At 27.9% G+C, this 120,286-nt stretch overlaps 10 protein-coding genes and 1 long non-coding RNA gene across 30 annotated transcripts; 7 read left to right on the top strand and 4 right to left on the bottom strand.

The window, feature by feature from the left end:
• Positions 1-16,515: 16,515 nt before the first annotated feature.
• On the bottom strand, positions 16,516-21,273 carry LOC107164413 (cap-specific mRNA (nucleoside-2'-O-)-methyltransferase 2-like). Of its 3 annotated transcripts, none has more exons than XM_015512237.2 (2): positions 21,176-21,273; positions 16,516-19,121 (listed from the first exon to the last, which is right to left on the bottom strand). In XM_015512237.2, the coding sequence occupies exon 2, from the start codon at positions 19,046-19,048 to the stop codon at positions 16,883-16,885; it is 2,166 nt and encodes a 721-aa protein (XP_015367723.2). In that variant the 5' UTR covers positions 19,049-19,121; positions 21,176-21,273; the 3' UTR covers positions 16,516-16,882. The 3 variants fall into 3 exon arrangements, with proteins under 3 accessions (XP_015367723.2, XP_015367724.2, XP_015367725.2); XM_015512238.2 differs by lacking the exon at positions 21,176-21,273 and adding an exon at positions 20,970-21,168; XM_015512239.2 differs by lacking the exon at positions 21,176-21,273 and adding an exon at positions 20,867-20,920.
• A 132-nt stretch (positions 21,274-21,405) lies between these two features.
• Positions 21,406-28,167, top strand: Rev1 (Rev1 DNA directed polymerase). 2 transcript variants are annotated; one of them, XM_089219129.1, is made up of 10 exons: positions 21,406-21,794; positions 21,896-22,022; positions 22,626-23,538; positions 24,693-24,813; positions 24,888-25,041; positions 25,538-25,664; positions 26,607-26,802; positions 26,868-26,986; positions 27,233-27,925; positions 27,988-28,167. In XM_089219129.1, the coding sequence occupies exons 2-10, from the start codon at positions 21,905-21,907 to the stop codon at positions 28,121-28,123; spliced, it is 2,577 nt and encodes an 858-aa protein (XP_089075255.1). In that variant the 5' UTR covers positions 21,406-21,794; positions 21,896-21,904; the 3' UTR covers positions 28,124-28,167. The 2 variants fall into 2 exon arrangements, with proteins under 2 accessions (XP_089075255.1, XP_015367726.2); XM_015512240.2 differs by having other exon boundaries at positions 21,406-21,798.
• Positions 28,168-28,967: 800 nt separating this feature from the next.
• On the bottom strand, positions 28,968-36,448 carry bur (GMP synthase burgundy). The gene is made up of 14 exons (XM_015512235.2): positions 36,023-36,448; positions 34,072-34,233; positions 33,222-33,419; positions 33,063-33,157; positions 32,890-33,007; positions 32,680-32,833; positions 32,298-32,607; positions 32,084-32,229; positions 31,807-32,022; positions 31,559-31,738; positions 30,269-30,394; positions 29,972-30,205; positions 29,722-29,913; positions 28,968-29,650 (listed from the first exon to the last, which is right to left on the bottom strand). The coding sequence occupies exons 2-14, from the start codon at positions 34,140-34,142 to the stop codon at positions 29,549-29,551; spliced, it is 2,142 nt and encodes a 713-aa protein (XP_015367721.1). The 5' UTR covers positions 34,143-34,233; positions 36,023-36,448; the 3' UTR covers positions 28,968-29,548.
• Positions 36,449-36,514: 66 nt separating this feature from the next.
• Positions 36,515-37,327, top strand: LOC149058457 (uncharacterized). The gene is made up of 2 exons (XR_016190196.1): positions 36,515-37,178; positions 37,265-37,327. It is a non-coding gene; the product is annotated as an uncharacterized LOC149058457 (long non-coding RNA).
• Positions 37,328-43,726: 6,399 nt separating this feature from the next.
• LOC107172278 (activating signal cointegrator 1 complex subunit 2-like) lies at positions 43,727-48,256 on the top strand. 2 transcript variants are annotated; one of them, XM_089219131.1, is made up of 12 exons: positions 43,727-44,102; positions 45,219-45,370; positions 45,436-45,622; positions 45,682-45,879; positions 45,931-46,148; positions 46,230-46,391; positions 46,766-46,900; positions 46,961-47,060; positions 47,131-47,229; positions 47,294-47,448; positions 47,589-47,974; positions 48,038-48,256. In XM_089219131.1, the coding sequence occupies exons 1-12, from the start codon at positions 44,091-44,093 to the stop codon at positions 48,184-48,186; spliced, it is 1,953 nt and encodes a 650-aa protein (XP_089075257.1). In that variant the 5' UTR covers positions 43,727-44,090; the 3' UTR covers positions 48,187-48,256. The 2 variants fall into 2 exon arrangements, with proteins under 2 accessions (XP_089075257.1, XP_089075258.1); XM_089219132.1 differs by having other exon boundaries at positions 43,727-45,157.
• Positions 48,257-51,024: 2,768 nt separating this feature from the next.
• On the bottom strand, positions 51,025-52,971 carry LOC107164398 (transmembrane emp24 domain-containing protein bai). Its single transcript, XM_015512209.2, is given in 3 exon segments — positions 51,025-51,273; positions 51,275-51,848; positions 52,644-52,971. Coding segments are annotated over 2 exon segments (555 nt in total). The 5' UTR covers positions 51,788-51,848; positions 52,644-52,971; the 3' UTR covers positions 51,025-51,231.
• A 260-nt stretch (positions 52,972-53,231) lies between these two features.
• unc-104 (kinesin family member unc-104) lies at positions 53,232-72,882 on the top strand. Of its 12 annotated transcripts, XM_089219117.1 has the most exons (37): positions 53,245-53,425; positions 53,515-53,638; positions 53,712-53,876; positions 59,161-59,405; positions 59,490-59,662; positions 61,681-61,763; positions 61,830-61,908; positions 61,994-62,163; positions 62,227-62,405; positions 62,557-62,812; positions 63,844-64,001; positions 64,068-64,207; positions 64,297-64,332; positions 64,539-64,652; positions 64,719-64,852; positions 64,911-65,223; positions 65,281-65,340; positions 65,418-65,620; positions 65,683-65,797; positions 65,861-66,033; positions 66,093-66,262; positions 66,336-66,479; positions 66,705-66,961; positions 67,031-67,180; positions 67,242-67,413; positions 67,482-67,572; positions 67,628-67,749; positions 67,832-67,983; positions 68,043-68,428; positions 68,491-68,680; positions 68,809-69,032; positions 69,107-69,286; positions 69,357-69,460; positions 69,529-69,751; positions 69,863-69,999; positions 72,091-72,192; positions 72,263-72,882. In XM_089219117.1, exons 5-37 carry the CDS (start codon positions 59,563-59,565, stop codon positions 72,345-72,347), a joined length of 5,202 nt encoding a protein of 1,733 aa, XP_089075243.1. In that variant the 5' UTR covers positions 53,245-53,425; positions 53,515-53,638; positions 53,712-53,876; positions 59,161-59,405; positions 59,490-59,562; the 3' UTR covers positions 72,348-72,882. The 12 variants fall into 12 exon arrangements, with proteins under 12 accessions (XP_089075252.1, XP_089075251.1, XP_089075247.1 ...); XM_089219121.1 differs by having other exon boundaries at positions 53,243-53,638; positions 72,091-72,203; XM_089219118.1 differs by having other exon boundaries at positions 53,245-53,638; positions 59,540-59,662.
• A 2,422-nt stretch (positions 72,883-75,304) lies between these two features.
• On the top strand, positions 75,305-89,403 carry wmd (serine-threonine kinase receptor-associated protein wmd). Its single transcript, XM_015512230.2, has 7 exons — positions 75,305-75,597; positions 75,667-75,806; positions 84,312-84,459; positions 87,844-87,971; positions 88,048-88,160; positions 88,229-88,365; positions 88,435-89,403. Exons 1-7 carry the CDS (start codon positions 75,483-75,485, stop codon positions 88,629-88,631), a joined length of 978 nt encoding a protein of 325 aa, XP_015367716.1. The 5' UTR covers positions 75,305-75,482; the 3' UTR covers positions 88,632-89,403.
• TyrRS-m (Tyrosine--tRNA ligase, mitochondrial) lies at positions 89,383-95,808 on the bottom strand. Of its 2 annotated transcripts, none has more exons than XM_015512228.2 (11): positions 95,712-95,808; positions 92,383-92,605; positions 92,148-92,295; positions 91,906-92,081; positions 91,506-91,719; positions 91,368-91,446; positions 90,235-90,443; positions 90,114-90,180; positions 89,862-90,050; positions 89,661-89,786; positions 89,383-89,502 (listed from the first exon to the last, which is right to left on the bottom strand). In XM_015512228.2, exons 2-11 carry the CDS (start codon positions 92,544-92,546, stop codon positions 89,465-89,467), a joined length of 1,410 nt encoding a protein of 469 aa, XP_015367714.2. In that variant the 5' UTR covers positions 92,547-92,605; positions 95,712-95,808; the 3' UTR covers positions 89,383-89,464. The 2 variants fall into 2 exon arrangements, with proteins under 2 accessions (XP_015367714.2, XP_015367713.2); XM_015512227.2 differs by lacking the exon at positions 95,712-95,808 and adding an exon at positions 92,733-92,751.
• Positions 92,949-95,513, top strand: Bem46 (abhydrolase domain containing 13-like protein Bem46). The gene is made up of 6 exons (XM_015512229.2): positions 92,949-93,430; positions 93,618-93,834; positions 93,933-94,164; positions 94,226-94,419; positions 94,488-94,648; positions 94,715-95,513. The coding sequence occupies exons 2-6, from the start codon at positions 93,645-93,647 to the stop codon at positions 94,982-94,984; spliced, it is 1,047 nt and encodes a 348-aa protein (XP_015367715.1). The 5' UTR covers positions 92,949-93,430; positions 93,618-93,644; the 3' UTR covers positions 94,985-95,513.
• Positions 95,809-97,673: 1,865 nt separating the features above from the next.
• On the top strand, positions 97,674-107,567 carry LOC107164395 (farnesol dehydrogenase-like). Of its 4 annotated transcripts, none has more exons than XM_015512206.2 (7): positions 97,674-97,787; positions 98,087-98,227; positions 99,197-99,389; positions 101,517-101,643; positions 102,118-102,247; positions 107,151-107,300; positions 107,404-107,567. In XM_015512206.2, the coding sequence occupies exons 2-7, from the start codon at positions 98,096-98,098 to the stop codon at positions 107,485-107,487; spliced, it is 816 nt and encodes a 271-aa protein (XP_015367692.1). In that variant the 5' UTR covers positions 97,674-97,787; positions 98,087-98,095; the 3' UTR covers positions 107,488-107,567. The 4 variants fall into 4 exon arrangements, with proteins under 4 accessions (XP_015367692.1, XP_015367693.1, XP_089077827.1 ...); XM_015512207.2 differs by having other exon boundaries at positions 97,722-97,843; XM_089221701.1 differs by lacking the exon at positions 97,674-97,787 and having other exon boundaries at positions 97,854-98,227.
• Positions 107,568-120,286: the final 12,719 nt, after the last annotated feature.

The following is a 120,286-nucleotide window of genomic DNA, read 5'->3' as shown; positions in this document are numbered from 1 at the left end:
TCGCTCAACACCATAATATTCGTAAATGTTTTTACAAAAGACACTCGACAACGAGGTTTGCATACTTTTTCGATGAGTAAACATCTTACTTATCCTCTTACTATCAGAACATTAATGGCAATAGTTTTGTTGACAATGTTGTGCAAATGAACGAAACCGCGTTACCGTAGCAAATGCAAGTAGCTTAACGGCCCATCTCAAAAAATATAGGTAGGTACTTAACAGACTTCAATAAAAGTTATATACAAAGTGTAACAGGTCTATTTAATGAATGCTATAACTTTTTTCTATACAATATTTTTAAGTTTTTTTTATTTATGATTTTTGGTAATTTGGTCATGTCATTGATTTTTAAACAATTTTCAAAGTTCGTTAAAATTCAAATTTTTACCTTACTAATCAGTGTATTGTTATGATTAAAAGGTAGGTAGGTAATCAATAACAAATACATATATTTTATCATTATTTAACATGACCACGTGATGCATACCACCACCATTAGCCAAATAGACCTGTTACACCCTGTATTAATGAATTATAGATACTTTGAGACCCAGGAGTCAGGGATAATCTTATTTTATTTATCCAACTTCTATATGCTGACATAAGGTGGCTATCAGTTGCACGTAAATTGTTTGGCTAACGAAAATTAAATTTCTTTTATTTGTGTAAATGGTTGCCATTATTAATTACTAGGTATTATATAAACTATAATTATTAGAAGTATAATATATTTTTCATTTTTTTTTTTTTTTTTGTATCCAATATACTCTAATCCGTTTCATCCAAAAAGCGTTTAGATGTTTATGGATAAAAAAAAAATTGACCTTAAACACTTGCTGGCTCACAACGTTTTTAAAAGACAATTTTTTTTGATTACAAACAACTTCTATTAAGCCCCTCAATTTAATTAATTTCTAAAAAGCCGTCAAGTAGGTAACCACCCTAATACTGTATAGAAGGTGTCGAGTGTACCTCGACATTAAGTAGGTCACTTTTATAGTGTTATTGATGTGTTAAATTTTAATTCTATATTTCAATCATCATTGTATGCGATAAAAAAGAATTCTTTAACTTTTTGGTTAGAAATGTTACGAAACGATTTTTTAATAATAATATCAACATCTTAACAAATAATCGTATTTTTTTTTTATTATTTTAAAAAGTAGGAAGTAGGTATATGTACCATCATTGAAACTATTGTGGTTTTTCAAATTTGACCTTACAAAAGCATCAAATAGATATAATTTACTTTCAGAAACCAACCTCAAAAATAATAACTTCAGTATTTAAAAAAAACCCCGTACGAAACCTTTGTAAAATCAATACAATATTCGTCACTCCGCTCAGAACCTATAATTTATATTATATACATACCAGAATGATTCACTTATACGAATTTTGATTCTGATGCATCGACATTTTTAGAAAAATTATCCATTATATAATTTATGGTCAAAAAGTTGTTGCCATTTGAAAAATAGAGGTTTGAATCTCCGCAGGAGACTCTTTAAGGGCGGGTTGCATAAAGAACAGTCTGTAAATTTGTTACCAGCCCTGTAATTTACCGGCTCTATAAGGTTTTTAATGATTGTGTAAACTATTCTCGGGTTGCATAAAGAAATATAAAATTATTAATAACCGTGGTTACCAAATAAATTAAACCATATTAAACCAAAAAATTGTGCGTAACCGCGTAGGTATATTAACTTAAAAATATTTTTTATTCTTTAATAATCGCAAAAACTAAAAAATATATAATATAAATTGAATATTGATAATCTTTGATAGTAAAACTTGTTTATCTTATCATAATAATAATATTATATTATTTTAACCGATCTGTAATTAGTTACAGAGACCAAATCGGATCTGCAGTTTACAGGTCCGGTAGCCGATAATTTACAGAGCCGGTAACTTTACCGAGCGTTCAAGCAACACCTAATTTTATTTACAGATCCGTTAACGTACTTACAGATCTGTAAGTAGTTACAGGACGTTTATGCAACCCGCCCTAAGTTATACAAAAATCTCAAAAATTTGAAATGTGGTCTAAAAGTACATTTAAAAATTCCAAAAATCAGATTTTGAATAACTGTATTGATTAAGAAAAAAAATGGGTGAACATTCTTGGAAAATCATTCTAATTATATATTTATAATTATAATAAATACTATAAAATTTAAATTAATTTTTAAAGTTTATATATAGGTAATATTGTATATATTTGTTTGTTGGATGGGGCCGTAGGCGTTAGGGGCCAAGCTGTTATGGCTCTGGGAATTAAAATCTTAAAGATGATTCTATACATATATAGTGCACAAATTATTTTATACTGGATAAAATAATCTTCATAAGACCTTAACTTAAACTAACTAATGGCTAAAGTTATGATAAAAAAAAAATTTAAAAAATTCTAGAATAACACTCAAACAAATTTGAATAACTTTTGAATGCGATCAAAATTGAAAGTATAATTGAAAGATACACTATTTGTGATGGCATAATTAATGTAAAGCAGTAAGTATAAACATCAATCATATAATTAAGATTAAACTTTTAAATTAATTAATAGTTATAGGCACATATTATTTTAATCAGGTACCAAAGTTCTGGTGTTAAATGTAAATGATAATATATTATTATAATTTACATTTTAAAACCTGGTTTTAAAATAAATGTATACATGGGTACCTAATATCTATATTAATATTCTATATTAAATGCGCTATTAAGATTATAATATACATATATAAATATTTTAGTACGTATATCAAACATAGATAATACCAAAATACACATTTTGGTTGGGTTACTTTATTCAGTACCTATTCCATATTTAATATTTTTATCAGGTTTGTTGCGTCGAATATAATTTATAATAATATGATAATATACATGAGTGATACCTACATCGTTTTATGTAAATCGCTATTAACTGTATAATATGTCATTGACTTGTTGTATATAAGTACTTATGTCATAACTCCCGAACTTTTTTCTCGCACGTCGTTTAATTTGAACGAAAATTGTGGCAGATGAATAATGAGAAATTGGTAATAACTTTACATTTCATACACACAGACAAATTAATTCACAGCTTTTAATTATTGTAATAAAGATTATTCAAAATAACACTTATACGTCCATCAACTAAATTACCACGATAAATGTACATTCTTATAATTGAATTAAGAGTATAGTAGATGCTCAAGAAATGTTGCGAGGAATATTATGTATAAATTTGTATAATACTATAATGGCTGGACGTGTGTAATGTAGTAAATCGCTATTAGGCCTTCACCGTAGTCTATTACCGCTATAGTGACATTGATATTGTGATATTGCATCTACTTCTAACAAATGATTTACGTACGGACTAATGTACTCGGCCGATAACAAATAACATGCCTCTCTTATAATTAATATACATTATACATCAGTCAATCACACGATTGGTAAAATAATTAATTCAATTATTTAGGAGTTCTGGTCAAGCCGTATTCGGCGTAGGAATTTATGTAATACTTTTTTCTGACACAATGCTTCTGTTATGTCTTGTCTGTCTAGTCTATAATCATTTGTTTGGGGGGTTTCTCGAGCGGACAATACACTATAAGGAGGATTCGGTGAAAACTCCTATCATGTTAGACATTTTGTCTAGACTTCAGATTTCAGACAGACGATTGGATTTTCTTAACGTACAATCCAATATATTATTATATATATATTAGATATATATACTTTTTTTAAACACCTATTATTGGAATTCATTGTAATATTCCTTCATCGATTTTATTGTATTGTTATATATATTTTTTTTTTTTGTGCCAATACGATATTCACGGGTATTCTATTTGGTTGACTATGTAGGTAACAAAAAATTAAATAGAAGTCTCAATGACATTAATCAATACAATATTATTATCAAGCATAACTCATTTCGAATGTACCAATTTCTGATTTCTAATTCAAAATAAATGATATATTATTGTGTTCTATGCAACCCTACTACTAAATTAAAATTTGTGAAGTGCATCATAAAATATATAATAACAATATCGACCAGATGAAAAACGTGCAGATGTCTATATTATTCTTGCCTATTAGATTTTCACATTTTTATAGAATAAGTAGTATGCATTTACTATAATAGTCTATAACGCACTTACGTACTATAGAAAACTAATATTTAATGTTGATATTTTATTTATTTTTCATGATGAATATAGATAATATTGGTTTTTTTATTTATTTATATTTATTTGCGAGAAGATAATGAGCCCCACTTTAGACAAAATCGATTTTGTTTTTGGCTGACCCTAACTCAAAAACAAGTATAGTACTATATAGGTATTTAAAACTATCATCAAAATATGTATATGAATGATTTTTCTATGCATCAGAATATTAAAAATGCATCGACTCATTTTAAACCGTTTATGGACATTTTCATTTTTTTTTACTTCTTTATATAAATATTAATAAAATATTATACGTTCGATAAAAATGCTTGAAAATGTAAAACAAGGGTTTTCATATAAATTCATACTATAACCAGTACAACCAATAAATCTAAAAAAATAAAATACTTAAATAGCAAAAATATCATAAAATATACTTATAATAAACATACGCTGACAAACCGTATAATCGACTTATCGAGCTGAAACGTTTTTTGTATACCTACCATTATTTTATATGATTTATTTAAGGTTAAATACGTCCACTAAATAGTGGTACTCAAAACCTAATGTACAACAGAACGGTACCCACTTGTTTTTTCTTCTCTATTTAAATATTTTCCGATTTCCATATTGATTTCTGTCCATTCATACTCGGGTATTAACTTTCATTAAGTCACAAATATACGTTGGGTAAGCGTACATACATCGATGGGTATAAGCGAAACGGCAAAAGATATTTCTATATACCTACTTATAGGTATGAAATAATTATCTTGCTGCAAGTGTAAACCGGCAATGGTGCTAGAATAACGGTCACGCAAACGTCGTGGTTGTTAGATCGTTTTTCAGTTAGATTTTTTCTCATATCTCTTTACCTTTTAGTATACTATAGTGATGCTACTATCATATTCTACCATTATATTCTGTGCTATTACTACTTTAATAGGTACTACCAGGTATGCTTATTTTGGTGGGAGAGGCGATCGGTGGCAAAGCCAGAGGGATTTTAGGAGTTCCCCCCCCCACCTCCACCACTTTTCCTAACAAAAAAAAAGGATATTAGGATTTGTTTTTATAATTTAAAGAATCAACTATTCGCTGATAAGAAATTAAACGATCAATACCTATATACCAGATACACCTACTCTTGGGTCGGTGTGAAAAACTAAAAAAGTGTACACTGATTTAACACTATTTCAAAACGAACGCTTTGGTGTACACTTATTGTGAAAAAGTGTACACTTTTTTTCGAAACGAACAAACCTAGTTATGATATAAGAGTGTGACGCACGCATAGACAATAAAGAGATAATATCATCTATTGAATATTGATGCACGACACTACGCAGGTGGAGAAATACGATCAGCGGCGGCCGGTGGTTAAAGGTCCGTGTGGCGTGTGGCGTGTTCAACATATTATACGTAATCACGCCGTGTTTTTTTGTTTTTATCATAGAACTTATTCTATTCTATTATTATAATTATATTATTCAATTTACATATTACATCCAATATTTATTTTTTTTTTAAATGAATTAATTATTAATTATTACAATATGGCCTTTGATGTGGGGGGGGGGGGGTCAATCGCTCCTACTGCCCCCCTAAATTACGTGGCTGGGCACTACTATATTGACGCTTTTAGTGTATAAAAGCGTTCCGAATTCGGATAAATTACCTAATCAGTTTTTGCATTCATCACATATATCAACCATAAAATATATTCGCTCCCTCAAACAGAATAAATTGATAAACCTAGTTGAATTTTTTATTCGAGATAGTAAAATATAGGTATTTTAGAAATAGGATTCTTACGAAAAAAAGAGGATATAGGTAACTCTATAATGTCGTACAAATTATTCGTATAACGGTATACATGGATTCATGAAATAAACAAGTAATTATATCTTTAAATTAATTTAAGTATTTTAAATTACAATAAAATAACAACATCGTTATTCTCCGTCTAAGTATCTAATTTTTCGAAATTTGAATTTCCTCTAAACTGATGTTTTGTTATAGGTGAAAATCTTAAGAGAAATCATATTGTATTGAATTTTAAAATATCATGTATAATAAATTAATAAGGGGCATTTTTATGAATATTTAACTAATAAATAATTAGCAATTTTTCGCAATACAATGAATTTCATCAAAATTCTAACTTTAAATGGCTTATATTTAAAAAAAAAAAATTGATTATTGTAATAACTTATACATAATATTTTTAAATTGGTGTACACAAAACTTATGATAGAAATCTTCCATTCAATTTTACAACGTTTTTGCCGAGCAAAAATTATTTTATCAAAATTTGTAAAAAAAAATCTAAACAAAACCGAAAGTCTCAATAATGGTTATAAATTACTGAAAAAGCGTCAAGACATTTAAAAAATTGTTATCATGAACAAGAGAATGTAATATAAAAATATTAAAAAATGGATTTACACGAACATTCTCTTTTTTCTCAATTACTTTGAAAAACATTGGGAATCTTCTATTTTCACCTTCATACAAAACACCAGATACATCCAATTTTTCCTTAATGTTAAAAATCTAAACTAAGTTCAACTATAAACTAATTTGTTGTAACACCGTTGTATAATTTATAAATCTAACCATCTGCTTAGAATCTAAAATTATTTACATGCCATTGGTCATATACAAAAGCAAAAACATTACAGGCTTAAAAAATAAATATGATGAATGTCGATGATGACATAAGGCAATTAAGTAAAATTTTTGTTCCTATTTTTATAATTTACTAACGAAATTGAAAGTCATAGGCAATAGCATAGAAATATTAACTGCTTCTCATTAATTTGAACGCATATTGTATGATAATAAATCATGATGGCTTAGTTTGTCACATTCATGACAAGGAGTGACATTATTCTTGTTTATAAATAAACAATATACATTAACAAATACATTTTAATTAGGTACCTATAAGGATTATGGTGATAACCATGAGGTAAGAATTATCATAGTAGAAAAATACACTTATTCACGGGATTTTTAATTCTTATTGATCAGTTATTTTCTGAATTAATATATTTTGACGTTTTATCAGGTATGTATTAGCAATAACGTAGGTACCTACTTTAAGGCTACAATTATATATCACTAAAACTAAAATGTACAATTATATTAATATAAGGCACTATAATATGTGTAAATTGTATGTAGAAATAGTATGATATTATTCTAAATTACAATCATAGGTAGTCGAATGAAACGAAATTAGCCAAAATTCCTTCCATAACCACTGCCGTTGATCACAATGACCCCAAAAGATACGGTGTTACCCAGTAACAATTTTATTCAATAGTAAAATAAAAAATAAATAAATGCACAATTGATGAAATGAACAGTACAGACACGTGGAAAAAACGTAAAACGCAAAATGTACACTGCACGCACAGAGATGAAAATCTAACGTTGAATTACGTACCTATATAAATGTCAAGTTCGAAGGTTGTCCTCGATCGGTTAAGTGCAAAAAAAAAATTTGTTGTTACATAAATTATACACGCGCAAATTTGTTTTTTATTTTAAATATAAATAGGTACTTGTTTTGCTTTGCTGTACACACAAAGGGTCCGCATAAATCGAGTGTCGAAAGAAAAAAACCGTAGCTGATCGATGGTATATTGCAGACAATGACTGTGTATTTCCAGATTGTTAATAAATTACATAATTTGTGCCGAAATAAAGATTTCCAATATGCCTTTGCACGGTGTAACACAATGGACCAACATGAACGAACCGGATTTGAGCTCCTATCCACCCATGTAATTTTTCGAACATTTTTTCCTCGCTTTGTTGCGATTTGAATTACAAATATACTCGTATTTAGTAAACTGTCTTTATTATTCCACTTAGAATATTTATTTCGCTATCCGTGTTTATATCTGTTCGGTCCTTGCCAACAATATTTTAAACGTAGGTACATTTACTTTTTACATATTATTAGGTATAAGTAGGTACATACATATACTACATATTATATAGTATGCACGTGCGACCACGTGCAGAGCAATAAAACTCAACAGCCTTTCGTAAATAACTTAAACGTTCAATGTTTAACTATTATATATATCTACCTATATATGTGATACAATATTCGCAACGATGCAACACACGACGTACCTGCAAAATACCATTGGTGTCTTCCAAATCAAAATATTGAATTGTATTTTTTCCTCTGAATAAGGAGTTTACGAACGTACAAAATTAAAGTTAAGTGAATAAAAATACCTACTTATTTGTTATACCTAGTCAAGCGGTAAGTTTTTAATGAGTAACTTTTAAATTTATGTAACCCATATTATGTTTTCCCAATTTTTCTGATGCAAATAAATCTACTACAGCATTATATAGGTAGTTACAGTGTAGGTCTTGGTCATAGCCGCTGGGGTCCGACGTTTTTTTTTGTTTTTTTGTTTAGGGTCTTGTAATTTTTTTATCTATTTGACGTACACTATATAGGGACTAGCACTAGGGAGTAGGAACCTTGTAAAGTATTTATCGAAATAGTTAGCCGAAAGTTAGGCGCAATAAGGGACTTATTTTTTATTAAAGGGCCCAAGGGCGTTCATTATGAGGCCCCCATTAAAAAATTGATTAATGGGCATTTGCATGGTGTACCAGGCAAACGCTGAGTACCTACCTAAGTATATAATTATCAAAACAAGTGAAGACGAATTTATAGTGATATATTACTATTACATAATTTCATTGACTCCGATTTGTAATCTTAAACAGTATACAGTTCTTCTCAAATAAAATGGTTTTTGAAGACATTACAGGGTAAATAACCCAGTAGTCTGCTACTATGAATACAATTCTACTATGAATATAAATACTCAATATTTCGGAGGTTAAATAAGTCACTAATAAATTGTATACAAATATAAAAATCTCATACTATATTACATAATATGATGTATACACAATGGTCAATGTTAGATTCTTACCGGTCATTGAACATATTATGGCAAGGTTGTTTAGATTAAATCAAATATAATTTTTTAAATAGGATGTCAGTATACTGTTTATTTTCTCTCTCTGGCTCACGCGCCACATGGACGATACGCATTTACGCAGAATCTTTTTTTTATGTCTTTAAGTTATCTTAGAATAAAATCACCCATTACAAAAACGATAGAGAATAAAATTTTCGAGGGTATGACATATCGATTTGTCTAAATATTGTTTAAAAACAATTTAATACTCATTTAAATTTCCAAACAATTTTATTTATTTTGAAAGTCAAATATTATTAAAATATAAAACCCATGTGATACCCTCAAAAATATTATGCTTTATAACTTTTGTAACAAGTGATTTTACTCTAAGATTACTTACAAATCGTAAAAACGATTTTAGGTGAACATTTTATATACCTATAATATGTTACGCTTGGGTCAATGGCCCTAGAAAGAAGACATGTATTAAGCCAATATCCTCTAAATGTTCATTTTGCACATAGGAATATATGTAATAATAATAAAATAATGGCTTTATATATCACAACATTATATTTACATGGCAATACAGGCTAACCTATAAACCTACTTGTATAAGTTTTGTTAATTAGGGGTACTTTGACACCCCTATAACATCTCCAGATCCTTTTAACAAATTATGACTTCGTTCTGGTACAATATTACGTCCGGTTTGTTTATCATCTATAATAAATAAGCCGTTCGTAGTGTGTATAGCTTACTTACCCGGCGGGGCGCAAACAAAAAAATATTGAATAGTTTCGGTTATTACTCAGGGTAGCAGTATATTATTATTGAATGGCAATATATCGGCCACAGGGAAGAGGCATTCATGTTTTCCCAACCCTTGAATCTTAGTACCATGTAATATTAATCGAGCAAAAGGTAAGCGGTATATATACAATATATATATTGTCCGTAGAAACTAGAAATTCAAAAAAACAATATTGTTTTCTGCAAATTTAAACGGTAAAAATATTAATTTGGTACTTATAATTAAGAATCGGATTGTGTCGATAGATCGCGTATATATATTATATATACTAGCACCAGCTACAAAAAAATGTAAATTTTAATTATTTTTAATATATAGTTAATAAAATTATCATCGTCTAGTGGCGCAACTATATAGCGTGAGGGTCTAACTAGGTCTTAGTCTCCATTAGTCTCCAAACTAATTCCCACCCAATTTTTAACAACTATTTAGTAACTTCTTTTCCTGCAGTTCAACCATTATCTAATATCTAACTATAATATTGATGGAAATATAGGTTAAAAGCAGAATATTCATATTAATATTATAAATAGGTATTTTATTTATGTCCAAGTGTCTAGATTCTAGATTATTAAAATATTCAATAATTACAATATTCACTATATTAACGTCTATAATAGCAAGTAGTAAGTATGATGTACATTTTCAGACTGTTATGAATTCCTCGATGTCACATAGGGCTGTTATACGTTACCTATAAAATGTCTTTTAAAATTTGTAAAAACATTAATATTGTTCTATATTGACACAAGGAAAAGATTCTGGGACTTTGACAATAATTCACATCAAAGGAAATGTATTAGTATCATATAATATACTACTTATAATATAGTGATGAAACATTGAATTTATTAAGAAATAAAAAATAATCAAATATTACGATTCCTAAAGTTTTATTGTTTAGAAATTAATTAACAGTATCTATATCTATATATATTACAGGCATTTTAGTACATTTATTAGGTAGTGATTTATTTATCAAACGATTTTTTTTTTATAAACAAAACATTGTGTTTTATTTAAATCTAGTTAAGGCTGTAGTCCTCCCTTGCCCGGGATTTTGACCCTATAGTTAGGTCCATGCACCTGATAACCAAATTCTCTTAACGTACAACCTACCTATATAAATATATTATAATATTTGTTGGTGGTAAAGATATATACATACGTCATACATACGTGGACGACCAGGCATATTACCATGTGTACAATGCGGCGTAATATATAAAATAATATAACCTATTATTCAAACATTGTATCTGTAGTATCTTTATATCGCATTACCGACGTATATTTGGTAAGTGCCTAGTTGGATAATTCGATGATAAACAACGCAATTCATAACTAAGTGTTACGGATGAATAAATATTTAAAGAAGGTTGGTGAATGAAAAAAAAATTAATAGAGGTACCGAAATTTACCATAATTCATATTATACAAGTTTAATAACTAACAATACATCAAATCGCAGATCAACGATTTATTTTTTTTTTTTTTTTAGTTATTCATTTCTCTCTACTATTTGCATTTCAAATTTGTATATGGCATACTAGAGATTGTAGATATCGGACTAACCATAAATGAACACATTCATATATTAAAAAAAAAGAAAAAAAAAGGTTCAAAAATTCAAAATTAAATTTGTTAACAACGGTCATTGTATTTACATTTATTCGCAAATTTGAATTATAAAACACGAGTATAGTATAGGTATTTTGTTATGGGGATTGGAAGCGGTGATTTTCTGTCTTTGTCTAACATACGTGGGACATACAATACGCCTGACAAAATTTAAGGTACTTCTAGTTGTTCGATTTAAAATATGTAAAGATGTGTTAATTGATATACAAGTTTACTTTGCATCGGTCGAAGCACTTTTTCAGTTGTAGCAATATTTTGATAAGAATAAATATTTTAAATTTTATAAATTTGTCAATTTTTTTTATTAAATATATTAAAAATATTAAAAATATGCTTCGACCGATGCAAAGTAAACTTGTATACCAATTCAAAAATCTTTATATATTTTAAATCGAACAACTAGAAGTACTTTAATTTTTATCAGGCGTATTGTATGTTTCACGTGTGTTAGACAAAGACAGAAAATCACCGCTTCCAATCCCCTTAAAATGAATTTAAAAAAAATTAATAAAGTCGTCAGCATTCATATAATCATATCGTTCGACGTTCATATAAGATCGACTTACAGCAAGTAATAATTCTTATTCACTATTCAACGATGTATTACAACCATACCTTACCTTACCAATAAAATTATTAAATATCCCTACCTGGTGGCTAGTATAATATGACAACTGACAAGTAGCAGGAATAAAACATCATGCCATCTGAAAAGTAATTGTTACAAATAGACCTCGATTTGTTGTAGTTAGTTGAGTAATGAGTTAGTTCGTAACACAATATTTATAATAGGTTTTTTTAGATGCTAACAATATTTTATAAGAAACAATTTTCAATATTTCATAACACATATAATACTATAATCTTGTATTAAAAAGTAAATTCTCCAAACTCAACATTTCACGTTTTATCGAAAGAAATAAAAGTAATAAAATATGCTCAAATGTTAAGCAATTACACATTTCGCTGCTGTTTAAATTTAAAGCACTCATTTCTCAAAATATATTTTTAAACATCGAATTAAATTTGAAAAATGTAAAGCTTGTTTTAAGGTCATTGAGGTGACTTAACAGTTAACGCAAGAAGTACTTGTCTTGTTTGTAATATATTCAAACCAAACTTGTAAATCATAGGCGTAACTTGGGCTCTTTTCACGTGGGGGCAAAAACAATTTTTGCAAACCTCTACACATTTTCATTTCAGAAGTTAAAAAAAAGTTGTAAAAACATCTGTCATAGTTCTATATATTCTATACGAATAACCGAACCGAACCTATGACATATTCTATACGACCGTTATCAGTTATCGCTTTAAAATTCTTACATGTGCCATAGAGTAATATTACTCTATGGCTGCTATTATATACGTCATTTTAGGTATTATTATTTATTATAGGCCTCAGAACAGCCTGAAATTAACTAATATTATAGTTCAGTTTGTGGGGTCAATGCCCCAACCAATTTTAGGCTGTGGGGGCAGTTGCCCCCATTTGCCCCCGCCAAGTTACGCCTATGTTGTAAATCCTATATCTTAAGATGTTGTCACAAATAATCTCAATTTTACTAAGTAGTAGTAAATTGATGAAATCCCATGATTCCCATACTACGCTGGTTAGGTTAAGTTAGCAGAGGATCAAGCCGTAGGTCAGAATTCGATTATCTAATTGCTTTCTGGGAGGAATTCTCAGATGGATGGCAATTTGTAATTGGTCTCCTTAGTCTTCATGTTTTTTATATAACCGCAAGTTGATGTATCATCAAATTTAAATATAAGAATATTATCTGTATTTGTAGGTACGTTGGTTTTTTTTTTTACGAAATTTCATTATTTTGGACAAACTCGAGTTGGGTCCCAGATTTCAAAAACAGTTGGGTCCCGGTACACTTTATCGAGTACATTAGTTGGGTCCCGGTATATTTTTTGAGGTATTACATGAGTTGGGTCCCAGTATATTTTTTGGAGCACATGAGTTGGGTCCCGGTATATTTTATGCAAAGGTGGGCAATTTAATGAAAATAATTGAATAAAATTAACTTAACTCAGTAAAAAATTGTATTAATTTTTTTTCCAAGCCATAATATTCATAAGTCGTAAATTGCATGAGTATTTTGGTTTGTATAAACATTTACCAAGTTGAACTTTACTGTTGTAAACATAAAACTTAAAATTATTATTATAGTACATACTACATTATTACTATTTACTAGAAAGTTAAAAGTCACATCTATTCATCGTGTTATACGTTTTGTTAAAATAATATACAATATATTCAGTGCCAGTGGAAGGCGTGTGCGATCGGCACTGACAATATTACCGCGGACCCAATTCGAGTATTATCAAATATTACCGCGGACCCAATTCGAGTATTATCAAATAATACCGCGGACCCAACTCACGTTTTTTTTAAGGGATCAAATATCTCGGGACCCAACTCGCGTTTTCCCATTATTTTAAGGGAGTGATGAATATGTATTTAACTTACTAATACTGTAATTTAAAAATTCTCATAACTCACATTAAGTTAAAATAGGTAGATGTTGTAAATAATTGTCATACAAACATAGATAATATTCACAATGTTGTATTAGGAGGTAGGTATATTAATTATTCTAAAATATTTTTACACTGCACTTAAGTTTAAAAATAGTTTTACACATTCTAATATTAAAGCTGAGGCTGTTAGGTTAATACGAATTTGGTTCAGATAGACGTAAATTTGTCATAAAGGCACCCAACCCAGTAGTACCTAGCTATATGTAGCTATGTCGTACGTTTATTGACGGAGTCATCCGTGGATACATACAAGTAGATATTGCATCATCTTTAACAGTTTCAAAAACGTTTATTTAAATTTAAAATGCTTGACTACTATTTTCTCGATACCAAAAAAATACTCCAATTTTGGTCGAATCGAAAATTGATTAAATGATAATATATCTTGTATAGTTTTCCTTTATGTTTATAAAATGTAGGTAGCAAGATAGTAAACAAAATTATCTCTTCAATGTTTCTACCATAAATTGTAGGGCTATTTAAATTCTAAAATACCGCAATAATACTAATTTCACATACAAATATAGATACTAGTTAAGTACAATAAAACATAATTGTACTCAAAAGCCAAAATCATAGGCCTAGGTAAATATACATAAATAAATATAGTAAAGAATATATTAGGAGTTCAGACTCTAAGAACGTGTATAGGTTAGGTTAGCTTATGGGTACCTTTTTTTTTTTGCGTAAATGCAGGCAGAGCACAGCTTTCTTAAGAATTTCCACTAGCATAACTTATTGCAGTAAAAGTATAACAACATCCTAACATACATCATTAAAAGCACGCCTGAGTACTAGAAGCAATTATCCTTATTCCTTAGCGTTTCAATTATCACGTTTTAACACCCTCATCACTTATCAAAAAATTTACAATTTTCAGAACATGATTTTATTTAATATAAACAAAAAAAAAAAATACATCTAAGTAAAAATTTTAATTTCGGAATTTTCCAACAATTATGATAGTTTAAAAAATATATTCTTGGTAAATATTTGGATAAAAAATAAACTATTTTTTTCTACATTTCTAAATAAAAGCTAATTAAGTGTCACAACCCATTATTGGCATTATATTAATTTATATACTGGAGTGAGATTTGGATATTTAATTATGGCACATATAACTTAATCTTAATTATTTATAAAATAATAACGCTAGACAAGTATAAATTATATTTTATAAGTAAAAGAAAACCTTATGTATAGTTCACATTTTATTATCACATAGTATTATAGGACAATTTTTTAACTTAAACAATTGATAAAAGTACAAATTCTTATAATGGCGGTAATAATATTAGATAGGTATTAAAAATATAATAGTGATGTAAATTAAAAGATAAAATTGAAAAATAAATCGTAGAAAAATAAATTACCAAAAAAATATTGAGATATTTTTTGAGTCTTAAATATTATTACATATAAGTGTGATCAAATTTTTGGTTAGGTACTGAAATGAAAAATCGTTAAAACCTTTGGTATAATATACCCAATGATTATTACTCATATTGTAATTAATTATTAATTACAAATGATTCGATCCAATACTAAATGTAGACAACGTCTATATTCAAACAGTTAGAAACCGATAAAATGTGTAGAATATATCCATAATTATTTCAGTAAGCTGTCGAATAACAAAGAAAATCAGAAAACGACAAAAACGACAAAAACATGGTTATAAATAAGAAGAACACCGAAAAATAGTTAAATCAATAATGAAATTTTTAATTAAACGTACCAATTTTGTGCCTACATCTCCGACCAAAATATTGTGGTGAAAATAGAAATTGCGAATATAATGGACACATTTCAGTCAAAAAGTACTGTCTCATAAATTAAATTTAATTAGCAAATTAAATGCTAAACAGTAAGCTAAAATTCTTCGAGCAGTTCACCATTGTGAAGTAGGTAAATTAATTATGAAATGATATTTTACGACACAATTTAAAAATTTTAACCAAACTAAAAATAATATATTTAGTTTAATAAAAATTAGTGATGGATGGAACTGTTCGAATATCGAACAGAACTATCAAACATATTTTATTGTTCAAAAATCTAACTTGAAAATATTCTTATGCAAACAATATCTAAAATTAATTTTCTCTACTTTGTAGTAATTAAAATTTAAATATCATGATACTATATTAAAATATTTTTTTTTTTTATCATATTTATTTTAATTTGTACAATCTGTAACATAAATTTACAATAAGCACAATGGAGGGTTATATAGTAGGTCGTGGTTGGTTTGGTTGAAGAAGCTATTCAGTAATAGCACTTCATGGCGAGATAGTTGTGATTAGTGGGCTAGTTAACTAGTCCACTAATAGATCACGACACCACCTACATTTCAAACATCGGCCAGGGTCACCCGGGATTGTTCGTGTAGAGAAGTTGATATTACAATTTAAGTATTATTTTTAAATAATTACGATTAGATATGATAAAATGAAATGCTGAGTTCGAATTTTAGTTTGATAAAAAATGTTAATAGTTCCGTTCGGTACGACACAAAAAAATCAGGTTCGACCCATCACTAATAAAAATGCCTCCACGTATAGTGTTAGGTATACACTTGGGCCGGAAATGTCAAATTTATGTCAATAATCCAGTTTTAAATAAACCTCCGCCGACTTCAACACTCACTATACATATATATATACCGTCTATCGTTGCTGTTGGCTAAGCAAATCTTGACCAGACACTAATACTTAGGAACAGGAAGACGCCGCACTCGAAGCCGACGACAAAATGGGTTCGACCTCATGTACGATGCACAAGTTGTTGACGACCACGATGTTCGAATACACCTCTTGCTCGATAAGCACCTTGATGGGCATCCACGAGATGAGCGCCAAACCACCATGATCGCTTGGCACCTGGTACCAGACGACTTTAGCCAACACAGACAGCCAGTCTCCGTGATGAGCATGGTTGAACTTAAGAAACACGAACGCGTGGGCGTACAAGCGGTCGGGCTTGATCAAGCCGTACATGTTGAACATCTTGGCCACAGCGTAAACGTTGGCGACGGACAGCTGTGTGTACAGTGGATAGCCGACGATGATCAGATCGTCGCCGTCCGACAGGGCTTTCAACGCGTTGACGATGGCCGCCAGGCACCTGTGCTGTAAGGTGGTGTTATCGGAAGCGTGTTTATCGCAAACGTCCGTCAGATCGCAAACGACAGCGCGTGACCGTTGGATCGTCGCGCGGTAGTGCGACAGCCGGCATTCAGCGTCCGCAGCGACGCCACTACGAGGGAACCTGGACAGCACTCGATGCCGGTAGTTTATCAGCGCTTCGCTGCAAAACTTGGAACCTTTGACCACGGTCACCGGTTTCCCCATGCGAAACGCTACGTCCGTTAGCCGGTATATGAGATTCTCGGCACTGTACCAGACCACGTCGTGCACATACCGTTGCACTGCCCTCCACTCGTGGCACTGGGCTACCTCCCGATACAGCGCGCCCGCCTCCTGTCCGGCGTCCATGTTCCGGATGCGCGTCTTCTCAGCGTACGACATGCCACGCGGCTTGCGGCCAATCCGCAACAGCTCCCAGTTGTGCTTGTGGTTTAAGTTGTTTAACGACAACGCCGTCAGCTCCTGTGCGTACCGGATCGACCGCAGACCGAACCTGGCAATGAACTCTTGGCACATGGATACCTGTACCGGCTTCATTTCGCGGTAGAGCGCCTCCTTGCACGACAGCCCGTCCACGTTTGCATTAATGGTGCGCATCTGCATGTGCGCAAAGTGTTCTGCACACTCAAGCAGTCGCTGTCTGAACTCGACCGGTATCAGCGACAGCGGAAACATGCAGGCGCCTCCCCGGCCCGGATCCCGGTGCCGGTCGTTCGCATAGTACGCCTGCACATACGGTATGGCCACCGACCGGCCTCTGTAGCCCTTACACACAACGTACACCTCCGAGTTTCCGGGCTTACTGGTCGCCGGCTTCCTGAGCACCACCGACCGGAACAGACAGCACAGTAGGAAAATTCGACAGATAGTGTTGCACTCGAAAATAGTGAACACCTTCAGCACTAGCGATCCGTTGTCCCGGAGTACGCTGAGCGCTACCATTGTCTCGTGATCGTGCAACCTAGACACGACTGTCTCCTGCTCACCGGGGTCATCCGAACAGTCAATGCTCCCATCGGCCGTCACTAACCACGCACCCTTTCCGCTAAACCGCTCAAGCACCGTTCGGTACAGGTGTTCGGCGTATCCCGATTGAAATATGTCACCAGTGTAGTCCGGACCGAATTCCCAGTTCGGGAGTGTGTGCAGTATCAGCCGGTCGTCGGTCACGATGTCCGGGTGCCCGTTAGACTCGTGGTACGGATTCAAGGTCATCGCAAGCCAATCGAGCCGCAGCTCTTTGTGGTTGATTGCCAGGAAATGGTTGAGCGCCGCGATGAACGCACCGGGCGCCTCGCACAGATGCACGCTGGTGAACGATGTACCACCTTCCTCGCGGATCTCGTCCGACAACACCAGATCCGAGCTGCACGCGATCTCGTAGAACTTGCACCATGCCTGTGTCAAAAAATCTGGCCGCACGTGCCTCCTCACATGGTTCACCACCAGGCAAGCCGGATTCATTTTTCCCGTGTGCACATGCCACGCATCCAAATCAAAATTGTTCAGCTTCTGTTTGGTGCGGTTCAGCAATGTTTTCAGTTCTTGGAACTCGTTCAACTTCCACTCGGGCTCGGTGTACATGGCGTTGGCGTCCGGAAGTGTCCACCCGGGTTGTAGAACGAACATTTTGCAAAACTCCTTGTCGTGTGCATAGGACTTCTCTTCCACCTTTTTTACCTCTTCTAGGAAAAACATTTTTTCTGAGCACTGTCCTATACTTGATTGCATTTTTCACTTGTGTAGAAAATTACCGTTGTAACTTTTGGTTTATTGTTGCTAGTACAGTGACTCATATTTCTATCTAAAATCACGAAACAATGGTGTAAAATCAATCATCCAAAAGTTGCTTCTAAGGCATTTCAATAACAACACTACTATAGCGCAGTAATTATATGGAGCTTAACTATTAGCAAAAAGAAAGTGTTTTGTTCTCTGTACTCCATTATATTGAACGAAAAAATCAAAACAGTATAAAATAAATACAATGATTTATCGTTTACAGTTGCGTATTTTCAAACTTTTTGTGGGGGGGGGGGGGGGTATAAAGTAAGTTTGTAATATTAAAAAAAAATACACATGAGTTATGATTTAATAATTATACTATTCCAATTATATTATATTTCACTATTATTATGAACATAAATTAATCGTTTTTTATAAAAAAAAAGTAGAAGCAAGTTTTTTGTGACGTTAAAAAAATTTTCTTGGAGGTTAAGACCCGTGGACCCTCCCCATAAATACACAGAATTTATATCACAGAACACCCTGAAAAATTCAAACAACGTAAAACAATCAGTATAGATACAAATAATGTGGATTAAAATTAATAATTAAGCGATAGTCTTAATCAAATATTAAAACTCACAACATGTAATTATCTTTGATTAACTCAAATTTGCTACAATGAGCATGGATTTGATAAAGAAGACAAAATAATATAGTGAGCTCAAAAACAAGTGCTATTATTAGATGCAAATTGTAGGATGTAAAATGTTTTTGTTTGAAGTAAAATAAGGAGGAAGGAATGCTAAATTTGATCGGCCTTACCCACAAAAAATTTGAAATTGCATGAATGGTAATTACCTATTGTAAAAATATTAAAAATCAAAAGTAAAATATCAGATATTTAATCAATTTAAAATGTTAGATGCTTAATATTAAATTAATGATTTAAAGCTCATAAAAATTGAAAATATTTGTAGGTAAAATGTCTAAGACATTATAAACTACAGTTATAAATATGTTGATTATTATAACAATTCAACAATTATACCACATTAAAAAAATATACATAATGAAAGAATTAAGTAGTATAACATACTCAAAACTTTAGCAATGTAGTGGTGAATAATATTTAATTTAAGTTTCTTAGAAAATTACAAAGCCCGAAAATCTAAATGATTAATGAATATGTACCTATCATTTATTTTAATTTTTAAATGTAAGAAATAATTAAAAACTACTGTATACATGCAAATAGTATATAATATGTCAAATTAAAAAATTCAAACAATTAATGTGATTAATTGTTTTGTATCATTTATAATACATGTATCAGGAGCATAAGCATGTTCAGAACCATTTTAGAGATTTAACAAAAAGTAATTTAATGGAAAGTTCCTTAAACCCACATAAAATCACTACATAGAAAAATTCTTGTTTTTGAGTCAGTTTAAATTTTAATGTCCGAATATGTAAACTGTAAGTTAATAGTCCTATGATTATGGTCTGGCATACGTTGATAACTATACATAAATGAACTATAAATATGAATCGGCTGTCAACAATCAATCTTCTGCTAAGAACATAAAATCTTACTAGGCTTTTTAGCACAAATATTGAATACAAATGAATGTTCAATTCAAAAAGTAGGCGATAAACATTTAAATATTAAGAATTTTGATAAATTTGCTTCAAAATGTATGATTAACATAAAATCTAGAGGATAATGTATTTAATAGCTATGTAATAAGTAATAAGTATAATATTATGTTTTAAATGTAAAGGAATACATAAAAAACATAAATAAATTCAATAGTAATATACCTAATTTCATTTAACTGAATTGTTTTTCACTGCAATTACCATTAAAGTGTAAGTAGGTATTTAGCATATCAAAAGAAATTTAAATAATATTATAAGTAAGTACCTGTGAAATGATATTATTTAAATAACATTGGTTGGTAAGATTATCTTTGTTAAAAATAAATAAAAACATAAATAACTAAAATAACAATAAACTGATACTATTCTGAAAAAAATTAATGAATCAAAATACTTATAACTGAGGAATAATTAAACTGGTAATAATTGTTACAAGTCGTAAGCCCTATAAAAACAATATTTACAACTTACGAAGTTATGAGGCTTAAAAATAACGAAATGCCTTAACATCAACGTGTAACAAAAAACTTCTAACTTGGTAACTTCTAACATCCAAGGCTAATATAGTGTTAACTTAGAAGTGATTACTGATTATAAATGATAATAATACATATTTTGATAAAATTATCAACACGTGGATATGGACAAATGGTGAAAAATTCAAAAATGTATTATATTTTGATAACTCCGCAAAGCATGTGATAACTGCAGATTAATGACAGAACGAAACCACAGAATATTCTGTGACGAAACTACAAAATCTGTAACTTGTAAGATTGTAATACAATTGTATGAGTATTAATGTGCTATGACATGTTCAATATTGTAAAATTATGAATAAATGATGTATATTTAAGTAATCGTCAATTGAGCCATCGAGCCATGGACAATGACCAATTGCCATAGTTCCATCAATCATAATTATTTGGATACATGAATTTAAACTAATAGTATTGTTATTATTAACATAGCTTTCAACCCGGTATTATAAAGTTTAATTTTTAAATCATTTAAGTTTTGTTATATTTTTGTTTTCTGGATTTTACGTTACTATGAAACGAAATCGAAATGAAGCTAATGGATTTGAAATGTGGGTACGTAGAAAAAAAATATAAGTTTAATGTATGAATAAGGATATATTAATTCGTGGTTCAATGGTAATACAAATTTTTTTAACGATTCATTTTTCAGGGAGGTTATATGGAAGCTAAAAAGACCAAACTTGAAAAACAATTCACGGAAAAAGCTGCTAGTAATAATAATCACGTGAAAAGTCAAATTTTTAAGGGCATTTCGATCTTTGTCAATGGTTATACTCGTATGTAAAACTATATTTATTTATATTATAAATATGAACTAAGTACCTATGATAGTAGTTTGTTTGTAGATTTAGCATTTTAGTTTTAAGCATACAAATAAAACATTATTCTAGTCCATAATTAATTTTGTTTAAGCTGTTATTTAAATTAATATGGCACCATTATGCACTAAATGTCTATTACTCTATATAACTATTTTTTTATCATCTACATTATTCTAGCATATAAATAAAATATTTATACTGTAGTATTTGAATGTAAAATAATTAAATCTATTGTTTTTCATTAAATTAAATATAACTATTATTATTATAAACTTGGTAACAGTGATAAGTATGTTACATTTTCTATGTTATTGTTGAGCTACAATATTTTTTAAATCAATGTTTTTTTTGTTCTTACTATTTGATATTTTATTATCTTATTCTACCTATTACATTAAATGCTCATACTTATAAACTTAAAGTTACTAATTTATGGGTATGTGAATTAATTACATCTTTAACATTTTAAATGTTTTTATTACTCTCTAGTAAAAAATATTCAACACAATTTACTTAGATTATTGCACTATCTAAGTATGTATTTTGTATGTTTTTTAGTACCTTCGGCTGACGAATTGAAACGTATAATGATGGAGAATGGAGGGGTTTACCATCATTACCACAGACCTAATATTACTACACATATAATAGCAAGTAATTTACCCACTGCTAAATTAAAACTTCTCAAGCAGTTTAAAGTTGTAAAACCTGAATGGATATCTGATAGTTTAAAAGAAGGAAAACTTTTAAACTATGGTGGTTATTTACTTTTTAATGACCAACCTAATCAGCCAAAAATTGATTTCCCAATTCGCGCAAAAAATGCTTCAGAACCAACATTTCTATCAGAATTCTACAACAATTCTAGATTGCACTTAATATCAACTATGGCAACAACGTTCAAACATTTAGTAAATGATACACGAAAACGGAATCAAACAGATTATCCAGGACGATTACGATTGAAAAAATGGATAGAACAAAATGAAGTTAAAGATTTTGTATCGCATGACTCTGAGCTTGACTCAGGCAAAATAGTAATGCATATTGACATGGATTGTTTTTTTGTGTCTGCTGGCTTGGTTGAAAGACCAGAACTTCAAGGTCTGCCTGTAGCTGTTACACATGCCAAAGGAAATTTGTCTAAGAAAAGAGAAGGAGTAGATCTTGGAGCAGAATTTGGTTTGTATGTTAAACGCTGGAGAGGCGACGACAATGAAAATGACGAAGAAAATGATGAAGAAGAAATACGAGAAATTAAACCTCGATCAACTAAAAGAGATGGTATTAATGAAACAGATTCAATGGCAGAGATAGCTTGTTGTAGTTATGAAGCTAGAAAACTTGGTATTAAAAATGGTATGCTGGTTGGTCAAGCATTAAAGATGTGTCCAGCTCTAAAATTAATACCTTATAATTTTGAGCAATATAAAAGAGTTGCTCATACATTATATACTCACATTATGAATGAGTAAGTAACATCTAATATTAGTCAGTTGAACGCCAGTGGTGTCAATGCATTGTTAACATACAATGACCCATTTTTTAGTATTAAGTCTTTTTTGGTAGCTATCGGCCATTCGTTACTGCATCAACTATTGCGTAAAATTTACAAATTTTCAAGCAACTACGAACACCCACAGGTCTAATTACATCGGCAAATGACGTTCGCATATAAAATTGACACCGGTGTTCAATGTGATAAATAAAATTAAAAACTATTATTTTTATTTAACTTAATTCAGATTCAAGATTCTATATTTAACATATATTATATCCTAGAGAGATAATCTCCATAGTTGTAATTAGATATACCTAGTATCATTATTATATTTTACTTATAAAGATAACTTATAAATGTTTTTCATTAAAATTTAAATATACCCAATTTTAGCAGAAACCAATAGATGCCCTCAAAAAATTCTGCCAAACACTCAAGTATTTCAAAAACCTACAAAAACCTACAGTCCCTAAACAGGGACTACAGTACAAATCAACCTACAGCTAATGGTCTCAGTTGCCAAAGCTTAAAAAATTAAAAACTGTCAGCCTAATCATCTCAATTTTTAGTTTTTTAAAAATTCAATGAATATAGAGGCTTAGCCAGTTGGTGGGGTTTGTAGGAGACTGTGTTTTTATATCTCATATTGTAATATTATTAAGTTGATTGTTTTTTAAATTAACTAATATGTTATACACTATAAAATAGAATATACGTCAAACAGTGCACCCCCTCCCCCTCTCATCCAAAAAAATAAAAGTATGATCTATGAAAGTTGCTGCAAGTACAAATTTATATACCCACACAGAAATCTAAACTTAAAATAAAACCTCGACATCAGTATGCTAAACTAATGGGAGACCTTAGTTAAACCAACTATATAAAGGCATTATCAGCCTCCTCCAAGAACAAAATCTTGGCTACACTAATTATTTCCATATTTTTTCAAGAAATAATTTTTAAACTTAGATTCTCACTTCTTTCTACTAAAGGTTACGAGTTTAAAAATTAAAAAGATTCTAATACTTAAATAATTGAAATCATAATTTTCAAAAAAAAAATTTATTTTTTCTTTGTTACTCTAAATATAATTACATAACAGTGAATTTTATTTTACTATATAGTTATACATTAGATGTGGAAGCTGTAAGTTGTGATGAATTATATTTAGATTGTTCAGATATTCTGGAAACTACAAAAGCATCACCTATTGAATTAGCCACGTTTCTACGAAAAGAAATTAAAGTAGACGTTGTTTAATGACATTATCATCATAAATTTATATTTATCTTATTATAATGTTAATTTTTATTTTATAGGAAAAAACCAAGTGTCCATGTTCTACTGGTATTGGCTCAAATTGTCTGCTCGCCAGGTTAGCCACCAAGAAAGCCAAACCAGATGGTCAATTTTATTTAGAACCCGGTATTATTATGGATTTTATGAGGAATATTGATATTTCTGATATACCAGGTAATTAAAAACAAAATCTTGAATCATTACCAGCACACAGATTTTTATGGTAATGAGGATACATATTTTTGATAACTGTAGATAATATAATTCTGATTAAAAATAAATACCAATAAGCATCAATGGTATAATTCTAAATTAAATGATCCCCGTTTTATAAGTTACATTATTTTGATTCAAACTCATGTCTAAAAATATTTTGATTTAATACAAATTTAGTTACTGTCCAAATTATTTAATTATGCTCAATGGTGCCATAGTAGTTTTTCAATTTCTAATGTTTTAGTTTGGTTAAACTTAAATACATATAACATCTTAAGTAATTGGTTTGTTTTTACTTTTTAATAAATTATATATATATAAATATTTTATTGATAACAATAAAAATTTTAAATATGTATATATTTTGACTTTGTGTTACATAAAAATCTGTATCTTAATAAATAACTTATTATAAATTGTTGTGAGCATAAATGTTAAATACTTAACTATGAAGGTGTTGGAAGAACCTTGGGACATAAGTTGTCAACACTCGGTGTCAGTACATGTGGTGAACTAAGTGCACTGTCTCTGCAAACTCTCCAAAGTGAATTTGGAAACAAAACTGGACTTTCGCTGTATAAGTAATTGCTTAAAAATATACTTACATATGTCTTATTTTAAATTGTATGGTATGAATGTGATATTATAATTACGATGGAGATTGGTTACGAGAAATTTCAGTATTTTAAAAGTCTGTCTTGGTGTTCCTACATAAGATGTTGAACACTTAATTTTCCAAGTTTTTTTTAAATATTGTGTCCATTATCATATTTATAAAAATATATTTAAAAAAATTTGCGGTAATATTAGACGTCAAAGTGCATCAACTTCTACCAGTGGTCAAGTATATTAATATCGTTATGTTAGTATTAAAAGGCCCTTTTTTGTTTTTCACCTCGACTCATAGTGTTTAAAGATTTTTAAATTATAAAAAATGATTATTAATTTTGGTAAATAAAATACATTATTTTGTATTTTATATCAATTTGCTCTGATTAAAATAATTTACTAAGTAAAAATATAATATAAACCTCATTTTTTATTTCTATCTTGATATATTTGTGTCATACATGACAAAATGTATTATAGTATTAAAAAATTGCAGTTTTAATAAAAATTATTTTTATTCTATTTATTAATTTCAGTAGGGGGTATGATCGTCTAATAATTCAAACCACAAACCCCCACTGATAGCATTGTATGTACTATATGTGTTAGTAAAGTTAGGTTTTTAACCAGGCGTTAGTCACGCTAGTTTGATTAAAATAACTTAGAATATTATTATATTATTAAAAGGTATACTGAGTATCAATGATTGAAATATAAAATGTATATAATGTTATATTAAACCTGTAAAAAAATTGCTGTCATTTTGACCATAGTCTTGGCTAATGCTGGGTTAATTAAGAGAGGTTTTTTATTATTTTAATTGTAACGAGGTCATAACCATGCCATATAAGATGTAGTTGTAATTATTATGCTGTATTATTTAGAAATAAATAAAATTTCATTATAATTTTTAGGCATTGTCGAGGAGAAGATGATCGAAAACTTAACTATGATTATAAACCAAAGTCAGTGTCTGTTGATGTTAATTATGGTATTAGGTTTCAAAACAAAGAAGAGTCAGAGAATTTTGTAAAACAATTATGTGATGAGGTTGAAAAACGACTTAATGATATAGAAATGAATGGCAAAGCAGTTACCTTAAAATTAATGGTATTTTTTTAATAAAATTGCATAATTGTTTCTGATAAAAAAAACTAATATATACATTTTTTTAGATTCGAAATGCAGAAGCACCAAAAGAATCTGCAAAATTTTTAGGCCATGGATTTTGTGATAATATTACCAAATCAAGTTCTTTAGCTAAATCAACATCAAAGTCTATAATAATTTTCCAGTATGTATTAAAATGCAACATATCTATAGTCTTAACTCTATTCAGGAAAAGAAATGTACTTGGTGACTTGTGTGCAGGACTATAGTCGCTACACATTAGGCATACAGGTAGACAGTAGTAGATTATGTATGATTTTTGGACTGAGTGAGTTGCCTGACCATTGCCTAGAACAAGTCACTACACTGTATAATTCTTATCCTAAATAGAGTATAGTAATTATTGCCTTGTAATTGAATTTTTGTTTAGAGTTGTCAATAAAATAATGAATCAATTAGATATTGACCCATCTGAATTACGTGGAATAGGAATACAGATGAACAAATTAGAAAGTCGCACAGTACCAAGAGCTGGGCGTATAGAAAATTTTATATCAAACATGAAATCTGATACCAAAGTAGAAAATATTTCTCTTAATAAAAATTCCAACAATAATAAAATAATATCAACAAAATTGTCTGAACCCAAAAGTTTCCAATCTACAGAAAATTGTAATCAATCAAAATCTGTTATGGATTTTTTTAAACCGAAAGAAGACTTAAATTCTAAAAAACATCTTAAGATCTCAAACTTCAAATCAAATATTCCACATGAGTCATTTGTAAATATTAAAATGTCTCAAGTAGATCCATCGTTTCTAGACGCATTGCCAGCAGATTTACGTCTAGAGATAGAAAACGAATTGAAAGCTAATGAAAACCTTAGCTCTCTAACTATTCCAAATGAAAATTCATCCATAATGGAAGTTACAATGACAGAAGAGAGCTCCAAATTATATCAACATGTGAAAATTGATCAGATGAAAGAATTTATTGAGGAATGGGTGGTCACTGAAAATGAACCAAAAACGTGTGACAATATTATGGTTTCAAAATATTTGTGTAATTTAGTTAGAGATACCAAGACAGAAGATGCTTATGAAATCATAAGAAAACTTTACCGGTAAATTATTAATCTAATTTAATCCATATAGTTAATTAAAAAAATGTGATTTTATGTTATAGATTAATAAAAAATAAAGATCAGGTGGCCTGGAAACAAAGTTATTTTGATATATTAAAAGATGTTCAAGAAACAATGTTGAATTTGTATAATGCAAAAATGAAAGTTGAAACTACATTTAAAAATTTTAATTTTTAAGATTGAATATTTAATAATAAAAAATAAAAAATGTATACCAAAAATCAATTGCTACAATTTTTACTAATGGTATTTTATAAGAATATGATATAATGTTATATAAGTATTCTTACAAGAATAATTTCAAAATGATAATAACTTATCAACTTATCAGTTAGTTTATCACTTTTAAAAATAGAGTAACAACTGTAGAATGCAGGAATTTTATTAAAATAATAATTGTTTTTCTAAAGATTTCCTAGAATCAAGTGAGTAAATCGAATATATTTTAAATACTGCTTTAATTTGACTTTCAGACTGTAATAATGCTACATGAAACTAATCAAATCTACCAAAAAATAAGTTCCTAGAATGAGACTGTAATAGAAAGATCATTTTCATTGTAATATCAATATATTTCTTGCTTCTCTCAAAATGGAAAACCACGATATTATCAAGATTAGTCTTAAAATAAATAGTTTATAAATTATAAAGCAAATTAAAAATATTAATTTATTTAAGAAATTTTTATGATTTAATAGTTTAAAATTTCATATGAAAACAAATAACGGCTTCTTACTATAACATTTGTTTAATTCCATAACAAGAATTTATTTAAACAGCTGCTCATAGCTAATATATATATATTTATATATAAAACTAAAACTTAAACGTAAAAAATGCATAATACACCACATCTATTATATAAATCTGTAAATTATATAATAGTTATACATCTTGTTAAAACTTGGTTTAGGTGTCCATATTAAATACATGATATGTTTTTTGTAAATTAGCTTACTAATATATTTCATGGAAAAATAATATGTACAATAACAAAATGGTAAAAAATGAAAGCATAATATATTATATAAATTAATTTTTATTCAATAATTACACAATTTTAAAACATTAACAAAGAGAGATAAAACTGATTTTAATCCTTTATTGGTAAATAAAAATATATATAATAAACACATACATATTATATATTATACCAAGGCATTTAACTAAATATATTCAGCATAACATATTCAACTAATTAAATGCTGGCAATACCAGTTATTAAATGGAGAATTGATTTTGTACAAAAGGCTCTTACTATTTGCATTTAACTTTACATATTAATCAACAGTTCAAATGGGTTATCATTGAAAAATCTAAATAATATTCAAAAGATCTATTTTGGGTTAATAAAAACTTAGTGTATACACAACAATCAAGACCATTAGTGTCTCTTCAAAAAATAAACATAGCTCAATGTAGTTAAATCATTAATATTGTAGACAATTTGATTTTTGAAAACTTATCAGAAAAGTAACTCTTTACTTTTGGTTTTTAATTGCAAATAATCACCAATGAGCAATTTTATTTCATTTTAAGGTAATGAAACTTACGTTCCTTAAGTATGTTTTCAAAATCTCACATATTCATTGAAATAGACTTTTATTCCCATTCTGTAGTACCAGGTGGTTTCGGTGTAAGGTCATATAATACTCGAGATATACCAGGTATTTTTTGAGCAGCATCCATCATTTTATGTACAAGCTAAAAATAATTCAATTTTTAAATAAGTTATATTTTGCATAGGTACTAATGTTTAATTTTGATCTACTAACTGCAGCAGATATATGCTTCCCAGGTAGTGCAGGAATACCGGTCATAAAATCTTCTGTTATAAATGGTCTAATAACTACTGAACGTTGGCATGATGGATGACGATAAGCAATATCTCGATCAAAATGTAAAGGTACAAGTACTACCGGCATCTGACTTACTTTTCGCATACTAATTGGACATTCTGCTAAAACCTAAGACCCAGAGAAATAGTAATAATAAAAAAATATTTGACATAATATAACTTCTTACTTTATTGATAACATGATCAGCTTCTTTTAGCAAATCTATCACTTGAACATTTAGATATGTGTGTGTTATATCCAATACTTGGTAAACCACAGGTGAACCAGCAATATAACATACCCTATTAACATTGTGGCATACTCTAGGGATTATTCTGGCCAAATAAGAAAGGTCTTCCCACACGGGTTCAGGGTCTGTACAAGAAATTCCTACCACATAACTGTAAGAACGTTTATCACCCTATGACATAATAAATTATTTATTTTTAAATGTAATAGTTTGTTTATGTTTGTCGATACATACTTGAACTCCTACACTTTTAATTGGCAATAGCGTGGCAGACATTTTCTGTTTTGATGATATTTCTCGCAACAACTTTCGTTCATTTTCAGAAGTTGCATTTTCTATTCTATTTAAAAGTGCATGGCTCTAAAAATAAATATAAGAATATTATTATTAAAAAATAAAAAGCTAAATTAAACATCAAAGAAAATATAGAGAATAGTATTACATATAATGAGGATACAATTTTATATCCTGATCAAACAATGTTAAATTTTCAATTGTATAATAAACTTAACATGAAATATATAAATAACAGTCGTAAAAGACCAATATTAAATAAAATGTTTGTTTTATGGATAACTAAATAAATAGGTATGATAACAAAAAAAACTGTTGTTGTCTGGTTTGCAATATTCCCACTATTCTATACACAATATTAATGATCGTAGTTCTCCACATTTCATTAATCGGTCTATGTTAATAGAATAGAATAGCAGCGGAAACCTTGCGATAGATCAGGCAAGGGTGGTATACGTATCACAAAGTTGTGATCATACCTATTTATTTAGTCATGGTTTTATATATTATATATTTTAAACATGTACAGTTTAGTTTCCCTAAACCATTTTGATATTTTGTTCACCATAACTTATGCAGTCAACAAGGTAGGAACAATAGTTCAATTAGAATTTGCTGAAAAGACTTACTTTTGAAGTCATTAGAGTTTCACCATTTATTTTACACAAGGCTGTACATGCATACTGTACATAAATGTTCAACTTAGTATTAAGTATGTTTTGTTTTGTAAAATATATAAATATCATGATAAACAATTAAGTTATCTAACCTAATTTACATCAGTAAAACTATGTATGGAATATATATTAAGTCGAAGTTTAATAAGTAATGACTCCCTAGGTTTATTAGGTCGTTGCCAACCTAGGACCAACAAACCAAATTTTAACTGTACAATAAAAGTATCAACAAGTAAACATATTTAGTAAAAAAAAAATTGAATTTATATCTTGTCTATTAATGTGTATTTATGTATTTTTAGCTATCATACACATAATAAAATAGTGCATCAATGAAATTCAAATAGCGATAACTTCAAAACTAAATCCAAGCAATAAATTCTGATTATAACATAATTTTGATGTATACTAGTTAAAAAGAAAAAAAATGTTAAATTGCACTGAGCGACTGAACTGCATTTATACCTTAATAATTTTAAATTCAAAATAACTAATAAGTTAAAAAATCTATTAGTATTAGTTGAGAAATATACACACACATATTATAAAATACCTTTAAAACCATATCATTGTATTCAACAACAATTTTAACTACAACTTGGGTTTCAGAAAAATCTTTATCAATAAAAGGTTCTTCTCCACATAATATTCTTATGGCAAGACCTGGTCCAGGGAATGGATGTCTATATACAATACTTTCGCTCAATCCTAAATCGATTCCTAACCTTCTAACCTAAAAAAAACAACAAAAATGTATTAACTTTAAATTACTTTAAGTCTTAAATAAAACATAATACGAACCTCATCTTTATGAAAGTCTTGTAAAGGCTCAATGACACGTCCTTTATCTCGTAATTCACGTATTAATTTGCTATCATTATGATGTGTTTTTATAGTATCTGCATTAGTACTAGCTAACCTTGAAGCAGACTCAATTAAATCAGGTCTTAACGTTCCTTGAGCCAAGTACACATCTTCAGATGACAAATTTAATGTTTTAAGGAACTTATCAGCAGTCTAAAATAAATAAACATTGATTTGAAATTTGAAGTATCAAATAAGTATATGAATTACTAACCTTGACAAAAACATCACCAATTATTTTTCTTTTTTCTTCTGGATTACTAGTTTGACACAGAGGAGGAGAAATTCTAGTACGATTGGATACATGTAAATCAGGCAATATAGTTGTACCATATTTAAAATCAAATGTGGCATTGACAGCTGAAAAACCAATTTTAAATGAAGTTACAGTAAAGAGAAAAACCTAATTTTATATTTATTTGACATACCTTTAACATCTAATCCTAAAGCATTTAAAGACTTCATTACTTGTTCACTCTCACCCAAGCGCATAAAACCATTATCTATGTGCACAGCAATCACTTGTTCTCGATCTAATGCACGATGCAAAAGTGCAGCACACACTGTAGAATCAACACCACCACTTAATAGGACCAAAACTTTACTCTGGCCAACTTGATGTCTTATGTATTTAATACATTCCTCTTCACGACTCTTGACTGTATAGCTTCCTGCTAATCCAACTACATCATAAAGGAACGACTTAAGCATTTGAGTTCCCTGTTCTGTTAAATTCACCTGATATGAATAAAACACAAATTCAATTAATTAAATGTATATAAATTAAGTACATATTATAACTTTTACTACCTCAGGATGAAATTGAAGACCATACATCTTTTTGATATCATTGCCAATAGCAGCAATCATATTGTTGGATGTAGCTATCACCTTAAAGTTATCTGCAACTTTGACAACATGATCTCCATGTGTAAGTAGAACACTTTGGGTCTTGCTCAATGATCTTTAAGATTAAACAAAATCAAAATGTGAACTATATTGTTTTCATTGTGAACTTACTTAAATAATAAACATTGACAATCTATATCAATATTATAAATACCATCTTCACGACCAATAGTTGCAGCAACTTGACCACCAAATTCTTTATTTAGCATCTGCATGCCATAACAAATCCCTAAAATACAATATAAATATTAGTTTTACTTCAAAAATTTATTTTCAAGTCTTACCTAAAATTGGTAATCCTATTCTAAATATATCTGCATCATATATTGGTGCGTCTACAGCATTAACTGAATTAGGACCTCCAGAAATTATAATTGCTCTAAAATTGAAATTAAAATTATTAATATTTCTGAGAATTATGAACTTAAAAATATTAAACTTACCTATATCCTTTTTCTTTTAGTGTTATTGCTGAAGTATGTAATGGCAACATATCACTTTCGACATTTAATTCTCTGACTTTGCGATCAATTACCTTACCATATTGAGCACCTGCATCCAAAATTGCAATTTTTTCAGTTGCTACATTGTTTTCAACTGATACATCCATTGGATCCATTATACTGTCTCCGTTTTCTTGACTGCCAAAAATAAATACAATTAATTACATCTTTAAATTAATAGAAATATGCAATAATAAACGTACAAATAAAAGATGAATACAAAAAATAATTTAATAGAATATTTTAAAATAAACCAGTAGGCTGTAAGTATCTATAATATACTTAGCAATTATTTTTAAGCAATTATCTAGTGTTTCTAAATATATACATAAAAAGAACAAATTTTTTTAATTGTTTAAAAAATGTACTGCACAAATTATAAAGTAATAATGGTATTATTTGTGAATTGAAATGTATTGTACGTGTAACCTAGTTTTAAATAGGTAGGTAGATTATTATAGTATGACAAAAAAAGTCAATAATAATTTTTCTGTTTTTTTAACATAGGTACTAACCAATTAACATAAAAGATCATTTTTTATACAAAAAAATTTAATGATTAAATATTAAGAATAATTATACCTTCTGAGAAAGTGACACAACAAGAAGCACATAAGTAAAATGTATGTTTTGGAATACAGTACAAAAAAACATTACTAGATGCAGGCAAATTATACCATGTAGGAAAGTGTTCTTAAAAAAGCATTCAAGCCCAAAACCAAAAGTATACCTACTGTACCTAATGATTTTGTAAAATTGTAATTATAAATGTAGGTTATTTACAACTTACTATCTTAACTGAGGTGACGGACTGGAAGGTTTGTACCGTTTAATCGGGTTCTCATCGATTTTTGTGGCCATGTACCAGATTGCGGATTCATGCGTTTATTTCAATAATATTAACTGAACGGCCGATCAGGGTAAGAGCGACAAACTTTTATTTTTATTCAATCTGCAGGAGGATGGTATAATATCAAGCTCAAGAATATATCAAATGTAAAGAATAACTAACTGATTAAATTAAATAATAGATTTTAATTCTATTAAACTTAAACATACATAACTAAATTTTAATATTATATTACATAGTAGCTTAACCTCAATTTCTTAATCATTGCAAAACAGATATGAAATTAAATTTTCATAAAATTGTTTGAATAAAAAAGGTCAATTAATTTAATTAATCTCATGATAAGTTTCTGATAAGACAACTAAATTTACATATCATCTATCAGTTTAAATATATTAATGTATTAGTCTATAACATATTTACTATTAACTATTTTAAAATATATTTTTACAAATTATCAAGGAATCAGACAAAATATTGGTATAATTTAAAACTAGAAACTATTAATTAAATGTGACTAGTGTATTTCATATTTTGATTGAAATAACTACAATGTTAATTCATCTTAAATCAAAAATATTGATTTGAACAATATTAAATTAATTATCTTAATGAAACCAAATTTAAATTATTGTTTGTTTTAATTACCATTCACAGAACATACTCAGTATATCAAGTGATAATATTAAAAGGCTAATTTAAATTAAACACCTAATTATTATATTACTATACAATATCCAATGTAATATTTGGTTTGTAAAATATATTTTAAATCTAATAATAGATAAAAAATTTAACCAGAATATATGAAGCTGTAATATTTGTTTTTGATTTAATTATTAGATAGAAATTCAATATGGATTATGATCTAAAAAGTTTTACCAATTATAATACCATACCTACAATAAATAAAATAGTAATTTTTATAAATTATTGATAAAATCTATTAAATCCACATTAAATTAATATCTACGTCATGTGCTAAGAAATTATGAGTACCTATTATAAAAATCATAAATGAGATCTCAAAAACTAGACTTTTAGCCAAGCTTTTAGCCAATTTCTAGATTTTTAAATTTTAAATTTATCCTATACTTTTAGAATGAATTGACTAACTAATTTATTTAGTAACAAATTAGAATTTTATAAATAGTATAGAAACTAATTTAAGTCTTAATATATATACTAATAAAATTGTAAATTTAATAAGTAAAAAAGCAATTATAAATTTTCTTTTTAAATAAAACCAAGAGGGTAATACGTTTTTAACAAGATTAAGGAAATAATATTATCTAAATACATTTATAAAATATAACTTTTAGAATAAAATAATAAAAATATAAATATAAAATAATGCCCTTATTGTTCACAGCAAGTTCATAATATAAAAACTAACAACTAGGATCAATTAAAAGTAAAATTGCAAAATTAAATAACTATACACTAACTATGAAAGTATAGGTATATTATTATACAAGTAGTATATCTATTAGTTAATGTGTGTTGATGTAAAATTATGATTCAATTTTAACCGAAGCATTTGATAGCAAAGATTGAAATGAAATATTAACCGTATGGAACACAAGTTAGTAATAAGAAGTAGCATATATTATGATCACTGTCAAATTATGAATTAACACATTACATGCAAAATATAGTGGGTATGATAAAAACAAAGCAAACAAAATCAAGTCTTAACAGATTAGTGGTTCTAGGCAGGGATGACGAAACGAGCAAGAACATTTTGTTTGATCGAAAGGCACACACCAACGAATTGGAGTTTGAGAAATCAATTGAAGGGGAGAGGCAAACAACTTTCAAAGGAATAACATAAATAAAAAAATATGGCACATACATATTGCTTAATCATTAAACTAACCATGGAACTTACTCTTTTCGGTCGTCCCGTGAAATTATAATTTGATAAATGTATATCGAATTGTAAAGTATTTTAGATGCACATAAAATAATTACAATTATTATAATTTTTGCTATTATACATAAGCATCCAAACACTTAATTATGAAAATTTAACTAAATTACATATACATATACAAAGAGAGATGGATAGATATACGTGTATGTATATTATGAATTAAACCGACAGAATAACGTGTTTTCAATAATTTTTACCGCCTGATAATGAGTAATTCACGCCGAAGACATGGTCGAGTGGGACTGCGGTGTGTGCGATACGAATTAAAAAATACCGTACGATGGACAAATTAGAGAGTGTAATCGGTCGTAGAACGGACGGGCGACGCTATCGTTGCGGTCGACGAGCGTGCGTTACTTTACGGTGTTCGGTCGGTTCGATCGGCGGACACGCAAAATTTATCATCAAAACGCGTTAGCGGCGACAAACGGAGCAAAAACAACCGATCGCCGACCGCCGTACCATATTTTGCTCTCCTCTCTCTTTCCCATCATGGTATCAATGTTACCAACCAACCATACCGGGTAGTTGTCGCCGTTGTCGGTGGAAAGCGACCGTTCCCTCCCACTCATCTCCACCCCAATAGATGGTACGAGATACCTATAAAAAATAATACAACGCAGCGTTTACTGTTTAGCGGCTTTTTTCTGACTACTGACTAGACGAAATCCGACACCAGCGAATCGCGCCGCGGGGCTTCGACGAAGTCCACATCTCCAAAGTCGTACGATTTCGGTGTAATTTACACCTAAAACCATTCAAATCTGACGCGTTCACGTGAACGCATCCTAACTTCATAAGCATAATAATTTTAATTAATAGTTATTTTCCCTAATCTATTGTCCTATACAGTAAGTTGTATACACAATATCCCAATTTAAGGTATTATTTAAGCCATAGTATAGGCGACGGGCGTTCGGTATTTCACATACGTAGTAATTACGTATAAGTGTATAATTGCCTTACAAGTCAATTGTCAAGGTACATAGACACATAGTTATAACAATTAACACGTACCTATTAAGACTATTACGTAATTATTCATTATGTATAACAACCGTTGAACCGTAGTCCGTGGTAGTACACTAGAACAATCAAGAAACATAAACAAGTAAATGAATTAATGAATATTATATGATTATGAATTATGTCATGATAACAAAAAATGTATTTGAATATTTTAAAAATTGTAATCAGTAGCGGCAAGTTTCCACTCGGTAATCAGCAGAAAATCATTATTGGCAGCACCTGAATACAGTGTGAGTAAAATCTTTTAAAATGGTCGACGGAATTAGAGTATTATAATATGTAGATTATTAGAGTATTATACTATTATATGTTCGTGTACACGACTATACCAACTATATACCAAATGTACAACATCTTGTTCTGTGACTATAGTAAATATATAAATATAATATCTATATTGTGCGCAGAGCACACTTAAAAATAAATGGTAAAATGGAAAAATTGCAATTATTAGTGGTTATCACTTATCAGTTAGTTATCAATTTATCATTAGGGAACTATTATATGTCTATGGGATTTTTATGCATTTTGCATATTATTTTTATGGTTATTGGTTAGTCCAATAGATTTCTAAGGGCTAGGGATGCGCAAAAACCAGAATACATTGATATATCGATGTACCGATATATCGGTGTATAAAATATCGATAACGATATTTTATAGGACGAAAAATATATATATCGATATTTATTTTATGTGCAAATAAATAGGTATCATCTACTTATATTATAATGTAAATAATAAATATGTAATACTGTAGCTTTATGTTAAAGATATTGAAAACGTAATTTTCGTCTTCATAACATTATAATATATTACATACTCGTAGAAAAAAAATTAAGGTCTAAGTATAAAAATAATTGATAATTATTATCTATCTATTTCATTTTATTTATTTTTGTGGATATAATATAATAATAATATAATGTTAAAATCTCATCAGTAAAAATTAAAATGTCCATTAACAAAAAAATAAATTATTATTATTAAAATTATGTATAAAATTGTCGAGATCTTATAATATAAATATAGTGTTAAAATTAAAATGTCATTAATAAACAAAATAAAAATAATTTATTATTATTAAAATTATGTATACAATTGACGAGATATAATATAATGTTAAAATAAAAATGTCCATTTTACTGCCAATATTTATTGTCTAAAAACTGTAAAAATACAAGTTTTGATAATCTTGATCCCAATAATCTATTAGGTACCTGCAAACGAAGAAATATTAGAATACATATTTGGTAATGTTTGCTGCGTTTTCTTTATAGGATTCGGATGTTCAATTGGTGTATTATTATCTACCTCTATTGACGGAGAATTTATATTAAGATCCTTTAATTTAAAAAAACTATATTTGTTAAAATTTAATTGTAAATAATAATTTATTGTTATATTTTGCTTTATGTTTACTACCATAGAACATCCCGCGTCATAATTAATTATTGTTGATGTTGATGTCGATGGTGTAGATTTTACAGGCAATGGATCATCAATACAATTCTCATCTATTTATAATTTATAAAATATTTATCTTAATTCGAAAAATTTCAGTCAATAGGGGGTGTACCTATATTAGTATCTAGATATTCTATCTATGTATCTATTATATTATAGTATTGAATTTGAAAGTAATAAATTATTTTTTTGGTGTTCATATTTTGCAATGTCGGTTGTAGTTTTCTTTTTTTTCATTTGTATCCCTTCCTTTTTTAGCTTCCGTTATTAAATGGGTTCTTAAATTTTGAACACCGCCATTTGGTGTTTTATAAGCTTTAGTACAAATATTACATTTGTACATATATTGACTTAATTTTGTAAAATATTGGAGAATACGCGGAGAACTCTATTTTGAAATTTAATTTATGCCAGTTACGGCGTTTAAACTCATTTTTATAAAATAATGCAAAAGAAAAACTTATATATTATAAACACAGTGCGCGACAAAAAAGTAAAGGCTGCACAACAATTTATATAGATTCTATATGGACTATAATATGTACTGGTCAACTTCGGGATATACCAAAATGATATCAATTTTATCTTATTTTTTTGATTTATCGATTGATTTATTAGATTTTGTTGCGACAAAATCATATAGACAGTCGGTTTCATAACGTTTTTAGCGGTTATAATATGATTAGAAATTACTTCTACTATATTTAATACAAGACCTGGCAATAGGTATTTGGCGTATTCTAAATTACGTGTCGCAACTTTTAATTTCATGAAATAATTCGTGAAATAACTAATAAGTAATCAGTAATAAAAGTCAAAAGTGTGATGTGTGGCACCGCGGCGTGCGGTGCCCTGCCACCAGCGAAGTCGACTACTAGCGATTACAAGTATTGCAAATTTACAATACATACAGATAAATACTTATAACTACTTATTAGTTATTACTTCTAAAATTTAAGTTCATTCATACTCTCGAGTTTAAACCACTTACTATAGGTGTAGCTTTGTGCCTATATCCAGACAGTTCCCCTCTTGTATGTGCTCAATTCGGTCAGTCATTCGTCGCTTAATTATATACACTGAAAAGGTGGGCATGGCAATATCTATAAATCTATAATGTTTTATCAAGTGGTACCGAAGTCCTAAAAATCTAGTAGGTGCAAACAATATTTCAAAAAGCTCAATATATTAATAATAAAAGTTATTCCTCGAGGTCAACAATCTAGAAATCAACTTGATAAGCAAACACTTAAATCGGAAACCAACTCAGAATTTTTATCTTCAAAGACGTGTCCTAGTTAACCATTCGTTTGTCACGCCTTACCCAAATACTATTTATTTTTCTACGATGGTTCTATATTATTAAACCCAGTGGCGTAGTCAGCTTTCCCGGAGGGAATAGTACTGTATACACTTTCCCCTCTCTAAATTCTAACCCTGATTATGGCACTGCCTTCCCCGTGTGACAAGCAGATAGTTAAGTACGTCATAAGGTTAGGTTAGGTTAGGTACCTATATAGACTATGGTGAGTTGAAGCTATAGTGATGTTGTAGACTATCATCACAGATCGTGGCCTTTGCAATGATGTTTTCCTATAAACTATTCGACATTGTGAACATAACATTAACAGAAAATGTTTAAAAATTGCTGAAGAAACTATTAATTATTAACTTAATATATTAATAATGAACAATATTTAACATTATTAATATACCTGGCTAATATTACAGTAATTTTTAACAAGGTTTTAAAACCATATAAGTGTTATATCAGTATTTCACCACACTAGTACACTACCGCCAATCATAAAAAATAATGAATCATCTGATCATTTATTCATTTTAATGTATATCATGCTGTTTTGATAATATGTGATATAAAATTGACTGTAGTCATTGGATGCAAGTTTTATTTCTCATTCTCATTATAACAATTTTATGCACCTTGAAATTTGTTTTATAACTTTCGCTCACAATGCCCTCATAATTTTTATTTTTATTAACTAAACAACAACAATAATTATTAAAATATTAAAAATATTAAACAAAAAATGTATAAAATGTTTAAAAAATTATTTCCTCAATACCCTAAAGATTGTAAATATTTTTTATGGTGCATGAATTTGAAGATTGTAGACTGCAGTCAATACTGTTTATATTCTACAGTCTAAATTTTTTCAAAACCCATCACTTACCTGTGGCGCCAAACCCCCCTTTCTCACTTTTTTTTATAATTTAACTAGAGTTTATCTTTGTGTACACAATTTTTAAACTTTAATGACCTTGTGACCTCTAAATAATTATTCTACCATGATTTTAATATTCTTTAGACATGTATTTGATTGCATTTTTATATCTCGAGATTAGATGCTGCAGCCTTTAGTGTGTATACCTAATCATATCCTACTATCTTAGAATATATTTTGCATTGTTAAATGCTGCATAAACAAGCCAATTAGATTACCTATATTCACTATAATTGAAAATTTCAAATTTTAAGTTGTGTTTTTAACTTAACTATTAAAGCATTTCGTTTAAACTGTCGTCACTATTTGTTTTTTCCTGAATAAATATTAGTACTGTCAGACATAGGTATAACTTCAAACAATAACAATATTAATTTTACCTGTGCAGTTTATGTATTGGATAGATAATAACCTTGATAATGATATTATATCATTGTTTACGAAAAACGATTCTGAGCGGAGACGGTTTATCTGTCTAGAATATAATATAGATCAGGGGTCTCCAACCTACGGCCCGCCAAGCTAATTAATGTTTTGAAAATAATATATTATTTTTCATTGTTTTTAATTTATTTTTTATTGAATTGATTAATAAAATAAAATGAATTTATAATATTTTCTTTTGGTAGGTATTATTCATAACAACTTATAATAGTTATACATATACACTAATACTAACTAATAATAGATAAACTCGTCAATCACACATTTTTTTTTTTAGACAACACATTTCTAAAAATGTTGGCCCGCGATGCCAAAGCGTATATCAAATTTGGCCCGCCATAAAAAAAGGTTGGAGACCCCTGATATAGATTATTAAAAATTTTGAAATCTGAAATTTAAAAAGAAAAACGCTTAAAAAAAATTGTGAATTACGATTTTTAATTTTTTTAGCTACAATAAGAACAACTCATAAGGAACCTTCTATTAAATTTTCAAGCGTTTTTGGTCATCCAAAATTATTTTACCGGCACTTCAAAAAAAAAAATGCTCATAAAAATCGAAAATTTCAGTGGGCTATAAATATCTCAAAATTTTTTGAAAATTAAACTGTATATAGATAACATTAACATCAACATTTGGTGAAAATTTAAAGTATTTACAGTGATTAGTTTTTGAATTACAACCATATAAAAAAATCGGTTTGGTCGAAAACTAGTTTTGCGTAAAAATTCCCGTTTTTCTGTCACTTTTTTTTTGTTTTTCTCGATTTTTTTTAAAACTGTTGGAAAATGTTTACTTTTGACCTGTATAAATGTATAATGCACCAAGGATATTCAATTTCCCATCGGAAACGACCCCCAAAGTTTGAAATTGAAGCATTATTTCGACTAGTTATGCTGTACACAGACACTAAAAAAAAAACATTAAAAAAAAAAACACACATAATTGTAAAATCAATACATTCATCACTCCGTTCAGAATCTAAAAAAAATTGAACAATGTTAGAGTATAATAACATAAGCTATATGCCTATATATACTAATATCTAAATATTTAGGTACGAGGTGTTTCGTTATTCTTGGAACATTTTTCTTTTTTATGTATAGGTATATCATCTATTCCTATCATGAATACACAAAAGTTTTACATAAAGATATTTAAAATTTTTAAGGGTATTTGCTAAATTAGGGTATTTGTGTTTTTGAGATAATATATAAAGTATTGCAGTCTATTATGCAGAAATTAATATATTATGATTTTTTGAAAACATTAAAAACTTTTTCAAACTGCGTAGTTTTTAAATTTATCACTGAGACGCATGTTTATAAAATAATTCTCAATTTAAAAATAAAAATCTATCACTATTTTACTAAAAAATGTCTCTTACTTTTTATTCAAAAACTTAAGAAAAAACTAACTTTAAAAATAAATAAAAATACAAGCAAAGGTAATCAATCAAGATCACAGTATTTTATCAAGAAGTAGGTAATACAATTTAATTGCGATGAGTTTATTCAAACAGGTATTTTAGCCTGATTACTTTAAAAATTATTCTATTAAAATTGTATTGTAGGTACCTACATTACTGCACTATGGTAATAATGAGTTATCATCCAAAATACAGCATTTTATTATGAGAGTTGGTAATAAAATTCAATTGTTAGGTGTGCTCTTTAAAACAACTGAACTAAACAGAATTATATAAAAATAATAAATTACATAAATACCTTAGTTCGATTTGTGTTATAATGTATATCACGTATTTGATCACATATTGGACATCATTATTAATTTAATATACTTTAAAATTGTTTATGGGATTGTTTTAAATTACACACCAACAGGGGTGTCATTTCACATTTTTTCATGGGATGCAAAACCAATATTGAAAATCTAAAGTAATATCATTATATCAAAGTTGCTCGCTTCGCTTGATTGTGTACCATTTTATTATTTGTATCACAGGACACAGATTATATAATATTTTAAATTATAATAATCCGGTTGAATTATACATGTGAAAAATATTATATTTGTTATACACAGTGGTGCTCCACAAAATTTTAAGGTAAATCAAAAAAAAATACCAAAATTAATGTTATTTGTTTTATACTATGATTCTATGAAAGGATCTACACAAAAAGCGTGTTAAAAAAAATTCATGGGATGCATTTGTACACCCTTGCATCCCGCAAATGACGCCACTGCACGTCTGCACATCAACATAACATTTTAATCTCTAATATTCAAATTATTTATTAATATATAAAAATAATGATAATTCAAATTTACGTGGTATTTGATCAATCCTGATAAGAGTGATAGTATTTGCGCCGAATAGATAATATCTCAGGCATCACGCATGTGCAATACGAATTATTACGTTTATTAAGATTATCTTAATCGGCATCAGACGTCATATCAATATATCATTGACATTGAGTCACTGTACTATTACTATATAGTGGTACTACATCGTTCGGTTATTAGTTTATTACTATTTTACTAATATAAATCTTTTCAGGATTCAGTCCTTAGTTCCTTACTCTTTTCTACATTCTTTTCACAATTCATGATCCTCAATCCTCACCTACCTATTTATTAATATAACATAAATATATTCTGTAGTTCTGTACCCTTTCTTCTAAGTCTATTGGCATATTCCATAGTAAATTACCTGAATTATTACTTATAAGTTGTAAATGTGATGTGAATAATATGTGATAGTGTATAACTGTATTATAATATATTATATTATCAATTTAAAATTTTAAGATTTCTGATATTAAGAATTAAATATTGTTCGCCCCAGAATCCGAAGCAAAACTAAAACATAAATGGCTGTTGAAGTAAAATTTTTAAATAATTAATACTAAATTGTACAGTCATACTTTTTTATTTTACTTATTAATATAATTGTTTCAATACACCAAGTATTTTTACAATGTTTTTACAGTATATAAAATTAATTAATTAAGGTTTACAAATAAGATATGGATACATTTTAGCTTAATTATCAGTAGATAGTCCTCATCTTGAACTTCAAGTGCTTCAAGTAAAATATCTTGTGGTAGCCTTTAATCTGTGGTTTTTGAATTTTTTTCCAATGTTGAAGTGAAGAGCACCTTCTTTTGTTTTTGATTTCGAATGAAATGTTTTTAATTATTCATTGATCCATGTGGTTCAATGTATGACATTCCAGTGTCATTGTGGAGTTGTGTGTTTTGCATGGGGCTTTAAGAGCTATCCTGAGAAATTTGATTTGTATAGTTTGTAATTTTTGTTTCGGATGCGGCTGCCTATACTAGGCATGTATGTGTAATTAATAGTCTTATTATTGATGTGTATATTAGAAGTGAGCATTTATTCTGAAGTGTTGAACTGTAATTTATTAGGGGATATGAGATTTTCAACTGTGTATAGGCTTGGTTAAATTTTTTTATTTATATGCATTTTCCATGTTCATTTTTCATCCTAGTTATTTAATTGATTGATCATCATTATTCCATAATATAGATGGATTTTTGATTTTTAATTGAATTTGATTTGTATATCTCTTAAGGGTAAACAGTCATACTTAAAATTTAACTATTAATAATAGCTTGAATAATATTCTTAATAATAATAATTATTATATCATCTTTTTACTTACTCATAACAGTCATAACTCTAGTGTGTATTATTTATTGTTCCATCTCCTGTTAAATATTAAAATGATAATGAATAATAATAGATTAATCATTATGAATTTAGTATGTTGTATAACGTGTTGGGTGTAATACTTTATTATAAATTAAGTGGAAACATTAATTATTCAAATTCAAACATTCTTTACCATATAAGTGTAGTAAATCTGAAAAATTGAAGCACATAATAATATTAATTAGGAATAAAACAAAATTTGGTTTAATAATGAAACATTACATTTCATGATAATTTTAAAAGTATTAAATTAAAATATTTAGGACAAAAAGTTGGCCATAAAAAGAAAATTTTTGAGATATGTTCATCCATTAAAATCCATTACCAATGCTTTGGATCAAAAAGAATGTTGGATAGAACAGATGAAGTATTTGATTCAAGATTTTAAAATTCTTCTCAATTTATCATTTAAAGAGTAAATATTTTAAACATAATTAGTACATATTTGAGTTTATTAATAATTGTATTGTAATGTTTTAGATTTTGGTCTACAGTTATTTATAACAAACAATCTACTATGGGATTATGTACATTTCTTCAAGAAGCTGCTCCACCTCACTTGATGGATCAACTTCCACAGGATATTGATGTGTTAACCATTTACAATGAAATTGATCATTTTGCATATAAATTATTTAAACGGCTTACTACGTCTTCTGAGAATGAAGTATTAATATTCATACTATTCTTAAAAAATGAATTATTGTTTTTATTTTATTTTACTAGGATAATTATATGTCTCCTCATTATATGTGGAACTTGTTATATAATAACAATATTATAAGTATTCCTATGTTATATGATATGTGTTCCATTTATGGCCAATCATATAAAAAGGAGTTAGAAATAATTTTAAATGAGATGTTTACTTGTCAACAATTATACAAAGAAAATTTAAAACACTCCATTCAATTTACAATTAAAGTGAGTTACATCAAATAATAAATTACAATTTTTTAATAACAAAATTGTTAGTGTTTAAGTCAGTTTCAAGACAAAATTGAATTAGACATTGAATATGGTAATCACATATCTCAAAGTAATAAAACCTCTACCGATATTGAAGAAGCAAATCTTTGTTTGATTGAAGATATTATAAATTTTTTATTAGACACATCATATAGTATTTCAAATTTATTGGAAATTTATCCATTTGCTTCTAGTTTTTTCTATCAAGAGAAATTGCATCTTAAGTATGTGTGACAAACATAAAACTAATTACTTTTAAATTTTAATCAACGTCTACATTTAATTTATGTTTTTTTTTTTTTTAGAATAGCTTCTTTCTATCATAGTATAAAACCACTAATTTATAAGAAAGTAACCACTATGAATAAATTAGAAAAATTCCAAGAAAAGTTACATGCCTCAAGATTATTACTTTTGAAAATTGTTAGACAGTGTTTAATTCATATACCTACCCAAATTACAAACAAGTAAATATATACCATAGCATTATCAAGACATATATTTTATATAATTAAATTAATATAAATACATATCATTGTGAATTATGAACTTATGGGGCCCCACAAAAACCTGTTCAGTGTGGCCCATTATCTTTTCTAACACACAAACAATAATAATAATATACCCAGGCCTGGCTTAAGTGCTAGGCAACACAGACCCACATTTAGAGTCACATTAATTAGGGGTGGTATTTTCAATACAGTAATAATATTGTTACTTTAGGGTCGCCAAAATCTTATTTTGCCTTGTGCACTATTTTTGCTTAACCCTGTCCTGAATATAACTATCATAAGTTAATTATATTTCTAAAAAAAATTTTATATGTATATATATTTTAAAGATCAGAAAATACAGTTGGAGAATATTTAGAAGCAGTCAGTGAGTTATTATCATACAATGAATTTGTGAATGACTATACTATTGTGTATAATTTAACTAAAGATATAAAGAAATATCAAAAATCTAACAAAGAAATGTAAGTTTTTAATGATCATAGCTTATTTGAAATTATTTCAATAATAATAACACCATTTAGAGACTCAACAAGATATGATTATTTATTAAAATCATTAGAATTAATTAATAAACCATTTGCTGAACTTGAACAAAAAGAATTACAAGAACAACAGTTGGAGGTAATCATTTTTTCAAGTTTCTTAGTTTTTTATATAATATAAAATTATATTTATGAATTTGTATTTTTAGCTACAAATCAGTAGTACAAATATAGAGAATGCCAAATTGCAGTCTCTTATAAATAATGTAAAAGATTTATTGCCCCATCTAGGAGATGGATTCATCCAGGTAAGTTAATTTATATTTTTTAGTTCTTACATTTAATTATAATTGATGTTTCTTTGTTTTTTAGAAATGTTTAGAATATTATGACATGGATTCTGAAAAAGTTATAAATATGATATTGGAAGATTGTCTTCCACCAGAACTTACTCAGTACGATTTAAATCTTCCTTTAAAGTCAGAGTATGAGGATACTGCTTCTGGTTATGATCCTTCAATTAAAGGGTAAGCTTTATTACATTAATGAATACAATTTAACAATATGATTTTTATTCCTGTTTAACTGATGGCAAATGAGACTGTGTTACAATATAGTATTTACACTTTACAGTATATAATAGATCAATATTATTTTTTATTTTTAGGTTTAAGAAACTTAAAAAACTTAAGGCGGTGTTAGATGATAAATCTTTCCGAAATGAAATGCGGCCATTTTATGAAAAATATCATTTTACTGAGATTACATGTGCTGAATTAGAGTCATATTATGATGATGAATATGATGACACATATGATGAAGTTGAATATGTTATACCAGAACCAGTAGACGAAAACGAAAAAAGAAGACCAGATGTTGTACCAAGGGTTTTAATGGAGAAAAAAGCTGTAAATGAATTTGTTGAAGAAGAGTTTTCAGATGATGAACCACAGCCAGTATTAAATTTTCAACCATTCTGTGAAAATCCTGAAGAAGTTCGAGAAAGACAAGCTAGGAGATATGCTGCAAAGCAATCTAATAGATCCAACCGAAGTAAATATTTTTTTGTGCAAACAAAAAATTAACATTTTTTGAAAACATATTTATTTATGTAAGGTAAACTACAAGCAACTTCTTCATCAGCTACTTCGTCTGGATCAAATGTTGAGTTGGAACGACAGAGAAAAAATGAGAACAAAGCATTTAGTGGTAACCATAACAGGAGAAATGCTGCAAGAAACAAACAACAAAGAGGAATGTTTTGATATTTTCTACTTGTCATATTCACTTATAAAACTTCCATACTTATAATAAAAAATAAATTAACAGAATAAATATATCCTTTTTCAATTAAATTTAAATACTCAACTCAGCAGAGCAAATAATATTTTAAAATGATGTATACATATATATTTTTTGGTATGTACATAAACATAGTTGAAAAATGCTTATATTTTCAACTTTGGAGGTGGTGTAACAACTCGCACGAGGCTATAACCAGATTCGGCGTGGAGTGTACATTGACGAGGCTGGTAAAGGTCGCCAACCCACAGCCGAGATTCAAAAATCAGAGCATGCGGGATTTTCTTTATATAAATAAATAAACAAATTGGAAAAGGGAAAAAAAATTAAAACATTGTTATGGGGGTTGGTTTTTTAATGTATACCAGAAAATAAAAATTTAATTTATGACCAAGAAAAGCCATACGGCATAAAAACTTGGCCGCAATTGAAAGACTCCGAACAAACAAACATAACGGATAAATATAAATCATAATAATAATATGGAATGGACGATATGCCAATTCCAAACACGGCTCCGAATATTGGTTACCAGTGTATGTTTAAATAAATAATAATGGTATATGAATATAGTATATATATATATACACGAACGATCATATTTTATAATATTAACTAACACCAAAATGTCAGAACCTATATTAACAATTAATAATATTAATTCACTGGCCAAGGTGTGACTGTATGTGAGTTGTACGTACTACGTACAACGTTAACAAAACCATATTACCATCTTTCTTTGCTGTTGGACCGTTGAGCATCGTCCCGATGACGCCCCCGGCGATTTTATTCTTCGCTACTCGACCATGATGTTGTCCGTTGAAGCGAAGAAAAAGTAATGAACAAGAGATGGCCGTGGCTGGGCGTGTTGTTCACCGAACAGCATTATATAATTTATCGTTGCATAATTTAGTTAGAAATATGTTTGGCCGGTGTACTTTACACTTTTATATTATTATAGGCCGTTAATGAGGTGTTATTATTATATAGTGTTGGCAGGTCATTCGAACCACGGGTACTAGGCATACGTGATGATGATGTGTGTGTGTGAACTCGGTGTCGCCTATAAGCGGTGGCAGAGGGGACTGTGGGACGGAGAGCGCTATCGCATAATGGTTTATAATATTATAATATTAATTACAATTTCGATCGTTACAGTGGTTTATGGTATCAGACTGGATCTAGACAATACTTTTGAAACCTAGGTATAGGAATTTTCAATTTTCTTTTTAAAAGCTTGGTAAAACAGTTTAATACAAAGTTCTTCATGAGTTGTTATAATAGCTGTTTAAAAACATTATACATGTAAGCAAATTGTTTTTATAAGTATTTTAAATTCTAATTTTGAAAAAATTCATCAAGATCATGAATCTCTGTATGTCTTTGTAAATCTTTTAATTACTTCATATGCAAATAAAAAACAAAATAGTCTTATTACATTAATTTAGAAGTTATTTCATAGTCATCTTATTCACCATCTATTTTCAACATTATTACAAAAAGAAAATTTTTGATGTTTCACATCTGCCAGGCGTCTCTCTATGGCTCATTTTTTTTTCTCAGCAGTGGAAAAGTTGTCACCATATGAATTGTAAGACAAAGGTATCCCAATTAGCAGAGACATACACAACAATTGTATTTCTGATCTCTTGGCATCTTTCTTGAGTCCTATATAAATGAAAGAAAATTGAATGGAAAAGGCAGGCACCATCACCGATAGCTGATAATTGGTACAACTATTTGAGATGTTGACATTCCATTCCCAGTAATTTCTTCAATAGATGACATTTTTTATAAATGAAAGTGAAAATAATGCTTGACAGATAGCACCACTGTTGTATACTTACAACCATTTAATTTTAATATTAGTGGTTGAATTTTCAAAAGTCTTTTCTTAAAGCACAGTGAAATTATAATACTAACCAATCCTGAAAATTTTAAGCGGATCTGCCCTGTGGTTTGGGCTCTACGGTGATCCTTCTGGGGTACAAATTCCTTTATATATAATATAGAAGAAGATTCATGATATTTAATATTAAAAACATGAAAACGATTGAATTTAAAAAAGTGTACTTTATACCTAACTAACCAGATTACAAATAAAATCATAAAAAAATTGTATGCAGTCACTTATCAAATAATACATTCATGGAGTTCATTATATTACATTTATTACACATTGCTTCATTCTTTTTCGCTACTCATTAAGAGCTAGCATACCACAGTACTCTAATGACTAATAGTCAACAGATCTACGTTTATGAATATATTAAATAAATTCCAATAATAATAATATATTTATTAGGTAGGTAATGTTTAAGTAGTATGCAAATATTTTGTTAAATTATAAAGTACCCATTTGTAAAATGATTATTAAAAGTATTATCATTGGTGACACCTAAAGAAGTATTCAATTTTAATTATATTATTTTACCAGGATGAATTGTCTCCAGATGGCAAAAAAAAAAATACAGATTCATAATTACATTGAAGATAATTAATTTTATTTTTTATCATCAAAGTGGATTGAATTGTCACCATCTATAAATAAAACTGTTCTACTTGCTGCCATGTATTATTATTTGTATTAAACACCCAGGGCACCCTTGATACTCATTAATTTATGTTTCCCCATTGAATTGTAATATTAATATTCAATCAATACTTGGTATGGTTGTACAATAATGCTTATAAATGAGGATGCTCATTTTACTTATATTATGTTATATGTTTGGTATCCAACTTCTAAAAATGTAATATATTTTTTTTTGTATTACTTCTTAAAGAATGATACAACACAATTAATAGATTTTTTTTTATTAAATGTAAATATATAATTTCATATTAAATAAAATGTATTAAATCAAATTAAGTTGTAATTACAATTGATACATATTTTAATGTAAGACTGTAAGAGAAAAATACATTTTTAATAGAATCAAATTAATATTATTCAATAAGTTTCTTAGCTTTAAAATATCTCCTTAAGTATAAAATCTGCCATACGCTCAATCCAAATAAACAAATAATACTAAACATACTAAACCAATGCACTCTTCTACTTGTTGATTCATTCGTATTACGCATTTCTTCAGCACGATGCTTCATATCAGAAAAATCTTGAACAATAGATGATGATAAATCTTCCAACATTTTCAGATCCAATTCTAAAGGTTTCAATTTAGCCACTTCTCCAATTCCTTCATAAGTTTTTGCTTCAACACCAGTTTTAATATGTAATGCAACTTCCTGCAAAGTTCCTCGTTGATACCCAGGTACACGAGAGGTAAAACAAATTTCAAACATATCATAATTTTCAGTACTAAATGTAAACTTTCCTTTAGTAATGTCTTGTTTATTAGCTAAGATATGTCCTTTAGAGTCCCTAACAATATAATCCATAAATTGACCTTCAATTGGTGCAATCTCATAATCACCTTTTACTAAAACATTTTGTCTGAGTTCTTCACGTAAACATTTTTGTGTGTTCGGATGCATTAGCCAACGTATAGGTGTTACCAGTGGCAATGATAGCATAAGAATTAAACTTAATTTCACATCCATATTTTTTGAAAAATTGAACGTTTTGATTTTTTGTAATAATTAAGTGGTTTTCTTTTGAACGCTGTAATAAATAAATAATTATTTTAAGCTTACAGGGCAAGTTTATGACATTTTAGATTTTTATATAGACAAAATATTTGAACGGATTCATCAGAACGAGTTCTCTGATTTGTAATTTGAATTTTATTAGCAAATAATTAAAATTGTTAGAATTCTTTTAAGATTTAATTATACCTATCTATAAGAACATTAAGAACAGTCTATTAAGCCTATTCTCAATAATTGTTAACTATGGAATTAAGAACTAAAATTTTTCACATGAACTTTAAAACCTAAATATATAATAAAAATAATAGAGAAGGGACACAGAGTAATTATTTATAGAGTTAAATAGAATGTTTTATGAGTAATTAATGAACATGAGTATAGGTACAACAGGCAAATCATAAAGAATATATGATTCAACATCTGTATTCAGTTTTTCTAAAAATTATATTAGGTATACATATCTGATTTTTATTTAGGGCAAGAAAATAACAAAACAATAGTTAAAACCTCCCTATATATTATTATAAGTGAGTATAGGTACTCAATTTAATTAAATTACACAATTTGTATAAAAAATTTAAATTTAAATTTTGATAAAGTTTCTTTACTAAGGAGTTGGGCATAAAAGGTCATAGACATATTTATGGAGATGACCAATCATCTGTAATGATTAAAAATTCATGATGCTTTACAAAATAAAGTATGTCAAGTACTCAAGTGTCAAACAGGTGCGGGGTGGTCAACCAAGTCATAAGTTTTTAAACAGTTGAATGATGAACGATGAATAGCATGATTCAAAATAATTTACCTTTAATTTCGTTTAATATGTTAAAAATGATTTGCTCTTCGATTGTATTTGTTGTGCTCGGCTATTGTATTTTTGTATGGATGGTAGTAATCATTTTTTCGTGTATTTAAACTTAAAGTACAACATTAATGTCAGACATAACGAGAAATCGACAATTCCACTAAATTTAGTTTATTGACATATTGTCGTAACGTTAACTCATATTTTTATAAGAATTGATGTTGTCATTATCGAATCGTGTAAAAATATGCAGCCAACAGCCATGTAACATGTAAGTATATCTTAAATTGTGCCTGTGGTCTGTAATAGTAATTACACTTACACAGTTACACAGTTACACATAGGCAAGTGTATTACGGTGTTATCAAAAAATATTTTGATGATGTTTACAGTTTCATCACGGTATAGTAGATTATCTTCCTAACCTAACCTACCGTGGTTTCATAAAAGCAGAATGATCCTGTGAGAACAGTTGTAGAGCTGATAATATAATCAATTTATTCCAAATCTGTGGTTTTATCAAAAAATACAGTGATTACTGGTTTTATTGTTTAATATAATAATATTTACTTATATATTAATATTACTGTTTAGAGTTTACTTAAAGTTGTAGGTGTTATTTAATATTTTCGATGGTTGTATTGTACTAATGCATTATATTTTTATTTAACTATAAAATATTTTATATTATAGTTGTATTATAAAATCATTATAATCACATCCATTAACCACAATCCTTATAATATACAATCAATATCACGATCACAATCACCAAATAACAAGTAAAACTAGTTTTGTCTTTTGATTATTGACTATTAAGTGTATAATCATTAGCTGCTATGATACTCTGGATACTCGACCTGTTAACTAGATGGCTAGGCAAATGTGGTTACAAGCAGGAAGCAGCTAGATGCAATGATTCTGCAAATTCTAGAAAAGCCATGATCAATATTATTTTGTGAAAATCATTTCAATATGATTTCCGTGGACCACGGGTACCTATAAATGAGAATAACATTTTGCTTGTGCTCTTGTTTTATAGTGTATACATATAATTTATTATTTTAGTTGGAAATAGATTTACAAAATCATACAACATTTAGTTTGTGGGAGCACCATCATTCATGAACATTGTCATGCCATACATTTCTTAGTGTCTAATATCATCCAATATTTGACTATTAGACAAAAAAAGTGTTATCACGGTTCAAAATCAATTTTTTTTCACAAAAGGTAACATTTTTTTTTTTTTTAATTATATATTATAATATACTATACTTAATTTTTTTTTCTTTTCTTAGTTTGATTATTATTCAGTTATATCAGAATGACAGAATATAAATCTGTATAATTACAATAACATTAACTAAAAGTTTGCACCAACTAAGAATTTAAAATAATAAATAAATATTATTGTTTCATTTAAAGAACCACTTTTTATTTTTAGTGAAATAAATCATAAGATTATTTAGATTTTTGCAATTTTCCTATATTACTTTATTTTATAGAAATGTTGCTCTTGCTCTAATAGATAAAAACATCTATGAATACTGATGTACTAGAAAATGTGTTGAAAAGGCATTCCCTAGTCAAATAGATGAAAAAAAATATCAAATGTTAAAGCTAGTAACTATAATTTAAACTAAGATATTTAATAAATGAAGACAATTTTCTTGGTATGCAATCCAATTTGTATTTTAAGTTCTAAAAATTAATTTGATGATAAATAACTAATAAGAAAGAATTTCATTAAACTTTTTTTTTTTGTTTTGCATAAATATATAACAATGTGCCAGAAAAATCTAATAATTATATTTATTGTTTAGTTTTTCATAGAAAGGTTAAAGTAAATATCTGTTCCTGCAGTATCTAGCGTTGTCATGCTAGTGGCTATTATAGTCACAGTTATCATTACCTAATCAATGTCCAATGCCATGTCTACACCCCACGTTCTCAATACAAATAAATGAAGAGTTGACTTTTTTATTATTACATACAGATTAAATAGATTCTCAAAACTTGAATAAATGTTTATTCCAAGATGACTTTGTTGATTGCATTTAACTTCACCTTTGTTTACAATGTTAATTACCCACTCGTATCTATACAACATTTAAGGTACCTATTATACATTTTTTTAAATTTAGGTTGGTATAATCAAAGATTTGGAGATTTATTTAATCTAAAAATAAATTCCTTGAAATCTAATTAATACATCACAAAATAGGTATAATAGTTACTTATATAAACATTTTTTTGTCCAAAAATAATTTATTAAATTATAAAAACAATAGAGTAGGTAACTTCCAATCTGTTGACAAAAGATGTAAGTTAAATGTTGGTCCTATAATCTTTATAGGCCATAAGCTACTGTGGCGCCTTTGTCCTTTACATTTATCTCATCTTAATATGAAATACAGTGGCTCCCAACTCTATTACTAGATGTAACAGCTGCTATACCTTGAAAATAAAGGGTGGGTGGGTATAATAACATAAAATAATTAACTTGAAATATATTTATTATTAATTATCATATTGGTTGGTACATATTTACTAATATCAATAAAAATATAACAAGATGTATAAAATAATATAATGTTTAGTTTGTAAGATGGTGGGTGAGTAAAATTATTTCTTGCTACACCTTAAAAATATATTTTAGGTGCCACTGATACAACACAAATGTAAAGCTTGTTATGAGTTTATGACTGTAATGTTACTCTAAATAGTCAAGCTGTTGAAAATTATACCAAAAAATCCATATATTACAGAGTATAGATGGTTAAATTAAATTTGTGAGATAAAACCAATTCAGTGAACTATTTTTAATTTTTGAAATATTGAATTTATTAGAATTTTCCTGGATTATAATGATATTTAATTTAAGTTGAAAATGTATTGATTTTACAGTGACGTGTTTTTTTTTGTGGGACATCGCATTTTGGTACATTGAAAATGACTCAATTTTCTTTAACAGCATCGTTTTTGATAGGAAATTTAATCTATTTGTTATTTTAGAGTTTAGTTCTCTAAAGAGTAATTAAAAAAAAAACAAAAAGGAACTGAGATTTTTACTCAAAACCAGTTATTAAGAGGACGTTTCACCCGCATGTGTTGTCTCCGTCTTATAAGTGCGTTAACATTGCAAAAACTGTTTCGCGCGGTAAAGAACCGAGAAAGATACAGTTATAACTAAGAAACGAAATTTTCACCACATAAAAAGGAGAATTTGGTCTGTGCAATATTGTTTTTATTTTTTCGATATTACTTGTGAAAATTTTGTTTCTTAGTTATAACTGTTTCTTTCTCGGTTCTTTCCCGCGCGAAACAGTTTTTGCAATGTTACGCACTTGTAAGACGGAGACAACACATGCGGGTGAAACGTCCTCTTAATTAAATCAATTTTGGTTTTTGGTGTAACTCTAAAAATATCATAGATACTATGCATGCAACTTTCAATGTCTAATTAGCTATTTCCATGCATTATACAATTTTCGGAATACTTAGACTATTTTTGAGCTATTTTTAGGCATAAAAAAATGTCGAGTTCTTTTTAAAATTATTGCTGATAAAAAATTGTTTTGCTAGTCAAAAAACTAAAAACTTAATACACGGCTCTTCATAAATTGTTTCAAGTGGAAATTAAAAAAAAATGAGGATAAATTCATAATATTTTTCTATGAGCATCTTTAGTTTGAATTTTGATAAAATGCGTAAAATTCACCAAATTACAAAGTATTTTGAGTTATTAATTCAAAACAAGTAGATTCTGAGCGGAACGATGAATGTATTGATTTTACAATGATGTATGTTTTTATTTATTTATTTATTTTGTGTTTATGTACACGATAAGTTGTTAAAATTATGCTTAGATTTTTAACTTTAGTAGCCTTTCCGGTGGGTATAGGTAAGTGAATCTAGTTGGTGCATTATGGAGGCGGAAACTTCGAAATTCTCAGTAGTTTGCGAAACCGACATGAAAAACAAAAGAAAAACGATTTTTGACAAAATTGATTTTGGATATGGATGTAACTTTAAAAAAATAGCGTATTAAAGTACATTTAATATATTGGATAAAATGTTCAATCTTTATATTTTTTTTTTTCTATAAATGTCAATACAACTTTATTCGTTGGGTAAAAAAATTTGAAAATTTAACTCAAGACTCCTAATGTAGGTACCTATTGTTACAAATTTACAATAATAGTTAAAAAAATATTAAAAATTCGTGTTCAAAATTTCTTTTTACAAGTATTTGGAGTTCGAATTTTACAAAATACGTAACGGAAATTTACCCATTTATTACCGGTGAAAATCCAATATTGTAAAATTTTCAAATGCTCATAGAAAAGTAATGTTACCTACTTTGCGGTATTTATTTTTTATTTTTTTTGTGCTGGGTGGAAATATTAGTGGGAAATCTCCACATAAGTCGCTTAATATGTTGGCTATGGAAAGAAAATTTCTAACTGGAAAATAATATTTGAAAATGTTCGAGATATTGATGAATTTTGTCAAAATTTAAACTTTAAAGGCAATACCTATAAGTATATAACAAACAATCGTGCCTAATTTTTATGACAAACAGAAAAAAACACGTCATTGTTAATACAACACATTCTATCCCAAATCCCATTCCCAACTCTTAGATTTTAGAAGTATCGAGTTATTATATACATAACATTTTTAATGTATTGGTTTTACCATGATGTGTGTTTTTTTTTTAAATTTTTTTTTTGTGTTTCTCATCACGTTTTGAGGCAATAAAAGTGCTTCGATTTTTGACTTCAGTACCTCGTTAGATCAGAAAGTGAATCTAGTTGGTACTTTGGGGAGTCAAAAGTAAAAGATTCTCGATGTTTTTCTTAATAATCAGGATAAATAAACTAAAATTTAAGGGAAAAACGGGAAATTTTAAGCACAAACAGTTTTCGAGAAGATTTTGGTTTTTGATTTAACTTTAAAACAAATAGCCATAGCTACATGAAATTTTCACCAAATCTTTATATTAAGTATATTCTATCCACTATGCAATTTTCAAAAATTTTTGACTTAATTTGAACTATTCATAGGCATATGCAATTTTTGATCATTATTAGTTTTTTTTAAAAATAATATCGATAAAAATTTATTTGTTGGGTAGAAAAGCTTGAAAATTTAATACAAGGTTCCCTACAAGTTTGTCAATCTTTATCACAAGAAAAATGTCCACCGGAAATTCAAATTAAATTTTTATGAGCATTAGGAATTTAAATTTTTACTACATTGGATTTTGATTGGATTTTACATTTAGCGATTTTCTTATTTTGGTGTAACTCTAAAGCAAATGACCGCAGGTACATGAAATTTTCACTGTTTATATAGGCATTTTCTATATTTGATAAAATTTTCAAAATTTTCAAAATATTTTGATTTGTTTTGAGCTGTTTACTGACATTTTAATTTTTCACCTCTTTAGTTTTTTTTTCTTTAAATATCGATAAAAATTTATTTTTTGGGTAGAAAAGCTTGAATATTTAATACAAGGCTCCTTACATATTTTTACTGCAATAGTTGGAAAATAAAAGAAATATATAGTCACCATTTTTTTTTATAAGCATTCAAAGTTTGAACTTTGACAACATACGTAAAAAAATGATAGTAATGAATAATAATACAAACATATAAAAATGTATTAATAAATAATGTCCATTATATGTTTTAGATAAGCATGACTCCTGCAGTCCTGCGTAATTACTGATATTTTATTCTTTTATTGTAGGTATCACAAATTTCGTTGGTTTTCTTTTCCATTGAAATATTAAATGCATTAGAAAAGTAGGTATTCATCTACATAGAAATATCAAATATTAAAATAATTAAATTAAAACATTGATTTTTTTCAAAAATCTTAAAAACTTTATTTAATAACAACCTATTTAAATTAAATTAAATATTGTATCTACATAAAAACAATTTTTGTTTGACAAACAAAATAACAACTAGGTAACAAGTGGTTCATGTTTAAAAAAATCAAACGTATGTAGTAATTATCTGTTAGGTATATTATAAATGGACTAATCAAAATCTGTAAATTAGTAGATAATAATATTACATACAATATCGGGTATATTATTGGTTATGTGCTACTGGCATGCTATTGCTATTTACTTTTATTATATTATGCACATTTTTTTTTTCATTTATACGTACATTCGTACATAACTAAAATTTTATAGTCTCTAGAGCATATGCATAATATCTCTCATCATAACATTTTATGTGGTGGGTAGGTCTTGTGGACAACCAGCAAGCAATTTCCTGGGCGCCACACAGACTGATATCGACCTCCTGACGACCTGACTATTTTTACAACCTTTGTCCTTGATATTAATCCAAAAGGTTTTATGAAATAAATATTCGCCAATACCTAACAATATCGAAACTAAAATAATTTGTGTATCAAAATTACTTTTTATTGCACTTTTAATACTCAAAATGTTTTAATATATACTTTAACGTCTTTGTTTTTATATAGAGTTTCGACATTAATCCATTGCCCTAGTCCTGTAGATACACTCAGAGTGGGCGGAAGCCTAGAAATGACGTCACCCTTCAACCCCCGCCCGACATCCATGTTATTGATTTTCACCCTTGCTTTCTTTGGCCATGCACAGGCGCAACTTAAGGGGTATACACAAGTAGTCTACTGGTGGAGGCTGATGAGTTCGTGTCTGTAGGTCGGACATTTTCACCAGTTATGTTGTGATATTTATATTACAGGTAATTCATATATTCAAACTTATTTTGATTAAAATAGAAACCTTTTTATATTTTTTATTTAATGTGTACCTATGTGTTATCTAGTCTTTTAGGGTAGAAGAAAGATCATTTAAATAACGTCACATTACATATAGGTACGATAAAAAAGGCGTCAATCATGTCATCTGTGAAAGTAGCCGTTCGAGTACGGCCTTATAACAATCGAGAAATATCTAAAGATTGTAAATGCATCATAGAAATGGCTGGTTATACTACATGTAAGTTTCATTCTTCTAGACTTTCAAAATGTAAAGATATAAAAAAAATTGGCCCCTCCCTAAATGTTGTGTAATGATTTCCATTATAAAAACGATTTGTCTATTAGGGGGGGGGGAAGTAGGTATCGTTGTCTCAAGTGCTGTTGCTTTAAGGGCGCTCTTAAGTTTATGAAAAAAAAGTCTTGAACCTAAATTATTTATAAGTTATAACATACTTCCAAAATCACCCCCAAAAAATAAATAAAAAAATTATAAATTATCGGTATTATACAATCCGATACAGTTATATTCGTTGTTTAAAAATTAAAAATATAATATAATGTATATCTTTCAACTATTTTTGTTCGGTGTTGACGTCTTTAATAGGTAGTTGCCAAGTCAGTTTATAAGTTTTCGGCGAACCCGACAAACGATGATAAATGTATATAATTTTCATGTAAATTGAAGTACGGTGTATGAATGTACGATAATATTTTTACTATCTTGTCGACTACTGTCGAGCAGTTAACAGTCGTCATAATAACTATTAACTACGTTACATTTATGCTTAATTAGTTGGTAACGTTATAATATTAAAATTAATTTTATAACATAAAATAGATTATGAATTTAAAAAAAGGTTAAGTGTGGTCAAGTATAGAAAAATAAATCAAGAAATTGAAAAAAATGTGCAAAACCTTGTAAAAATCATAATTTTTTTTTCAAAAACAGAAATCAATGGTAAACAATATTAATACCTATACAATTGAATAATATATTTTTATTTAAATATTCATTGTTGGGATATTTAAAACATTTTTTTTGAACTCTTGTGTTGCTATTATAAAAAGGTTATATTAGTCATATTAGTCTAGGCCTAGAAGTTCGTGCGTTAAAAACTATTGTAATATACAATTAAAATCAGTAAAACATGAATTTGATTTTTTTTCGTTTCAAAATAAAAGTTGGTAGTAATAATAGTTAAAAGAAAGGAAAAAAGTATGCAGCATTTAATTAATATGAAACATTGTATTTACATTATACCTTAACTCTTAAGTATAATAATTTTATTATTAAAATACGTATAGATAAAATAATATTATCTATCCTTTTAAAATGAATTTAAAATTCCTTGTAGGTAGTATATATAACTAATCGATAAATTGCTCACATGTAGATATAACCAAAGATAAAATTCGAAATAACACCAGCTTAATTCATATAAAAAACTAAAATTTGTGCCTAGGACTTTAAGACTTTCTTGTAATGTGTTATCGCATATATAAAGCATGAAATAAAATTGTGAGACAATTCAATTATGAATACTAATCAATGATTTGCTGAAAAAAAAACCTTGACAAATTCATTTTTAATGAATAATTTTTTTTTTATAAAACCAAAATAACCAAGAGATTTTAAATTTTTAAGAGTTTTGGGCATCAAATTTCCTAGATCAGGTTCTGTATATATTATCTATATTCATATTCGGTCACAAATTATCATTTTAACAATTAAAAAAATGTATGAACTTTTTATTTTTTATTTATCAGACTTAAAATTAAAAGTTTTTTTATAGGTGTATTAGTGAAAATAGTTTGTTATGAGGGTGGGGGGAGGGGAAACATTGCTTTGCTTATATTTAGATATCTACTCAAATTCATAGTATATAATAGTAGATTATTAATTTTAAATTTACTTTGTATCCTGTGGTAGTATTTTTGTTGACTATAAAATAACATAAAAATTTCATTTTGTTTAAAACAAACAATTTTATTTTTGTAATTGTTCATTTTTGAAGTGTTTTAAAATGGAATATATATTTTATTATTTTTATTAACTTAAAGTATCCATTAATTTAAGACATATTTTTGGGAAAATAGCTTCCATGTTAATAAAGCATTTGAATAAAAAAATGTATTCTATTCTAAAGCCATTACATTTATAATTTTAATCTTCAAAAAGAATCTAAATAGTATCTATATTGTGAATGTTTCAAAGATACAATTAGTGTTTTTTTACATTTTTAATTTATTTTGCAGCTATAACAAATCCAAAACTTCCTCCTAATGTTAAGGATGCAACAAAAAGCTTTAATTTTGACTATTCTTACTGGTCTCAAAATGTAAGTAACAACTTCATCTCATTTGTTAACTGAATAAAAGGTTCCTAACATATTCCCTTATTCTAGCCTTCAGATCCAAACTTTGCATCCCAGACTATGGTGTATAGAGATATTGGCGAAGAAATGTTGCAACATGCTTTTGAAGGTATATTGATTACCACTGTACTTCAACTATTAATATTATTATCATTATCTATTTTGCTAAAATATCTTTTCTTGTAATATTTCAGGTTATAATGTATGCATATTTGCATATGGTCAAACAGGAGCTGGAAAATCGTACACTATGATGGGGCGGCAAGAAGAAGAGGGTCAAGAAGGCATAATACCATTAATTTGCAAAGATTTATTTCATAGGATTAGATCAACTACCAGTGATGAATTACAATATTCTGTTGAGGTTAAAAATACAAAATTGGAAAATGAAATAGTTTTCTATTTTATATATAATATTTAATTTCAGGTTAGTTATATGGAAATATACTGTGAACGTGTTCGCGATCTATTAAATCCCAAAAATAAAGGTAATCTTCGAGTTCGTGAACATCCTTTATTAGGACCTTATGTAGAAGATTTATCAAAACTTGCTGTTACTACTTATCAAAATATCCATGATCTCATTGACGAAGGCAACAAAGCCAGGTAAACATTTTGACATGTTTAAAATCTTTAAAAGGTATACATTTATTTTTTCAAAGTGCTTATCAATTTTGTTTTGATCAAATAAATATAAATTTATTTTTATAACTAAAAATAATTTTTATGTATTCCTTTTTTAAATTATTTCTATCAGAACAGTTGCTGCAACAAATATGAATGAAACATCTAGTCGGTCTCATGCAGTTTTTACTATATTCTTTACTCAAAAACGGCTAGATGAAATGACTCAACTAACTACTGAAAAAGTTAGTAAAATATCACTAGTTGATTTAGCTGGTTCAGAAAGAGCAGATTCAACTGGTGCAAAAGGAACTAGGCTTAAAGAAGGTGCAAATATTAACAAAAGTTTAACTACCCTAGGAAAAGTTATATCTGGATTAGCTGAAATGGTATGTATGTCAATTATGTATATGTTACAGGCAAAGTATACAGTTTGGGCATTTATACATTGTCCGGACATTTTATACAACACCCTTCGTATATTGGGAAATATAGATAACGGATGAGATAATTTAATGAATAATAACATGTATTTTATATTATTAGAAATATAATAAGATTTTTAAATTTTATCATCACTTATTTTCGCATGTACGACTTCCATGACATTTTTATGTACATAGCCACTCCAATGCTTTACACTTGCACTTCTGTGGTTTACATTTTTATACACATGTACATTGGTCTTAAACCTGACCACTGAGAATAGGTAAAAGGCCGATTGTAACACTGCACGATAAAAACTACAACTACCTATAATATAACTTATAAATCAGTAAATATAGTTATAATATATAATGTCACGTACACTCGTATAATATATGGACAAGCGGACATCCCCATTGTAAAAATACAATAAGAACAAACAAACTAGTGACAAAATAATTTCACTTTATTCTAACTATGTTTTAAGATTTATCATATTTTGTTAAATCCTCTCATCCGTTATCTATATTGCCTAATATACGAAGGACATTGTATAAGATTTCCGGACAATGTATAAAATGCACAAATTGTATACTTTGGCTGTAACATATATAATAAAATATCATTTATTGATTACACAATAGTATACATTTATATTCATTACTTTATTATTTATTTTTACAATCATTTTACCAATTTAAGGAAGTAGTTTATTTAAAAAAAAAAAATGTTAACTACATGTAGTACACATTAATTAAAATATATTTAAAAATATTGAGATTGTATTTTTAATTTTCCAAAAATAATATAAAAAAGTACTGTTGGTATACTTTATTTTGAATATAACTAACATTTTAAATGTTAGAATTATAATATATTATTATATTTTGTTTTTCATGCTTTTCAATTTTCAAATGGCTTATAGTCAGTAAGTATATATTTTGTTGATGTTTATTTGACACATTTATTATATTTTTCTATTTCATTAAATTAGGCTTCTAAAAAAAAGAAAAAAGGAGATTTTATTCCTTATCGTGACTCTGTTTTAACTTGGCTTTTGAGAGAAAATCTTGGAGGAAACTCTAAGACTGCAATGATTGCTGCTATTAGTCCTGCAGATATTAATTATGATGAAACATTATCTACTTTACGGTAAGCTATGAATAATATTAACTTGTAATAATTATTACTGATCTTTGTTATTATATTTTACTATAGGTATGCTGATCGTGCAAAACAAATAGTATGCAAAGCTATTGTTAATGAAGATGCTAATGCTAAACTTATTCGAGAACTCAAAGAAGAAATACAAAGACTTCGAGATTTATTAAAAGCTGAAGGAATTGTAGTACAAGAAGGTATATTATTTGTTATTAAAAATATCTACCAAAATAAAGTATTTATCTCATAGTTTGGTGACAGTGGTTTTTATTTTTATGAATATCAGGTGGTAAAATGGTTTATGGGAAACTAAAAGAAAACCGTAAGTAGGGGTCTCCTCTCATGCTTTCAGTGTCCTGTTTCCATAAAGCTCGCTTGGCTTTGACATATAAAATATATTACATTATTTATACTTTAATTGTCTATAAACTATTAAAATAATAATGATTGCGCTTAGCTACAATTGTCTGCATCATTTAAAATTTATATTTAATTATACATTTATAGTAACTATTAATTTATTTTTAGGAGATGACGGAGTAAAGATGCTTAAGGACAGTGATGAAAAACCTAATATTCCTTCATCTATGATTGCTGAAGAGGCTGTTGACCAACTTCAAGCTAGTGAAAAACTGATTGCTGGTATAAAAATATATTTGTTGCTTAAAAATGTATTAAATTTAACTGTTTTAATTTATATTATTAAAGAACTAAATGAAACATGGGAAGAAAAATTAAAACGTACAGAAGAAATACGAATTCAAAGGGAAGCTGTATTTGCTGAAATGGGAGTAGCAGTTAAGGAAGATGGTGATACAGTTGGAGTTTTTTCTCCACAAAAGGTAAACTTAAGAACATTTATTCTTAGAAGCCAATTAATATTTTCTGTCATTTGTTAAGACTCCACATTTAGTCAACCTAAATGAAGATCCATTTATGTCTGAATGTCTTATATATTACATCAAAGAGGGTGTAACACGTGTTGGATCTGCTGAATCTAAAATCACTCAAGATATTCGACTGTGTGGCTCGTATATACAACGTGAACATTGTCGGTTTGAGAATTCTAATGGTGTTGTTACATTAATACCGATAAAAGGTGCCTTATGTTATGTAAATGGACGAGAGCTTACAGAACCTATTGTCTTGAAAACAGGTTCAAGAGTAATTCTTGGGAAAAATCATGTTTTCCGATTTAATCATCCAGAACAAGGTGAACTGATTATTATATAATTTATATGACAAAATAACTTAAATTAATTATGTTTAGTAAGGGAACGTAGAGAACATCAAAACAAGACAGAAGTAACTGCAGAAAATATTAAAGAAAGTAATAGAAAAATTAATTTATAATTTAAGAATTTTGGAAATATTAAATATAACTTCTATGGTTTATACTGTTTATAGTCACATCCAAACCAGAGAAGAGTTCTCCTGCCGAAACCCCCATTAGTAATGAGTATGTTGATTGGAACTTTGCACAAATTGAATTATTAGAAAAACAAGGAATAGACCTGAAACAAGATATGAAACTTAAGCTAAATGCTCTTGAGGAACAGTTCAAAAAAGATAAAGAAACGGCAGATCAAATATTTGAAGAACAACGCAAAGTGAAAAAAAAAACTTTTTAAATAGTTAATAAAAATTCTAAAATTTTCATTCATACTTACAGAATTATGAGGCTAGAATAGATGCACTTCAGAAACAAGTTGAAGAACAAAGTATGACTATGTCAATGTATAGTTCCTATACTCCAGATGATTTTATTCAAGAAGAAGATATTTTTGGTAAATAATATAGTTTAATGGTAATGTTCTAACATTATAAATTGTTTTAAATTGAAATTTTAGTTAATCCATTGTTTGATGCTGAATGTAATTGGACTGATAAAGAATATCAGTTAGTTTTAACAACTTGTCGTAAATGGAAATATCATCAATTTACATCACTGCGGGATGATTTATGGGGAAATGCTGTCTTTTTAAAAGAAGCCAATGCTATATCAGTTGAATTAAAGAAAAAAGTATAACATTTTTTCCATCTTAATATATTTTAATTTATTTAATTTATTAAATTTTTCAGGTCCAATTTCAATTTACATTGTTAACAGATACTTTGTATTCTCCATTACCTCTGGACTTCTTGACTGATGATGATGATGTAGATAGACCGTTTCCTCGTACATATGTTGCAATCGAAGTTCTCGACACAAAGAATGGTGCTACTCATTATTGGACATTAGATAAATTGAAGTGAGTATTTTTGAGTTACTCATACTTATCAGGTTATCAGGTAGGGTGATTCTAACGCTTGTATTTGTGTTAGAACGAGGTTGGATCTTATGCGCCAAATATATAATGGGGATATTGAAAGCCCCCAGAATTCACCTTGCGAGCTCAAGGATGATTTTTTCCAATGTCTGACTGCCTGCACCCCTAACAAGTCTTTCTCCTATTTGATACCCTCAAGGTTAGTGTTCCCTATATAAGTCCTATGCATAATGTTTAAGTGGTTTGTCAGACATGCTTTTTTCGAGAATATATTAGGATAATTATCCCATTAATTTTGTCAATTTTCCCATAAATATTTCAAGATATCAAAATTATTGAGATATTGCTGCACAATTTATACATATATTATATATATATTAGCTTATATATAATTGTTTATATATGTATATTATAATATTTACAGACAAAGATTAGAACTTATGAGAGAAATGTATCAAAATGAAGCTGAAATATCACCTACATCTCCAGACTTTAATATAGAAGCAATTACAGGTGGAGATCCATTTTATGATAGATTTCCATGGTTTAGACTTATTGGCAGAGCATTTATCTATTTAAGCAATCTTATGTATCCTGTACCTTTAATTCATAAAGTATCAATTGTTAACGAAAAAGGTGATGTCAAGGGTTACTTACGTGTTGCTATACAAGCAGTTTCAGGTATATAATATTGATTATTATATAATAATTCTTTATTAAATCGAAATAATAATTTATATATATTTATAGAAGATGAGACTTCTGATAACTCTTGTGGAGTTAGACAATTTGCAAAAATTTCTTTTAATGACAAAGATCTTTTAGGCCGTTTGTCGGGGAAAAAAAATACTGATATTATTGAAAGAGTTGTTACAGGAAAAAGTAGCAATAAAGGAGATGGTACTAAGTATAGTTTTTTTATTGTCTACTTGAAATCATAATTATTAAAAAATAAATTTAGAAATTGAAGCCGATGGCGATAGTGGTCATGGAGACAGTTCTATGTCCTCTGATATCAAAGATGAAGAACTTCCAAGTCACCTGTTAATTAGTAAAGATTTTACATTTAGAGTTACCTTATTACAAGCTGTTGGTGTTCCTGACGAATATGCTGATATTTTTTGTCAATTCAAGTAATTTATTGTTTAAATATTTTATATTTTATAAATATTTTATTTATATTAAATTTATTTATTTTTAGTTTCTTGCATAGACACGATGACGCATTTTCTACAGAACCTGTAAAAAATTGTGGTAAAGGCACACCAGTTGGATTTTATCATGTACAAAATGTAAGTATATAAATTATATAATGTTTCCTGAAATAAAGTGATATTTTTATTATAGATTACTGTTCCTGTTACAAAATCATTTGTAGAATATATAAAGACACAGCCAATTGTATTTGAAGTTTTTGGACATTATCAAAAACACCCACTTCACAATGATGCTAAACAAGATAGTACTTTGTATGTTTATAATTAAATATAAAGATAAAAGCAAGAATATTAATATAAAATAGAATATATAAATGTTTTATCAATATTTTAGTGTTCGGCAACCTCCAAGAAGAATGTTACCTCCATCAATACCAATTAGTTTACCAGTACGTTCTCCAAAGTTTGGAGTATTGCCCTCATTGTGCACATCACATATACATGCCAAGTATGATTTATTGGTTTGGTTTGAAATATGTGAACTTGGTAAGCTAATTAATTAATAAATATATGGCTGTTTTAATAAAATGTAATGTATGTATTAGGTCCTGATGGGGATTATGTACCTTGTGTGGTTGATCATAGTGAAGAGCTACCATGTCGTGGACTGTTTATGTTACATCAAGGTTTACAGCGCCGCATACGTATTACAGTAGTACATGAAACTGCTCCAGAATTACGTTGGAAAGAAATACGGGAACTTGTTGTGGGTCGTATTCGCAATATACCTCAATCAGAAGATGATGATACAGACAATTCAGTACTTTCACTTGGCTTATTTCCTGGAGAATATCTTGAAATACCTGGTGAAGATCGTTGCATGTTTCGTTTTGAAGCAGCATGGGATAGTTCGTTACATAATTCTATACTTTTAAATAGAATATCTACTGGAGGGGAACATATCTTCATAACTATATCAGCTTATTTAGAGGCAATTATTGAATAACTTGGTAAATTAAGAACTTTTAAATAAATTGATTTAATAAATTATAGCTGGAAAACTGTGGATGTCCAGCAATAATTACCAAAGACTTAAGCATGGTTATCTATGGTAGAGATGCACGTACAGGACCTAGATCCTTGAAACATTTATTCAGTGGCAATTATAAAAACAGTGAAGCAAATCGGCTATCTGGCATTTACGAGCTTGTGCTGAAAAGAGCTTCAGAAGCAGGTAGTCCAGGTAGTTTTCGTGACAAAAGAGAAATGCAGTAGAAACCACATGAGTTATTGGCTTGTAGATATTGTAGTTAAATCTTCTTCCATTTTATAAATATTATATAGCTTATGTTGATTGTATACTTTGTGCAGGTGTCCAAAGACGACAAAGACGTGTTTTGGATACAAGTTCTACTTATGTACGAGGTGAAGAAAATCTTGAAGGTTGGAAACCACGTGGAGACAGTTTAATATTTGACCATCAATGGGAACTGGAGAAACTTACCAGACTTGAAGAAGTAGGCCGAACAAGACACATGATTCTTCTTAGAGAACGGCTGGGTCTTGACAAAGTACCAATCACCAAATCTGAAAAGGTTTTTAATCTATGCTTGTCCAATGTCCATGTCAACTTATATTTAATATGCACTATAAATCATTTTTATCATAGGAAGTGTGCAACATAATAGCCAAAGCATCAAGTTCCACTAAAGATATAATGAGGCCGCCTAGTCCTGTGGTATTACGCAACATTGATCCTAGTGTTTATGAACCTTGGCAGATGAATGAGAGAGAACGATTCTTGGCTACAAAATGTATCAAGCTTATTCAAGGAAGAATACCATCTAAAGTATACTAGCCTACTATTATATTATTAATTGATAGATGATATAAAACAAAAATAAATTATTCTTTTTCAGGAAAATTTGTTATTACCTTACACTAATGTATTGACTCCAACTGATGATAAAACTGACTCTAACATAAGTCATTCATCAAGTTGTGTTACTATTTCAAATCATGAGTATGATAACCAAATTATTATTATTAAATTAAAATGTATTTGTTATTGCAAACAATTTTTTATTTCAGATTATTTTCGCCAGACCGTAATTTTCAACGTAGTTTAAATTTAAATGATTCTATATACCTTAATCAAGATACTATGATTTCTTCTCATTCATCAACATCTGAACCACAACTTGTGTTATATGTCCCAGAAGTTGAAGAGATAAGAATTAGCCCTGTAATTTCGAGAAAAGGTTATTTGAATATACTAGAACATAAAACTAATGGATGGAAAAAACGATGGGTGGTAAATATTTTTTTCTAATTATTGTATTCATTAGATTATATAATAAAATGTTTTAGAATGAAAATAATTGATTGATGTTGGCATTTTGTAATTAGATATATTTATTTCCAGACAGTAAGACGCCCTTATGTATTTATATTCAGAGATGAAAAAGATCCAGTAGAAAGGGCATTAATTAACTTAACTACAGCTCAAGTTGAATATTCTGAAGATCAATTAGCCATGGTCAAAGTACCAAATTCATTCAGGTAGTTCAGTTACTTTTCAGTTCATTAAACATAAAATATTTTTATTTAGAACGTCTAAAACTAAAAAATTAAATTACTAAATAGCTGATCTCATCCACTTTGTTGCCAATTATATATGATTGAAACTTAGTTTAATTCATTATTTAATATTCGGTGTAATGGCATTCATGATTTATGCACATTTTTTAAAATGCTTTCTTAATGCATACTTACTTGGTAGTACGAAGGTATCCTGAAAATTGTGGGACTCAAGTTATGTATGCTCTACATTGATCGGACGACGGACAGAGAATCAATTATACCAATTTTATTATTTTTACTTAATCCAACCTATGGTGGATTGTATACAATCTGCCATCCGGTGATTTTTTTATATGGCTGCGTATGACCTGACTTGGCTCAAGTAAATTGATCAAATAATACAAATTGATTTAACTGAATCAGATTGTAATACACCAGGGTGTAGTATGCAATTAAATCTTTACTTTAAAATATAGAGTTACTCAAGTCACACACATTGATCTTTATCTAATGAAAATCGGTTGAATGATTTTGGAGTGCATCATGAACTAACACGTCATACACACAATTTTTATATAAATAAGATTAAAAATGGTGCCAAGAAAATAAAATGTATTAGTACCTTTTTATTTTATAAGTTTTTAACTATCTTAAGTTATTGACATCTAATAAGTAATTACAATATTAGTCATAGACATAATATGGTGGTAGTTCCTGCTTTATTTAAGAGGATGACACACCCGCATGTATTGTTACTAGGGCTGGGCCGATATACAAACCGATATTGGCAATATCGGTGTTATCGGTATCAGGTTTTTTTTAAACCGATATTTGAACAGATATGGAAAAAAAACAATTTTTAAGATTAAATATTTGATTGTACTAAAAACTAAACACTTTAATTTTTATAAAAAGACTTAAACAAGGAATGTTTAATAACTGAAAAAGGGAAAATTATTATTTTTTAAATATTATGTGATTTGTTTTTTATTATAATTTTTATTTGTTTTATTAAAAAGTTAAAATTTATTATCAACTAACAAGAAAGAAAAGTGTTCATTTTAAGTACCTATTTTAAATTTTAAACTTTGTTATTTAATATTTAATATTTATTATTTATGTTCAACTGTGTTAACTCTATTTGTATTAAATATTAATTGTATAATATAATTAAATAATTAATTATTATTTAATATTCAATATTTATTAATTATTTAATTTAATTATTATATAATATATTAATATATAATAATATTGATTATTACAGTATTACTAGTTACTACTTAGTACTTATCGGGTATTTTATAATATCGGTTCATGCTTTTGAATAGAAATTCAAAATTTTGAATACATTGGTTATCGGATTTAAATCTGCTTAACATATAGGTTTATCTGTTATCAGTTAAAAGTGATATTGGCTCATCCCTAATATTGTTACCATCTTACAAGTACGTAACATAGCAAATTTTACACTCATCAGTTTCAATTTAGCTCCGTTAGTTTAAAATTTAGAGTGAATTGACCTCTTATAAAAATTAAAGGTAACATTATTATCAGGTTATGTCTTAGGCTTTTTATTATATTTTAATTTTAACATGAGTATTTTTAAAATTGTAAATTGCTTAAATATCTTAAAATACTCATAATTCACTTTAAAATTAAAATATAATAAAAAGCTTATGTTTTAACCTAGATAATAATATTACCTTTAATTTTTACAAGAGGTCAATTCACTCTACATTTTAAAATAACTGAGCTAAATTGGAATTTCTGAGCATAAAATTTGTTACGTTGTCACTTGCAAGACGAAAATAACACATGCAGGTGTGGCGTTCTCTTAATATATAAGGTCTTTGATTACATTTAAAAGAATAATTAAATTTAAAAAATACAATCATTTTTCATAGTTATTAATTAAACACATTCAGATATTATATTCTGAGTATTTAATTATTCAAGTTTAATTTAGAACAAAAAAGACACACATTGGATAATGTTGAAATGTTGAATGTACATAGTATTTTTTTTATGTTTAAAAATATTTTAATAAGACTTTTATTTTACATTTAGTGTTGTTACCAAACATAGAGGCTATTTAATGCAAACATTATTAGACAAAGAAGTATATGAATGGCTATATGCCATAAATCCTCTTTTAGCTGGTCAAATTCGGTATGTTATTAGTAGGTATTGTTAGTAGTTTTATGCACAATATTATAATGTACACTTAAATTTTTTTTAGGTCAAAAACATCACGGCAAATAATGCCAAATGGACAAAATCAAAAGCCTGCATTTGTGTCCAATCCAATTGACACACATCAATAAATATCAAAAATGTATACATACTTTTTACTACACTTATGTGTATATTTGTTTGTGTATGTCCTAAAATGTTAAATTTAATCACATTTAAATATCAGCACTGTTGTTTTGCGATATACCATTTAGTAATGTGCCATTGAAATGTTGCGCTTTATTTAATTATGCTGCCAAAACACATATAATTGCTTTTAAAAAAGGTTTAAAACATTTAAAATTTTAAAACAAAGGTTGTGAAATAGTCGATTCAATATTGTATAATTATCGGTATTTCTTATCTCTTATTTTTTATACCGATACAAACCATTACTTAAAAGAAAAAAACATAAAAGATCAAATAATACTATTTTTATTATTTCTTCAATCATTATTGTGATATTTTGTTTTGTAACATTTGCTGTATACATAATATGTTTTGTTTGTAATTTAATGCAAAATAAGATTAATCCTTTGCTCTAGTCAAATATATATTATATGATTATTTATTATGTTTAATTGCATACAGTTAAATTATTTATGAAATAAAGTTTGAAAAAATTAATACGTTTTGTTGCTAAACTAGTCACAAGTATAATTTGTTCTAAAGAACCTTACATAATTCAGAAGAAATTTTTCCTTAGTTTACAGCAGTCAGTAGGTAAAATAAACCATGCATGTCTACTATTTGTTATCTATTTAATATTTAACATAATATAACTGTAATATTTAGTTCATTCCTGATCTATAATAATTAAAATGTGTAATAATTTATCATAATATAGTATAAATGTCGATTTAAAATAAGTGGGTGTTTTTAATAATGTAACAATTTTTTCACTTGAAATTCATAATCTGAGCTAATTATGACAAAAGCAAAAACTTGAAAAAATAATTTTAATTGAAATCTATTTGAATAACCAGAAGAAGTAAGCAGTAGGCTGTAGTTATGTCTTACAATTGTTATGTAATTAATTCTAAATTGATCTATGTGTAAATTTGTAACAACTTTTTTTAAACACCTACCTAATAAAATAAATTGATTAATAGTTATTATTTTAATTTTGTAAAGAAGTTGGCTAGTGTTAAGTATTAAATTAAAAATAAATTTAATCTATTAATTTTAAAATCAAAGTAATTATTAAATCAATCTGATTAAATTATTGTCATTATAGCTGTGATATAAAGATAAATCCATATACATATTTAAAAAATTATATTTTGTTTAACTAATATATAACTCCATCCTTCTATCAACGGAAGTAAGGTTTAATTTTATAGGAAATATAAATATATAGATTATAGACATAATATTAAAATCGTATTTCTATTTATGTAGATAGTATACCAATATTTTCATAAATTGCTGCCCCCTCCCTACCCCATGGACGCATGAAAATGCTATAGGTATATGACTAGGTAGTAGGTACGTTCAGAATTCAGTATATCTACTGTAAATATATAAGTATTATGATACTATTGATACTTATACAGTTATATACTTTGTATTCTGTAAGTTTATAAAAAGTTGAAATAAATGCACTTTACCAACTTCCTCAACGCTTTCATTTTATTTTTTGTTTTTCTAACGACTTGCTTTACAATTAATAAAATTATAATTATAATTATAATCAATGAAATTATATGTTATAAAATGGTAAATAATACGAATTGGGGGAACTAACTCTCGTAATTTATAAGGACAAAGTTAAATTATAACACATGGACAAGAAGTTGCTCCTTACCCCAACTGGAAGGAAGACCTCAACTCTCAAGTTGGATGTGAGCTCGACTAAACTTCCCCGAGTTCCTAAGCAAAAATTCTCAACCTCGGAGTGTGATGAAGGGATGAGTCGACTTATCAGTCTTCGGAGAACCATAGCCCATAGGTACCAGGTCATCAGTAGACGAATCACTGATAATCTAACTACCTAACGAGTAAACCTTTCGGTCGCGGTTATAATTTCTAAATAAATAGATTATTTCCAGGAAACGATTTTTGGACCATCGTTTAAGAATAAATATTAAATATTTCGACGAAGTTGGTAAAGTGCTTTTTAGCCTAGTTTATTATAAATTATCGAGAACTTTCTACTTAGTTTAATAGTGTAAGACTTAAGTTATACATCTATAGTGTATACAATTTGCTGAATTGTCCAAGACTCAAGTATCCGTAATAATTTATTATTTTTATGATATTTCATATTTTGTAATTATATAAATTAAAGAATTATACCATAATATAATTTATAAAACATTCCTCGAGGATCATTTTTTTAACTATTTACTTATAAAAATTAAAAATAAATATAGATATGTGGTTACAGATTATTTTATTCACGTCTTAAGAGGACGTTTCACCCGCGACCGCATGTGTTGTCTCCGTCTTACAAGTGCGTTATATTGCAAAAACTGTTTTGCGCGGGAAAGAACCGAGAAAGATACAGTTATAACTTATAACTAAGAAACGAAATTTTCACCACATAAAAAGGAGAATTTTGTCTGTGCAATATCGTTTTTATTTTTTCGATATCACTTATACAAAAAAAATTCTTATTGTTTTAAAATACATTAATTTTGCGTTTTTTAAGCATGAATAATTTTTTTAGTAGTTCTGATATCGAAAAAATAAAAACGATATTCCACAGACAAAATTCTCCTTTTTATGTGGTGAAAATTTCGTTTCTTAGTTATAACTGTATCTTTCTCGGTTCTTTCCCGCGCGAAACAGTTTTTGCAATGTTACGCACTTGTAAGACGGAGACAACACATGCGGGTGAATCGTCCTCTTAAGTATTAAGTAATTTAATACACAATATTCACAACTCAAATTAGTAATTGGTGTTTTAATTTAAAAAGATTTGATTCAGTTCGTTAATCAGTTACACACTGTATTTGAAGGTGATAATATGAGAATTTTGTTTTACTAATCCGGTTACACTGTATGACACAATCTTTTATCAACCTGTTTTTTACATTTATTTACAACTTCAGTAACTCGTTTGCGACTTAGCGTAGCGTTCGTGTAACGTGTTGCCATTAATGTATCCTCCAGTAAAGTTTTTTATTTAATTTAAAAGTTCTTTCGATTTAATTGAAAGTCCTATACACATATTCACATCGGAAATTATAATTGTATTTAACTGTCTATATTTTAAGTGAAAAATGTCGGGTTTTAAGCAAACGCCATTAACCTGCAGCGGACACACCAGGCCCGTCGTACACTTGGATTTCAGCGACAACACCGACTATGGATATTTCCTAATATCTGCGTGCAAAGGTAATATATAAATTCCTTTGGTGACATATGTACGGTTTGTTTATTAATTTGTTTTTATCGTTGGTTCAGATGGAAAACCCATGTTGAGACAAGGAGATACTGGTGATTGGATTGGTACATTTGAAGGCCACAAAGGTGCCGTTTGGGGGGTAGCCTTGAACAAAGAAGCGACAGTAGCTGCAAGTGGTGCTGCAGATTTTGAAGCTAAGGTATGAATACTATTTTTTTAATCAAACAAATAACTAGTTTCAGCCTTGAGTTTAACTTCCTTGTGTGTTATTGTTTATTTGCTTCCTAGATCATTGTACATATTTGTATATGGGCATTGTTTAACTATTTATTTGAAATAATGATAGTTCTGATCAAGAATCAATTTTTTTTTTGAATTTAAATAATTGCATTTGTACTTAAATAATATTGATTTAAAAATATAAAGTTTTTAATCGGTTGGTATAATCAAACATTTCATAATATCTAACAAATAAATATTAAGTCATTTGTGTATATAATACACATAGATTACTGTACTTAGTAATGTATTTAATATAGTTTAGTTCAACTAAAATGTATAATAGAACCAAAAATTATTTAGAATCTCTTTTAATATCTTGATAGTTTATATTTTAGCTTCTCAGTAAATGAATTGTTTTTTTAAAAACCATTCAGAAAAGTGTTCATAACTCACTATATTATGTCGTGTTCTGTATATTTAAGTAATAAAATGTTGGTCACATGTTACCTACAGCTTTTAAGTTTTGTATCCTCCTTTCATGGCTCATAAAGTCATAACCGTTGATTAGGTTTTTCAATAATTGGTAACTGGTTAAAAACCGGTTTTGGAAAATTCTAATTTTTTATTTGCTGTATCCAGTAAATTTCATTTATTTGAGTCTCTATACTCATACTAGTGTTGGGATTTTTTTGCATGGATGTGCAGAATAATATTACATTATTTACACAAAAAATTGGATTGAAAAGTTAGGTACAAGTTAAAACAACCATAACACTTTTCATCAAAAAACATAACAGTAATGCCATAAATGACAAAAATGGGTCTAATCAAAATCAGCAGTTAACAAAAGTTTAAAATTAGAACCAAATATGAAACCGCAATGGTGTAAAGTATATGCACATGGTGTAGGGACTATTTTACCTTTTAAGATTTTGTTAGGGTATCCATGGCTGAGTTAACTAAATTTAAAACCAACTTAAATTAATTAATATTTTAGTTATATCTGGTACAATTTTTTTTTTTTTAGGGGGGGGGGGTATATTTATCAGGATAATGAATACTCTTATGATGCTTTTAAATTAAATAATGTGAATCATGTAGTAAAATCATTTTTTTCTGGGGGGCTCAGCCCTCCTAGCCCCACTATTTGCACCTATGTTCGATTTTCAAAACGATACTCAAAATAAAAGTGATTAAAGGAGAAAAAACGTACAATTTCACGATTTTATAATATTGAATAATTACAGACGACGTAATATTTACCAGTTATTTTACCAGTAATATTTCTTCAAATGAAAAATGACTAGAGATCTTTTTTGTAGTATGTTCAATTTTGTTCCTTAAGATTTGAAGTTTGGAAAATTTTAGCTATTTTTTTTTAAGCTATTTATAGAAATTTTAATTTTGGAAGTTTTTTTGTTGTAGTTAGATTAAAAACTTGAAATTTGAATTGTTTACTAATATTAGCCTTACATAAACATGGTAAAATCTTTTGAACGACTTTTTTCTTTTTAAATTTAACATTTGAAAATTTTGATTAATCTCTAATATATCCTAGAAAGATAAACCGTCTTCGCTCAGAATCATTTTTCGTATATAATGATATAATATCATTAGATTCAAATTTAATTCCATCCATTACAGTGACCCACTTGTAACCTACTGTACAGCAGAGCGACTTCCACGACTTCCCCGCTTTTTTAATGTTGACTTACACAATTTATGTCCTAAATAAGTATATAACAAATATGTCAGCTTATATTATATGTATGAAAAAGATTGACAGTTAATATAATGTTAGAATTATTCAAAAAATAAATAAACTTAACTATTTTTATTCAATATAATTATAATTTTGATTTTTGATTCAAGCTTTGTAGTTATTCGGGATCCCTTTAAGTTGGTGAGTGATGAAATAATAAAAAGTTCTAGATGAATATAGTTAAAAAGAAAATCAATCAATAAATAGAGAAAATGTTTCAACATATGATAATGGGTATATGTAATTAAAAATAGTAAAAATATGATAAAAAAAAAAAATAGAAAATACTATATTTTCGATATTCTTTTGATCTAACTTTACATTAAATATCTTTAAGATAACACATATTTTTGGATTTACAGAACTATGATGTACATAATATTAGTACAACCAATAAAAAATTGATGTTTTTTTAGAGCTTATTTACTTATCAAACTTATTATGTAAACATTGTACATTAATTTTCAAAGTGGGCACACCGACATAGGTTAATTTAACTTTCCCAGTGCAAATATTAAGTTCTTTTTGGTTCTAAGACTGAACAATTTGTTTCAAGTATAAAATTATAGTAAGCGTTAAATTATGCTTTTTTTTAGTCATTACTGTACTTACAATTACTACCAACTGTTATAATACTATTAATACTGTAACAAGTTAACATTATTTAATCAAATACTAGGTTTATGTGCCTGTGACTTGTACATTTTCCTAAAACTAAAAAATAAACGATTATACTAACTGATCTTCTTTCTTAGAAAATATTTTTATTATATTTAATTTTGTTTAAACACTGAAAAATTAAATAATTGGACTGTATAAAAATCGAAAATTTCTAACTGACTTTCGGGCTTTTCTTAACTTCAGCCTTTCAGTTCTGAAAACTTTAATTGCTAATTATTTGGTTTTCAAAAAGAAAAATATTTTATAATACTTATCGAAACCAATAGTATACTAGGAAATCAGAATCAATTAATGTTAGTTTTTTCATTAAACAGTGTTATTGTTCAAGTGTTGGTATATTTTTATTCCCCATGGCCAACAACAACTCATGGTACAACTTAATGACAAAAAATGGCAAAGATTAATTGAGTATTATTATTAAGAGGACGCCACACAGGCAATTTTTGTCTGCGTTTCTAAAACATATAACATGTCAAATTTTACATTTACAATAATACATTTTACTATGCACTTTTTAAAATTAGATTGAATTTACATATTATAAAATTTTAAAAGTAAGAATTTTATCTAGAGCGTCCTGGAAGACTTAATTGATACTATTATTTTTAAGTAAGTTATGATCATCTTAAAATATACAAAAGAAAAACAATTTAAAAATGGTCATAACTTACTTAAAAATAATAATATCAATAAAATCCTCTGAGATACCATAAATAAAATAGCCTTTAAATTAACACTAAAATTATTATACATAAGCTTAAATTTTACCCTATTTATTTAACAATTAATTGTTTTTATTTTTGAACCTTAATAAACAATAATTATTATTTAACTCAAGGTGATAAGGTGGGTTATTTATCCCATCATCCCCTCTCAAATACGTCACTGAAATATTGAGTATGTAGTTATAGTTATTAATTAGTATGTGATAGGTATAATTTAATATTTCAATGAATTCTATTTGTGCTAGAACAACAAGAAAAAGAAAAAAAGAGGATTGATGCCCTAGAATTTGTTGTCACTAATTAATATTATACAGCCCTAAATATCTAACATATTAAAACAAAGAATATCAGCAGGGTTGACACAATTGATCTTACCTTGTAATTGGAAAGCAATATCTAAACTAAATATTAAATTTGAAATGACCAAGTTCCAGAAAAAACATGCAAGCACAGGGATCACAATATTACTGAACATTTTGTATAAAAAATCTGCACATTATAAAAAAAATTGGTAGATTTTCATAATAGAAGAATCAACAACTTTTTAATTCTCCATAAGAAATAAACTATTACAGGACTTTTTTTTAAATAATAGGTTAGATTATTTTGTTTTAATTTTATACTGTGAAGTCCTCTATAGCAGACACCTCTAATCAGCGGTTGTTTTAGGAACTGAAATATTTTAACTATTTTTATAGGATAGCCTCTAATTTTTTACATTGATAATTTTTCTCATAAATTTAGAAAAATACTGTGGGTTGCATAAATAGTAGTATACCACAACTTCCCATTGATTGGACTAATTCCATTCCATACAGTTATTATAAAAACATAAATATATTATTGTTACCTACATAAATATATATATAGTTAATTTAAATGTGAAATTCATTCCATATAATTGAACCATTTTGAATAGCGAACAACATTTTTTTAACTGTCAAACTGCTATATTATACTTTATTGTACACATTATCTATTTTTTACATTGCATACTTATGAGATGTTTTAACTATTAACACAAAAAAACATATGTTCAACAGTTTATTTTAACAAAGGCAGTGTAAAATAAGGGTAGATTTCCTATGTTATATTATGCTCTTAATTTCATAAAATCTGTGTTTTTTAATTTGATATATAAAATTTGAAAATTCAAAGGAATTATTTAAACGTAAGACTAACAAAAATAATTTAGTTACTTCCATGCATATACTCTGTTCAAAATAAGAAACACCTGTGGCAGCCAGCTACTGCGCATAGACGTGAATTAACTATATGTATGGATCATGGCTAATGGGCATGATCTGACTGTTGGAAACGAAAACTGGTCGCAGCCGCAGACATTTCTTATTTTGAACAGAGTATAGTTACTTGTGTAAATATGATGTATAAAATCTACTACAATACATAGCATAAAATGAGTCTAAAAAAAATTGTTCTTGTTTTTTTGAATAATTTATTTTTAATTGCATATTTTTACTATTTTATATTACATACTATAAACATATTACAAATTGAGTAAGTTGTGTATTTAAATAATCAATATTATTAATTCAGTGATATACTGGCTTAGGAATTTTGATATCTTAGTTTCGGTATCTCCTTATTGTAGAAATAACATTCAGTTAAAGATATTTAAGATATAAGAGAATACCGCAACTATCATAGTAGGGTTGTTCTTCAGAACATGTCGGTACCAATTAGGATTTTTTTATGAACATCAAAAATTACTACATTTTCGTGCAGATTCTCTGATGTCCAGTTTTTTTATTTTTATTTTTTTATTATTATTATTATTTTTTTTTAGGGACTGGTTATTTTATTATAAATAATCTAAAGCATAAAGCTTTTAACATAAATAATTTTGTGTTTGAAATTTATTATAATATTAATTGTTTCATATTTTTTTTTTTGTACTTAATTGAATGATTCAAACAAAATATGGATTTTTGTTTTTTTATGTCATAAATTTAATAGAATTGTGTAACTGTTTCTGACAATAACTTATTTAGTTTCCATATTGTTTTTGTTGTTTTATTGATGGTTTTCTTAATATTATTTACATTTTAATAAAAACGTTTGAGTTAAAATAAATTATAAAATTTTTACATAAACAAGTGTTATAAATAAAGTCTACCCATCAAATTTTTAAATATGTATTTTCTAAATTTAATATTCTAATCCTAAATATCCTTATTTAATCATTTAACCTATTATATTTTTATTTTATGATAGTTGTTTTTGCCAAACATTTTATATAGCATTTTACTTAGTATGTTGTTATTTGTTGAAAATAACCAACATCATGCATTTTATATCATAAAGATATTTCTGTAATGTATTTACCTAATAAAGCATCAATAATATTTTCAAATTTTTATATATCTATTATTTAATTAAAATTAATATAGATTTAAATAATTTTTTAATAGCCACTTTATTAAATTATTATCATTTGTGTGTGGCATTAGTTTGTAGTTTTACTATATTATATAAAAGTGTATAATAATGTTTATATAAAATCTGCGTTGTTTTAGATCATTATAATTTTATATTTGTAGTCTGTTCATGCAAGATATTTCATATTCATCAAGGATAAATGTTTATAGAACAGGATATAATTTTGTTTATTATAATAACATACAATTCTTTTATTATTTTATGACTCAAATAATTTATATAACAGTTAACAGCTAATAATAAATTCAGGTTTTAATTAAAAAATTCTAAACCTTGATTCAATTTTACATTATTTTATTTTATTATCAAATTTTTTTAACTTTTACCATAAATAGAATATAGTTTATCTTGTACTTTTGATTTACTACTTAAACTAAATGTTTATCAAATGTATGTATGCCACATAGACTTAAAGATATTTTTATATATATGAAATAAATGTATTATTTAAAAACCTCTAAGTTATGAAATAATTTAAACATAATAGGTAATTATTAATTAAATTAAATTTATATTTATTTTATCCATTTCATTTTCAAAAATTCAGATTTTACACTTAAATGTTTACCTTTTTATTTAAATATATAACCAATGCCCAAATATTCTCTGGTTGCATATATACATATAATTGTTATTCTGTAATTGTAGTAAATTGAAAACTATTAATAAAAAAAAAAACAATGGTGGGCATTGAAAAGCCAATGCTATTTAAAAATTTAACTGACTTTAATTAAGTTACATAATGAGTTAAATTTTTTTTCCATGTTATGAAGTACCCCGTGAAGTACCAACTTAATATTCTGTTGACACTTAAACGTTTTTTTCCTAAAACCACAAATTTAAATTGATTACCTATTTGAAAAAATAAAAAATAAAAATAATTGGGTGTTTCAAATATTGCTTATACATTTATAATATTGCATGTTCACAGAATATATTATATTTATTATGTACAAAAAATTTACAGGGGTTTTATATATTATATATTATGAGGTATGACTGTAAAATAACGAGACTGTTTTAGTAAAAGTTATTTAGTTTTAAATGTTAAGATTGAATGATAATCACCAGGGTTTGGATTTTATAGCATATCTATGAGATGCTTAAAAAATAGAGTAGGCTAAAATGTGTTTCATGATACAGAAAACTTAAATTAAAAAAATTATTTTGCTATTTTTTGCATTTTTACTTATTTTGAATCAAAATTGGTCTTTTATGTAAAATTTTGTTTTTAGATTTGGCCAATCAAATAAATTGTAAATTTATAGATTTAATATATAGACCGATTATGCTGATACAGTACCATTATATATAATATATAGGTATAATTTAATATTATGATAATTTTGTATTAGGTTCTAAGTTATGTTATCTGCTGATTTTGTTGGGTTTTTTTGTCAATTTCTTTTGTGGTTATTAATTGCCGATTATCAATGAATGAGTGTTGAACGTGTTATATAGTCAATTATAAGGGATAAAAAAAATATTAATTAATAAATTTCCTTTTTTTTGCCATATTTTGTTGTTTTTATTACATATACATATAGCGATATTTAAGGTAATATTATAGTGCATATTTATGCAATTTTAAGTGCTATAAAATCTCAACCCTTATTATCACCTTCAAATTACGTTCCTTCAACATCAACACACTGTTGCTTATGTTGCAACCTTTTACTCGTTGACTGACCCATCCAATGCCAAATATATTGATAGTCACACATAGCGCAGTGTTGCTGCTAGTTTAATGTATATATGTATAATAATATATATATTGTACCGTATCAGATTAACTTAGTTACCAAAAAGTGCCACCTATCTTGACATGGTGGAAACGTGAAGAGAACTGGTCTATTAGTAAAAGGTCTATGCTGCCATTCTTGAAAACAGTGTTGCAAAGAAAACGATGAGCATTGCTTTGAATTTTGACTGGCTTTTTTGTGTTTTATTCATTTTTGAGGAAGTTGATGTCGTCCAATGCTAGGATTACCTGGATAGCTCTTGAAAAACATTCTATGATTCTAAAAATTTTTTTTATTCAATTCGATATTGTACATTTTTATTTGATTATCATATTCTGGTATATTATTTGCATCTAATTTCCCAAATATCAATGAATTGAAAATAACTTGAATGAATTAAAAATAATATCATTTTTATATTTTTTAAAACCAAGTTTTGCAATTAAAATCTAAATTACCACAATTAAAAGCTTTTTAAAATAATATTGTGTATATAAAATATTTAATCTTAGATTACCAGTTTAAGTAAATATTTTACTTTAAACTAGTGATACATCCAATAGACAAACATAATAGAATGCAAGTACTAAAGTTATAATTCTTTAAACTTAATTAACTAAATACAGAACTACATTTACTTAAATTATTTGAAAAATAATTAGTATCAGCCATATTTATTTTTTATATCCATGTATAAATATATATTATTATATATTATAACTATATGTAATCTTTAAAACACAATTTTGAAACTATTAAATCTTTTAGTCAGAACTACAGTCTTGAAATAACACATTTAAATAATTTAACATAAATTTAATTGGGTAACAAATAATTAATTATTGTTGATAATAATAAATATTACGATTAAAAGGTAACCAAAAATATTCTTAATAAAAGACAAATATTTTGAATTATTTTTAAGTGTAAAAACTAAATGTGTAATTGTGTTAAAATAAATTACCATTTTTACTATAACTGAAATAACTATTGAATGCATTTTGTAAAAACCAAGTATAATTATTGGATTAGTTATGTTCTTAAAATAAATTTACTGTCTAATATTTGTATATCACATATATTTAATATATTTAATATATATTAATTTTCAGATTTGGGATGCAAAAACTGGTGGTGAAGTGCAATCTTTTCAACATAAACACATTGTAAAAAGTGTAAATTTCTCAAGAGACAGCGTTTTCCTTGCAACTGGCTCCAATGAAAAATTGCTCAGAATATTTGATCTCAACAAATCAGCTGGTTAGTATTCTATACAGGAAAAGTTAAACATTTTAATGTATATTATTTATTAGAGAGGAATGAATTATTATATATGGGCATATGAGTTTTAGTGACAATATTATACCTTTGTTATTTTTTCTAATATAGTATTATCTAGTCTTATCAGGAACTGTTTTCTCATGCATTTAAACAACACTATTATCTATGTATATGATTTTTATTCAAGGTCCTCCACTTCTAATGTCCGTAACAGTAGCACAAGCCAATAAACTTTACATGGTCGATCTGTCACTGGCCTATTGGCCTTGGATTATTTTATAACAGCAAACTGTTTTTATATCCCGCCCCAACCTAAATAAGAGCAATTACAAAGGGTTTGAGAGGGGGCAAATTATTATTAATTTCAATACACATTTCTTTTTGAAAGTAAAAATTGATATTTTACATAAAGTAATTAGTAACATCATTGGAAATTATTTTCAACTCTTCAAACCCCCATTCTGACAGAACAGTATTTACTATTATTTATGTAGTTTTTATTAACTTACATTTTGAAATATTATTTGAGATAGCAGTGTTGGGTAGTAACGTAACGAAAGTAATGTGTTATTGTAACAGCGTTACTTTGCTTGTAACGCGTTACATAATTTCATTAGAATTATTTCCAGTTACAAAAATGTATTGGAAAATACTTTTGATAAGTAATTTCTATTGAATAACGCGTTACAGTTTCGAATTATTAAGTACCTACCTTTTGCGAATTGAAAAAAAAATATGTCTATAATGCGGGTATTATTATGTTTACCAATCTAGTCTAGTAATATACTATATATATTTATTAAAGCTCCTTATACAGATGATCTTACAATTTTGAATTCAATGACATTATTAAAGAATATTTTTATTAAATACGACACAGCTTTACCATCCAATGCTTCTGTAGAGCGGTTATTTAGTGTTCAAGGGACATTTGTTCTAAAAAAGGTCACGTATGAGTGAAAAATCTTTAAGATACACTATTGTGTAAAGTTAATTTAAAATATAAATAAATATAAAATAATAATATTGTATTATATTGATTATAGTATATTGATTTCTTTTTCAAATTATATCTATTTACTATACATAATGTATTTCTAGTAACATTATTGCCAGGCACAATGATAATATTGTTAAGAAATGTAAAAAAATTTTTTTTTTTTTGTAACTAGAAAGTAATGAGTTACTTTTCAATTTTAAAAGTAAAGTAATTTCATTACAATTTTATTAGAGTAACGAATAAAGTAACTTTATAATATTTCTCTCTAAGTAACGAGTAAAGTAACTTTATTACTTTTTAAAAGTAATTTACCCAACACTGGAGAATAGTAACATCATATTCAAATTTAAATTGTGGGTATGGTACAGTTTTAGGTTGTTGTATAATTTTATATTACATGCTTTCATTGTTTCAACAAATTCATTTTTTTTTTTTTCAAATTTTCAAATGTCTAAAATTCTGGTAATAAAATACAATATCTATTAATGAACCAGTTGACATCTTCAAACAGACTCAAAAAATATTCATTGTAAAACAATTTGCTTCTTAAAACATTTTTTGATAATTTTTGGAATCTAATTTTTAAAAAATTTTTTATAGCGATCAATGTTTAATGATTTTCACTTAAAGGTGTTAGAGTTTACAAATTTTTGTCCAATGAGAAAATTGTTCATAACTAATAAAACATTAAGCTTTATGCAAATAGCATTGGATAGAGATTTGAAAAATTATTTACAGAAGTTGTAATAAACATCACATATTATTGAGTATTATAAAATGTATTTACCGTTTTGGTATTTTAAGCTAATTTTGAATTAAAATTTTTAAATTTAAAAAACTTGAACTTCTTCTAATGCATGGTATTTATTGAGTCTACCTCGCCATTAAGTGAATTAAATTTGAATTTAATACTTTAGTCATTGTAACTTTTTATTTCAATGTGTAAATAGTTTTGTCAAAATTTGATTTTGAAATGTTCATTATATTAAGTGAATTATTTTAGTTCCTATAAACATTTATAAATGCTTAAGTATTTTTAATATTTTTAAGCTATTATAAGAAATAACCTATTGTAAAAAAAAAAAATTATGAAAGTCCGACATTTCAATGCCTTTAAAATATAAATAACTCTTGCATTTTTTTTCTCTTGACTAATTTTAAATTGTTGAGAAATATTTTTTGTTTTGTTTCTTCTGAACTTCTATATAATATATTGTATGGGGTTGCATTGCAATGTATCTAAAAATAATATTCTCTGACACCCTTAACATATGATAACTATTAACTATTACATTTTCATTTATTATTAATTACAAACAATTTTACGTTCCTATATAAATTAATTTTTTTTTAAGTTTCCGAATGTTTATGAAGAAATTATATTTTTGGAAATCCAGTTGCACTCTTTATAAGTATTTTGATTTAATTTGGTTCATGGGAAAAAAAATCTGTTTTTTTATAATGATACTATTTGAATAAGTAATAACATCTCACAGGTAAAATCCATATTGAATAACATTTAAATATTTTTACACTGTCGGTATACTGGGTGTCCCACAGACATCTAACATTCTGACAAATGAAATAACTTTTGTTCTAATCAATATTTTTAAGAAATTTCTTTTAAATATAATTCATAGACACTTGCGCTACATTTTTAGAACTATTTTTCAATACTGAAAAAAAAAACTTGATAAAAGTTTTTTTGAAATATTCAATATAGCCAATTTGTAAATCTGATTTTTAGAAAAATGTATATGGTAAAAACACTTATTGAAGTCAAATGATTTTTTACAATTTTTTTAAATATCAATATTTTCGTTAAGTAAATTACGATCTAGTTTATGTTAGAAACCTTGTAATTTCAAATAATAATAAAGTTTTTTAAAAATATTTTATAAGAACATTTTTAAATAAGTGCATGTTAAAATCTAATTATATTTTTTATTGTATTTATTTTAATAATATGTGAATATGTGATGTATAATATAAACTATAAATTACTATAATTTACCTAACGAAAATATTGATATTTAAAAAAATTGTAAAAAATCAGCCTTTTGACTTAAATAAGTGTTTTTACCATATACATTTTTCTAAAAATCAAATTTACAAATTGGCTATATTGAATATTTAGAAAAAAATTTATCAATTTTTAAGTTTTTTATTTTCGGTATTAAAAAATAAAAAATGTATTCTAAAAATGTAGCGCTTGTAGTTAATTAAATGGATTATATTTAAAAAATATTAATTAGAACAAAAGTTATTTCATTTATCAGAATGTCAGATATCTGAAGGACATCTGTATATTAATAAATTATTTTATAGGATAGTAGATCTTAAATTATTATAATAATTTATAGAAGCTGTTACTACATTCAATGGACATACATCTGGTATTAAACATGTCATGTTCTTTCAAAATGATAGGAGGATAATTTCATGTGCTGATGACAAAACAGTAAGAATTTGGGATCCCTTGTCTGGAAAAGTGCGTTAAAAAACTTTTCAAATGTTGAACTTATTAATTTTTTTTTTTTAGTATCTAAATTTATTATCTTATTTAGGAAATTCACAAGATGGAATTCAGTGCTATACCAACCAGTTTAGAAGTTTCCAGAGACGAGTCTATTGTTACGATTGCACATGGAAGTTGTGTCAGTTTTTGGAACGCTGAGAGGTAATAATTATTCCACTATTTATATTTTTATGGGATCAAATTTAATAATTATTTGTGGTAATTTACAGTTTGTCAAAAGTCAATGAAGTCACTGTGCCAACACTTGTTAATACTGCATCATTGCACAGAGATAAAACTATGTTTGTGTGTGGGGGGGAAGATCTTAAAATGTATAAATTTGATTACACCACTGGAAAAGAAATTGGTAAATTTATTGATTTTGAATGCCAACAAAGTCTATTAATATATTATATATAATTATTTTTATTTTCAGAATCTTTCAAAGGTCATTTTGGGCCCGTTCACTGTGTCCGTTTCTCACCTGACGGTGAGCTATATGCTTCCGGCTCTGAAGATGGAACTTTGCGTTTGTGGCAAACAACCATTGGAAAGACATATGGCTTATGGAAGTGTGTTGACAAAGTTGGCTCACCTCAAGATTTACACCAACAAGAAATAACAGCCATTTAATGTTTTAAACCAAATGCAGCATATATTTCATCCAAAGCCAATTTATTTATATTATTGAAAATTTAATTTTCGTTTATATAAATCACTCAATGAATGACTGAAACGTTACCAGTCAAAAAATATTTATCATTCTAAAATTTATTCCATGAATACTTTCAAATCAATAGCAGTTGATTACATTTTCAATATTTAATTTATAAAGAATCATAATTTGGTAAAACATGATAATATTACTTATCAATTGTGTACCCTAATATGAAATACTTTTCTCATTATGAATTAAATAATCTACAAGATTTAATTTTTTTCCATTCACTGTCGAATTTTAAATTAATAAATCTTTTAGTCTTTTAACTTACAAACATGACATATTAGAATACTATGTGTTTCAAATTACAATGTTTATGTCTTATTACGTAAAGTTAAAAAAATCAACTAAAAGCTGATTTCTTAATCATTTTACTGTGGGGTACGAAAATGTTTGTAATTATATTTATTTCCAAACAAATTGTTTAAAATTGTAATTAGTGTGAAATATTGTTATTTACTTACTATTGCTTGGAACAAGACTGTATCTACTGTGTTCCAATTTTATGGATGCAAATTATGTCTAATATGCGGTTTAAGTTATTTTCCAAGTAACTAAATTGTTTTTACAACTTGATAATAATTTTTTTATTTATTAATATATTTATTTATACCGCAAGACTTAAGATCTTAATATTATGAGAAAGGACTTTGAAATAAACAATTTATTTATGTTTTTCAAAAATGTATTTTTATTATCTAGTATATCAACTCTTTTTTCTCAGCAGTCTTGATCTATTCTTATTTTACATTATCCACTTAACAATCCAATAATTTCGTTTACCTAAAATAGATAAAATAGATAAGACATTAATACTGAAATGATTTATAATAGTCCAAGAAATTAACAAAGTTAAAAATAATGGTAAATTATATGATTTTTGATTTTTGAGATATACAAAAATAAATCTAAGGTAATTTTTGATAAATATTTTTACTAACCAACTCTCACTAAAGAAATTTTATTAGGTAAAATGTGTATAGATAGAGTTACAATTTCATCTATTTTGGTTATTCTTTGATGGTTAATATAAAATCCACCAGCTGAAATTATTCGATATGCATCCCCTATAGATAAGAACATAATGTGTATCATAATAATTCATTTTATATTTATTTTAAATAATAACTTAAGAATATTACTATCTGTCAGAAAACATTTAGCATCCATTGCCATTTTCAATACAGTTAGGCCAGGTTCAAGCATTAGTTCAACAACAGTTGCGCCATTAAATATTTTTAAAATATCATTAACACTCAATGTACTAAGAGTTTCAATGCTGTTATCATATAATGCCGATGTTGCTACTAAAGCTTCTTGAAGACCCTCTTCTAAAAAAGTAGGCATAATAATCAGTATAAAATGGTTAAAAATATATACACTTTAATCTATACCTCCATGTACCAAAGTGGTAACTTGACGTGCCAATGATTCATGAGGAATCCGTTTATCGGGGGTAGCCTGAACAAAAAAGTTTAAAAGTGATCATTCATTTAGTATTTTATTATTATTTACTTTGTGTCTTCTCATCAGTTCAGCTATTTCAGGTAGTGAAAGGAATGTAAACATTTTTAACAGTTTCTCTACATCAGCATCTATTGTGCGTATCATAAATTGGTAAAGTTCAAAAGGTGAAGTTCGATCTGAGTTCAGCCATACAGCATTTTGAGCTGATTTACCATATTTATCCCCAGAGTCTGTGGTTATTAATGGTACTGTAAGTCCTGTAAAAAAATTACATAATTATGTAAGCTTATATTAATTCATAGCTAGAAAATTCATAACTTGCACATTCATTTTCACTGTAAAATTAATAATAATTTTTTAGAGAATAAGTAACTAAACTTTCAATTTTTCAATTTTATTTATTTATAAAATAAATTTAATTTTTTGTTAATTTGAATAATATTTGTGAAGTAAAAACATTTTTTAGTAGTTTATAAATTTATATTTTAAGACTGGATTTATTTGTTTTTACACATTGTAAATGAGTCTACGCAGTCTAATGAGATTAAAAAATGTGTACAATTTATTCAAATTTAATTTAGTAGGAAAAATTTTCTTGCATATTTGAGAATATTTCATAAGTTAAAGAATATTTTGCTTATTAAGCATATTTTTGAAAATTTTGTAAGTTGTGTGAAAAATATAATTTTTAATATTACAGCACCCAGAAATTTTTTTCAGACATTAAATTTACAAAAACAAATTTTTATCAGTGTTATTCTATCATAAGTTACCATGCTGTTTACTAAACATAGGGTATAATCTGTAATCCAGGCAGTTGTTTCCGTTTTAATAAGATCAACATGTATGTTTATAGTTTATCAAATATTTAAATATTTTGTAATTGTTTTGGAATTTAGCATTAATAAGTTTTTAAAATGATTAAAGTAAAAAAAAAACACAATTTTAATACGCAAGTGTATATTAATTAAAAATATTAAATAAATAAATAAAAATAAAACATAATGAAGCATATTATATTGATATACAACAATTATTGTTGTATATTTTCTTAAATTTCTTAGAAAATATAAGGAGAATATTTGAAGGTGTTTTAGAAAATATTTGCAAAATGTTTTAGGCGTTTCAAATGAATATAAATCAGGACATTAATTAAGACAACATTTTTACAATTAGTTTACCATAAACTTGGGCATTTTCTTGTCGACTAATTAGTTCTTGACCAGACATAATATTTCCCATTTGATCATTTCCACCTATCTAAAATATAATAAATATTTGTTTTTATTTCATTAAAATAATTATATAGTTATACTTACTTGAAATAAACATTTGTAATTTTTAAACAAATGTAGCCAATCATAAGCTTGAAAAGTCTGGTAAGTAAACTCGGTAAAACTCATACCACTACCAGATAGACGTGTCTTAACGCTGTCCCTGGACAACATGGTACCCATCCTGAAATGTCGACCAATATTGTTCATGAAGTCAATGACCCCAATACCTTCATACCAATCCATGTTATTAATTATTCTATAAACACCAAATTATCAAAATCATTAAATGTATAAATATTTAATATTCAATAATTGCTTTTTAAAAATAGAATATTACCAATGTTTATCATTATAATATTGCTCATATAGAATAGCAATTAGTTTTAAATTATTTTAATCAAAAAATCAAGCCAAGTCAACAAGAGTACCTCTAAATGCTCACATTGGCTCTGGCAGAGGATCCTTTTGTTTCCAGAAGTATTTTGCATGATTGTCAAATATGGATTGTAAGCTGCGGGTAATGCCTTTAATGTTATGGAATAACATTTGTGAAGACTGTTTATCACGATCTTTTGATTTTCCACTTGGATCACCTATTTGAGCTGTGGCGCCACCAATCTAAAATTTATTATAAAACTGAACAATTTATAAAACCACGCATAAAATAAATAACTAATGACTGACCAATGCAATAACTTTATGATTGGCACGCTGCCAATGTAATAGGTTCATAATTACAAGTAAGTTTCCTATATGTAAACTGTCCGCTGTCGGGTCAAATCCGGCATAAACACATTGGTTTCTCTTTGTCAATAAATCAATTATTTCATTGCTGGAATATAATAACAATGGTACATTATTTTGTTAAAACATTAAGTTCAATATGAACAATTAAATTCCATTTTTAAGTTGATGTTACCTAGAATTATCGGGAAACATGTTTTGTATGATTTGTCGTTCATACAACTTCAACACGTTCCTATTCGAGTAGAACCGTTGGAGACGATGATGGCTATGTGAAACGTCGTAAGTGCGGCCAACGGTGGCCACAAACCAGCGCTTAGACAACAGACAACGGCACATTTTTCGAACAACGAATAGTGATGTCAATAGTTTCTTTAGCAAACGATTCAGAAATTGAACTAAAATACCGAAATAATATATTGAACGTAGATAACTTACACTTGTCAGGGAACTAGGTAATGACTAATATTAAATAAGCAATAACTAAAAGCATAGAAAACTCTAAATTATGAACTAAGGAATAACTTAAATCGTGGTCGGTGGCTCGGTTCAATATATTTTGAATGTCTGTCACACGACTATAATATTAGATAACGTGACCATATTTGTGCATTTAATATTTATTTTTTATCTCAATAGATTACAACAACCGCAAAACCTCAGCAGCTATAGATACTATCCAATAAACCCTTGACATGATAACAGAACATTTTGTGTTGGATACTTTGATGTTAATAATTTATTATGGAACAACAATAAACCGTCTACGGTCATAGTCAATGGACTTTTCAACTGCTTTAGTTATACTGGACACGACGTCTGGTCGTACTGGATCCAAAACTCTACAAGAGTTTAGAACACCATTAATTGTCCCTGTTTAGTTTCATTATCTCAATATTCTTATTTCTTGTATAAAATGCAGATAACACCGTCCACCGTATAGTCACGGTAAAGCGCATCGTGAATCGTGATATAAATAAAATATTCTGATAGCGATTATTGGGAACGGAGATTACTTTTTCCCTTTATTTATTTACTTTTTAGTTTTTACGGCACTTATCATACTCGGAAACGTTATTCAAATTTCTTTTCTTTCTGATTTTGCTTGTGAGGCACAGAACCTCGATTTTCACTAATTGCACTCTTCGAAGTGTCTGTTAGTTGATGTAAAATGGAACGCGGACAGAAAACGAAGAGGAAAAAAAACGACGTTTGATTTGCAGGTAAGAGTCCGACGACGATGACAAATAACGGAGAGTAACCATTTAAGTGTGAAAATCCCATTATGTTCCATCCATGCTTAAATGTTAAATGTATTCAGATTTGTTACCTTCTGTGTGGTTTAAAGAATAAATGCCCACAGTACTTAACATTATCTGCTTGAATAATTTATGGTTTGCTTGATTGTAGCGCTCCATTAGTTGGCCTTGTCTTCCGATGGAAAGATTGCAAACATGGTTTGTCCGCAAGGACAAAATTTGCCTGCCAGTGTGGCGGACTATGTCGACAAACTGTTACATGGCGTTCAGTGCTCTCAGTGCTGGAGCCACGGTCATCACGTTTTTTTTTATATACTGGTTCTGTGGCGGATTACTGGCATTATCTTTTCTGCTTATGAGTATTGTCGGTTAGTAAATACATTCTATTTATTGTTGACTGTTGAACACACCAGTATTGTGCTTCAGCATAATTCATCCTTATCTTGTTATTTTATTTTATTATCAGGGTTTGTTTACCATTCGGAAGACTACTTATTATATTATCCAGATCTGCCTGATCACTCTCGTATTTTTGTACCACAGCCATCAATGTACGGTCTGCCATATGAAAACATATTCATCAAAAGTTTAGATGGTACACGTTTACACTTATTCTTGATAAAACAACCAGGAGATTTTTCTAAGGTGGTGCCAACAATTTTATTCTTGCACGGAAATGCAGGAAACATGGGCCATAGGTATAAAAAATATTTTACTCAATTATATTGGTTTTAAAAATATTTTTAAATGCACATGTAGATTAACAAATGTAGTGGGCTTCTATAATGAACTGAGATGCAACATAGTAATGCTGGAATATCGTGGGTATGGATTGTCACAAGGAACACCTTCAGAAAGAGGTTTCTACATGGATGCAAGTGCTGCTATAGACTTTATATTTACTCGTAATGATCTAAATCTTGGTCGAATTATAGTATTTGGACGTTCATTAGGTAATGCATTTTTCTGTGGGTATTTTTCAATCATAGATAAATATTTAATCATACATATTATTTTATAGGTGGTGCAGTTGCCATTGATGTAGCTGCTCGGTTAGAATATACTCAAAAAATCTGGTGTGTAATTGTTGAGAATACATTTACATGTATACCAGATATGGCGATTGAACTTATGTCTTCTGAACTTTTGAAATATATCCCTTTATTTTTGTACAAAAACAAGGTATTTTTAATGAAATATAAAAAAAATAATCTAATTTTTTTAATCTTTTTTTCTTCTTTGTCTCAGTATATGTCCAATTGGAAAATGGGCAAACTTCAGGTACCAATATTGTTTGTTTCTGGCGAAGAAGATACATTAGTTCCTCCATCAATGATGACAAATTTATTTGATGCTTATTGTGGCCCTTTAAAACAAATTGTAAGGTTTAGAAGAGGTTCGCATAATACCACATGGAATTGTCCTGGTTATTATCGGAAGATTAGAAAATTTTTAAAGATCACAGCCAAACACAGACCTACTGCTGAAGATCTCCATTGTGTCATCAAAATTGTTTGACATTGATAGTATTAGTTCCTAAACATGATTAAATACAATGGTATAGTTAATACAAAAAAGTCTAGATTATTTAAAAAAAGTAACTTATTTTTTACATAAGTGCACATAATTTTTGAAAATTTCTATAATTGTATATTATTACTAAATGCCTGAATTTTTAAAAAAAGTATTAATTATTACTTATAAATATATTTATTGAGTTTCTCTACTTATTTGTCATACTTAATATAATTTTAAATTTAATATTTATTCAAGTGTTAGTAAACTATTTTATATTACATCAAGAAATAACTTTATATGCTTTTAATATTATGTATCATCATTTCTCATATTTTTATTTTATAAAATTGAATAATTTTTTACTTTCAGCATAATGTTATAATATATATTTGTCATTTTTTGATTGTCTTATATAGTTATATCCACTAACTGAACAATAATAACTATAGATACACTTTTTTTTAATTACTCTTATAGGCAGAGTTTCTTCCTATATTTTTGTATTTTAAATAAAATTAATTCATGTAATTTTAAAGATAATTTTTCCAATCTGAACCTTATGGTACACAAATTACAAACTATATTGTTCCTAAGAAAACCCTTATTTCTAAGCTGCTGCTATATTCTGTTCAAGTTAAGAACACAGTCAAAGATGATTTGTTATGTGGTGGCAGTCAGGCAACACCCGTTTGTAACTCCCCAGCAAGTCAACTATCTATATACTTACTGTGTAATATTGCCACTCCACTGCAGACAAGTCAGCCGCCAACTGTATCTCTTGACTTTATTATACTATATTAGTGTTGGGTAATTTGAGTAGCAACTAGCTAGTAAACCGCATTATATAGATTTAGCTTTTTAATCATGACGCAATTTCTTTGAGTGGTAAAATTAAGAATTAATTTATAATATATGTCAATATAATAAAAAAATTTTAAAAATCAATATGTGGATTGTGGGTATATAATATTTGATTAAATACTAACTGAACAATAAATAGTATAAACATTTAAATATTCCATGTTTATTTTTATTGAATCAGAATTTATTATTATTACAATTAATGGCATGATCCACTCGTCATTTAAAGTTAAATCTATAACAATTTTGTGTCTAAGATCAATACAAATGAATCTGTCCGCATAGAGCATGAACGTGTTTTTAATTTTATTATAAAATATATTTGTAGTGTTCTCTTAAACAGTTGTAGGTACGTCAACTGCCGACTGAACTATCTAATGCAGTGGGATGTTTCTATAAATACTCATCTGAACCACACATATTCTCAAGCTGCAGAAAACAAAAAAAAAAAATCATGGGAAGAATCCATCCCCAAATCATACCCTCTCCAGTAAATATGTCACTGCTGTACAGTTGTTGTCATTTTGTAAAGTATGTCTCTTATACTGTCACAGTGTCTTTATGTATTAACTTTGAATTCAATGATAAATCATTATATACGTAAAACAATTCTGATCGGAGGCATATTGTGGTTTGTTGAAAGGGTCTTTTTTTCGGTATTTTAATTTTTAAGTGAGTTATAGGTAATTTTTTTTAGTCTCGTCAAAAAATATATTTTCAAAATAATTCTTATGGTACAACATGCAAACAATTCACCATTATTTCAATAAATATAGATTAGGGTATAGGACATAGTGTATCTACTAGTGTATGCATATATAGGTAGGTAGTTATCAGTGTTTTATGATTTATAGTAATATATTTTTAACTAAAAATGAATAAAAAAATCCCAATTAATATGAAATTATGATCTATTAAATATTAATGTTATATAGTTATACGATCATACACGTTACTAGCATAATTGCATTTAATTATATAAGTCGTAATTTTATCACTTGAAAAATAAGAAATAATATTTAACAAATCACCATATCTAAAATAATGGATATTTATTATAAAATCTTACCTAAGATAACTAATATCATAAATTGTGATTAAATATACAATATTATTACGATGCGTGCATGTAGTAAGTTCACAGAATAGAATAGATTAAGTTTAACTTGCTATGTAAGCCACCGAAGCGCTTTAAGTACCGGTGGCTTATAACCTTGTGGTTTATCATTCTGGTCTTCATGAATTGACTTTAAAGTTTCTAGATAAAAGTCGTACGAATTAGTAATTACAGAGTGATTCATTTTCAATATTACTGATCAATTACTTAGGTATTGATTATTCATTATTCGTGACCTATAGCTATCTACCTAATTATAGTGAATCAGTAATTCGTTCGTGGATATTAGGGTTTAAATTTCATAATAGGTACATTGCTATACATAAATAAAAATAAAAATAACTGGAAACATGTATAGGTACGGACATACGGTATACCTATGAATTTACAAACCTTAAATGTTGAAACATTGAATATTAAAGTGTACTGTTCACACGAGAAAGAAATACCTATATAGACTTATATATTATTATACTTGTAGACATCCCTACAGTATATTACAATAGATATTGAGACGAAAAATGATTAGGTAATATTAAATTTTTAAATGAAAATGATTTTTTATATTACCTACCGTTCCTACTGTATCCAGGGTGTATATAGTTTTTGATAATCGCCGTGTATATAGGTATGTTTATGATAGGTGACAGGTAATATCATTATTATTTGAATAAATAAAGCTTTATCATTATATTAAGGCTTAAACGACTTGCGATTCAAATTAATGTCAGAACACAATATTATTACCACTGTGACCTATATTAAACGAGTGGTTTTTGATTAAAAAAAAAAAAAAGTAGCTTTAAGTTTAAAATATTATATTAGGTATTAATTTATATTTTCCGATTTTGTTATTGATCAAATTAGTATAATATAAACTAGTAGGTACCTATACATGTTTGTTAAAGAGACACTGATAATATTTACCCATCGGCTGCGTTACATCGTAGAAAAACCACACTATTATATCTTACCTATATATTATATTTTATCTCGCGTTCGGTCGATACCTACTTGAAGTTTGAACCTAGAAAATATTAAAAACTCGTTTTTTGTATTGTAGAAAATATAAATTTAACTCTTTGTGCAACATAATTATAATATTTCTGTTAACGTGTTTGCAGTATATTAAAATGGACCAGTGGAAAGGTAGAAACGCGGTCGTCACAGGTGCCGGATCGGGCATTGGAGCGGCCACGACAGTAGAGCTGATCCGACACGGCCTAAACGTAGTCGGGTTGGACGTACAGTCGACAAAGCTTGAGGTAGTTTCCTCTACACTGACAACATATAGTCAATGTTAAAATGTAGGTATTTGTATATAGGTAGGTATACAAAAACTAGAGGGAATAGCAGTAAGAGTAGTTATGAAAATGAATGTTGAAGGGAAAAAAGGAAGAGAAAGATCAAAAAAGAGGTAGTTTGATATTGAGAATGATGTAAGGGTTGTTGGCTGTGTGCATAGAAAATGAAGAGAGTTGAGAAAAGTGGAGGTGTAGGACAAAGGTGGCTGACCCCAAATAATATATAATTTTTTTTTATTTAAAGGAAACTTTGCAGTTAACAATTAGTTTCGACAATTTTATGATTACAAATATAGTGAGTAATAAATTTAGTACCTACATAAAATTAATGATAGAAAATATATTACAAATAAATAAATAAAATTATTAAATCAGCCTGGTTGAAGAAGGATATAAGTGATATAGTAATTGGTACAATTGGTGAGGAGAGAATGGATTGGGTGTCAAAAGGGACATTAAAAGAGAGAATTAGGACGCAAGGATATTGCGTTGGGGAGCCAGAGAGGGACAGTGAAAAAGTATGTAAGAGATATCGCAGATGACAAGATCGTGGATATGTGACATGCATAAAGGAGAGTCATTGAGAGAAAGTTTATATAAGAGTGTGAAGGTAGTAGAGTACTAGAGTGTGTCAAAATCTAACCTTAGGCGTGAAAAATATATAATTATTTTCCTTGTTGTTTGATCATTATTTTATATTGTGCTCTAAAAAATTTTTTAAAAACGAAGACATTTTCCTAGTGGGTGACCATTGAGTAAATTAAAGTACGTGACACTTATTTTAATTTTTGTTTTACGTATCTTAGTCGTCATTGGTTCGCTTCTTTAACACATAGGTCCGTGTATATATGAATCCTATATTCTAACATGCACTACACAATATTACAATTAATAATAAAAATAAATAAATAATATTGGTTACCCACTTAGAAATTAGCAAATTCATTAGAAGATGTCATGACAATTCCGGATGGTAGCCAGCGAGGAATTTTCTATCCTAAGACCTGCGACATCACCGACGAACGAGCAGTAAAGGATGTATTTGGATGGGTGGATACTGCGCTCAATGGCGTCAGCGTGTTGGTCAACAACGCTGGCATCATAATGCGAAGCAGTCTGTTGGGTGAGTAACATATTTAAATATACTTAAGCATGTGTCCCACGGCAAATAATCAAACCACCAAATTTAAATCAACTATTCATGTAATTGTTATCGGAGTAACAATCATATAAAATAGGTGAAACAAATAATAATAACGGATTTTGAATTTTTGAAAGAATGATTAGTAATATATTTAATTTCTTTTAACTTGATTCCTGTGTAAAGAATCTAGTTTAAATATAAAATAGGTATTGTTTCAACTAGCCTAATTTAAATCAATGTTACAAAAAATCTAATTTGAATCTTCAACTGTTTTGATTGTATTTTCAATTGAAAAATTAACACTTTTTCACAACTAATATATAATATCATACTTATATTATTTGCTACTGAATTTGTATCTTTCTTTTCTATTGGTCTTAATTTTTCTTTATTAAATATCTTCTTTTTAAATATGTATTCCAAAACAGACATCTTCAATACGACCACAGTCATAACATTTAAAAGGGAAATTATCGTTAGTTTTTGCTCCAAATATGCTTCATATTTACTAGGTATCTAAAAGTCTACCCTTCACTAACTCCATGTAATTTAATCAGTACAAACAGTGGTGCGTTTAATATTATACGCACCCAGTTTCAAAATTATTTTTTATTTTTTTCGCCCTCCTCCCTTACCAAAAAAAAAAAAAAAAAATTATATATATAAATAAACATCAAACTAATTTTTTTTTTTTAGTGAATATTCCTTTCTTAAAATATGTATTTGTAAATGTATATATTATATATTTATATTAAAAAAACGGAAGCAACACTTATTATAATTCAGACTTTGGTAGTATTCCAAATACTATTATAGTATATCCGGAATACTTTTTAACCTCCAATTACATTTTAAAAATAATTTCATTTTTTTTCCGTCCAAGAAATTGCTTTTGTACTTGTATAAGTTGTAATAGTTGTATACATGTATATTTCTATACAATATATTTTATAATAATATAATATTTTGTTTTCTTCTGTTTTTATTAGAACAGTAATGTTATTTTCCAATTTTGTACCAATGAGCTAACGACGACGATAAGATATTATTATGACTTCAGCGTTCCCTAAATAAGTAATTAACTAATGGGAGACTGTATGTCTGTTATGTATAAATGTCTAAGCCCTCTCCCCCTAAAGTAGACCATAGGTAGTTGCGTCACTGAATTGAAAGAACAAAGAACATATAATAGTTTTGTTATTAAAATCTAATAAAAAATCACTTAATCTGCTAAAAAAAAGTATTCGAAAAATATTTGGAATACTTTTTTTAAGTACCTATTCGGAATATGTATTCGAAATACTTTTAAAAGGTATTTTACCAAAGTCTGTATTACATACACATTGCATAGATTAACAATAGCTATTAGATACGTATTTTTGCGTATCCGGCTGCTACAGCTGACCACGTGTTGTGTACCTGAACCTTTATTATAAACATTGAACTAAAATATTATATCTTGTCGAATAATAAATGTAATATACCTATTGCTCTTTTTCAGTATTACCTAAATGGCTAGATATAGAATAATTTTTGTAATTTCTAATTAAATGCTCAGCAGTATTTTTTAAGATACTTAACAATAAATTAATAGCTATTAGGAACACGGAAATTATTCGGCCGGCCGTATAGGAATGGGCGTGGCGCGGCGGGTCACATGTTTGATAACATTACGGTGTTAAATAATTCGCAATTTTTCTCGAAACTAAAAAAAATATTAAAAATCAGGAAATTAATGAAAATAAAATTTTGAAACGTCAATATTTTCAGAAAAATAAACTCAACAAAATGGCTATCTTTAATTTTTTTTGAAATAATTAAATAAAAAAATATATTTTTTAACTTTTTTACCAAAACATTAAAATAAATTAAAATATGAAATGATTGTAGTTATTATCCCTGTGAGTCTTATTACAATGATATCGCAATGGGTTAATCCTCACGGGACACCCTGTATAAGTTAGATATTATAATATGTATTAGTTACCTTTATTTGGTGCTTACTATATAAATATACACAGCTGAACTCACGTATGTTTTTTTTTTTTGTATTTACATCTTTTTTATGTTTTTGTACATCACTATAATCTACAACGGACTTAACAGACGGTACGTTGAAAGATTGGAATTTTTTAATGAGCATAAATGTATTGGCGCAATGCGTATGTTCGAGAGAAGCATTCCGATCGATGTCTACTAACAACATTAACGGGCACATTGTTCAGATTAACAGGTAAATACTAAATACAATACAAGCATTTAACAATAAACATATGGTGAGAACAAAATAGTTTGTTCACATTATAATCTAATGATCGTCATAATATATGTATGTAATTACATATACTACCTATAACGACATAACGTCATTATATACTCATAAGATTTGCAATATTGGTTTTATGTAAGAAATGTGCAATTTATTATATTATGGTGCGTAATTGTTTATAATATAGTTTATTACCTAATAATAAAATAATTGTATGGAATAAAATGCAGAGCAAGCTCCTGCCGATCAATCTAATAATTATCGAATAAAATGAATGCTGTTTTGTTCGCATAGTATTAATGCATATTTTGTGTGTATTATACTTATAAATTATACATTGATAACGATAATTCATATAATATATTATGTTTAATCGTATAGCCGTATAGGTATCTATATAATAATAATTAATAATAGTATGTCGTTTTGTTCATATAGTATTGTTGGTCATTCCATTACACCGTATTACGCACACAAAATGTACAACGCTTCTAAAACTGCCATCACTGTTTTATGTGAAGGTCTTCGGCACGAACTTAGTCTTGTAAATTCAAAAATTAAAGTATCGGTGAGTTCTGTGATTTAATTACAACAGGTTGTAGCTATATTTAACCAAACATATTATAAACACATATTTGAAATCTCAGTCCCCTATTAAACACGACATTATTTTAAAAATGTTATATTTTCAGTTGATAATAGGTAGTGTTGGAATCAAAAAAAATAAAATAAAAAAATCAAAAATATAATTCTTATAATTGCTCAAACAAATATAATATACCCACATAGTTTTTTTTTTAAATTAGCTTTTTATTATAAATCTAGCTCAACGATTACAATACGTTAGAGTATTAACAACCCACATAGTTATTACTAAGTTTATATGATGGCGTTAAAAAGATTTAAAATAAAATAGGTTTTAAATCCTTAAACTACACATTACGAGCGTTTTAACCAGTGGCGCGGTTTGTGTATAAGTGCACTGCAGTCTACCCAAACTTAAGAAAAATTGAAAACATAAATGATAAATCATAATAATACAGCTGTAGTGTTATTAAGATTATTTTTCAAAATATAAAATTATAAATTCAGAATATTGTGAAATAATATAATATTTGGATTGGATTTTTTCGAAGGCCAAATAACCGGGCGATTGTCCTCGACGAAACGGCTTCGGTGTATGGTATAAAAATTAAAACAAATCGATACACACAACCCGCGTTATAATGGAATTGATGTACATAATGCACATTCGTTTTGTACGCATAACCAAATAACTTGTTTTTAATGAATTATTTTCATTATAATTTAATTTTACTTTCAATCGTTTATTGAATTCCGATTATCAATCGATAATGTTAATCGATCATTATAAGAAATTCAAAACAATATAAGGAAATTGATAAATAACCAAAAATTTTAGACAGTTATTTAATACAATTTATAAAAATATATATGTCTATATAATATATATATATATTATTGGTTGTATTAGATTCTGAGCGGAGCGATGAATGTATATTGATTTTAAATCATATGATGTGTGTTTTTTTTTATTTTTTTTTTTTGTGTCTGTCATCGCGTTTTGGGGCGGTAAAAATGCTTCGATTTTTGACTTCAGTACCTTATTCGATCAGAAAGTGAATCTAGTTGATACTTTGGAGGTCAAAAGTAAAAGATTCTCAATATTTTTCTATATAATCAGGATAAACAAACTAAAATTTAAGAGAAAAACTGGAAATTTTCGACAAAATCGATTTTTCTTTTTGATGTAACTTTAAAACAAATGACCATAGATACATGAAATTTTCACCGAATCTTTATATAAGTAATATATTCCATCCACCATGCAATTTTCAAAAATGTTTGACTTAAGTTGAACTATTCATAAGTATTTGAAATTGTCGATCATTATTAGTTATTTTAAAATTAATATCGATAAAAATGTATTTGTTGGGTAGAAAAGCTTGAAAATTTAATACAATAGGCTCTTAATATATTGTTACAATAGCAGTTGAAAAATAAAAGAAATTCATAGTCACAATTTTTTTTATAAGGATTCAAAGTCTGAATTTTGACAAAATACGTAAAAATCATAAAAATTCGCAAATTATTTTAAGCTAGAAATTCATAAAAAAATTTCTTTTTAAATCTAAGATTTGAAAATTTAATAAAAGATTCCTTATAAGTTTGTCAATCTTTGTTACATTGGATTTAAATTTAATTCCGTCCATTACAGTAACCCACTTGTAACCTACTGTACAGCAGAGCGACATCCACGATTTACCCGCTTTTTTTTTGGATGTGCACTATTTGATTAAAAACTCACGAGCCACCACTGGTTTTAACTTTTAAAACGGTTTAAAAAATTAAATCGTTTTAAAAGTTAAAACGCTCGAACTATGTAACTTAAGAATTTAAAATCAATTTTATTTCTAACTGTTAACGCCATCATATTATAAACGTATGATTACATATACGATTATACGAATCTCCGTGATTGTGTATACCTGCTAATACCCCTAATAAAATATTATTAGGTATATTATAATATAATAATATCATCGCTAATCCCTATTAAAGGTAATATAATAAATATTATGCTTACATAACGATCATCAACACTAACTAAATAGATAGATATAAAGCTGGTATTCTAATATATAAAATAAAATGTCTCTATCCATCATAAATCATAACCCTTAATAATGTGGTGTCAAATATAATTTTTTAAATTTAGCAAAACCTGATTATTTCTAATTTTTGAATCAGTTAATCTATACCGACTTGAAATACTGAATCGTGCGTTGCACTAAGCCATCAAATACATATTTTACTCAGCACATGGATTGTGTTTTGTAACTATTGCAATTAAGTGTAATCCCTTTCAATATTTGACATTATAGACGATAATACTAGTGTATATTTTCATAACTCCACCAGAAATATTTGATATAAAATATTTTTTTTTATTTATTAATTATTATGGTTTCAAATTTTCTTTTGTTTTTACAAAGGTTTCTAACAAATATAAATTAAACTTTATAAATTGTTGTTTACATTAGAAAGATAATTTTTGAATATAAAATTAATAAAAAATAAAAGATAATTTTGAAACATTTTCATGTTCCTATATAATTAGTATAGTAATATATTTAATATAAGTGTAACTATATAGAGTAATGAGTATATACATGAGTTCAGATTCAGATGACCTATAGATGTTGGTCCTGGAGATAGGAAGACGGCGAGGTTTTAGTCTATGGTTCTTTGTTCGTCTACTGATTTCATAGTGAACGGCTCTTTCAACTGAGTTTGGTTGTTGGTAAAATTTTTTTAATTGGTCTTGGATCCATTTATCTAAGTGGGATATTTCAGTGCCATTATGGAACTGTTGTTGCGCATGAACCATGATGTGTTAAGAGCTATCCTGACTCCTGGGGAATTTGTTCTGTATAGTCTAAAGTTTTTTCATTTTTGTTCGAAAGACAACAGCCCACACAGGGCATGCCACATGCGTGTGTTATTAGTAGGGCTGTGAATTCATATAGGAAAGTGCATTTTTTTTTGGTGATTGTAGAACATAGCTTTGTGAGTACATAATTTGAATTATGTAATAACGTATACATCTATGAAACTTTAATTTGGCATATTTTTGCATTTTTTGACGTTTTTAATTTTTTAGCATTTTTAGGTCATATTTTGCTTTTTTAGTTCATTTTTTAGTATTTTTAATCAAATTCCGTCAATTGATTTGTTTGAAAACATTTTTTTTTATTTTACACGGGCTGTATATATTATGTCAAATTTATATTTTATTAAATAATATTTTACACAAGTTTATTTTTTTTTTAAATACTTTTTAAACACTTTATTGTACTAATGTTTAATATCCTGTATCCAATATTAATATAAATATAAAAATTAAATTAAAAATCATTTTTAATAAATTTTATACTATAATTTTTGACATTTTATATTCCTTTTTTTTGCATTTTAAGTGCATATTTTGCATTTTAAGTGCATATTTTATTGCATATTTTTGACATTTTTAATGCATTTTTTAAGGTTTTTTAGTGCATTAAATTCACAGCCCTAGTTATTAGTTATCTGCAGTGGTCTTATGTTTGTTATATATATATATATACAGTGGTGCCGAACTAATTTTTTTTAGGTGTGGCAATGGACATTAATTTATACCCACCCACCTACCTAAGCGCTTTGAAACCTAAGCTATGGGGGGCTTAGCCCCCCACACCCCCCCAAAGACACTACAGATTTTTTAACTTAGAAAATATAATTTTAATAAATAAATATATAACCCATATATTATTTACTTTATTTTTGCATTATTTCAGTAGGCTACCCCTTTATAAATGTACACCCAAAAAGTGGGGGCTACCCCCCCCTTTTACAGCAATCAATTTTTATTTTATAATCAACATTCATACATTTTATATTTGCAAAAAAAGATTATATTGGTACAAATAACAATTAATTATATAATTTAACAAAAGTGTAATAATAAAATATAATTAATATATACATTATAAAATTAAAAAAAAAAAAAACCGTTAAATAATTGTCTTTTATAATAGATTTTTAAGAACAGTACTATACGTTGTAAGGGTTTTTATTACCTCTTCATTATCAATGTTAATATCTTTTTCACATGATATAAGCATAAGTGATTCTAATCGATCTTCTCCCATAGTACTTCTCAATCTACTTTTGATTAGCTTCAATTTAGAAAAGGCTCTTTCAGGAGAAGAACTTGAAACCGCTTGATATATATATATATATATTAAGATTGAACATTTGATCTGTAGTGTAGAGCTATAATTTATTAAGAGGTATAGTATAGTTTCATCCGAGTGTAAGCTTAATTTAGATTCTTGTTTATATGTGTTTTCCAGGTTAGTTTTTTATCAAGAAAAAAAGTATACAATATAATATATACGTAATATTATTATAGGTAGTATTCATAATAATATAATATTGTTACGGTTAAATAGAAAAAGAGAACTTAAATACCTCAGCACCCTATCAATATTTATTTTATATTTTACGGACTTTTTGATCTCTTACCTACTTTATATTTGATATGCTATTATACAATATATACTAGTGACATAAATAAAGGGGACCTAGTTGGCAACAGCCCCCCCCCCCCGGCACCGAAATTACAATAATGACGTATAAATTAATTTTTATACGCTGATAGCATTTCCCTAGTATCTACCATCTACCCCTCACCATACAGCAACATCGACGAATAACTGACGAGTAGGACATATGAACTATTAAATTTATATAACTGCCTCTTGATGTTAGATTACTTGCTAGTCGCTATCCTATTATAGCTTACATCCAAAAAATTATTTCAATATACGCTAATGGTATTGGTAAATACTATCTTGTACGTTAGGTATGTATATAGATACTCGTAATTTTGAAAAATTGTATTTCAGAGTATCAGTCCGGGTAGCGTGGATACGGAAATGTTCATCACTGCTAAATTCAGACCATCTTCTCAGGTTGTTAGTTCAAGACCAGCTTTGAAACCGGAAGATGTAGCAGCCATGGTGATCACTACATTGGAGACGCATCCCAGTGTGGAAGTTAGTTTTTTAAGTTATAATTAGATAATATGAATGTTCGATGTGCAATAGGTACTCGATGAATCAACAGCTCTATATCATTTATGTTTGATTTTTTCTATAGATAGCAGAACTAACAGTTATTCCTACTGGATCAACCATACAATCTCACGGAATGCCTAGTCCAGTCAATTTATCTGATAAATAAAAATAATTTTAGGACCTATAGTTGACATAGTCTTAGTATTAGATGATACCATTCAAAATAAACTTACGTTTTATTTTTTATTTGAGGAGTGTATAGACAGTATATTAATTATCCACGACGATTGTCGATTAAAAAGCAACATTGGTTAAATTACCTTTAAAGTTTAAAGTTAAGGATTAATTTTAAATTGTTTGATATATACATAATAACCTCGATACTACAGGCCAATAACCTATTGTACACCTAAGTGGTTAAGTCCAAAGTGACCGAAGTTCGTGAAACAAAGTATGTATACTCATATAAAGTCATAACCGAGTCTTACAAGTTACAATCTAACATTACTGATTAAAATAGATTTTAGTATAGATACTCAAAATTAGCTCTCTACATATAAGTTATAAATTGATAATGCTATTTTTTATAAAGGTACACGAACAGAACCAAAGCATCAGGCGCGTATGAGCCCGCCGTATGAGCAAGGTTATAGGTGTATAAAGGTTAGATTATGCAATATAATACAGTTTCTATAAATATTGTTAGGTATACTTATGTTTATGGCTATATGGTATATCCAATATTTGTAAAAACAGCTAAACCGGGCATACGTTTGTCCATTATTCGTATTACATATTATATTTAGTACAATATACTCTGTCCAGCGAGAGAACGCGCCACGCACGACGCACCGACCAAAACGGGTTTCAAGCAACATAGGGGAACCGGTTTTTAATAGCAGTGTGTCACGGGGGGGTTGCGTAGAATCCACGCGTTCTCTCGCTGGAGAGAGTATAGTACTGCACACAAAAACACGGGGGGATACTTTGCCCTTTTTATTTAAATATAAATTAAAATACGAACCAGCCATAAAGCGAATAAGTAGTGCTTAGTATACGGCGGTGAGTGGTGACTGTCGACCGGCGGTGTGATTCGATCAGTGGCAATCACACGTGAAAAAGTGTCATCGCGGTGCTAAGACTTAAGAGTACGTAACAGTGGTATTTGTTGTATCCGTCTTACCAGTGCGTAATATAGCAAATTTACGCTCAGCAGAACACTTGTAGATCCTTTTGTTTAAAAATTACAGTGAATCGACCTATTATGAAACTTTATGGTAAGAACAATATCTGTGTTTGTACGTTGGTTTTTTACGATAATTTAATTTTAAGTAAGTTATGAGCATATAATATACAGTACATTAGAAATGCTCATAACTTACTTAAAAATTAAATTATCGTAAAAAACCAACGTACAAACACAGATAATGTTCTTACTATAAAGTTTCTTATTTATACTCCCCCCCCCCCAAAAAAAAAAAAAAATAAAATAAAACAACTGTTGCAAATGCACTTAAAACCTTTTGTCAAATCCAATCCTGTACCTACAGTGTAGTCTATATACAATATTATATATAATAGTATAACCTACGTATATACATTGATTTAAATTTTAAATTTATTGTGCACTCAATTTTAGATTCTACGCGGAGCGATGAATATATTGGTTTCATTATGATGTGTGTGTGTGTGTGTGTGTGTATGTGTATTGTGTGTATACTGTATACACAACATGACTTCCTACATTTTGGTATAATATGCAAATTACATGGTAAATAACTGCGATGATTTAGTAGGCTGTAATACGAAAATACGTAAAATGGCTTCCGATACCTTGTGGTTTGATTGAATCGGGAGATTAATATGACCTTGAACGTGGCTGCAATAATCATTTTCGTAATAATAACTAATTTCGGTAAATAAATGTAAAACTTAAGGTATGTTTTTCGAAAATTAAGATTTCGTATCACTAAAGCCTATAGGTTAAAACTCTAATAAAATAACGATTAGTTCATTTAATGTCATATCTATAAAATCATATGTTATTATAATATAAAATCGGATTATTGTAAACAATTTTGAACATATTGGTATTCATAAACGGCGTGGGTTCTCGATATAAAACCGGTATTTGTGCGGAACCGCCATTACATCAGTGCGTGGTATAAAAAACAACTGTCTGTTCTTGAAAGACTAAAAAAGTAAAAAATAATTGCGATTTAACTGAAACATTTAAACGTAATCGTTGTACAACGTACAGATCGAACTGCCTGTGCGATTTTCAAAGTAGGTACATTCGCAAGACCATAAAATCGTAATTTTCAAACCAAAAATATTATAGGTACCTATATAGGCAATACATATAATATATCCTTTCGTAATTCCTATAGTACTTGGGCCTCATTTATAATAGAAATATGATAATTTAATTATATAAATCTCGAGAAGTCTTGCCAAAAATGGTGGAGCATATTTTATATTTTAATTTATCTAATGAATATAATTTTTTTTTTAATTAACTCTGTTCTCATTAGTCAAGCCAACTTATTTAGTTATATTTTGATGAAAAAATGTACTTTACAAATTTGAATATTGTGAGTACAATATTTTATACTTAAAATAAAAATTATGTAGCCAAATATCATATAGAAACTTTATAGATGAATATTTAGAAAATATTTGCCTATACCTATAAATAATAATATGTCAAGCTATATTGTTCGTAACTGGGCTGAAGAATGCCGAAATTATCATCATTACCTATGAAATTTTGCTATTTGTATAATTTCTGAAAATAATGGACACTAACATTATTTTCTAGTATAGTGATCTACAGACATTTTTCTTGGGGAGGAGGGGATGTTAGGATTTGAGGATAAATTAAGAAATATCGTTTATAGTCTAACTTAATGACAATTATGTTTATTGACTTATTTTTAATCATTAACACATTTTTTTCTTAATTTATGTGTTTAGAAGCAGTAAGTGACATATATAATAAAAATCTTATCAGAATCAGATCAAGCTACTAGATGTTTTTTCTTTTCAAGAAAAATTGTGGAATCATAGAAATGTTTTTGGAAAATATATATAATAGCATGTTTAATTTTGTTATTTTTTTCTGATTTGCGTTTTTATGGCAATACATAAAGCGTTTCAAGGTTTTAAGCTTCGCAAAAATCAATTAGAAAAAAAGTTGTAATTAACCCAAATATATAAATAATAGGAAATTAAACATTTTAATGAAATATTCTTTAAACATAATGTTTAGGCACAGGAGCCCGTTTGTGTTTAGTTCTTGGAACTATCATGAGCAGAACAATATAATGTCGTAATTATTGTTGGCAGAATGTCAAATAATAATTATCAGATCAAAGAAAATATAATAAAAATGCAAGTAAGACAATTATTACCGCAATAGTGTGTAAATAAGTGATTATTTGAAAATTATTTACAATATCGTTGATTCAGAAATAACTAGTTGTCCCACCCAGTGTTATACGTGTGCTATTGATTTTTTTTTAAACATGTTTGTTAAAAAATGTATGTTCTATGTTTCTACTAATTATATTAGTAATATACCTATAATAATATGTAACCTAAAGCAACCATTTAAACTAACGAAAAAAAATATTATTTTTTTGAGAAATGAAAAATAATAATGTATGTGTGAGTTACCATTTATCTACCTACATTCTATATAGGGGTTGAAAAAATAATTTATTTGCATCCTACGTTACTTTCCTTGACATCTCTCAAGATTTTCATAGAGTCTGGCACTCAGACACGCTTTACAAATTAAAACAATTCCTTTCTAGTCACTATTAATTGATCCTTAAATCCTACCTCGTAGATCGATTTTTTACCGTACGTGTAAGTTCCTCCTTTTCTTTTCCTATTTAAATAAAAGCAGTCGTACCACAAGGCATATAGTGATTGCCTCTCTGACCTCTACTCTTCAATCTCTACATCTCAGCTCAGCTTACCTCATACCATACTTTAGTTGGCGTCTTTGCTGATGACAAAGCTATATCCATTTACAGCCCAGATCCTGTCTTAGCCTATTCTTACTTACAAAATCATCTCAACTCCCTGGAATCGTGGTACAAAATATGAGGAGTTAAAATGAATGAAACTAAATCCATCCACAGTACCTTTGCTCTTTGTCATGGAATATGCCCAACAGTCTATCTTAATTATCATCCGCTTCCTCTTGCCCAGTGTATACGATACCTCGGTATCCTTATTGACCGCCTTCTCACCTAGAAACCTCATAAAATTAGCAAAACCTGCTCACTTAATGACCGCTTCCGACTCCTTTGACCACTAGTGACCACTTCTAACATCTAAGCACATGAAGCTCTCCAATAAGCTACAAACAGCTATAAATAGTGTACCTTCCTATTTCAGTTCTTTAGTAAATCAGCATCGGTGTAGGTTTTGTAAAACGGATTGTATGTAGCACATGGTATATTTTTAACGTGGTTCAAACTACTCCCTAAAGTATAGAGTCTAAACTTTTCTGATATATCCAAAATGTTTGTTAAAATCAGTTGTGTAGTTTTTGAGTATATAAGCTACATCTACAAATTTAGTTTTAAGATATAATTTACAAAATTGAGGCCATGAACACAACGATTTGATGCATGATTTTAACCCACGTAACCAATGGCTAGCATTTATATAACAGAAATACGATTTCTTTCGTGAATCTCAAAATCTTTGTGTGATCACATTTTTTTCAAAAGAGTTTGAACCGCCTCCCACCACTAGCTGTACAATTTGTATTGTTATTTTTTTTAAACCTCCCTTATCGAAATTTTATTCTGTGTACGTGCCTGGTTTATTGAACAATATGAACAATATGAAAAATATCGTCAATATCTTATAATTATGAGGTTAAAATGAGGTCCATTACATAATACATAATTACGTTACTTATATATGTGTATGAATATTTCAAAGATCATGAAACATGTTCAGCACCACGCCATTATCTATTATGTTTGTACAATAATCTAATGATATAACCTGTAAAACCTGTATGCTCGATTTCTGGAAAATATCCACATTTTTTTGATTTTAGACTGGTTGTATTTTAATCAGGGTCGTATCAAAATATTTTTAATTAGAAATGTTATATAGGTGTATTAAATATAATTATATTATAACGTACATATTGTGCATAATAATATGATTTGTAGGTACCGGCTGTAGGTATCTATACCTAATACTGCTATTACATAATTACTACAATTATGAATATATTTAAGATTTGGTATTATTGTTTATATTATTACCATTCACCAAGGTTAGGTTAGGTTAAAGTCGGTTATATTTACATTTGTCGACTTGTCGTTCTCATAAAAAAATCCGGTCCTACACGACTGGTGTACTCGCAACCCGATATTGAATTGTAGCCATACTCATCAATGAGCAGCTGAGTGAGTAATAGGAAACTTCACATTTACAATTGTTGGTCATTGATCGGTACCGGCCAATTGTCGATAAATTTTACATAAGACAGAGTACCGCCAAATATATAGGATATGGCACGATATTGGTATGTCTGAATGTCTATCAGCCTGGTTGGCCGTATGAGATCTTGTTCAAATCTTATTAAAAATTTACTATATTACAATTATATGTAATAGGTTATAACTTATAAGTATACTACCTATTAAAATAATCACAAAATCTACCATCCCCATTAAAATGTAAAGATGGCCATAGGTATAATTTTGCCTCCCCTACATAGAATCCTAACCTCATAATATTTTTTAACGAAACTTCAAAAATATTTTAAATACATATGCAAGATTATTTTTATATGCATTTAAAGTTCAAATTATATCAAAATTCATCAGAATCTCGAACATTTTCAAATAATTTTTGACTTAGAAATTCATAAAAGTTTTCTTATCATAAGTAACATTAGGTAGATATTTTAATAGAAGATTTTACATAAGTTTTTCTACCTGTATAAAAAAAAGTTCTCCAAAAATTTACGCTATTTATAACCATTATATATAACCGGCTACAACTCGTTTGCGCACATTTACCTTTTTTACAACTCGTTTGCGCAAAAATACACAACTCGATTGAGCACATAATATATTTTGGCTACCTGTGACAAAAATCCCTAATATCAGAACTCGTTTGCGCACACATTTTCCTTCTCACTTTAAAAGGCTTAAGACTGTCTGTTTCAAACTTTTAAACAGGCGTGATTAAAAATGTATGTGTGTGTATGATGTGTGTTATCTAAATCGTTATAACACCATTAGTCAATATAAAAATATAAATAAATAATAATAAATAATATAAAATATAAATACAAAAATATACTACAATTAATATGAATAAGTATCGTCGTATTAATATTATTTCAAATTAAATTTGTATGATGGAATTTATTTCCAATATTTTTGATATAAGTTAAGCGGTCGATAGTTTTATTTTTATATTTATTCACATATCTTGTAAGTATTCTTCTTTATGTACAGTTTCCTTTCTTTTATAATTCATTACATTGTTTTTTATTGAGTTAATTTTTAAATCTGTTTCACTTTGAATTTGCATGAGTATATCTATGACTTGATGTATGTGTGGATGTGGTGTATAAAATTGGCTATTATAATGTTTATGGAAACTTTCTGCGTTATTCGTCGTTAAACGTGTTGCGCAAACGAGTGATCTATTTTCAGGTAAACGACTGATTTCGTCGTGCGCAAGCGAGTCGTCGATTTTCAGGTAAAAAATTTTGAATGTGCGCAAACGAATTGCAGCGTATATAACCTAACCTTACGATTTTTATAAAAAAATTTTCTAACTATTAAATTTGATTATTTATAGAAATATATACATTTTTCAATGCTTAGTATTTTCAGATGATCAAATAAGAGAATCTATAGTAGGCACCTGTATGCTATGATGCTGGGCTGAGGTTATTCTTTAGCATTGATTAATATATTGTGATTGAGGCAAAAACAAAAAGAGTACCTATAAATCGAGCTAGCTTATGATGATTAAAATGTATTCAAATTGCATGCAATAAATATTTATTTTTTCAATTATAAAATTCGTATGTACATGGGGCGCTCAGATAACGCACGCCGAAAAAACAGCGTATCAGAAATTTATTGAATAAAAAAGTTTGACATGGTGAGAAAAGCATTTATTAATTTATTTTAAGATTATTGGTTCAATTTGTAAATAGATCACTATTAAAAATAATTATAAACTAATGAGTTTACAAAGGAATCAATACATCCCACACTTATTTGCATAAGAACCTAAGTCTAAACCGACCTTAACAATAGTGACCCAATCTATTGTAAATATAATGTCTAGACGTCTAGTTCACTTATATGGATGTTACTGGGCAGAGGATTTGTAACTTTAAAAATGCAAGCACTTATGCAATTAAAAAACTCAAAATATACACTTAAACATTTTTTTAGTAAATTTATTTAAAATTATTGATAAAATAAAAAGCATTAAGTCCAAACAATTACAATATTTTAAATGATAATTTAATTTTATACCATAGCCAAGTAAATAAAAACATTTTTCTTGATTTATATTTCTTCTTCTAGTACTAAAAAAAAAACATTTTTCCTCTGCACGCGCTTCTAGGAAATAAATGTGTGCCCGTGCCCGTAGACTGTCAAAAACCATATTATACGAGTATACGACAAACATTAAAAATAAATAATTTTTTATCCAAACATTTTGACTGTATTTTTTAATTTTTGAAATACAAATTTCAGTATGGAAAATATTGATTTAAGTTAAATATGTCTATAACAGTACCTATAAAATTGCGTATTAAAGAGTAAAATATACCCTAAAAACAAAAATGACTCAAAATATGCATTTATATATGCAAAATAAAATTTCAAAACTAGCTGTGTGAGAGCTTAAAACGTATTTGTTTCGTTTTATGCTATTTTTATGACTGCGCAAAACAAATATGCAAATGCTACAAGTCCTATGTGCGGCATTGCCCTAGACTCATATTATAGTATAACCTGTTTTCTAAAAAAAAAAAAAAAACCCGTAGAAGGAAAGAACATATAATTTATAGTATTAAATTAATTTTATAAAATATTATATTATAATAACAATTTGTTTTTAATCTCAACATCAGTTTAATGTTTAAGGTAAGTATGATTTGTTCATTCTTGTTTTCTGCAGTGTGCCAGTGTTGTTTATTTTTTTATGAAACGTGTTATGGGTAGAGAGTATACCGGAAACAAAAGAACTAGTTTTGCATATGATTATTATTCAATTATTTTGAATTTTGAGCGGAATGGTTTTAGTTTTTAATTTTTAATTTTAAAAAAAACAGAAACCAGAATTTCTATTGATTTTATTTTTTTATTCTAAAATCAATGAATCTTTTTTTATTAGGTTAATAAGCAATAGTGATGGCATTAACTTGTTAAAAAAGTTAATTTGTTTTAACTTTTAAAATCGACTAGTAAGTTATTTTTGTTTTTAACAAATTGACATATTTTAACATATTTCTTTGAGTTTGTTTGTAATAATAAAACTGAACTGTTAACTTGACATTTTCACAAAATATGTGTAGGTACTAGGTAATATTGATATTGGACCTGATATAATTTGGTGAGGCGTAGTCGTACGCTCAATCTACGGAAACGCACTAAGCGTACGTACCGGCCGCAGTTGCTAGCTCCCGGATGGGTGACCACCCGGGATTTTTAGCAACATATCCTTGCCACACACAAACACGTGTTACAACCCTACCCACTTAAAAACCTACAAACAAACATACAAAAATAACCCCTACCGTACCACCCCATACCCAATGGCCTATGTTTCCGCGGGTTCTCCTTACAAAAAAAAAAAAATTTAAATACCTATGATGCTTACAAAACAAAATCCAAGTATTCCAAAATATTACTCTTCACAAATCATTTATACATCACCTTTTATTTCTAACCTGACTTTCTATAAATATTTTGCCATTTAAACAATATATGAAGAAGTTAAAGATTTCTATAAACGTTTCTTAAGTAAATTTTCTGGATTAGAAATTTAAAAAACTACAAAAATCCAAAAATGGTGTGAACTGAAGACATATGTATTTCATTATATAAACCCGAAGCTAAGTGTCACTATAATAGGTGATTCCTATATCCCATAACCCCAATAATGTTTTTATCTCTACCTAGCATATGATTAAATTAAGTATACATTGGAAAATAGAGTAGATTTAAAAAAAAAATAATAATTTAAAGAGTGGATTTGAAAATTATAATAAATGTTTAATTATATTTTGTCGATTCCTACCTACCAATACAGCATCAAATGAAATAAGTTTTTCTTCATTAATAAAACTGAAAACATACCTACGATTTACAATGAGTCAAAAAAGACTAAGTAGTATTTCTACGCTTTATATTGAGACAGATAGACAAGTTAACATTGATCAAGTCATTAACGAATTTGATGAAGGTGCATCCATTCGTGGTCGTCGACTTTGCTAAAATAAATTTGCATATATAAATAATATTAAGTATATAGTATAATTTTTAATAATTTTGTTGAGTCTTATATCGTTTTATCAGTTTTATAATGTAAAATTAAAAAAAAAATTAAGTTTTAAGTATTTTTTAGTTTATTAATAGTAATAACGCATTTTAGATTCTGAGCGGAGCGATGAATGTATTGATTTTACCATGATGTGTGTGTTTTATTTTGTGTGTCTGTCATCACGTTTTGGGGCAGTAAAAGTGCTTCGATTTGTGACTTCATTACCTCGTTCGATCAGAAAGTGAATCTAGTTGGTACTTTGGGGGGTCAAAAGTGAAAAATTCTTAATACTTTTCTAAATAATCAAGAAAAACAAACTAAAAATTAAGGGGAAAACGGGAAATTTTACGCACAATCGATTTTCGACAAAATCAATTTTGGTTTTTGATGTAACTTTAAAACAAATGACCATAGATACATGAAATTTTCATCAAATGTTTATATAAATATATTCTATCATATATTCATAGGCATATACAATTTTCGATCATTATTAATTTTTTTTAAATTAATATCGATAAAAATTTATTTTTTGGGTAGAAGATCTTGAAAATTTAATACAAGGTTTTAAACATATTGTTACTATAGCAGTTTGAAAATAAAAAAAATTCATAGTTACAATTTTTTTTATAAGCATTCAAAGTTTAAATTTTGACAAAATACATAAAAATCACGAAAATTCGCAAATTACTTTAAGCTATAGAAATTCATAAAAAAATTTTCTTTTTAAATCTAAAATTTTAAAATTTTTATAATCTATAATATATCCTAGACAGATAAACCGTTTCCTCTCAGAATCGTTTTTCGTATAGGTACAGTGATATAATAGCATTGGAAATAATCAAATTTAATTCCATCCATTCAGTAACCCACTTGTAACCTACTGTACAGCATAGTGACATCTATACGCGCGACTTACCCGCTTTTTTAGTTTTACTACTGCTTTCCCCCCAAAGGCCCCAACCCAGGATTGATTCCACGTTAGTAACGTGACGTTACGCCACTGTACTTAATTCATATGTAAATAAGAAAAATTTGGTAAGTTACACTAAAAATTAAGAATTGTTTATTCGAAAACTGGTTTTGCGTAAATTTGCAGTTTTCCTCGATTTTAGTTTACTTTTCTTGACGCTTTTGAAACGATTGAAAGTTTTACATTGAAAATTTGAAACTACTCCTCTCCCTTTACCAAAATACCAACTAGATTCATTTTCTTATCAGAAAATATGTTGTTGAAGAAAATCGAAATATTTCATCTGCCAAAAAGGTGATGACAGGGATAAAAAAATACATTTTCATCAAACTTGTTTTAAAAATAAAAATAATAAAGAAGCCATGTGGGGCTTTATATAATATTCTTACCTTTAATTCTAATACATGATCAAATATTACTATAATATTAAAAACAGAAACAAATAAAATATTCTGAACGTAAAATTTTGCTTTGTTATACAGTAATTAAATATAAAAACAACACATGATGTGAAACTTGTATACTGCAGCGCTATCTTAAGAGGACGTGATACCCGCAATCCGCATGTGTTGTCTCCGCGCGTCTTACAAGTGCATTATATAGTAAATTGTATTTAAAAAAACGTCATAAATACGTTTGTCAATAATGTCGCAACTTCGCAAGAAATTAACTCGTAAGAATTCATTCAAACGATCGTAATGAACAGAATATATTACATTACATATTTACATATGAATAACAGCCTTAACCTCACACAATTCATAAATTATAATCATACATAATTGTATACAAGGAACTGTTGACCAGATCACGAATAAGCTTAATATCAATTATAAAATAGCATTCACAGGGGTTAAAGTGGGGGAACGCAGGAGGACTCAGTCCCCTTACCTCTGACGGCGGTTAAAGAGCGTCCCCTTTAACAAATTAGGATTTTATACATTAGACATTATAGGTACCTAAAATTATATATGGAACGCTTAAAACTTTATGGAGACATTAGTCCCCTCTGGAATTATTCCCCACTACTTTAACCTCTGAGTATTCATAATGACGTTCGCAGCACATACGCGACCCATCTAAATTAAAAAATTCAACATAATTTATAAGAAAGCTCAAGGGACAACAAAGGAATAAGTGTACCATAGTCATTAACCTGCAGAAGATCTTCACGCCACTCATATCAATAGGAATTTTAAACTTCATAATATTTTGCTTAAATTAATAGAAATAAACTATCATTTGTCAACTGTTGAAAATTGTTTATTAACCATTATTTAATAGCCTAACATCTAGATTGCTGGCAGATCGCATACATCAATACGTATTATATTAAGTAATATAGAATGCATTGTTCCTATATTTCTCTAATTAAAACTATTTATAAATATTAATATTTACAATGCACACATTACATATTTATTTTATCGTTATTGCTTTTAAATTATGGGGGTTAATCAAGACACGGTTAATCGAGGTTCTGGCTTCTGGTTACATATATACGAGCATAAAACCATATAAACGAAAAATGATAACATTTTTTTAACTTGATGGATACCAATTTTTAAATCAACTGAAAAAAGCTAATGTATTTCAACTGTCCATCAAACTATACTCCGTACCAAATAAGAGTGCACCGGGCGACCACAGACAAAACCGGTTTTTGGTACGGAGTATAGATAAGTTTATAAAATTGATTAGATAATTAACTAAAAACTAAGTGCTTCGATTTTCTTAAATAGCGTCTTTTCTAGTAGAACAGTGAATCTAGTCGCGGCGATTTGGGGGGGGTGGACAATGCAGGAACTGGTGGCAATATTTGATGACCAGTTCCCACCCGTCTCTGGTTTTTGAACAGATAAAAAAGGGGGAGGCTGGAGTGTAGGGTTTGGTCAAAAGTAAAATATTCCCAATAGTTTTCAAAAGCGGCATGAAAAACAGACAAAAAATTAAGAGGAATTTGCACGAAAAACTTGTTTTCAATTTTGGTTTTAGGTGAAACTCAAAATTTTCGTTGAATGTTTGTATTAGAATTTTCTATACAGCATAAAACTTTCAAAATATTTTGATATGATGTTTTCAGCTGTTTATAAAGGACATTTCGGTTTCCAAATATTTTAGTTTTATTTTCTATAAATGTCAATAAAATGTAATTCGTTGGGTAAAAAACTTGAAAATTTAATACAAGACTTCTATAATATATATTATTATATTGTTACAATGGCATTTGAAATAAAGTGTATGGGGAACCTTGGATTAAATTTTCATGTTTTTAACCCAACGAATACAATTTTATTGACATTTATAGAATAAAAAACTAAAAAACAAAAAACATCAATCAATGTTTATAAATTACTTAAAAAAAGTTGAAATATTTTGAAGATTTTATCAAGTATATGAATTTATATAATAAACATATTATATGATG

Source organism: Diuraphis noxia, unplaced genomic scaffold (assembly GCF_037042655.1).
Source record: "Diuraphis noxia isolate RWA-SAM2 unplaced genomic scaffold, SU_Dnox_SAM2 contig0002, whole genome shotgun sequence".
In the NCBI taxonomy this organism is placed as follows: domain Eukaryota; kingdom Metazoa; phylum Arthropoda; class Insecta; order Hemiptera; family Aphididae; genus Diuraphis; species Diuraphis noxia.
Note: the sequence above shows the minus strand (reverse complement) of the source record. Positions and strands in the feature narration are given on the sequence as shown.

What these genes read in the sequence shown, in the direction of transcription:
- LOC107164395 (XM_015512206.2), top strand. Translation starts at nt 98,096, where the DNA reads ATGGACCAGTGGAAAGGTAGAAACGCGGTCGTCACAGGTGCCGGATCG. An exon ending in TACAGTCGACAAAGCTTGAG is followed by an intron (nt 98,228 to 99,196) that starts GTAGTTTCCTCT and finishes TTACCCACTTAG; the next exon opens with AAATTAGCAAATTCATTAGA. An exon ending in ATTCAAAAATTAAAGTATCG is followed by an intron (nt 102,248 to 107,150) that starts GTGAGTTCTGTG and finishes ATTGTATTTCAG; the next exon opens with AGTATCAGTCCGGGTAGCGT.
- Bem46 (XM_015512229.2), top strand. Translation starts at nt 93,645, where the DNA reads ATGGAAAGATTGCAAACATGGTTTGTCCGCAAGGACAAAATTTGCCTG. An exon ending in GCAGGAAACATGGGCCATAG is followed by an intron (nt 94,165 to 94,225) that starts GTATAAAAAATA and finishes ATGCACATGTAG; the next exon opens with ATTAACAAATGTAGTGGGCT. An exon ending in AGTATTTGGACGTTCATTAG is followed by an intron (nt 94,420 to 94,487) that starts GTAATGCATTTT and finishes ATTATTTTATAG; the next exon opens with GTGGTGCAGTTGCCATTGAT.
- Rev1 (XM_015512240.2), top strand. Translation starts at nt 21,757, where the DNA reads ATGAAACGAAATCGAAATGAAGCTAATGGATTTGAAATGTGG. An exon ending in TGATATTTCTGATATACCAG is followed by an intron (nt 25,042 to 25,537) that starts GTAATTAAAAAC and finishes TTAACTATGAAG; the next exon opens with GTGTTGGAAGAACCTTGGGA. An exon ending in AAGTCTATAATAATTTTCCA is followed by an intron (nt 26,987 to 27,232) that starts GTATGTATTAAA and finishes ATTTTTGTTTAG; the next exon opens with AGTTGTCAATAAAATAATGA.
- unc-104 (XM_089219117.1), top strand. Translation starts at nt 59,563, where the DNA reads ATGTCATCTGTGAAAGTAGCCGTTCGAGTACGGCCTTATAACAATCGA. An exon ending in TGCTATACAAGCAGTTTCAG is followed by an intron (nt 66,962 to 67,030) that starts GTATATAATATT and finishes ATATATTTATAG; the next exon opens with AAGATGAGACTTCTGATAAC. An exon ending in GTTACTATTTCAAATCATGA is followed by an intron (nt 69,461 to 69,528) that starts GTATGATAACCA and finishes TTTTTATTTCAG; the next exon opens with ATTATTTTCGCCAGACCGTA.
- LOC107164413 (XM_015512237.2), bottom strand. Translation starts at nt 19,048, where the DNA reads ATGCAATCAAGTATAGGACAGTGCTCAGAAAAAATGTTTTTCCTAGAA.
- bur (XM_015512235.2), bottom strand. Translation starts at nt 34,142, where the DNA reads ATGGCCACAAAAATCGATGAGAACCCGATTAAACGGTACAAACCTTCC. An exon ending in CTAAAAGAAAAAGGATATAG is followed by an intron (nt 33,158 to 33,221) that starts GTAAGTTTAATA and finishes TTTCAATTTTAG; the next exon opens with AGCAATTATAATTTCTGGAG. An exon ending in TTGGTGATGTTTTTGTCAAG is followed by an intron (nt 32,023 to 32,083) that starts GTTAGTAATTCA and finishes TATTTATTTTAG; the next exon opens with ACTGCTGATAAGTTCCTTAA.
- TyrRS-m (XM_015512228.2), bottom strand. Translation starts at nt 92,546, where the DNA reads ATGTGCCGTTGTCTGTTGTCTAAGCGCTGGTTTGTGGCCACCGTTGGC. An exon ending in AGAAAATGCCCAAGTTTATG is followed by an intron (nt 90,444 to 91,367) that starts GTAAACTAATTG and finishes ATTTTTTTACAG; the next exon opens with GACTTACAGTACCATTAATA. An exon ending in AATTTCTTTAGTGAGAGTTG is followed by an intron (nt 89,503 to 89,660) that starts GTTAGTAAAAAT and finishes TATCTATTTTAG; the next exon opens with GTAAACGAAATTATTGGATT.
- wmd (XM_015512230.2), top strand. Translation starts at nt 75,483, where the DNA reads ATGTCGGGTTTTAAGCAAACGCCATTAACCTGCAGCGGACACACCAGG. An exon ending in CTGCAGATTTTGAAGCTAAG is followed by an intron (nt 75,807 to 84,311) that starts GTATGAATACTA and finishes ATTAATTTTCAG; the next exon opens with ATTTGGGATGCAAAAACTGG. An exon ending in GGGATCCCTTGTCTGGAAAA is followed by an intron (nt 87,972 to 88,047) that starts GTGCGTTAAAAA and finishes TATCTTATTTAG; the next exon opens with GAAATTCACAAGATGGAATT.
- LOC107172278 (XM_089219131.1), top strand. An exon ending in CAAAAATCTAACAAAGAAAT is followed by an intron (nt 46,901 to 46,960) that starts GTAAGTTTTTAA and finishes AACACCATTTAG; the next exon opens with AGACTCAACAAGATATGATT. An exon ending in ATCTAATAGATCCAACCGAA is followed by an intron (nt 47,975 to 48,037) that starts GTAAATATTTTT and finishes TATTTATGTAAG; the next exon opens with GTAAACTACAAGCAACTTCT.